This window comes from Amborella trichopoda, chromosome 1, assembly GCF_054954075.1.
Source record: "Amborella trichopoda isolate Santa Cruz 75 chromosome 1, AtrichopodaSantaCruz75HAP2 v2.0, whole genome shotgun sequence".
NCBI classification, from domain to species: domain Eukaryota; kingdom Viridiplantae; phylum Streptophyta; class Magnoliopsida; order Amborellales; family Amborellaceae; genus Amborella; species Amborella trichopoda.
The window spans coordinates 8,648,297-8,778,398 of record NC_142336.1 but is presented as its reverse complement, the minus strand read 5'-3'; the positions used below and the strand labels follow the sequence as shown (position 1 = coordinate 8,778,398).

The following is a 130,102-nucleotide window of genomic DNA, read 5'->3' as shown; positions in this document are numbered from 1 at the left end:
AGAAGATGTTTTCCTCCTCCTCTTTTTTTATTGTAATAAACTCCCCACTCACCAATATTTCGAAATTCTTTTCCAATAAATCTCAAAGACACAATTATAGTTATTTAACATTTTAAATAAGATCTGCTGATCATCTCATGTTAGGGAGATTCATGTCTCAGCAGTGCAGAAACTAGATTCTTATTTTTCCTTAAGTTTTGATACCATCTTCAGAAAGTATTGAAAAAAAAAAAAAGAATAAACCATACAGGCAAAATATTCTTTACACCGTGGTCCTTTATCATCGCATAAAAGAAAGTAACACCATTAATAGAGCAATCTCTCTACAGGAAAAAGTTATACACATATCCCAATTATAAGTCAGCCTAAATCTATTTACTCACTTCAAAAGCTTCTCATGCAGACAACAAGTTACATAAAAAAAACTCTTCAACGCCCTCTACCAGAGATGCATTACCGCATGTGCCTCTGTACATGAAAGATTCCCATGCACGGCCATGCAAATGCACATACACAAATACAGACATGCACACAGACACATACAATTATTTTTATTTATCACTAGAGAATGAGAGTTGCTTATCCCACATTCTCAAACCAAAAATCTTTTCAATGAGGGGGAGTTCTCACCCATAATTTTTTATTCTTCTTGCTTTGCATGCGGTTTATCATTCAAAGAGAACTCACTTAAACTTACTTATATAGACATGGCACTATAGTAAGTAGTAATACTAATCAATAACTTACTAAATCGCTGTTGTGTGCCTCTACATGTTTTCCCTCATTATAAATGAGAAGTGTAGCCCATAGGTTAACCACTCATGAGACCTAGGATGAATGCTATATAGAAACGAAAAGCAATCTACCAAACAAGAAAGAAGAAACAAACACAAAAGAAAGACAACCAACCACAATGCAAAGATATATGTTGGTTCGGCCACGTACCTACGTCCACTCGGAGATAGCAACAATATATATAGTCTCAGGTAGATGGTACAAATTACTAAAATACCTTATATACATATACAAAAATGTACCTCAATGGCTGCCGCCCTCGAAGTCATCCCTTTGTCTCCACCTTGGCAAATCTATTTTCTCATAATACAAGACATCAGTTCTTAACATATTGGTTCTTTCAAGGCACGCCACAATTTAGATAATTCACTCAAAACTAAGAAGATAGGCATTTCATGTATAGAAATTTCTAGAATGGGCAGTCAATTGTGTGCCTCTACTTGTTTGCCCTCATTATAAATAAGAAGTGTAATACATATATTAACCACTCATGAGACCTAGGATGAATGCTGGTTCTCTCAGGGCACGCTACAACTTAGATAAGCCACTCAAAACTGAGAAGATAGGCATCTCACATATAGAAATTTCTAGTTTTGCACATAATTATCTATATAAAAAACAATTAGCATATAGTCTCATTAGATAAAAATAAAAATGAGCATTCAAGCTGGGTCAAATCCACAGGGAGCCCATAAATCAACCATCACACAATTCATTAAAGCAAGATTGCTTCTCAATGATGTCTAAAATTGTTTCGAACATGAGACATTTTGATAGACAACATGATTCTCTCATTATAAGGCACACGTCCATGAACTAACATTCCTAGAGATATATTATGAAGGAGTAGAAATCACAAAATCTTGCCTCCTGTTCAATATTGGTAGTGACAGAAATGTGAACCAGTTCCCTTACAAACTTTAGTCATGTTATAGTTGTAAAGTAGTGACTTTGCTCATACATTCATTAGAAAAGGATACATTAAACTTCCTATAACTGATACATAATAAATATTCTTCATATTCTTCCTTTATAATTTTAATTTTTTTTTTTAATGTTGTAAATTGTTGATTTTATCACTCTTAATAATAGGAGTTACAACTGGAGAACAATTATGCATATTACTTTTTTAGCATCATTTCAATATATACCTTTTTTGTGATAATCCAAATTTATTTATTTATTATTTTTTATGCAACATATGAATGTCATTTCTAGGAAGAAGAATATCATCTACATATAGAGATAAAATAATTAAGTTACTCTTATTGAACTTGAGATAAATGCATTTGTATATAAGATTCTCCACAAACCTAAAAGACCCAAAAGTAATAGGCTATAAATCTAATTTCTTCTTAAAATGGTTATGAGATCTGGCTTCTACCGGGCATCCCCGTATATGCAAATACTCTAATTAGGTATCCTACCAGTCCATAACTTCAAATAGGGTCTTTTTGCCCAGCTTTTTACTACGAACATGATTCTCTATATAAACAACAGTCTCCAGGGTTCCCCATAAAGAAACAAACATATTTGAGTACAAACTATGCTCCTCACTTGACTAATCTCTTAATCCCATACTCTAGCATTTTATGCCACCAAAAAAAAAAAAAGGTTTCATTCGTATTTTCATATTTCACATTACACACATGAAGAGATAAAAGAACTTCAACAAAAAAAAAACAGAATCCAAATTCAATTTATATAGGCCATCACATAATTTGAATAACTCACAATACACTTATTATGAAATAAGAAAAAAAAATTATTGCTAAAATTAAATTGAAACTATAAATATCTATTTTCATATTAATATAAGATTATTCCCAACAGTTGGCACATAAAGAGTATCTTTCAAGTCTATTACAAAACTACCATCTAGAATTAAACTAACTACTTCTATTGGATTTGTTTATTCTTCAACTCCATTTACCATCACAAGCCTCCGCTCTCCATGAATGAGTCTCTGATTGTTCATGAATATCTTTATTTTCCAACAACTTCTTATGTTTGAGGCAATCTCTCTTCAAATGTCCATTCTTCTACGAAAGAAGCACTTTTTTCCTTCGCATCATTTTTTGTTTTAATATGAGTAGTAGTCCATTTTGATTGATAATTTGCATGTGTCCCAAAGACTTTATTTTTTGATGCTCTAAAGGTTCCTTTTTTGTCTGAGCTAGTCTTTGCTAAATGGGCAACTTCTATCTTATTTTGATTTAATCTTTCTTCTTCTTAAAGACACATAAATTGAACCTCATTCAAATTCCACCTTTCTTTCTGAGTATTATAAGTGAGCTTGAATTGATGACACTACGAAGGCAAAGAATTGATAATGAATTGTACCAGAACACCCTCTGAAATCTCCATGTCCATGAATTTCAATTGATTTGTGATATCAATCATTTACGTAATATTGTCCCGATAAAGCTATGACCATCATAGCTCATGATCAATAACTTCGTCATAACGGTGTTTGCCACGGCTTTAGTGGGACCTACAAATTGTTGATGTACCTTGATCATGAAACTCTTAGCATTCATATTATATATCTTTTTGTACGATAGTACTCTCATTGTTGGGTTTGGGAGGCTTATCTTCTCGCAAGGCTAAATCAAGATCTAATATACCTAGAGTGATCTCAATCTTTTGCTTCCAATCAGAGAAGTTAGATCCATTTAGAGTTTCAATCCTGGCTAAGTATCCGGTATATGTAGAGGGATTTAGAGCTGCCATGATTTTAAAACAATTATGCTCACAAAATTGTATTTACCCATAAAATTGAGTAATTAACATTTCATTATTTTAAAATCAAGTACCTTTAGTCAACCAATGCACCATCATAACCCCTCCTTTGAGCCGAGATTAATGCATGCAAATAGTCTCCCGTTAGTGGACAATAGTCCTTATGTCCACCATAGGGCTAGTTGATCATAAGCATTATAGATTACGAAGATGTTACTCTTCTGGGTTTAACGCCATCTATAGCTAGCAAGTTGATCATAAGCATTATAAATTACGAAAACGTTACTCTTTTGGGTTTAACGTCGTCTAAGCCTATAGACCACATTTGAGTTTGACTTTATCTGTAAATGCTCAATGCCGATTTATGGGTTACTTGATGATTTACAAGTTTTGTTTTACAAAATAAATAAAAAATATTATTGGAAATCATCAAATATTTTAATACCATCCAAGTTCTCATGATTGCACCTGACAGTTATACAATCATTCCTACTTGGTTGTTTTAAAATAAGGATCAACCACCCTTAATAGACCAAACTAATTTAACATGTCAATTTTTTTCTAAAAAAAAACAAACAACAAAATACAAAAATTATTATAAATCTCTACTATTATCTCTCTACAACCATCGCATAATGTCCCTCTCTATTATTCCTTTGTGGAGAGGATTGAGAGAGAGAGACAACTCAAGTGCACACATCACAAAATAGTCTACTTCACAAAATATTCTACTTTAATGATCTAACTCACAAAACAAACAATTTCATTTGAGAACAATGCCACTATGAGTCTCTTTTGAGTGTTTGTCGGAAGTTTTCTCCAATTTTGTTGAAGATGAACAGTACTTTTAGAGATAAGTGTATGCTCTTTCCACAAGCATCAATGAGATATACTCATTGCCATCAAAAGCTTCTAGTGACTAACCTCCATAATCTGTGCATGCATGGAGAAAAGGAGATGGTAAAGACCTCACAAGACCGTTTGACACGTTTGGTTCATGTGAAAATATCATGAAAAAATTATTTCATGTGGTCAAGTGTGGGAATATTTTTATATCAATTAGTTATCAAATGGTGTGAAAATCTATATTAAGACCAATTGGTATGAAAATATTCTCATACTTGACCGTATGAGAGAATTTTTTTCATGTGAAAATGTTTTCTATTAAACATTTTCATACGAACCAAACTTGCTATAGAGATGGAAGTAGGCAACGGAAGCCATTTTTAGATCAACAAATTTTATTAAAGTAATCATCGAAGATGATCAATCTTGAGAAGTTGTCCGTTTAGAGAGATACGTATAAGATAAAAAAAAACCCTCTTTTTTTTTTATATAAAATATGTATTTTCTCAACTAAGCATCCTGACATCAACTTTATTATTTTTAGTATCCATGAACTAACCTGTTGAGAATTGATGTCTTATATTATGAGGAAATAGGTATGTCAAGGTAGAGTCAAAAGGACAAGTCTAGAGGCCCGGAGGAGTCTCTGGCACAAGTAGACTCGATTGACTCGGCCCCTGCGGGAGTTCGGGGTTGGCAGCCGCCAAGAAAAATTTCGGATAAATCTGTACATGGGATTCAATATATCTAAGACTTGATATATAGGGGTATTTTGATAATTTGTACCATCTATCTGGGACTCGATATATATTGTTACGATTGGGGGTTCATCCAGGGTTAAGGGGAAAAATGTAGATCTCTTTGTAATTAGAGAGAACATAGAGACGTGAGGAAGAGAGCGATTGTAACCATATTCTCCATTGCCAGTAAAGAAGTTCTCATCTCCCATTGACGAAAGAGAGCGATTGTAACCCTATTCTCCATTGGCAGTAAAAAAGTTCTCATCTCCAATGGACGTAGGCACATTGTTGAACCACATATATCTTTGGTTTGTGGTTGGTTGTCTCTTTTTTTGTGTTTGTTTCTTCTCTCTTATTTTCGTGGATTGCTTTTTGTTTCTACATAACCAACCAAGGCTCAGATACCACATGTAAAAATTAACTACAAATTTACAGATTAAGAAATTGGAAATTATGTAAACTTCTTGTTGGATCGATGTTCATGATTACTGAAAAATTAAAAGTAAATGAACACATCTAAACATACTTGCCATGATCTAGTAAAAATTTATTGTTTTGATTTTTGAATTGGTGGGCCTTCACCTCTTTTTTCCTCCAAGCTTGATGGGAACTTTCTTATGAATAATGAGCAAGAGTTGGGATCGCCACCTTCCTTTTCTTTTTCTTAACCCTAACCCATCATACATAGTTATCTTTAAGAGAGAGTGAGGGAGATCACTACTCTTTATCTTAAAATTGGATAACCAACTCTTTATGGATAATATTAGCTTTATGTAATTATTGTTAGACCACAATTAGAGATATTTCTAACCATTACATCCCAAAATCTGGGTTACTAAAATTAATTCTAGATAAAGTTTTAATAGAGAGAATAAAGGACCTGATTTCTATGCGGCCAAGCCTGCATATGTAGAAATGCATGCCTATTAATAAATCTATTTTTTAGATAGATATTTTGACTTAATTTTTAGCAACATGTGATCTCTAACATGGAGATCATGCATATAAAGAAATAAGAAAATTTAAAAAATTAGGAATAATAAATCTAGTAAGAAAACATTTGGACCAGTAGTTCCATTGTTTTTAGATGGAACACCTACTTGCATCCATCTCTAAGATGGATGATGCTTTACATTTTTTGGACCGCATACGTTGTCATGCAGTCCAGCTGCAGGAAGCAATTTTTCGAGAATAAATGCCCATTCTATTCCCTGAGGAAGTAGAATATCTTTTGGCAACACTTTAATAGGTTCTTGTCTATGTCTCCCTTACACAAATCACTTGAGGAATTATCTATTAATCCTAAAAGCTTTTAAAAATTCATATTTAGCCCTAAAAATTTCATATATTCTTAACTGAAGGCAGAAAGTAATACAAAGTTGTTTGAATCAAGATCTCCAGAGTGGGAAATTGAATCATTCGCCTAATTCCTTTAAGAACATGCACATGTTTCGTCCAATAGATCGAAATTCAGATAACATTTTGCAAATTTCATGAAAGTGTGTGCCCATTTCAATGCAAAATTTTACAGAAAATCAAAATGCACGATTAGTCTTAATTTTCCCAAGTCCGAAATTATATTAAAGACTAGCAAAAATGTTATAATCTGAAGCCATTGTAACCAATCAATAAAATTTAGCTGAAATATAAAACCTCACTCAAATAAAATGAAGCGTGAAACATGTGTGTATGTGTGTGTGCGCGTTGGGGGAGGGCGGGCGGGTGATAGGAGTGGGATTTCCTACAACAAAACCTCAAAAAAGGGCTTTGTTGGTGATTTCTCAAGAATCTCCCAAGACTAAGGAATCACCCGAGTTCATATAGTAACTTACCGGTACATGAAAAACTGGGGTGATTCCTAAATTCCAAGTTCAAAGGAGCCCGAGTCGGCTCAGCAATTTTGTGACCATTGCTTTAGAAAAAACTATAAAGAGATTTTCTTTAGGGTTAAAAACATAACTATTATACCAGGCCAGTAAAATGGAGTACTATTGATAGCCAACCTCCATGGACTAAGCCAGTGATAGCTAGTCTCCATGGGCTTAGCCAGTGAGGAAGTTCCCAAGGGAAAATCATACTTGGATCTTAGGCTATTGTTGGCTTGCTTTTGGGCTTTGCGAATCATATGAAATTGTCTCTTAATACATGTTGGGGTTTTTATGGATTTTTAATTCAAGGTTTTAGGAATTCATGATCTAGCCCAAGGTGGTCATGAATTTGAAAAGAGCTAAGATTTATAAATTTTACAAGGGTATTTTTTTTATGGGTGCGGTTTGTATAGAGCCAAGGCTCTAAACAATCAAAGTAAAGCGCACCTTTAAATAGTGTCGAGTATTGTCGTTTTAAGTATTTGTAAAATTTAAAGCTTCAAAAAAAGTGTAGATCAAGCAGATATATGAAAAGTTGAAAATCTTAAAAATTGACGGTCCAAAAATGAATTACAAGATGCACTATTTTCAAAACTGAAAATCTATTTTTTCTCATTTCCATCCATCTTGATGTTGAGATTATCAATTTGATTATATTTGGACATCAAAACAACTCTTCTAGTGAAATTTTTGATGTGCACTTTAATTTGATGGTTTAGAGCCTCGCACTATATAAACTTTTTCTGTTTTTTTTATACTATTTGTGTAGTATTCTGTCGTTTGTAGGCTAGTGGGCACGTAAAACTTTTCCCTTACTAAAAAATTCAGGGGGAAGTTTTAAGAGGAATTGAGAGGGGAAAGAAATCACGATCTCAACTTTCTTATTTAAGATTTCAAGGTAAATTCCACATCTGACAAGATTTGGGCTGCCACTGGGCCAGGAAAGCCCGAGTTTTCCATTACAAGCCCGGCGGACCCAGCCTGGAAAAACGTTTTTGGACCCTAGCCTAAGGCCAACCCACGAAATTTTTCTCAAGCCCGGACCGACCTTATTTCTTTCCTTTCTCTTTTTTTCGAACTTGGCATGAACCTGAAAGATATTATACTCCCGTAGGAGTATACTATCCATTTATTCCCTCACAAAAAAAAAAATCCATTTGGGATTAATTTAGGGCCTCAAATTTTGAGAAGCTAATGTTCTCAACACCTTGAATTAACTGAAGATTTTTTTTTTTTTTTTAAATTGTACCTTGAGAAAACAATTATCTGAAGATTGAATAGAGTTCGTCTAATTTTAAGTGGGTGAGATCTAATGTTAGAAAACTCAAATTCAATTTTTTTTCTTTTGAGAATAATAATCACTAGATTCTTAGATGTTCCCAAATTTTCAAATTGAAAAAAATCCTCTTGAGTGGTCATATATGAAGGAGGCACTATGCTCCTACTCTTACATAGTATTTGGATGGCACTGAGTTTTGGGGGATTCTGGGACAATGAGGTATTAGTGGTATCTTGTGAGATTGAAAGTTTTCATTTCTAAAACCATTAGAAACTGCTGCGTGATCGAGGGAGATTCATTGAATGATATTAAATAATGTAATAAAAAACAAAGGGTACCTTGGGAGCTGAGATCTTGTTGGCTATAGATAAAGGATTTGGTGGAGTCCTTGTTGATTGCTTTTCTTCATGTATATCAAGAGACTAACTCTTTGGTAGATCTTCTTGTTAAAGGGATAGCAGCGTCTTTGCCATCTTTTTCTGTCGCTTTTGATGTAATTTCTTTCTTTTGAGGCTTTTTAAATAAAATACTAAATTTTATCAAAAAAAAAAAAAACAGAAAATATAAAACAAAATAACAATAATAATTAAGGAAAGGGTTGCATGAGTCAGCATGCGCAAGAGCCCGCTAACTCAAAAACATCCATCATAAGGATGGACATTGTATAAGGTGTACGTTCCACAAATTCTATATAGACGGTGAATCAAAAAATATAAAAAATTTATATTTTTAGTGTAATATAATTTTTTATATTCATGATCACCTAGGCTAGATGATGAATCTATAATAAAAAAAATTAGATAAAAAATCCATTTTTCAAATATATTTTAGAGGGGGCAGCCCATCCTAACAATAGTGATACAAAAAAGAAGTGGGAGGGTTCTTTGGCAACTTTTTTATTGTTAGGGGGTAATGGCCCGACCTTGAAAATGTACAGTCTCGACTACAAACTGTAGCCCTGACACCACCCTCTTCTTTCTTTTTATTTTGGGTGAAGTTTTTCTTAACGATAATAAGCCTAATCTCAAATCCTCAAAAGCATTTTCGGAAGCAAAAATCTTTATGGTGGCTCTATATTTAAAACTTAAAGGAAAATGTTTATATAAGGATGTTACCTTATAATGTAGAACTACGAATGCCCTTCAAAAATCCATTGAAAAATGTAGTTTTAATGTTGAAAAACCTTTGAAAAATGTAGTTTTAATATTGAAAAACCTTTTGATTGATCATCTCGACATCGAAATGTATGACCATGAAAAATAAAAAGATTTTAAGTCTCAAAAATAGTGCATTTTGCAACATATTATCTACCTCGTTTCTTTTCAAGATATTCATATGGTTATAGATCTACTTGATTTTAACCATTTTTAAAATTTTAAATTTTATAATTAAATATAAAAATAGATTTTTAGATGATCTTAATATCATTTTACATCAAAATTATATACTATGATAAAATTTGAAGGGTACTGTATCTCTACACCTATAGAGGCCTCCACACGGCAACTTCACCCAAACATAAAAAACACTCACAGATCTTGTAGATCTATGACCACTCATCTTCAAGGCAAAATAGATGGTTTAGAAAATTTATTACAATATACACTATTTTTAGAACGTAAAATCTTCTTTTTTTTTGGTACAACCATAATGTTAAGTCGAGATGATCGATGTAAAGGTTTTCTATAGGGGCACGGTCCCTATGAAGACAAGAGCCGGGGCCGGCCGGCCGTGCCCAGTCCTGGCCCGGGCCATCCGCATATTGAACAAAATGATCATATTGCGGGGATTCCCAGAAGCAAAAAATTTACGGCATGAAGCAAATATTAAACAGATCTCTCTCTCTCTCTCCTCGAAAATTTGAAATTAGGGTCTGCACCTCTCTAACCTCTGATACTACATTCCATGGCTTTTGCATCAATGAAACCCTCTGCGTCTCTAAACCCGACTCCCCAGCCTCAGCCTCTAGGTACCTTCAATGGAGAAGAGAAGACCGCGACTCTTCTTGTTCGCCATTTGCCGGAGGCCATCCCTCATGAAACCCTATCTCGGCTTTTTTCTCATTATGGCGCGTCTTCTGTGCGCCCCTGCGCTGGAGGGAGGTGAGCTTTCTGAACTTTCTTTTAATGCCGTGGATTCCTTCCATCGAAGCTCTCTGGTTCTCGGGTTTTTGGTCCGTGAAGTTTTATTTCCTCAGTTTTTATGTTGGAATTTTATGGGTTTGTATTATAATAATTTTATGACGATTGGATGATAATATTTTGTTTTTTTCTTTTCTTTTTTCCTGGGGTGGAGTTTTCTTTTTGTCGGTTAAATTATCTGGTTTTTGTTTTGCTTATTTTTGTTTTTCGTAGTTTGGAGTTTTGGTTTACTTCTATTAGAAAAGAAAGATCAATCGAAGTGTGCAGAATTAAAATTCTAAGACTTTGGCCAAAGTGGGGATTGAGAATTTGAAAGCCTTATTATTATTAATCTTTTTTTTTTTCTGAAAGAATAATGGGATGTGGTTTCCGAAATTTGAATTATAGGGAAAATTTTCACAAACTTCAGCTGCAAATGGATCCAAAAGAATGCCATTTTGGATTCATTCAGGACCTGTTCAGGACCTGCAACTGCATGTCGTCATAATTTATCAAAATTCAGACAATGATTTTCACTGAAATATATATATATTTTTTTATCACGTTAACCTTTAATAATTAAGAGAAAAAATATTACAAGAGTCCTTGGCAATCCACAAGCGAGGATGCTCAAGGAGGAGAACAAACAAAAAGCAGAGTCAATAACCTCTTAAAATAGGTACAAAAAGCCGATTCAAAAGCCTCTTTTAAGAGGTTACAGTGAGGCACAACAATCTAGGAAAACAGGTTGATTCGCAAAATGGAGGAAAGGGAAAAAAACCAAAACGGAAGATCTAAATGTTAGCTGAAGCCGCTGCTTCTTTAGCCAATGAGTCCGCATCCTGATTTCCTTCCCTCCAAGTATGCATCCACACGACGGACATATTCCTGCAAAGATTGTCAACCTCGCCAAAGACGTGTGCCAAAGACCAAGGAGGGGGTGAAGAAGAAAGAGACTGTGCCCATGTGATGGTATTCTTTGAATCTCCCTCCACTACAAGTGAATGCAATTGAAGGGTTGCCTGAGTTTGAGGCCTTCCAAGAGGGCTAGTGCTTCAGCCTCCATGGAGCCATAGTGGCCAATGTATTTTGAAGTTGTAGCCATAGTAGTACCGAGGAGGTCTCCGAGGTTAGCTCCTATCCCTGACAGGCCGGGGTTACCTAGAGAGCATCCGTCAAAATTGAGTTTAAGGATACCCGGAGGAGGGGGTTTTCATCGAGAGGCCCTTTGCAAGCGCAGTTGATGGAGTAGAAGGATGTTAGTCCTGTCTTGGCTGAAAGCCGAGGCAGCAACTCCTTTGAAACACTTATGATTGGTCGCCCATAATATTACCATGGACTTGAGCTTATTGAAAACTTTAAAGGAAGTTGAGAATTCCCCCCTGAAATTTGTTGTTGCGCTCGAGCCAGATGGCCCACAGAGCAGTTGCCACTGTGGATTTCCAAAGAAGAATTCCAGCGTTCTGCCAAGGGTAAGGTTGGATGGAGGTGAGGATGGAAGTCACCTCTTCTGGTAGCACCCATTGCATGTTGAACAATTTGAGGATAGAGGTCCAAATGTTAAATGCAAATGGACAGTGCAGTAGTAGATGGTCATTAGTCTCTTCAGCTTCGAGGCACTTGACACAACGATTAGGGATTGGGATCCCTCTTCTTTGCAATTGATTTATAGTGAGGACTCTCTGGGAGAGGGCCAGCCGCATGACGATCTTGATTTTTGGTGGAGTGAAGGAGGTCCAAGCTTTAGGGCCAATGGCATTAGGAGTTAGGGGGAAAGTTGGTGGGAGAGAGAGACTGTTATAGAACGAGGAGACGGAGAAGGTTCCCGTTGGGGACGGAGACCAAATAATTCGATCTTGACTCGAGGGAGAGAGGAAACAAGACTGAAGTTCAGCAGACAAGTTGGCAAAGTTTCCTATCTCTTGCTCCGTGAGAGATGTTCCAAGAACGAAATGAACCTGCCAGAAGCATTTCTTGGGCCTCTTGATTTCTGGCCAGAGAAAAAAGATAAGGAAATCTATCCTAAGAGGAGTATGACCCCGTCAAAGGTCATGCCAAAAAAGGATGCGATTTCCTTCTCTTGGGTGAAATCTTATGCAAGATTTGAATGCAAAGAAAGCTGAGCAAATAGACCTCCAAAAACCAGAAGACCTCTGGTTTGTTATGAAATCTGGCAACTAAGGGGAGTTTGGGAGATGGTATTTGTGTCCACAGCTGGTTATTTAAAGTTGACATTCTCCATCACCATTTGCCCAGCAAAGCTGTATTTTGAGTTCTGAGATTCTTGATACCTAACCCTCCCCTTTTCTTGGTCTGGCGAAGTTTAAGCCAAGCAATCAAATGGAATTTATTGCTTGAATCATCGCTTGACCTGAAAAATCTCCTCATCAATTGTTTGATTCTGGAGCTAACCGCAACGGGCATGTGGAAGATAGACATTTGGTACACCGGGATGTTGGCGAGAGTCGCTTTGATTAAACTAAGTCTTCCTCTTGGAGAGAGGAATCGCCCTTTCCAGCCAGCTAAGTTGCGATCCACCGTGTCTACTATATGGGACCAGAGGCTTGTTTAGGTTTTCCTATGCATAGAGGTAGTCCAAGGTATTAAGAAGGCAAAGACTCTACCCCACAGCCCCAGAAAGCAAAGTCCGAGAGGGTGGTAGAATCAACATGAACCCCCATCATCTTGGTTTTATCGAAATTAACTTTGAACCTGGTTGCAAAGTCAAAACACCTTAGGAGCAGGAAAAGGCTTTTTATTTCATCGTGGTCAGCATTGCAAACGATCTAGGTGTCATCTGCGTATTGTAGGTGGGTTACCATGGGGGGCCGAGGACCCACTGAGAACCATGCAAGCGTCCTACCGAATACATTCTTGAAAATTGTTCTACTAAATATCTCAACTGATATGGCAAAGAGGAAGGGGGAGAGATGATCCCCCTGTCTGAGCCCTCTAGTGGAGGGGAAGTAACCTTTAGGGGTTCCATTAATGATAATAGAAAAGTATGGATGTGAGTAGCAAGCTCTCATATATGTCCTCCCCTAATTCTAAAACCCATCATAGATTGAGTTTCTTCAAGTAGATCATGGTCGTAGGCCTTTTTCCAATTAAGTTTAGCTACGATTCCAGGTGCCCTGTTCAAATATCTTGAGTGGATGCATTCATGGGCCACAAGTGCCCCATCCAGGATCTGTTGATCTTTGATAAAGGGACTTTGAGTGGGGGAAATAACAAGGTGCAAGACCTTTTTTAGCCTAGAGGCTAAGACTTTGGCTAGAATTTTATAGGTGGAGTTCAGTAGGCTGATTGGGCGAAAGTCTTTGCGTTGGGTTCCACCTTCGATTTTTGGGATGAGTGAGATGAAGGCTGCATTCATGGTCCTGTATTACTCCCATGGAATGGAATTCATTTAAGAAATTTAGGAAGTCTTCTCTAAAAGAGGACCAAAACAGTTTGAAGTGGGCGATGGGGAAGCCATCGGGTCCAGGGGCTTTGTCCGAATCCAAGTCAGAAATGGCAGCTACAATTTCTGGTTCAAAGAACGGTTTTTTTAGCCAAGAAGCTTTCTTCGATGGTAGAGTTAGAAAAACCAAGTTCCCCATGGGAAGTCGAGGACCAGGGGGAGCGGAGAAAAGTTCTTTGAAGTAGCCAAGGATGGCTTGCTCAATGTCGGAGTATCAATCAAGTTCATTGTTCCCATCGGTGAGATGGGAAATGTAGTTATCTCTGTGCCTACAGTTAGCTGTTTTGTGGAAGAAACCGGTGATGAGATCACCAGCCTTCAGCCACTTAATCCTCGACCTTTGGTACCAAAAGATCTCCTCTTTCTTTAGGAGAGATTTGTACTGGACCTTTAGGTTATTCCTTTGAAGCAGGTGTGAGTTCGAAAGAGGTCCGGACTCTTCCAAAATATCAAAGGACTGGATAGCCTGAAGCGTGGAGGATTTCTGTGGCCTGACAATGCTCGGAAGTGCCCTACTCCAATTTTTTAGGGTGGCCTTCAATAGCTGTAGTTTATGTTGAAGCTTGAAGCCAGCCCAACCTTGTACTAGGTCTAAAAGAGAGTGCCACCAACTCGGGAAGAGATTAAGGAGAGAGGGTTCTTCTAACCAGGTAAGTTCAAATCGGAAAGGTTTTGGGTGACTGTCAACAAGCTTCGTTTCCAGCAGAATGGGGCAATGGTCTAAGGTGGGTTTGGGGAGAGCGATTGAATGGGTTTCAGGGAAGGTAGATTCCCAATCCAAAGAGATTAGGAATCTGTCCAATTTAGAGAGGGAGGGGTTGGTGGAATGGTTGGACCAGGTGAACCTGGGTCCTTGAGAGGGTAAATCAACTAGGTTGTTGGTTGCCACGAAGTTTGAGAAGGCTAACATGGCAGGTGTGATTCTCGAAGAGGAATTTTGTTCAATCACATTGTGTTAAAACCTACTAACTAATTTCCTCAACCTTGAAAGTTACTTAGCATGCTTCTAAGGTAGGAGAGTTTTTCTCCCCTCAATTTTGTACTTAGAAGTTATTCTTTTTCAGATTTCAGTGAAAACCGGCCATGTGGGAAAGAGTTGGACCTAAAGCCTAGCTCCCTCACCCTGTGTGGTGTATTGGCGGGGACTTCAACATAGTAGCCCAACTTCTTTACTAGTAGCGTTGAAGTCCCCGCCAATACACCACACGGGGTGAGGGAGCTGGGCTATTAGGTTCAACTCTTTCCCACAAGGCCGGTTTTCACTGAAATCTGAAAAAGAATAACTTCTAGGTACAAAATTGCGAAGAGAAAAACTCTCCTACTTTAGAAGCATGTTAAGTAACTTTCAAGGTCGAGGAAGTTAGTAAGTAGGTTTTACAACAATGTGATTGTTCTCTTTTTGAAATGATGAATTGATTAGGATTTGGGAAACAGTGAAATCGTGCATGTCTTAACCATGTGTGGAATGATTCAAGGGAAACAATTCATTGTGTAGAGTTGGGAAAAAGAGTTTGGGAGAGTGCTTTTCATTCTGGGGACCTAATATGTTTCATAGGAAGTTCTTTATAAGGTGTTTGCGATGATGAATTCCTTGCAATGTTATCAAATGCTGCTAGACACTGAATTATGTGCCCCTGGCTGCACTGCTTCGTCCCACATAGGCGGCTGCTTTGAGGAGCACCTGTGCGGCTGCAACTGGTGCCCTGCTTGTGAGTGGAATACAGCCCATGAGCAGGACAACCCACAAGTAGGGCCATGTTGATCTCCCCTCTCTTCTCCTTCAAAGGAAAGAGGATCCCCACCTCTCTCTAAACCCCTTAGAGCCAAATGTTTTTTGTGCAAAAGATACTTTGTTCAAAATTGAAATTTCTTTGTTTTACTTGCCAAGTACTGGGTGTTTGGCTTTGGCTATATACTACCATTGCTACTTTCTACTTTCTTTTAGTTGAAATCTAAGTCCAACTTGTTCAAGGCTAGAATTTCGAAGTTTCAAGGTCCTTGACTTGGTGAAGGAAATGAAGGTTTTGGCATTATTGGATCTACCCTTGCTTCAACCCAAGGCAGTTGGGGTTATTGTGGTGGAGGGTACCATGAAGCCAAATTTTGATAAATGTTCAAGGGTTAATTTGGGACTACTAGGTATAGGTGGGGTTTTTAGAGATGAAGAACGTATTAATAGGGCTGGAAATGAGCTGGCGGCCCAGCCCAGCCCTGGAAAGTTAGGGCATGTGCCACAAAATGTGACCGGAGGGCTGGGCCAAGGCTAAGTCACCACGGCATGAGAGCTAGCGGTAGTGTTTCAAAAAGCGCTAGGTAGCCGTGGGGGTCCAAGCTGCCTAGTGCCTAGGCGGGCGCCCCGAACCGGGGCGGCCCAATAGAAAAAAAAAGGTAGAAGTTTTTTTATGATTTTATCCATAACTATATACTAAATATAATAGTATAACTATATAACACATAATGCATAATCCAAAAACTAGAAACAAAAAATAAGAAAAAGAAAATATACAGACATTAAGAAAATATATAATCTAGGACTCAATAATCAAGAGTCAACACCAAGAGTAAAGCGTCTTCAATGCTTCATTCTTCAGTCGTCATCATCATCATCATCAGGAGTAGGGTAAGCCCAGTGTTTTAAAAAGCGTTAGGTGGCTCCTAGGCAGTCGGGGGGGGGTCCAGGCTGCCCAGCGCCTAGGCGAGCGCCCAGAAGCTAGGCGGCCCAGTTGAAATAAATTTTTTTTTGGGTTTTCTCTCTCTAAAATGGCCACAATTTTGCCTCTTTAGTATTAAAAAAATGACCCAAAAATACCCTCAAGGAGTTGCAGTTCTGCCCCTGGGTGGGGCACAAGTCTTGGGCGGCCGCTTAGGCGAGTGCCCAGGGAAATCTGCCTAGGCGGCTGCTCAGGTGCTAGGCGGTCCGCTTTTTGAAACAATAGGTAAGCCTCATCATATGCATCAGATTCGAGACCATCATCATCAGCGTCATCTCCCTTTTCAACATAACACTCGTCCTCCTCTGTTTCTTTTGAATCTACCTCTTCCTCCTCTTCTTCTACCTCCTTTTTACTCTGTGCAGATGAGGCCCTAGGAGTCTTGGCTGCTCTACTCTTTTCTATCTTTTTGTGCTTCCCTGAACTCAAATATTGTATAATCTCCTCCCTGCTAGCCTCACGAACATTTTTGAATGGGGCAACATCCCCCTTAATACTAGCTAGGTGTTTTTTGAACTGGTAAATACCCCCATTAGTATTCTTTGTGCATAGCAGAGCAAGGGATGAGAAGGCCTCCATATTCTTGTCAAAGTGCTCGCTGTTGAGGGGTTTTTGCTCTTGCGAAGCACTCTAAAGCGAGTTTGATGCGTAGCCCATGCGGAAGATCAAAACTTGGGGCTTGCTCATTGCCTCCGCTGGCAATGCTAGGACAAGCTACCACTAGCTTTGTTCGTTGCCTACACAACGAGTTCAATCGTTAAGCGGGAAGGTTTTTTTTTTTTTAAGAAGGAACCTTTTTACAAGCAGCAACATTCCCTTTAATACCGGTAATGTGTTTCTTAAATCGGTTAATACGCCATTGGTATCTTTTTCACAAAAATTACATCTTATACAATTTTTATCGTTTGGTTTCGGGTTATAACCATATTTCCAACCTAGATCACTTCTTCTAGCAGAACCATAAATAGGCCTATCTAAATGACAAGGATTTTGTTCTTGTTTGTGTTTTACTGCACTCACATATTGGTTAATCTCATCTTTGATAGCTTCAGGAACATTTTTACAAGGGGCAACATCCCTAGATACCGGTAAGATGTTTCTTAAATCGGTCCCCTTTATGTATCCTTTTCACAACAATTGCATCTTATGCAATTTTTGTCATTCAAATTTGGGTTATATCCATATTTCTAACCCAGATCACCACTTCGACTACATCTTGAAGAAGACATCTCAAAATAATACAAGCAATCTAAAAAATAAATTTTTGCACGTACTTTGATTGCTCGAACTCCAAACTTCCACCTTTGAGATGTTTTTTGGTGCTAAAATATTAAAAAACACCCTCTAATAGGACTAAAAAAACTCCAAAACTAAATCTAATCTTGATGGGTGATGTTTGGATCAATTTCCTATAACTTTGAGAAACATTTCAATCCAATGAAAATCACAAAATCTAGTTTTTTTTAGGTTTCTCTTTCTTTAAAATGGGTTCATGTGGGGTTTAGGTTTCAAATAAACCTAAAACCCACATTTACAAACATTTTTTTTAAAAAAAAACCTCAAAACATCCCAAAAAGAAATCCATTTCCACCCTTGGGCGGCTGCCCAGGGACCGCCCACCTAGTTTGGCCGCCGAGGTCTGGGCGATGTGCCTAGGTCTTCTGGACCGCCTAGGCACTGGGCGGTCCACTTTTTGAATCATTGGCTAGCAGGCAGGGTTTGGGCCAGGGCCACAACAGGGCCGGTCTTGCTGACCCTTTTTACACTTTATTTTTTCTTTTCTTTTCTCTAGGTCGATTAAGCCCCAGTCTGGGCTGGCCCTACAGGGACTAGGGCTGACTTGGCCCGATGTCATCCTTATGTAGGAAGCTTAAAAGCTCCTCAGGCCCATAGGGGATATGTGGTTCAACAGTAGTAGAGGCTCGTGCATTGCTTATAGGTCTACGAATCTTTCTGTTCCATTTAAGGAGTGGATTAGTAGTATCAAGGGATTGTCTTAATTTTATATGATTAGCCTGTAAATTATACTTTATTTTGTGGAGGTTGGCTATGATCATTAGCGAGAACTTTGATGACACATTTGGTACACATGAAAATACTTTTGTAAAGTATTTGCATGTGAAAAACTTCCTCATGTGACTAGGAATGAGAGTTTTTTTCACACCAATTGGTCCCAGTGCATTTTTTTCACACTACTTGGCAGCCAATTGGTCCCAACGCATTTTTTCACATTACTTGGCAGCCATTTGATTGGTAAAAACTCCCACACCAAATCACGTGAGGGAGTTTTTTCACGTGAAAATACTTTCATGGAAGTGTTTTTCACATGTGCCAAACGTGCATTGCCTTGAGATTCGCGACTCCAAGAATGTGACTTTTGTAGACATTCTTAGCAGACCTAACCAAGAGGTGGCTAGCCTCCCTCGCCAATGAAAGGCTTCTTCAAGAACTACTCTATGTGAAAATACTTTCATGGAAGTATTTTCACATGTACCAAATGTGCCCTGATATTCGTGACCCTGAGTGTGACTTTTGTGGACATTCTTAGCAGACCTAACTAAGAGGTGGCTCCCCTCCCTCGCCAATGAAAGGCTTCTTCAAGAACTACTCTATGTGAAAATACTTCCTTGGAAGTACTTTCACATGTACCAAATGTGCCCTGAGATTCGTGACACCAAGAGTGTGACTTTTGTGGACATTCTTAGCAGACCTAACCAAGAGGTGGCTACCCTCCCTCGCCAATAAAAGGCTTTCTTCAAGAACTACTCTATGTGAAAATACTTTCATAGAAGTATTTTCACATGTACCAAATGTGCCCTGAGATTCGTGACACCAAGAGTGTGACTTTTGTGGACATTCTTAGCAGACCCAACCAAGAGATGGCTACCCTCCCTCTCCAATGAAAGGCTTCTTCAAGAACTACTCTATGTCGAAATAATTTCAGTGTCAAAATAATGAGATGTTTGTCTTGACATCTCTTGATCTTTGTTTTATGTTTTGATTTTCTTTTTAAGCTTATTTTAGTTTTTTTTTTTGTTAATGGTATAAAAAATAAGTTCAACTTGTTAAAGATTAAATTCAACTTCCTACAGTGTGCTTGCTTCCTTTTAGTCTTACCTTAAGTGCTTGGTTAAATGACTCATTCTTTTCTTTTCTTTTTAAATGGAAGTTGATGATTGGATTGGATTATTTGATTTTACGCGTTGTGTGTGTGTGTTTGTGCATGTGTGCATGCGCATGTGCTTGTGTGTGTGCGTGTGCCGGTGTGTGTGTGTGTGTGTTTAAGGTGTCAACCTTATATTATAGAAGTGAGGCACACCTCAAAAATCTACTAGAAATCTTGTTTCAATGTTGAAAACCATCCAGTGATCATCTCGACCTCAAGATTTATGGCTTTAGAAAGAAAAGGATTTCAAAATTTAGAATTAGTGCATCTTGTAATGCAATATATGGACCGTCCATTTTCAATATTTCCAAGTCTTTATATATCTTCTTGATCTACATCATTTTTGGAGCTTTAAATTTCATAGTTAGGTGTAGAATTGAATTTTTAGGGCATCGTAAGAGTCTCTGGTACTGGAACTGCATTTTCAGGCAGGGTTTGACGGCACATAACCCGCATATTAATGTTTTTCTTTGTGTTCTTAGAAATTTTGTTTTTGTTTTTGTTATAAATAATTCCAGCTTAGGAATATATGCCCCCCACATTGCGCTTCATCAAGCGCCCTTGTGGATTGGACCCCCCAGAACCTCAATCCACTTCCTGCATTTGATGACCTTGCTTCCTTGTGTTTTTTTCCCTGAAAAGAACTTTGTTTCTTATTTATGAACCTATTCCTTGCTTATTTTTTATCAGTTTTTGGGTTTGTTAGTTGCATTCATGTATTTGGGATGTATGATTTCCTTCCTTGGTGACTTATCCATTTTGCATAGTCTTGGATTACATATTGATATTGGATTCCAAATGTATATATATATATTTTTTGTATGCTTTATTTTGGTAATGGAACTGAAAATTTGATTCTATTTTGTTGCAAGCAGGTTGAGGAATGCTGCCTTCGTGGATTTTAAGGATGATGTTTTGGCTTCTCAAGCACAGTCGCAACTCAACAGGTGCTTTTAGGGGTCCCATAGGTATTTGTGTGTTTTTGGACCTTGTTATAATGGAAATACTTGTATCATTTCTTTTCCCTATAACCACTTTATGTAGAAAGTTTTGCGACATCATTTGAAGGAAAATGTAGTCCATATATTGTAGACTTCTGGTGAAGTAATTTTCTGGGAAGATTTTAGAACATAGGTAAAACCATTTTCTTTTGTTTGCTTCAATTTGTTTAACAGCAGAAATTTTGCATATGGGTGGAGGTATAAATTTAGAATATATAAAAAAATCTTCCAATAAAAGCTTGTCTTTCCTTGGTAGCTCCTTATTTGGTTGTTTCTATTGTCATCATTTGCTATATCTTTATCTTTGTCCATGTCAATATTAGGCTTATCTTTGAGGTTTAATTTTTTAGTTGTACTTGCTTTTATATTGTTTTCACATTTTTTATTTCTATTGCAGTTTCTTTTCTTTTTATTTGATTTTGAGCCATTTGTTAGTTTTCTTCGTAGAGGATGTGGAGCTCTCTGTTTCTTTTATTTTAAGCACTGTTATTACTTTTTAGAAACAGGTTCTTTCTGGCAGTAAGGTTCTTTTTCATCAATATTTGCAAATAAGTGCTCTGAGCGTGTATTATGAGGCATTCGTACTTTCCTTTCATGCTTTGAATATATAATGCAGGTTGAGATTTCTTGGGAAGGTTTTATCTGTCGAGAGAGCAAGCACATTGGCAATAAATAAGAAGCACAGAACTGAGGAAGTGTGTAAGCAGAATGCATCCTGTACACCTGATTCATTCATAAAAGAGACTCAATTAAGGGGCAGCCAGGCCAAGGGAGAATCCATTGCCATTTCAGTATCCATTAGTGAGCCAATTGCTCCAAGACTTGGTGTGGACTATCCATTTCCACCTCACCTTGAGTATGCTTTATTTCCTTGTCAGCTCATGGTACCTTTTTTATTGTTTTTGTTGGGTAAGCATGGATGCAAACCTGTTTCCTAACGGTCAGGTCTAGGTCATCCATATTACTAGATATGGTATTGAATTTACATTCATGAGCACTTTTTGGATCATTACTGGTTAATATATTATTTTTTAATTAGTATTTGTTACACCAAGTTAGGAACTACTTCACCTTTGATCCATATGGGTTGGTAGTATTTCTGTCATGGTCATGTGTTGTTGTTTTGGTATTGAGAACTTGTCAAATATATATGTTGAATACTTCATTGCTACTACCTGAGTTTGAACTTCTGTTTGCTTCCAAAAGGTGTCTTAGAATATTGCCTTAGCTTTTATGTGCTATTGATGTCAATCTTTTGGGCTGTTGCTGCCTGCTCTTCTTTTGCTGCTTAGCATCTGTTCAACCTTACAGGTATGCATATCCACCACCAGATGGGAATATATTGACAAACATTGTGAATGCTCTCATTGCTGTTCCTCGTTTTTATACTCAGGTTACTGCCTTACCTGCTTTAGCATGAAATACTATGGATGAATATTGTCTACTATCCATTTTCTCAAAAATAAAAGTGTTACTATCCGTTTTCTTTCAGTATGAAAATTATGTTGTTAAATGTACTTGTGTTTTCAACTTTGTGATGTGCATGCTTTGCAGGTCTTGCATTTGATGAACAAAATGAATCTTCCAGCTCCATTTAGACCTGCATTACGAACTCCTCCTTTGCCATCTTCAATCCCTGTTCCGCCACCACCACCCCCATCTCCACCACCAGATCCTGTTGGAGTCGAGAAGCCACACAGGGCAGATATTTCTAGTGATGAATCAGAGTTAGAGTCTTCAGATGAAGTATGCTCTTCTTGCTTGTAGGATTTGATCGATTTGCTCATAAAAAATCTTAACAATTTCAGTAGTGATTAGTATTTACGTGTTATCTTTTTTAAATTCGAACAGGGTGATACGGATGAGAAGAATCAAACTGTTGGTTCTGCAAGGAAACGTGTGAAACGAGTGGCTATTGTAGGTCCAGCAGTTGATAAAGATGTATCCCATGAAGCTGTAGGCGTAAAACCAATTTCTGTGGTTCCAAAGGGAATAACTGCCATAAAAAAGAAGAATTCTGTTTTGCAGGTTCTGTTTTCTAAACTGGGATTTGTTATTTCTTGCCCAAGTTCTTATTTGGCTAACTGTTCTGCATATCTCATTTTGCGTGACCAACTGTTCTTGATCATTGCAGATCAAAATTACTCCTAAAGTTGTACAAAAAGAAAAAAATGAGGATATTGATGGGGTGGAAGAAGCAACAGAGCAAGCTGATGTGGCGTTAGAAGTTAAACCTTATGCAACTCCCCAAGAAATAAAGGCTGCGAAGTTGCCTCCTGAGGAAATATTATCACTTCCAATGTTTAAGGTTAACATTCAAATGTTAATGAGCAAGTTAAAGATATATCTCTGGCAGTTCAGATCTGCTTGCATATTGTTAATTATTACTGAATGCTCATGAGAAATCATCTTAGTTCAATGAACTAGATATCCTGGGAAATCTCCAAGGCTTAGAATTTTGAATTGGTGATTTGCCCCAAATTATGATAGTGAGGTCTGCATTTAGTTTTAATTATTTATGGTTCTATCGTTATTTCATTTTATGCTCAGTGGTCTTGGAGATAACCTTCTATGCTCTTGCTTTTGAGCTTGTTATGGATATGTGTTGTTGTGATGAGCTGTGGATATAGTCCCTTTGAGGCATGGTTTATATCTTATGTGGTGTAGTGTTGCTTGTGTTGCCTTAGCTTATTGTATACCCGAATATGGATTTCTGGTTACTATCTTTTTGTTTTTCCAATCTTCTTCTATTTATAGAGTTCGAGTTACCTATAGAAAAGAGGTTCATTTATTTATAGAGGCCAAGTACAAAGAAGGGCACACAACATTGCTCCAACTTAGGAAGGTCATTCCACTCAGAGTTTCCTAGGATATAGCATTTAGAGCTTTACTAGGTATAGGCATAGATATGAACCCTATTTTGAATAAGTATGCATCATAGATGATACTCCTTATACCTCATAAATATTCATTATATTGCCTAGGAAACTGTTGGTGTTTTGCTTTATTATATGTTTACAGGGCCTTGAATCTTTCGTGATAAATAATTAAAATATATGATATTTGGACTCTATGCAGAATTATGTAGCGGGAAACCCAAGTCCTGTGCTTTACATCAAGAATTTGGCAAAAGATGTTGTTCGTGATGACATCTATTTCATTTTTGGTAAGCCATTTAAAGCAATAAATGAACACCTGAGGGCAATCTTCTTTATTTCTACATTCTGTATGAAGCATTTAGATTCCCAAGAGAAGTCTGTGAGCCAAATTTCTGGTCCTAGGCTTTTGTCATTTTGTTTCGAACTCTCCTACCATGTTGAAAACTTGAAATTGCAATGATATGTGATGCAGGATCTCTTTTTGGGAGTGCTGAGGCTATTAAATCTGGTATCGATATTAAGTTAATGCAGGTGGGATTCTTTGTCTCTGTCCCATGTTATTTATGGAGCTCGTTTGATGGACTCTTGTCATGCCTTAAGACTGCACTAGTATTTTGAAGTTCAATGCATGTGCTGCCAATTGCTGGCATGTTGTGTATGCACAGTATCACAGTTGCCGGTTATAAAAATCATTTTTAGGGGTTAATTTGTTGGAATTGTCTGTAAAGTGGAAAGTTGATTTCTATAGATTTGTTTTGTTGGTTGCTGGAGATGATTATGATTCTTCAGTTTTCATTCAGGGCAGAACTGGTTGATCATTGTTTAAATTTTGAAGGGTGCGGTTTGTATGGAGCCGAGGCTCTAAACAATCAAATTAGAGCCCACCTTCAAATAGTGTCGAGAAATGTGTTTTCAATACTGAAAATCATTGATTACTTTTAAAATATATTTTCATCTTTAATTATAAAATTTAAAGATTAAAAAATAATGTAGATCGAGCAGATCTATGAAAACTTGAATAATTTAAATATAGACGGTCCAAAAATGCATTACAAGATGCACTATTTCCAAAACTTGAAATCTTTTTTCTCAAGTTCATGCATCTTGATGTTGAGATGATCAATTTGAGGATATTTGGGCATCAAAACAACCTCTTCTAGTAAAATTTTTTAGGTAGGCTCTAATTTGATTGTTTAGAGCCTAGGTTCTATATAAACTTTTCTGAATTTTGAATAATTGTAAACTATTTTGTTCGATGGCATTCTAGGAGGGAAGAATGAGGGGTCAAGCTTTTGTGACATTTCCATCAACAGAGCTTGCACATCATGGTCTGGTATGTATCTTTTACGGATGCAATCTTATTTATTATTTAAGTGCCATTGCAGTTGTGTATCTCCATCAAAGCTCCTTTCATAAGAACCTATATAAGGAAGTAGTGATGAACATTTAATGTGTACGTAATTCCTTCTAGGATCAGAGCTTTAATCATCAAACATAAGGATTATACTGTGTGTGTTGATAATATAAGACATTAAAAGATTGATTGGATGGAAAATGCAGCAATGAAAGAGTCATAAATGGCTACAATCAGTGTTTTTCGAATCACCAAGCCAGCTTGGGACTGCTTGAGCTGGCTTGGAACCGGTGGAGAACTGGTCCTAGTCCCCCCCACGGATTTGGGACTCGGACCGGTTCACCCTAAAAATCATGTTTTTATGAGTAATATGTCATAAAACATTGTTTTTGATTGATTTGAGAATTCTAAACCTTGTTGAAAATTTGTTAAACAACCAAGGTTTTAATTTTACAATTTTGTTTTTTTAAAATTTCTCCTTGTTGGCCCCTAGCCAAGCTTGGAACTAATGCGTGAGCAGTTCGAATCACTGGTCCGATTTTTAAGACACTGGCTAGGACACCCAGTATGACTTACCTGAAATTCTCACATGATATTTCTTTTCTGAATTCAACCACAGTAAGGATGAGATATTATTCTATCCATGCGTCTTTGTAGACAATTTTATTCATGTGCATTGACGTCCCCTGTTCTCTCCATTCCACTTTTCTTGGAGCTTCCTTTGGCTAAACACCAATGACCATTTCTTCTTATGCATTGATTTTTGTTAGTATATGACTGTTATTCACGGTATCCAAGGCATAGATCTGCCGAAACTCTTGTTCATTCTCTGGCAACTCCAGACTATGCTTACCAATTGGAACTGAATTTACCACTACAAAAAGCTTTTTATATGCATAGACACTCATCCTTCATATCTGCCTTTTCCCCCTGCTGTTACCAACTTACCATCAAGAAGTGCGGTACCATGAAGTAAAGCTTGACAGGAAACTCTTGGTTGCAGAAACTAGTAAATGGGTATGTTTTCAAAGGGAAACCGATGATAATCCAGTTTGGTCGGAATCCAGCAACTGGCAAAAGCAGCTGATGCAACTATCTTCAGAGCAATGGATGACAGGATTCCACAAAATTCAACCACAGGTATCACCACACGTTAAAAGAAGAAGAAGGGATTCCCCAAAATTCAAGAGCTTTATATGCGCATGATTTTTAAGGTTTAGTGCAATGCATTTTTGGTAGCCACAGAAGCAAAGCCTGGCTCATCATTTTGAATGTACATATGTTGAGTTTAATGATTTTCTTAAGCTTTTTCCTGGTTTTAATGTGTAATATTTCTGGCTGATGAAGCGTTCCCACTGTTATTGAATTGTGGAATCTCTCTCTCTCTCTCACGCGCTGACACAGTTGCAGGCTACTCTTGTGTTTCTTTTCCCGGTGCTGATCGAGCCCTCCAAAATACTAAAGTTTTGCAGGAGGCAGTGAATGCATGGTATGCGGGATATGCAGGAAAATGTGATCTTTTGGCGTAAAAGAAATGTAGAATTAGTATCCACTTTATGGAAATTGAAGTTTATTTCCACCATTAATCATAGATAATAATAGCCATACAATCCCAAGGGGGTTAAGTTAGGGTTGTTTTCTAATGTTTTGATTAATTCTTGTTCCTAGGCGATTTGAGATTGAAGTTAGCCTTTCTTTTAATTTTGAAGTTATCATAGCCATATTTGGATTCCTTTTTGTTTTTTTGGTTTTGCGTGGAGGAAAGTGAGGCGGAATTAGAAATTTAATTTTCAGTAGACAAAGCCTAGTTATATATATACCTAAATACGAAAAATAGTTTTTTCCTCCCTTGAAGAGTTCTTTCAGGGTGTATTCCTCGAACATAATCTCTCAACATCTACTACCCTTTCCTTATTTTTAATTTTAGGAAAATTTATCAAAATACCTATGAGAATTACACTATTTATCATTTAAATATATTGTTTAATTTCAAAATACCTTTGAAACACAATGACCATGAGATGGGAGTCGTTACAAATGTGTGAAGTCTTACAAGTATTTTGATAATTTTCCCTTATTGTAAACAAAATTTGAATTTTTCTCCAAACGTTATTCACACGCCACAAAAAGCTCTAATGGTTTAAATATCACCGAGGCATGCTATATGAGTGGTGGAACGCACAAGAGATTCTACCATGATCAACCACCCAAGATTAAATATGGCTTCATGTACAGCAAGTTTAAATCGACGATTCAACAAAATCATGATTAAGTTCAACAAAATCATGATTAAGAGCTCTTACAAAAACGAAATGAAGACGAGCTCCTCTCAATTTTAGGGAAATGGACAGGATTCATGATTCATGAAAAGATGTAAATTTTTATGTTGGCTGCCCACCTGACATAACCTTCCTTTCTTTGAGCTTTTCGGACCATAATGACCTACTTGGGACGGGCAATGGAAGAGTTAATGAAACAATATAATGTAATTAGGGTTTTTAAATTTGTGTATTATTTTTAAGAGTTTGAAACTAAAACTAATGTGAGTTTATGTACTTGCATCGTTTTGTTGCTACGTAGAACCAGGTAATATAATTAAAAAAATTAAATTTAAGATAAAAAATTATAATTTAAATAGTGATAAGGTTTCTTACAGGCCAAATTATATTTTTTGGGTTAATTGCTTAGCCTCTGTTATTACCATTTCTTCTGAAGTTACCAGGTAGTCCCAATGAACCCAAACCCTTCGAGAGGAGAGTCCCTTCTCTCTCTAGAATCTCCACTCCCAGATTCTATCTCTATAACTTTGCAAACACGTCGCGAAGGGATTCTCCTCTCTCCTCTTTTTCTCTCTCTAGAATCTCCACTACCAGCTTCTATCTCTATAACTTCGCAAACACATCGCTACAATAATCTCCTCTCTCTCTCTACCACTGGCATAACAATCATCCCCCTCTCCGCATGTCTCATCTCACAAAAGCCTCAACGCTACAATTGCCACCCCCTAACCATAACTACCCTTCTCCATCACTAGATCTATTGCATTCAAAAATCTCCTCATGTGTCAGGTGCTTACCTTCTTCAAATACAATCAATCTAGCCTCTCCAGTCTTCACTCTACTAATGTTCTCTTAATCTCCTTGGTTTCTGCACTCCTCTTTCTACAGAGAAAATACTTATCAAATAAAAGCAAAAACCACCATTCCATCCATTAAACCAATCTTTATTCCAGCTATGGAACCAGAGATCGAAGAGGCCATGGAAACTTTACAGAGAATCCACTTTCTATTTGACCTGCTTTCTGAAACTTTTTGTAGAAGCCATGGAAAATTGACCTGAACTCTCCTATGTCTAGCATTTTCTCCACCACTTTCTCCATCTTCCTCACCAAATGTCCCCCTTATCTCTCCAGAGAGAGAGAGAGAGAGATCTTTCTCTATTAATGGGTGATCAATTTAGGTGAGAACTTTCCCCATTCTGTTTTTTACGGGCTTAAGGGTTACCGGGTCGCCGGGACTTCCCAAGTAACCCCCAAGCCCTATTAATTTGAAAATTTATCAAAATACATTTTACAGATACACTATTTAACATTTTACATAAATCTTTTGATTTAATTTCAAAGCCCTATCAAAATACAAATGATCATGAGTTGGAATTGTTCAGTAGTTAACTTATATTTGGATAAGTTCCCTTTAAATTATGGCCATGGGATGAGATTAAGCATTAGCAATCCAACAGTCATCCGCCCTTGGGCAGTCACCCTAGGGTCCACCCTTGGGAATACAGAAATCAGAAATGTTTTCGCTGACTATGTACAGAAATATTTACAGCTTGGAGGTAATTCTCACAAAATGGAACATGTTTTCAGCCCTTAAATGCTACCGTTTACTGGTTATATTCTCCCCAAAACAAAAAAAGTTTACTGGTTATGGAACCCTCTTCCACCATCATTAAGATGGAAGTTCGAATCCACTTATTATGGATTGACTTTCAGGGGATAGGAGGCATGGGGATTAACTGGGAATTTTGCTTCTAATTAATCTGAAACCATAGACAGGAACTGGTTACATTTATCAATTGCTAAACAAAAAGCTTTAACTAATGAACATAAGAACATTGCCTACACAGAAAGGGTGTAAAATTAAAACTCAAATTATCTACTAAAAAAAAAACACAAAGCTCAGACTGCTGTTTTAGAAGTGCTAGGTACATCATCAAGAATGTAATGGCCTAATTTCCCAAGCCTGAATAGAGTCAACAACCTTTTAGACACCATATAGTGTGCCTCGTTACTTGCCTTGTGGGGGATTTTGAAAGCCTTCTGCAATGCATCGAACTGCTCTTCAATCAGGGTTTCCAAATCATTTTCATTCTCCAAGTTCCCACTGAATTCTGAATAAGTGTTAACGAGGGCCCTTTGAACTTCTGTTACAAGATCCTAACAATAATCAAAGTTCAAAAGCTTAGTCTTCAATATCTTGGCTCGATAATCTAAAAAAATGGAAAGATTAAGGAAGATGTCGTAGATAGAATTAAGGCTGGGTGGGCAAAGTGGAGATATGCAACTGGAGTTTTATGTGATCGCCGTAGGACAGTTATAAGACCAGCTTTGCTTAGTGGGACGGAATGTTAGGCGGTCAAAAAACAAATACCTATTGATGAGTGTAGTTGAGATGGATGAATGGCAAGACAAGAAATGGTAGACTTTGAAATGAATACATTCGAGGGAACTTAGGGATGACTCCAATAAGCGACAAGATAAGCAAAAGTAGACTTAGGTGGGCTGACCATGTGCAATACAAATCCAATACAACACCGGTTAGGAGGTGAAATTTGGTTCAAGTGGATGACCCAAAAGGACATAAATGGAAGTAGTGAAAAACAATATGGGGACTTATAGTTTTACTGGGTGTAAGGCCCTTGATAGAGCAGAATAGCATAACAAGATTTGTGTAGACGACCTCAAATAGTTGGGATAAGGCTCTGATGATGATGATGATTATTATTGTTATTATGATCCACATGCTTTTAGTAAATAAGCTCCGAAATTGACATTTCTTTGGCAGCCTACTGTCATCTTACTCAAAATGGGAATAAAACATGGGTATTTCTTCATTATAGTAGACCTTAATATCATAACTAAAGTTCCAAATGATATATTGGATCGTTTGGCAGCTGGAACTTGGAATCAGAACTCGAGATTTCCAATTCTGAAATGTGGAACGCAGAAAATTGAATACCTGCTGATAGAAAATACTATGTTTGATTAACCAATCTAGAATTATGGGGACTGTGGAAAACTATGTTTAGTTCAAATTAAACTTTCAAAATTACGAGATCTGAAAATTAGTCATTTTAACTGTTCATTAAAGTTTTGTTAATTAGATGGTAATGTTTGTTAAATGAATCCGATTTTGAAATCATGGCTCATCCATGGTCGGTCTAGAGAAATGGATGCTTTGTATCCCATAAAAGAAAAGAAAGACCTTTTGGTTAAGGTGAGAGCAAGTCTAAGCATTTCCATTTTATTTATCTTTTTTTCTGTATATCAAATTGAGTTAAAAATTTGGGATTCTATAGTTCTCACCCTCAAGCACCTATAAAAAAAAATACAAAAAATTATTTGGAAAAAATAAAATGATTGAATTACCCTCACCAACAGTTGAGAGCATATTTCAGTATTTCAATTTTATTTTATTTTCTATATACCAGATTGAGCTAAATCTTGCACGTCTATCCTTCTCCCTCATGCACATGTAAAAAATATAAAATATATTTTAGAAAATATAGAATAACCAAAACACCTTGAAATTCCACATTGTAGATCACCTAAAACACTATCGATCTCAACCTTCAAATCTAGATGGGAAGGTGTAGAGTATTTCAGTTTTAAATTTTTTTTGGGGTAAATATTGAATGGATCTAAATTTCAGGCAACTTTACATCTAAATAACATGCACCTATAAAAAAATATTAAAATAATTTTTTTTGAGAAATAAAAATGATTGTTTGCAGCTGAAACTTTGAGGGGTAGTTTGGTCATTTTATTTTATATAAATTATATTTTTGACATTTTTGTAAACCTACCCAATTAGTAGCACATGCCCTCCAAATTTCATATAGATCCTATTCAGGATAGAAATTGAATTTTGTGAACATTTTCAAAATGACAAAATGGTCCAGAAAATGGGAATCTGCATTTCCCATTTTTGGGTAATTCACTCTTCCATGGGGGGTGGTCAAAGTCCTGTGGACTTCCTTCCACTGTACCATTCCAGTTGCCAAACTGGGAAATGCTACAATATTTAAGAATTTCGTTTCTGGGAACCAAATTTCTGGTTACCAAATGACCCTCGCATACAAGGAAATTTCAGGCATTCACAAACATAGGACTAGCAATTTTCGAGGGATAATCAGAAAAATAGATGCATTGAGGTCAGTATACATAATGCTTAAAATCAGCATGACAAGCAAAAGAAATGTAGATGTGGGGTTTGCATGACATGAGCTATGAATAGAGGAGCTTATTTGACTAATGACAGCAGTGATTCAAAATTTCGACTTCATCTCGATGGTAAGATGTTTACGTTTCTTGAGAGTCCAAGTTATACACATCCAAAATCAGAAAAAGGAATGTGAAAAGGAAGACTAGTAAATACCTCAATACGGCCAGGATCACTATTTCTTAATGGTAGCTTCCAATTCCTTGATGACATACTTCCATGTTTATCTTTGTTTTTGTTGTGTAAATGCTTCCAATGGAGTGGCACATTTCGAGTATTCAAAAGTGCAAGCAAATATTGAGCAAGACGCTCTTCGCCAACCACAGAATCTTTTACAGCTCCTGTAAATGCAAATAGTTATGAATGAATGCTGAAAGAATGTGTCTATGTTTTTTTCTTCTTCTTCTCTCTCTCTTATTGAGAGAGAGAGAGGAACTCAACCAATCAGGCTGCTCTAGTAACCTTCTTCTGCATGCATAAGGTTCCTAAATTGCGCACAACCATACTGCGATTCAAATATACAAGCATATCTTGATTTTCTGCAGAAATCATTTGATAAGAAACCAAATAACTCTACATAAAAACAACAGAATGAGGGGCAGAAAACAAAACCGTACCTGTAAGGGCCAGCTTTAACCCAGTATCAATATCTGGAATGCTAGGAACCAATATGCCTGGAGTATCGAGAACATAAATGCTTGGTTGATGAGCAATCTGCAGCAAAAGCATCCGCCTGCGGTAAATAAACTTTCTAAAAAGATAATTTGCAAGAAAGGATTGGTCAGAGAAGATAGATGGCTTCATTATAATTTCCGCATAAAACAATTTTTGTACATGAAGCAACATGTTGGTGCCAGCACTTTATAACAAACTTTGATACTTAGTAATACCAGATGAGATTCTATCAAATGACTAACTTCTGCCAAGATACATAAATTCATACACCATGCACACACAACTGAACATACAAGAATACATGCATACATGTGTGCAGTCATGCATCTGTTTGTTCTTGTGTCTGTGTGTATGAGAGAGAGAGAGAATGAGAGGTTGAAAAAGTACAAAAAGAATAGAACTGTAGAAAAAAATGAGAAAGGACAACTTGTGAGAAGATGCACAATAGCACATGCAACCACAGCTTCAATCTCGTAGAAAATTACAACTCCTTAATGAACAAATTGACCTTGAATCCTGCTATATCCTGAGTTACACCTGGCAGAGGTCCCACAGTCGCCCGTTTTATCTTCTCCTGCACTAAAAAGAAGCGAAAATTAAGCTCAGAAAAGAACATCGAGAAACGTTAAAAGGTGGTGATAACAAAGACTATCACACTAAACAAATAACACATTTTATGCCATTTGGTTACCAGGAAAGTTAGCAGAAGCAATTTGGTGAATGGAATTGATGAGAGCTGATTTGCCAACATTAGGAACACCAACAACCATAACAAGAAGTGTCGGATGCCTCAAAATTGCCTCGTTTAACTTTAATTCCACGAGATCTAGAAGCTGGCATCATAAAACAACATATCAACCACATAAAAGGTATTCACATAATTAAAATGAGAGAGAGAGAGAGAGAGAGCTTGAACAAAATGTAGCAAAATTAAAATAAACAGAAAATAACACAAAAAGTACAATTAGGCTCTACAAATGGGGATTGCCCCAACCCTGAAGTTGAAATCAGCACATTTAAATTGCACGTACCATATGATAATATGCACTAATAAAACTCGCATGTGTGTGTGTGTGTGGTTGTTGGGATTTGTGGCCTTTAAATGTCTTAGCTCTTGTATATACCCCATGTAAGTATGTAGGCAGGCTATTGGTACATTATGGGACACGTGTTTCAGTGGGAGTATTGGGCCTTACAGGATTTGGAGTGATGTGGCATGAGTGCCATGGACTCTACGCCGTGGCTTAATTGATTTCAGATATTTTATGGCTTTTCTCAACCCGTTATGTGCCAATACTTTTGGAGACTTTGAGCAAGGAAACCATTGGATCGCAGGTGCTTACTTGTTAGGCTATTAGTAATTTCTTCGGAGGTGACTTTTCTTTGGAGGTTGTTTTCTTCTTCAGTGATTTGGGTTTCATAAGGCGGATTCAATTGGAGAGAGATTGGTTGTACTCTTCTAGAAGGTTCTTGTAAAAGCTAGTGACCTCATGGAGATCTCTTTTTTGTTGTTCGTGATTGAGCCATATTGACTTTTAAGTTTAGAGATTGTTGTTCGAGACTTATAGTCAATGTTTTAGAGTAAACGAGTTTGGTACTGGAATTGCCTTGGTAATCCAATCTTGCCTTAACTTTTGTAACGTTTGTTTCCCAAAAGAAGCCTCACTCATAAGTGCTATGGAGAGCTCACTATTGAGCTTCTTTTCCTCGGCTTAAAGCCAAAAGAAGTCATCTTTGGCTTAATCCCTGATGCACCAATAGTGGAGGGTTTCAGGTTAACCCTTCTTGATGTCAATAGGTATTTTGGGAACTCTAATTCTATGGGAAACTTGGCAGCTCCATTTTGGGAACACTCTATGGGGAATATCATAAAAAGTACAATTAGGCTTATTCAATAGGACCGCTAACTCTATGAGTGGTATGGACTATTGCTTCAGTCTGCTGTCTAGCCCTAGGCTTGATTAGGCCCTCCTAGCAAGATACTCCTATGTGAGGTATATGACCAGGAGGACGCAGAATTAGTCTCCTTCGTGAGGATTCGAGGCTTATGAGGGCAAGCTAAATGCCTCTACACCACCCTTATGGCATGCACACATGATAGCCATGCTTTTGCACACGGGACAGGTTTGCATGTGTGCTGAGGGAGGTCTCTCACAATATGATAGTGCATGTCTGGTATAGACATGACTTACCCTAGGCAAGCACCTGTAATCTTTGACAACTCTGTAGTTAATTTACACCTTGGCTGACTTCCCACTCATGAGTGATTGCAAAGAGACAAGCGGATCATGGGTCTGTTGGGTTGGTTTAGGGGGTAGAGTGTAATTATTAGATTTAGCTAGCATAGGGCACCTAGTTGTAAAGTTTATCCGATAGCAGCCTCACTCTCCCAATGATTTTTTCCTAAGGTTTTCAGCAGCTTTTTGAGAGAAATAAATTATTTTTATTTTCTTAAAATAGTCACAAATGTGTGTTGCATAATAGTTAAAAGTAACAAGTACTTCTAGAAATTAATTTTTGTCCTCAGTAGGGGTATATGTAATAATTTACTTGTTTTGTGAGGCACAATTTAAGGGGATATATGGGAGAACAAATGGGGCACATGTGGAGCATGTTAGTGACACAAATGTGGATACCTAGAAGGGTGGCCTACTGGCCATGGTGTCCCTTGTGGCAGAAAATTCCTGGTCCTAATTGCACTAAGGCTACCCATGAATGCATATAAGTGGAGGGCAGGGCACCACTTCCCATGCTTTTCCAATTCAATTCAATCCCTTATTTGGAATTAGGTGAATTGATTTCCAACAATATTAGAATTGCTCTTGAAAAGGATTAAATAAAGATTTGGGAAGACATTATTGAAAAGTTAGTTAGAATGTTGTTAGGAAATCCTAGTAGTTAATCTTTTGTGGAAGAAAAACTATACAGGAAGATCAAAGAGTGTGGGACAAACTACTAAGGATCAAGGAGTTTTCTTCAACCTAGATTCATGATGATCGACTCTTGGCTGGATGGCTGAAATTAAAAGCCTCTCATCCCATAGATTTCCCAATAGTAGAGGCCAAGATCTAATTCTCCAAATACCGTTAGAGCCTTTATAAATACAGCAAGCACGAGTTATTCCACGTAACAAATCACATGAGGCATTCTTGGGCTTAGGATTCACGTGGAGAGCAAAGAGAGGTGCTTGAGGGATCCTAGAGTGTCTTTAGGAGAGAGAAAATTGTAAGAAGAAGCTTTGGTGTGAGTGGTTTAAGAAAACCTAATGAGGATTCTAAACCAGTTTGGTTTGACAGAAACCACGAGAGAATAAGGGCCTGAATTCTCCATCCCCATGCCTGAATTTTCTTCCCAAACAGAAGAGGAAAAGATTTTTCCCTCACAGATTGATGGGCCATAAATCCAGGAAATCATGAGAGATATAAGAAGTCCTAAGAGGTGATCCTAGCAAATTTTCAGGTTAGTATTTTTGCTGATTCTTGTGTTAACTAGGGTCTAGTTTTCTGAATGTGGTAGCAAGTCTTTACTTGGGATTTTTCTTTTCTTTTTGTTTCATTTTTGTTTTGAAAAATAAGGGAAACACCTGTAATGTGCTAGGCTGAAATAAGAATAACTCTTGTAATTTTTTAGAAAAGGAACACCTAGCATGCCCCTACTGTTGCTCATAATTTGTAAAGAAGCAGCACTTCCATTCCATCTATTAGGCTCTGGCAGAAGATTCTTAACTACTTCAGGTACATATGTACTTTTAAAGTATAAAACTGAAATGATTGAAAGAAAGAAACAACATTGGAACAGTCTAAACTGACCTTCTTGACTGAGTTCTTGTTGTGAGCACTTATAGGGAGACAGTCTTGCTTACATGAATCAAAATGTTGAAGCCATTTCTGCAAAATTGCAAAATTTTGGTGAAATTCCCTCCATCCATGTAAGATTAAAACAGCACACCTATGGAAGTCACACAAAATGCTTGAATTGAGGAAACTGGGAGCATTTGTCAAACAGAACAGATATATGGAACGGTCGATGATGTGCTAAAAGAAATAACAATCAGAGAAAAAAACAATATTCAATAAGACTTTCACAATGTCATAAATCATATATTGTTTTCCAACAAAATAATAAACGATTTATGACATTGTGAAAGTCTTATTGAATACTATGAGAGAAAGAAGATGGATACAGAATTGTTATATTAAATTTTTAAAAAACCATCACAATTGTTAACAGAAAGGAAATGAAATGATTAGAGGACCACCTCTAAGAAACTGACCAGGATGGGTAAAACTACTTGCTCTAAAAATCGCACAGGAATGATAAAGGCCAGTCTAAATTGAATCCAAACGTGTTATTGACAAAATCATAATTGGTTTCGTCTCAAAGGGGGAATGACGGTTAGGAATCAGTTCCTTATGAAATGAAAAACACAGCATTCCATTTTTCTTTTATTGAGCTAACAAAAAATTATATATCAAGTAATCCCCTTCACATATCGCCAGAAAGAAAAGATATTCCTTCACTATAACAATCTTGATCTGATCAGAGGGAAGTGATAAACAATCGAAGATTGGTCTAGTTAAGCTTGTAAAAACTAGAATTCTATAAGTAGAAGCCCCTACTTACCAGAAAAGCAGGCCAAAACCAATCCATGGCTGAGCATGTAGAAGTTGGAACAGTTGAATGCAAAAAAGGTCTTTCATTAAAGGGAATTTAAGCAGCTTTAAACAGAGAAAGATGTTGGGATTGTCGGTTGTTCATTTTTCAGAATCAAGAGATATATACATTAGCTCCAACCCACCAAATTGTCATTATAACATCAATGTCACATGCAGAGATAGAGCAGCAGTATTTGAATTCTTTAAAGATGAATTATTAATTCATATTTAAAGTGATAGAAGACTAAGGAGATATACCGATGAACACCACTTTATGAAGAACTTCAATAACACATGAGCAAATTAAAAAAAAATTTCAAAGTAATAGGTCCTCTAGAATAGTTCGATAGCACCTTTACTCTCAATGATTAAAATGGCAGAAAAGTTAATGAACGATTTCATTGATGCAGAAGGCCACTTACATTCATCATGTTTGAATTTGCGAGGTCTTTCTTGTTAAGCGCTATCACTCGTCTCTTACAAGAAAGCACATGCTGCATGTCTTCATTCACTGATGACAAAGGAATCTGTCCAAGATTACTCCACAGCGTTACTATGAACTCTTTCTACCATGAAAATTGCATACCTAATCAAATTCAACAATCTCTTATACACCATTTTCATGAACATAAAGCATCTCTTATTTGACATTCTGCTAATGGATATCTAATAAATAATCGGCTATCTAATAAAAGAAAAAATGAGAACTAAAAAAATGGGGAAATAAAATGTTTGTATAATGAACAATAGAAGAATTCGATAATATCTCACACGCCGCATTTTCCTAAACGTACAATCTTCTAATGTGGTACTCTGATAATGTCCAACAAAAAACATTATTATGGAACAAAGAGAACAACAATAATAACAATAGTATTTAATAAAAGAGGTAATATTAACCTTCAACAGTAAATCAAGGAACTCTCATTTATCAGTGACAAATTCAATACTTGCCAAGTTTTTATGGAATACAAATGTATCATAAAATAAAGGATCAAAATGCCATCGAATCAAACGAAAGGAGGTCTGCCATGAATGACTCCAAACCACAAATTAAAGACTCAATAAAGCCAGAAATTATAAGCAAATGGATCCATGGAAAAGCCAGAAAATTCCCACTTTGAAAAATTGAGGAAAAATAGAACTCTGCCAGTTTCTCTGAGGAAGCAGTTTGGGGTCCACTACTACACAATTTTCTGTCTTTGCCATTTGAAAATTTCAATAAGAGTTTTTATGAAGAGCCTAGCGAGAGAGGGAGAGGGGTTTAGTACCCTTGCATCTCGCACTTCTATGACCATGTCAGCGAGCTTGAGGCGGTTGCGAATGGCGCGAGTTGCAGCGGCCATGTGACCTGGGAACCAATTTATTATCCCCCCTCCTTTCATCATCCCAAGCTCACCCAAACGCCTCCCCATAACCCCCATCTCTCTCTCTCTCTCTCTCTCTCTCTCTCTCTACCCCCCCCCCTGGACCAGAAGCTACCCCAGTTCTCAGTTTCCGCCGTCTTTGTGATTGCAAATCGAAAATCCTGCAAATGCATGGATCCAACGAAAAAGTTTATATAAGGTTGCAAACTTAAAATGTAGAATTACATATTCACCTCAAAAATCCATCGGACAAATATTGTTCAAAAATCCATCGGACAAATATTGTTCAAAAATCCATCGGACAAATATTGTTTGAATGTTGAAAATTTGAAATATGAATTACGACATGGAGATGTATGAATATAAAAAAAAAAAAAAAGGAGTCTTAAATAGTTCATTTTGCAACAAATTATCTAGACCTTATATTTTTAAGATTTTAATTATTTTTTATTTTAACAATTTTTGAAGTTTTAAAAAAATAGATGTTCACATAATCTTAAGAAGATTTTAATCAAAATTGCATGTTATAATAAAATTTGGAACTGCGTCTTAATTGGATTGTTTAAGGTTGCAACCTTGAAAAAAATGAACTCAAATTATGAAAATAATGTATGTTGTAAAGTATTATTTTAGACGGCCCCTTCTAAAGTTAAAGGGATCACAATTAATAATGATCATTGGATGAGAAATTGGGTGGTTGCATTTATTTAATTGATTAAACTCATACTTCAAAAGAAATTTTTGCAAACTTTGTGACACACCCAAGCTATCACATCGAATGGTTATAAGTAATTGTGATATTCATGTATCAAAGGTAAATGGTCTCATTGCACACAATCCCTTTCAAGTATTGATATATGGGAATTGTCTATATATTAAAAAAAATCATAATTATTACTACTTATTAAATGTCAAATTGGATGGCTTAGGGTGCGTAGCAAGTAAGAGAAAATTAATTTTAAAATTTTTGTATATATTTAGTGACACTCTTATAACCTCTCAATTTAAAATTTAAGGGAGTAGATAAGGGAGTAGAATGATTGTGACATCGATGTACAAAACATAAATAATCTCTTTGTAGACACTTCCTTTGTATATCTTGATTGATTTGCATTGTTTTAGGAGTTTTAAATTGCATAATTAGATGCACAAATAGATTTTCGTGTCAACTAGAGGTTTTTCACAGCTGCATGTTTTGATATAATTTGGAGATGCACCCTACTTTAATTGCTTGAGGCAAACACCTTATACAAGCCACACATAGGGTGAGGTTTTTATATAAGGTGTTTCTTTGTATATACTCTAAAACTAGGATGCATCATAGAGATATAATTTTGGTGTCAAACGTTTTATGATGATTAGAATTTATTTTCATCCTCAGTTGTAAAATTTTAAAATTTTAAATGTATAAATTGAGTAGATTTATAAATATTTGAAAATTGACGATCTAGATAACTTGTTACAATATCTATTATTTTTAAATTTGAAATTCTCTCTCTCTCTCTCTCTCTCTCTCTCTCTCTCTCTCTCTCTCTCTCTCTCTCTCTCATGTATCCATACATCTAGAGGTCGATATGTTCAATTCTTTTAGTGGATTTTCGAGGTTCACCTTTAATAGTGCAAGGTTGACACCTTGTATATAAGTCACATAAATTTCGGCTTTATATCCATGATTTAAAATGTCGGTTTTAAAATAAGAACAAGGTTTGTATAAGATGTCAACCTCATTATTGAAGTAGGCTACACCTCAAATTATGTAGATAGAGCAGACCTGTAAAAAAATAATTTTTTTGAAAATGGATGGCCAGATAATACGTTACGAGATACGCTATATTTATGACTTGAAATCCTAATTTTAAAGAATATATAATCTCTAACATGCATATCATTAATGTGTAAAATAAATAAATTTTAAAAGCTAAAAACGATATTATTTTCAATGAAATAATTAAACCATTAATTTTACTTTTTCTTTGAAGGGACCATTGTTTACGCCTATTTCTAGATGGATGGTTTATACCTCAAGGGAAAACAAATGTAGGAATGTGTTCCTAGATGCATATAATGTAAGGACCCGGACTTTTAGCATATTGTAGTAAGCCGGTGAGCCGTCGGCACGAGGGAGCTGGCACGTTCGTTGAGAGCTCGGGCAAGCGGATTCGCGAGGGTGGATGCACGTTAGAGTGCACGCGCTGGTAGATGAGTATGTGAAGAGCGCGTGGAGGTAAGGGCGCGGTTAAGCGCCGAAGAGCACAACGAACGCGCAAGAAAGCGCGAGTGGATGAAGCGTACAGATGAGCGTAGGCAGATGTGTGTGCACGATGAGTGCGCGGATGGGTGTGTGAGTGCGTGCGATGAGTGCGAGGATGGGCGAGTGTGCGCGATGAGAGTGTGGATGGTTAAGTGTGCTATTGAGTGCGAGAGAGTGCGATTGGTTGAACGTGCAGTTGGGCGTGGGTTGATGAGCGCGTAGTTGTGCGTTGGTAGTGTATAGTAGTTTAGGGAGTTTCTTCTCTCTCATGTTTTCTCTCTCCCCCTATGTGTCAAGTGGCAAAGGCCTACTGTACCAACAATGATGCTTGTCTCCCATGCTTGCTGAGCCCATATTAATGATGTCCCCCATGCTGACCCTTCTCTCTCTCTTTTTGCATACCACTTGTTATTTGTGTGATGCCACTTGTCCCATGTTGCCACCACTTGTCTATTACATGCTGACACTATATGTGATTATTTATATACCTCATCACCCATGAAATAGCGCTTCTATCTCTCACACACATTCACCTCTCCTCCCTTTGTCATTTGACGTCTCCAAGCCTTGTCCCTTAAGTTTGGACCTTAGCCATTGGAGCTAGGCAGTCAAGGTGAAGTTGGAGGAAGACTTTAGAATTTTATTTGCAGTAGGTAAGTAGATCTAGTTTCCATGTTTTCCTATTTTTATTTGATACATGCTATTTAGATCATCAAAGTGTGAAGTCCAAGCATGAATATGGATGTGATGGTAAATATATGTGTCAATGTATGACATTGAGATCTGGCTAGAGTGTGCTCTGTATTTTCCAAAACTGTGACTCTTATTCGTGTGATAGGTAGAATATTGAAGATATCTATGTTGATTATGAACTTTGGTGGGAAAGACCACCTGTGAATCTATTTCAAGATGGAAAAGACCTTGTTTTAATATCTATTTTAGTTTGGATGTAATTAGTCATTTTATGAAGTTTGTCAAAACTGTGAAATGGAATTCCAGGGATTTTACGTACTTTTGTGTGGGGCTTTTCACATGCCAAAACATATCATAATGATGTCAAACCAATTCCAAGGATTTTATGTATTTTTGTATGGGGCTTTTCACTTATTAAAACATATCATAATGAGGTCAAACCATTTCTAAATGAAATATTCATGAGTCTATTTTAAAGACTGTTTTGGAATAGAGATGAAATTCCATGTAGTTTAAAAGTTATACCCGTTTTTATATTAAGATGTCGCCCTGTGTTTTCTTTTGTAAAGACTGGAGTTTTCCAGAATGGTTGCGTTTTGTGTGGAACTGCTAACTAGCGAAACTATATCAGAATAAGATCAAAAAACTTATGAATGAAAGATTTATTAGTCTATTTTAAAAATGATTTTAAAAGCATGTTAAAATTTAATGTATTTTGAAAGTTATGCCAAATTTCTATGAGTATGCCACATTGTGTTTTCAGTTGTAAAGATTGGAGGTTTTCAAAACAGTTACGTGTTTTGTGTGGAACTGTTAACTGGTGAAAATATATTAGAATGAGCTCAAACCACTTCTGAATGAAAGATATATAAGTCTATTTTAAAAATGGTTTTGAAAGCATGTTAAAATTCAATGTATTTTGAAAGTTATGCCTAATTTCTATGAGTATATCATACTGTGTTTTCTATTGCAAAGACATGAACTTTATCCAAAGAACACCAATCAGTTTGATGAGCTTTAAGCCAAATTTTGGGGTTTTCCCCATTACGAAAGTTATGTTTTTATGAGCCAAGTTTGTCATAAAAGTGATCTCAGATTCAATAGTGAATCTCCCAATACGCCTTTAGAAGTGGACTGTGCTCACTGTGAACAATCAGAAAATTGTATGATGATGTCTTTTGAGTTAATGGGCCTGGTGATATGATTTCATGTATGAATTGCTGATGTTTTATATAAGCTTGTAAAGTGTTGCTAATGAGAAATGAGTGCATGATATGCCCTATAATGATATGAATGCACGTAATATGACATGCCCTACTATGATATGAATGCATGATAATGAGTTATGCTCTGCTTTGATATGGAAGCATGATTATGATGTATGCCCTGTTGTGATGTGAATGCATGATTTTGAGACATGGTCAGTGATATGTGTGCATGATTTTGATACATGTTCAGTGATGTGTGTGCATGATTTTGATACATGCTCAGTGATATGTATCCATGACTTTGAGACATGCTCAGTTATATGTGTACATGATTCTAAGATAAGTGCTATGTGACAAGTGCTATGTGATATGTGCTATGTGATAAGTGTTATGTGACAAGTGCTAGGTGTTATGTGTTATGTGATAAGCACTATCTGATTAGACCTGCGTCGTCAGCTATATGATAAGAGTTATGTGACAAGACCTGTGTGGTCAAGTATGTGATAAATGTTATGTGATGCCTTGGCATGCTTTGCTTAGTCATGATATGAATGCATGATATTAAGATATGTTTTTATAATGAGAATACATGATGAGAACTTATGTGGGAGCATGAACTTGCACCATGATGAGATGTGATATGGGAGCATGGACTTGCATTACGATGAGATATGATGTGTTGGCATGGACTTGTCACACGATGTATGATATAATGTGTAATCATAATGCGATAAGACTTGTTTATGAACTAGTAAATGTGTATGGTTGTATTAAGATGTACTTGTGATGTAATGAACGTTTATAAAATAGTGAATGTTTATGAAATATTTAATGTATATGTTGTAATAGGACATGCACATGAAATGAAAGTATGCTCTATTATGAAGTGAAACTATGCTCCGCTGTGATAAGGATGCAGGTTGTAAGACTTGCTCAATTATACATGAATGTGTGATATATCATATAATATTTGATATATGAATTGTGATTGTTCCACCATGAAAGGAAGCATTTATGATATATTGCCAAATAAAATGTTATACATTGTTTCAAGTTACTTAAACTTGCTTAAATCTGAAGTATGAATATGAGTTATTGTATGTAGGAAGGGATGCATGGTGCTTTGATCTATTTATTGGGCTTTATAGCTCATTCCATTATTTTTTTATCTATATAGAGTGATAGTTCGCAGGTGGAAGGTGAATGGTTTGGTGGTGCAGTCGACGGTTCAAGCCCTGAGCTTGACGATGACACCTTTTCTGATTGTATGTTTTGTTGGCAGTTTGGCCATATAGTTGTTAGAATTTTGATGTTCTGTAATGTTTTTGGGCCGTAGGAGCTTTTGACACATTTGTTATACTTTGGAGCTTAATGATGGTTTGGAATTATTTGTTCGGCTTTTTAGGTGGTTGTATGTATTTGGTGTTTTGCTTTCTTTCGTTATTTGCATTTTATAAAGGGTTGAGCCACTTCGACTTGAGTGGCGCTCGCAACCTCATGATCATGGTCTCGCACCTTGTTGCCTTCCGACTAGTAAAAAAAAGAGGGGCAAGAGGTGGGATCGTGACAGTTATGGTATCAAAGCAGCCAAGATATGATGCTTAGCCTAAAGAGTCTTAGAAGTGTCCTTTAAATAACTCTTGTTTGGGTTAGTGAATATGTGTTCCTGTCTTAGGTTAAGATAATAAGAACTCGTGCGAATGAGGCTAGTCCCAGTAATGGGAACACCGAGACAGTTGGGGAATTCATTAAGACCTTAGGGGCTATGACTCAGATAATGAATGACCATATGCCGACCCTAGCTGCCCCTGGCCTAGGGCATAATGATAGTTGTCTAATAGAGAAGTTTTAGAGGTTTGGGCCCCCAGCCTTTTCAGGGCATGGCAAAGTTGAGAGAGCCGATTGGTGGATGATGCAAGTTGAAAAGACCTTTGGAGTCTTATAGTGAACAGATGAGCAAACGTTGAGGCTGGGTACCTTCATGATAGAAGGGGATGTCGAAAATTGGTGCGTTCCGTCCGGCATGCCTGGGAAGAAGTAAAGACGGTACCTACTTGGGGAGGATTCTTAGGGGCCTTTAACAAAAAGTATTTCCTTGACTCGGTAAAAGAAATGAAGGAGGTTGAGTTCATAGAATTGCAGCAAGGGAGGCTGACTGTTGATCAATATGCAGCTAAGTTCTCAGAGGTATCCCGATACGCACCGCATATTATCAACACGGAGGCTAGGAACGCAAGCAAGTTTGAGAGGGGCTTGCGGCCTGATATCAGAGGAAGAGTTTTGTCGACCAGTCTTAAGGCCTTCTCGCAATTGGTGGATTTGGCCAGGAAGGTGGAAAAAGACTGAGGAAGGAGAAGCGAATGACAGGGCCTCTTCCCTCTAGAGGTCTGCGAGAAAAAGGAAATCAAAGGAATGATAAGACCCAAAAGACCTCCCAAGGCGACATCAAGGAAAGTCAGCTCGTGCATTGTACCGCTTGTGGGAGGCAGGGCCGTGTAGCTTCCGAATGCTGGTTGAAGACGAAAGCATGTTACAAGTGTGGCAAGTCATGCCACTTGACGAGAGACTGCCCGATTGTGCTTAAATTGTGTGCTACTGATTTGGGGATCCTATGTAGATCCTTTTAGTATGATAACTGTGTGGAGCTTTGCTTGAGGGGTATGTCATATCCTATCTAGTGAGACCTAATACGTGCCCTATAATTGAAGTGATAAGTGTTTATGTTGTGACTCGTGTGGTTAACCTTGCAATGAGTAAAATGTGATGTGTGAAACATGGTATGAATGTAGCCTACTTAGGGCCTAACCTTGTGATAGTTAGGTACCTGCTTTGAGCGTATTGCATGGCCTGACTATGTGATGATAGTAAGGTGCCTACTTTGAGCGTATTGTAGGGCCTGACCTTATGATAGTTAGGTGCCTGGTTTGAGCATATTGCAGGGCCTAGCTTTGTGATGATGGTAAGGTGCTTCCTTTGAGTGTATTGTAAGGCCCGACCTTATGATAGTTAGGTGTCTGCTTTAAGTGTGTTGTAGGGCCTGGTTTTGTGATTAGTGATGTGTCTACTTTGAGTATATTGTAGGGTAGGGCCTGACTATGTGATTGATAAAACGAGGTGTCTGTTTTGAGCGTATTGTAGGGCCTAGCATTGTGATTTGTGAGGTGCCTGTTTTGAGCTTATTACAGGGCCTAACTTTGTGATTGATGCTAGTGAGGCGTCTAATTTGAGCGTATTTGCAGGGCCTAACTTGGTGATTGATACTTGTAAGGTGCCTACTTTGAGCGTAATGTAGGACCGTGGTTTGTGATTCTATGGTACATACTTTGAGCGTATTGCATGACCACAATTCAAATTGTAGGGTGCCTGCTTTGAGTGTATTGTAAGACCTCACTATGTGACTGATATTGATAGAAAGCTTGCTTTGAGCGTATTGCAGGACATGACTCTATGACTCTGTGATTCGGTGGTGTGTGTTTTTCAGTATATTGCATGATTAATGCTTGTAAGGTGCCGCTTTGTGAGTATTGCTGGACTTTAGTCAGCTGGTAGTCGCTGTTGAGATTGCTTAAAGCTGAATGGCTTGATTTGATATATGCTTGTCAACTTGTTACTGATAGTTGGATGGGCTTAATGATTAGTGCATGACATTGTGTGTGAGATATGAAGTATAGACTAAGTGATGCTGAAGATAAGCCTATAAACAAATGTATGAGACAGTAGTGGATGTGTGGGTGCCCTCCCCTGCTGGTTGGATTTCATATGTATGATTTTGGAAAGAAAATCCTGTTTAAGGGGGGGATGATGTAAGGACCCGGATATTTTCGGCATATTATAGTACAACGGTGAGCTGTCGATACGAGGGAGCTGGCATGCGCACCGAGAGCACGGGTAGGCAGATACGGGCGGGTGGATGCACTTTAGAGTGCACGCGCAGGTAGATGAGTCCACGAAGAGCACGTGGAGGTACGAACGGCACCGATGAGCACAACGAACGCGTGAGAAAGCACGGGCGATGAAGCGTGCAGTTGAGTGCGGGTAGATGTGTGCGCACGATGAATGCGCGGATGGGTGTGTATGCCCGATGGGTGCGCGGATGGGCGAGTGCACGTGATGAGCGTGCGGATGGTTAAGTGTGATATAGAGTGTGAGAAAGCATCGGTGGTTGAACGCACAATTGGGCGTGAGTGGCTGGACGCGAGGTGAGGGCATGGGTGGCTGGACGTGTGTTGAGGGCATGGGTTGATAGGCACGGGTTGATAAGCGTGTGGTATATAGCAGTCTAGGGAGTTTATTCTCGCTCTTTTCTCTTTCCCCCTGTGTGCCAAGTGGCAAATGATTGTTGTATCAACAATGATGCTTGTCTCCCATGCTTGCTGAGCCCATAATAATGATGTCCCCCATAGTTGCCCTTCTCTCTCTCCTCTTGCATACCACTTGTTAGTTGTGTGATGTCACTTGCCGTATGCTGCCACCACTTGTCCATTACATGCTGCCACTATATGTAATTATTTGTACACTTCACCACCCATGAAATGGGGTTTCTATCTCATACACGTTCACCTCTCATCCCTTTGTCATTCGACCTCTTCAAGGCTTGTCCCTTAAGCTTCGACCTTAGCCATTGGAGTTGGGCAGACAAGGTGAAGTTAGAGGAAGACTTTGGAGTTTCATTTGTAGTAGGTAAGTAGATCTAGCTTCCATGTTTTCCCACTTTTGTTTGATGCATGTTATTTAAATCATCAAAGTGTGAAGTTCAAGCATGAATATGGATGTGATGGTAAATATATGTGTGAATGTATGACATTGACATCTAGCTGGAATGTGCTCTGTATTTTCCAGAACTGTGATTCTTATTCGTGTGATAGGTAGAGTATTGAAGATATATATGTTGATTATGAACTTTAGTGGGAAAGAACCCATGTGAATCTATTTTAAGTTGAAAAAGACCTTGTTTTAATATCTATTTTAGTTTGAATGTAATTAGTCATTTTCTAACGTATGTCAAAACTGTGAAATAGAATTCCAAGGATTTGATATATTCTAGTGTGGGGCTTTTCACTGACCAAAACATATCATAACGAGGTCGAACCACTTCTAAATGAAAGATTTATGAGTCTATTTTAAAAGTTGGTCTGGAATCGAGATGAAATTTTATGTAGTTTGAAAGTTATACTCATTTTTATATTAAGATGTCGCCCTGTGTTTTCTTCTGTAAAGACTAGAGAACGGGTTACGTGTATTGTGTGAAACTGTTAAGTAATGAAATTATATCAGAATGAGGTCAAACCACTTCCGAATAAAAATTTATGAGTCTATTTTAAAAATGGTTTTCAAACCAATTCAATGTATTTCGAAAGTTATGCTCAATTTCTATGAGTATGTCATACTATGTTTTCTGTTGCAAAGATATGAACTTTATCAAAAGAACATCAACCAGTTTGATGAGCTTTAACCCAAATTTTGGGGTTATCCCCTTCACAAAAGTTGTTTTTATGAGCCAAGTTTGTCATAAAAGTGATCTCATATCCAAATAGATTTTGAATCTCCCAATACGCCTTTAGAAGTGGACTGTCCTCACTGTGAAAAACCAGAAAATTGTATGATGATGTCTTTTAAGTTAATGGGCCTGGTGATATGATTTCATATATGAATTGCTGATGTTTTATATAAGCTTGGAAAGTGTTGCTAATGAGAAATGAGTGCATGATATGCCCTATTATGATATGAATGCACGTAGTATGACATGCCCTACGATGATATGAATGCATGATAATGAGTTATGCTCTGCTTTGATATGGAAGCATGATTATGATGTATGCCCTGTTGTGATGTGAATGCATGATTTTGAGACATGGTCAAGGTTATGTGTGCATGATTTTGATACATGTTCAGTGATGTGCATGATTTTAATATATGCTCAGTGATATGTATCCATGACTTTGAGACATGCTCAATTATATGTGTAAATGATTATAAGATAAGTGCTATGTAATATGTGCTATGTGATAAGCGCAATGTGATTAGACCTGCGTGGTCAGCTATATGATAAGAGCTATTGATAAGACCTGTGCGGTCAGTTATGTGATACATATAATGTGATGCCTTGGCATGCTTTGCTTAATCATGATATGAATGCATGATATTAAGATATGTTTTTATGCTGAGAATACATGATGAGAACTTATGTGGGAGCATGGACTTGCACCACGATGAGATGTGATATGGGAGCATGGACTTGTGTCACGATGAGATATGGTGTGTGGGTATGGACTTGCCACCCACTGTGTGATATAATGTGTAATCATAATGTGAGAAGACCTGTTTATGAACTAGTAAATGTGTATGGTTGTATTAAGACGTACTTGTGATGCAATGAATGTTTACGAAATAGTGAATATTTATGAAATATTGAATGTGCATGTTGTAATAGGACATGCTATGAAATGAAAGTATGCTCTATTATGAAGTGAAAGTATGCTCCGTTGTGATAATGCAGGTTGTACGCCTTGCTTAGTTATACGTGAATGTGTGATATTGAGAAATACGTAGTTATGATAAATTGTGATGATACTCATGAAGGAAAGGTTCGCTGAACTGCTAATTCATATAATATTTGATAACTCAATTGTGAATGTTCCACCATGAAAAGAAGCACTTATGATATATTGCCAAATAAAATGTAATACATGGTTTTAGGTTACTTAGACTTGTTTAGATCTGGAGTATGAATATGAGATATTGTATGTAGGCATGGATGCATGGTGCTTTGATCTACTTACTGGGCTTTATAACTCATTCCATTATTTTTTCTGTCTATGTAGAGTGATAGCTCGTAGGTGGAAGGCGAGTGGTTTGGTGGTGCAGTCGACGGCTGGAGCCCTAAGCTTGACGATGACGCCTTTTCTGATTGTATGTTTTGTTGGCAGTTTGGCTATATAGTTGTTAGGATTTTGATGATATGTAATGTTTTTGGGCCGTAGGAGCCTTGGACACATTTTTTATACTTTGGAGCTTTAATGATGATTTGGAATTAATTGTCCGGCTTTTTGGGTGGTTGTATGTGTTTGGTGTTTTGCTTTCTTTCATCATTTGCACTGATTACCGTTCTTAAGCCACTCCGACCTGAGTAGCGTTCGCAACCTCATGATCACGGTCCTGCACCCTGTTGTCCTCCAGCTAGTAAAAAAAAACAAGAGGGGCAAGAGGTTGGGTCGTGACATATAATGCCATTTCCTAACTTAAAATACCTCTAAGCAAAAAATTACTATATTGAGGAAAATTGGTATCTAGTGTCCAAATGTGTTAAGAGAATACTCCACAAGTTAAAGAAAAGTCAAACTTGGAAGTTGAGATATTGGTATGTCCTTTTCAAATGTGGTTCCCTTCTAAAAATCCATCCTAGAGTAGAATTTTGGATCGACAATTTCACGGATCCATGTCAACCATAATAATCATGAATCTAAAAAAAAATAACCAATTTTGAATCTAAAAGTAAGTGGTTTTAAACTTTGTTTTTGGACCATTGGTTTTAGTTATTTGCATGCTATCATATCTAAGCTATTATTCTAGCTACATAATCATGGATTTGAAGCAGACAACGTTGTCTTGGTATACTTTTCATGTGCTAAATACATATCTAAGATATATTTTTGGAAGGGGGTGAATTTCGAAGAGGGTTGTCCCTTTCCATTACTTAAAGAACAAGGTTTGCCAACTCATCTATTTAAATGAGTCATTTCTCCAAAATTTATTTCAAAGATGAATTTTGGACTCAAAATTTGAAGGAATGAGAATCTCAAACCATGATAAGTACCAACCTTAAAAAAAAAAATTTAATTAAAAAATAACTTTTTGGCATTTTTGCGAGGCTAACATTTTTTAACATATGTTAAATGCGTCTGGAGCCGCTATTGTAAAAGTACCTCCCCTGACGCACAAATTACTTTTCCTTGCCTAAAAAATTAGAACTAGCTAATTGCACGTGCGTTGTGCAATGCTTGAAAAGTAACTTAATATAATAAACTAATATTGTTTTTATTTTATTTATAATTCTTATCTATTTTGTTATTTTATTTAAAAATTCATACTGTTGCGTTTCTTAGTTTTAGTAGGCATAGTTATGCTTTTTAAATTTTTTTCTAAACTTTCTTTTATGCTCCACTCATATTCCTTCTTCATAGATTTTTTTTTATTTAATTAAAATTTGGATAAAACGTAATAAATATTTTTAAAGGGCAAAGAACACATTTTTCATTGGCAACTATATAATTGGATTACTAAAAGGGATGGGGCCATGGTGGTAGCATCCCCAAACCCAGTTACCATATCATGGTATCTATTCCTACACCTCCAATTAATACCGTCAAAATATAACTCCCCAATCTAATGAAGAAATATGTAGGGGTCTGTCTTTACCCAAAAAAAACAAAAAAAAATATATAATTGGATTACTTACCTAAAAAAAACTATATAATTGGATTTATATAATTAAAATGGTTTTTTAAGTAAGGATTGTATACAATGTATGATGTAAATTTGGTCTATTGCGGTGTGTCATTACTCCACAATAGACTCTAAGAAAAGTTTTCTCAAACTTCAAGTGCGACTAGTATAGTACATCCTAGTTGTTAAGTTTCACATCTGATTGATAAGGGTGAGCTTTTTGTACCAACTATAAACAATCTTCTTGTATGTTTTTCGTTTAAGTAAAGTGATTTTAGGGGTTAAAATCTTAGAGAGGAATAGAAAAAGGGAGATTTTGGAATTTTGAGGGAAAAATAAGAACCATGAAAAAACTTAAAAAGTGGCATTCCGACTATAGCAATGGATTGGTTACTTTGTAAAATTCCTTTATGTGGACACACCCTACTTTGGTCAAGGGACCTTTTATGGCACCCACAGCCCCAAACCATAGAGTCCCTAACATAAAATTTAGCATTTCAACCTACCTAAAACCTCCCCTTAGCCATGCCTAAAAAACATAGGAAACTACCTCGTGCACCAACCTGATATGACGTCCTAATATTGTGGATTCATCAAAACTCATTCAAATTAGGCCAAACTTGGTTTTATTCGTAGATGAGGTCATAAGTTTACAAATAATCCAAATAATCACTCAAATATGATGCACGATCTAGAAGTTATGACCAAAATCAAATTGTCCACCCCATGATCAGTCGTGCATGTGAATTAGGTCCAATCCCAATGTCCATTTTCACCCAGTTTTTCCAAGATGCCTCCCTGGATGAGACGCTACCAAAGTCATGTGTGATCCACTTAGGCTTGCACCCCAAGAAATCGCTCAAAACCCTATGGAAATGCCCAAATTGATTGTCCGCCCCCTATGTTGCACAACCCCATTGGTAGGAAAAATGGATAGGGGATAGACCTTTAAAAGTCCAGCTTCCAAATTTATTTGACAAAATGACTGCAAAAAGTAAAATGGTGAAATGGATGGTTGAAGGGAAATGTTTGTGTACCAACTAGTATAGAAGGTGCACATATTGAAGAGTTAATGAAACTGTTACTGGTAAATATATATAATGTCTAGCACTATTACAACATCACTACCACTATCCAGATGTGAAAGATAAGGTAATATGGGAGACGAGTAAAAAAAGTATGTTCACTATGGGCTTTATACAAGCTGTCATTTGATGACCGAAATAGATGGAGAGATCCTATGTGAGCAAGGATCTGAATTAGCTACACCAATGAAGGTCAGGGCCTTTATATGGATATTGTCTTTGAGGAAGATTCTAACTGTCAAGGAAAAGAGGCAATATATTGCCGAATATTATGTGTAAAATAGATGAGGAAACAGCAGATCATATGTTTCTTCATTGCAATTATGCAAGAACAACTTGGAAATGGTTTTTAGAGTGGATGGGAATGCAATCTATGATACCATTACAAGTTAATATGATATTCTCGCATTAGACGTTAGAAGGTGTTGAAAAAAAGGGAAAATATTTTGAAAAATAGCTAAATCAACAATACTTCGGGAACTATGGGAGGTGGGAACTATGGGAGGAAAGGAGTAGAGGGTGTTTTGAAGGTGTAATTAAGAGGAGTCATGAACTTTGTGAGAAGAATAGGGTGATTGTTGCAGAATGGTTATCTATAAGTGCATGTTTGGTTCGTATGAAAATGATTTTTAAGAAATTATTTTCTTTGCAAATAACTAATTTCTCACAGTTTGGTTTGTCATAAGAGTAAGCAATCTTTTTACCTATGAAATTAATTTTCATAAAAAAGTGTCCAAAATCTAAGAAATTGGAATCATACCTATGTAGTTATGATTCCAATTTGTTTCAAAATAACTTCTAGTAGGGGTGTAAGACTGGGCTAGCTCAAGGCTTGGCAAAGCCCGAAAATACTTTGGCCGGAAAATTTCACCCTGCCCCCAAATATGTACTATCAAAGCCTGGCCCAGCCCAACCCAACCCAAAAAGAATATATTGGGTATGGCTCGTCCCGACCCATTAAGAAGTCCCCCCCCCCCCCCCTTTTTATTTATTTTTTTATTTCACTCATCAAACTTTTCCTGTTCACAGTAAGGCAAAAAAAATTTTCAAAATTTTTTTAAAAATATTGACTTTCTAGAGAGAGAAAGAGATATTGGGTTTTAGAGAGAAGAGAGATTGGGATTTTAGAGAGAGAAAGAGAAATTGGTTTCTAAAGAGAGATAATGAGTTTTTAGATCTCTAGGAGAGATTAAGTTTTTAGAGAGAATAAGATTGATTTCTAGAGAGAGAATGAGATTGATTGGGTTTCTAAAGAGAGAAAGATATTGATTACTAGAGAGCGGAAAAGTGATTTCTAGAGAGAGAGAGGTCTTGGATTTCTAGAGAGAAAAAGAGATATTGGGTTTCTAGAGAGAGAGGAGTTTTAGATAGAATAAAAGAGATTGAGTTTCTAGAGAGAGAAAATGGGTTTTTAGAGAGAGAAAGAGAGATTGGGTTTTTAAAGAGAGAATGGGTTTAGAGAGAGCAAGAGAGATTGAGTTTCTAGAGAGAGAATAGGTTTTTAGAGAGAGATTAGTTCTAGAGAGAATGAATTGTTAGAGAAATAGATATTGGGTTTCTAGAAAGAGAAAGAGAATGGGTTTTCAGAGAGAGATTTTAGATTTTTAGAGAGAGAAATAGATAATGGGATTTACGATAGAGAAAAAAAATTGAGTTTGTAGAGAGAGGGTGGGTTTGTATAGAGAGGGTGGGTTTTTAGAGAGAGAAAGAGACATTGGATTCTAGAGCGAGAGGATGGGTTTTAGAGAGAGATTGATTTTCTAGAGAGATAATAGTTTTTAGAGAGAGAGATTGTTTTTTAGAGAGAGAAAGAGAGAATGTGTTTTTAAAAAGAGAAATAGATATTGGATTTCTAGAGAGAGAACGAGAGAATGGGTTCTTAGAAAGAGAAAGACAATAGATTTCTAGAGGGAGAGAGTGGGTTTTAGAAAGAGAAAGAAAGATTGGATTTAGAGAGGGAAAGAGAGATTGGGTTTAGAGAGCGATGGTTTCTAGAGAGAGAATTGGTTTTTAGAGAGAGAAACATATATTGGATTTCTAGAGCAAGATAATGAATTTTTAGAGAGAGAAAGAGAGATTGAGTTTCTAGAGAGAGATTGGTTTTTTCGAGTGAAAATAGGTTTTTAGAGAGAAAAAAAATGAGGTTTTAGAGAGAATAAGTTTTTAAATAGAGAAAGAGAAAATGAGTTTTTAGAAAGAGAAAGAGAGATTGGGTTTTTAGAGAGAATCAATTTTTATAGAGAGAAAGAGAGATTGAGTTTTTAGAGAGGGAAAGAGAAAATGGAATATTAGAGAGAGAAAGAGAGGATTTCTAGAGAGAGAATAGTTTTTTTGAGAGAAAGATTAGGTTTTTATACGAGAGAAAGAGATAATGGGTTTTTAGAAAGAGAAAGAGAGATTGGGTTTCTAGACAGAGTGGGTTTTTAGAGAGAGAAAATTGATGGATTTTTAGAAAGGGCAAGGAAGATTGGGTTTCTACAGAGAGATAATAGGTTTTTAGATAGAGAAAGAAAGATTAGGTTTCTAGAGAGAGGATGGGTTTTAGAGAGAGCGATTGGATTTCTAGAGAGAGAAAATGGCTTACATTCCAGATTTCAGGAAGGTAGATTCCCCAATAAGATACCAAACGAAAGAAAACAACTTTATAGGAAATCTAAATAGTATTACCAAACATGAGAAAAAAAAAAAAAAAAGTGAAATCTAAATCTAAGAATACGATTTCCTAAGAAATTAATTTCCTACAAGAAAACTATTTCACATGAATCAAACGTGCCCTAATAGAAGAGTGGTGGGGTGTTTTTCAAATTGCTCTTATGTTCAATGCTCATGTTTTATTCAAGGACAGAGCTGTAAAAAATCTAGGTGTGGGAGTGTGGGAAGCACCCTTAGAAGGTTGGATTAACCTTAATTTTGATGGGAGTTCATTTGGGAACCCTGGACAAATTGGAATAGGTAGTAGCATTATTAAAGATAACAAAAGATTGGTGTTGAAGAAATACCATGGTCCAATGGGCTTGTCAATGGCTAATGAGGCTTAGCTTAGGTCTGTTCTTCAAGGGGTCTGTTCTTCAAGTAGTGAAGTTGGTAGAGAATTTAATATAAAGTTGCTATAGAAGGTGATTCAATTAATGTAATAAAATGGATTAAAAGGTCCTTGGTTCATTAGTGGACTGGTAAGGGAGTTGGACCTTTTCCCTGTCATTTTCGGGTCAAGAACCCTAGCTTTTGCCCACTTGACCACTTTTGTCACTTTTGATCCTTGAAACCCGAATCTCATATCCCTCGTATCCCTCTAAACCCTGCAACTCGATTGAAATCTATTTAGCTTTGGCTCAATCTTTCTAAACCCTCAAGCAAGTCAAAAAAATTAAAATTTAGACCAGTCTCTGACTCTATTCTCATCAAAGGGTAGGAGTACAAATCTCCACTGACTTACCTATTTATTTGTTAAAACCAATGGTTTAAAAACCGGATCGGTGACCCGGATCGGGCTTTTCAAAAACAGATCCGGATCGGCGAATCGGCGATCCGGATCGGAATCGGGTTAATCGGTCAGAATAAAGCTTCAAAAAAATCCGAAAAAATTATTAAAATTCATTATAAATATTGTTTTTTAGGAATTCAATAAAAAATGAGGGTACTCCATTAAGAATTTTCATGTTTTTGAATGAATATGCGAATATTGATATGTTCTTCCCGTGCATGAACCGCCATTCAACATTTAATTTACATCACACAAAAGGATAAACATAGAATTATCATGGAATAAGTATATCAGCATACATGGACTACAATAAAGCATAAAATTAGTAATATACGATCTAAATTAAGATGTAAAAAGTTTAAATTAACCTGACAGTTCAAAAAGAAAAATAATCACCATATGTAATGATAATATGTTGCGGTAGTTCATGTAGTCATATTCGTTGTTATTTGTTATTGCAAAAGGACAATAATATTTTCGTACATATCAATTACAAACATTTAGAATAATACAAAATGCAAGCTCCAAACATGGCTACAACTCAATTATCAAGAACATACATTTTTTGCATTAAAAAATTAATAATAAAAACAGTTCTTCAAAGAGCCGGCTAACATCAGTCATTCCAACTAAAAAATCCATGAACAACAGATAAAAAAAATACAGTTTTGTATTGAAAATATAATAACATGCATTTTTTTGCATAAATAATCCATCAACATACAATTTTTTCAACAAAAACTTTAACAATAAAAATTTAAAATATGGTTTAATACCTCATGATAATTAAAACCTTGTCACGATTTTCACATCTTTTCGGAAAATCATCATTTTTCAAAAAATTCGATCATGGAAAAAAAAAAAAAAAATTTACAGCAAACTCAAACAATAAAAATTAAAAATTGGGTTTAAATGTTTAATACATCATGATAATCAAAACTTTATCACGATTTTCACATCTTTTCGAAAAATCATCATTTTTCAAAAAATTCGATCATGGATAAAAAGAAATTAAAAAAAAAAGTACAGCAAATTTTCAAAAAATTCGATCATAGATTAAAAAAAAAAATTAACAAATTTTCAAAAAGTTTGATCATGGATTAAAAAAAAAAATCATAAATTTTCTAAAAATTCGATCATGGATTACAAAAAATTCGATCATGGATTACAAAAAATTCGCTCATGGATTACATAAAATTCGATCATGGATTACATAAAATTCGATCATGGATTACAAAAAAAAAAAAAACATAAAAGAACAAAAAATTCGATCGTGGATTACAAGAACAGAAAAAAACAATTCGATCATATTACAAAAAATTCAATCATGGGTTACAAAAAAAAAAAAAACACAAAAAATTCGATCATGGATTACAAGTAAAAAAAACAAACATTTCGATCATGGATTACAAAAAAGTCGATCATGGATTACAGAAAATTCTATCATGGATTACAAAAAATTCGATCATGGATTACATAAAATTCGATCATGGATTACAACAAAGTCGATCATGGATTACAGAAAATTCTATCATGGATTACAAAAAATTCGATCATGGATTACATAAAATTCGATCATGGATTACAAAAAAAAAAAAAACATAAAAAAACAAAATATTCGATCGTGGATTACAAGAACAGAAAAAAGCAATTCGATCATATTACAAAAAATTCAATCATGGGTTACAAAAAAAAAAAAAACACAAAAAATTCGATCATGGATTACAAGTAAAAAAAACAAACATTTCGATCATGGATTACAAAAAAGTCGATCATGGATTACAGAAAATTCTATCATGGATTACAAAAAATTCGATCATGGATTACATAAAATTCGATCATGGATTACAAAAAAGTCGATCATGGATTACAGAAAATTCTATCATGGATTACAAAAAATTCGATCATGGATTACATAAAATTCGATCATGGATTACAAAAAAAAAAAAAACATAAAAAAACAAAAAATTCGATCGTGGATTACAAGAACAGAAAAAAACAATTCGATCATATTACAAAAAATTCAATCATGGGTTACAAAAAAAAAAAAAACACAAAAAATTCAATCATGGATTACAAGTAAAAAAAACAAACATTTCGATCATGGATTACAAAAAAGTCGATCATGGATTACAGAAAATTCTATCATGGATTACAAAAAATTCGATCATGGATTACATAAAATTCGATCATGGATTACAAAAAAGTCGATCATGGATTACAGAAAATTCTATCATGGATTACAAAAAATTCGTTCATGGATTACATAAAATTCGATCATGCATTACAAAAAAAAAAAACAAAAAATTCGATCGTGGATTACAAAAAAAGAAAAAAACAATTACATCATGGATAACAAAAAATTCAATCATTGATTACAAAAAACTCTATCATGGGTTACATAAAAAACAAAAAACAAAAAATTCGATCATGGATTACAAAAAAAAACAAACATTTCGATCATGGATTACAAAACATTCGATCATGGATTACAAAAAATTCTATCATGGGTTACAAAAATAAAAAATAAAAAATAAAATTCGATCATGGATTACAAGAAAAAAAAACAAACATTTTGATCATGGATTTCAAAAAATTCGATCATAGATTACAAAAAACTCTATCATGGGCTACACAAAAAAAAAAAAAAAAAAAAAAAAAAAATTGTTCTTCACAGAGTCATTTTACATAAGCGATTTTAACTCAAAAATTCACCTCCAAGTGAATAAATTACATCCAATTGATTATTTTTTCTGATAAACAACAATATAAGGAATCAAAAACCTAAATTTTTAACACATTATTTCAAATATATCATGAAAACAAAATCAAAAGGCGGAAAAAAAAAAAAAAAACAGTGGAATTTGGTTCCGCAGGCATCTCACTGTTCATATCAAATTTCTTGCTGTAATTGATCAGATTACGTAAAATTGAAAATTTTAAATCATACTAGACACAATAAAGATTAAAAACCCTAATTATTGAACTCATTTTGTTCAAAATATGCCGTGAAATAAATCAAATGGCGGAAAAAAAAAAAAACCCAAAGTTCTTACCTGTTTTTGTGAACCGAAGCCTTCAATCTCCAAAAAACTCTATTTTTCTCAACGATTATCACAAATTAGTAACAAAATCTTTTGATTCACAGCTTTAAGATCAATATGCCTACAAATTTTGAAAGATTCATGCCCTATTTGGCATGAAATTTCAGAAATGGCGAAAACCCTAAACCCCGAATTTTTCTTGATCCAAAAACAACCAATTTTTCCACCATTTAATCCTTGAAAAATCTGAATAAAGCTGTTTACAGCCTGAAAAACAGATCACATGCCGAAAAAAACAAAAAAAATGATCAAAAAATGACAAATTTGAAAAAATCCGTGAAGAACACTGTGCAACCCGTGTTCTTCACGGACTCGCCGATTCCGCACAGTGAATCGGCGAGTCACTGTGCGGAATCGTCCGGTTCTCTCTAGAACCGGACGATTCCCGGTTTTTGAACCGATCCGGTACCTTTTTCGTGAATTCCGAGTCGAACCGGGCGAATCCGGTTCGACTCGGCAATTTTTTAAACGCTGGTTAAAACAAAAAAAATCAAAACCTAGACCATACAGTACACCGGCTAAGCCCTAGACTACCGTGGTGCCTCTTCCCTCCAAACTCCCTCGAACCTCCCGTTACTCCTCTTCCCTCCAAACTCCCTCGAACCTCCGGTTACTCATCGAAATCAAGTGTCTCTGGCTTAGTGGAAATGGTCCTCTTTGACTAACTTGCTTTGACTCAAGCCCCAGCTCCAGGTGTTGAGACGACTCAGTAGGCTCGCTCTACTTTCTCTCAATTTTGTTTTATTTTCATTTTTTACTTTTTCTCTTTTCCAAACCTCTTTTCAAACCCCTCCCTTTCTTTTGCTATTATTAATTTTTTTTATAAATTTTCAAAAATTTGCTCTTGATTTTTGGCAACTTTTAGCGGGCACATCCAGTGGACCACAAAAGAGGAGACTATTCGTAATTTAATATAAAACTAGTATCACTTCCCTTTGATTTACATGGTTTACCTTTAGACATGGTTTACACTTAAAGGTATGCTTTGAAATTTCTACATAATTAAGTACGTCCTCAAAAAAAAAACAAAAAGTTGAAACTTTCCAAATTGCTTGCTCTTATTTAGTGCTGAAAATTCAAAACAATTTGCGGTATTTTAGCAATTTTATCCCAAAAAAAAAACTTAACCGAATGATGATTGGAGGTAAAATTGTCAAACTACCCCTCATTGTTATGATTTCACAACACCGAATAAGAATTTTTCAATATCTTTTTTGACAATATCTTTTTTGACGATGCACCTGATTGATATAAAATTTAAAAGTACACCCTTAAGCATAATTTTTACCAAATTGATATAAAATTTAAAAACATATGCTCGAGTGTAATTTTTAATCTTTAACCCGTTAGTGATATTGTAAGGGGTTTCAAACCTTTTTATGATATTTTCACCTAAGTTTTTTATTTGTCTCTGTCATTGGGTCTTCGCGCTCACACAGATGAGCATTCATAAAACAATTTTTGCCATCTCGCTGCATAAACAGATTCTCTCTCACAAACATAAACAATTGTTGCCATCTCGCTGCATAATCGCTGCATAAACAGACTCTCTCTCTAAAGAAACAATTCTCACTTCAAGAAATTGAGCAAGGGATAGCCATTGATCCAATGCATTGACCTACAGAGAGAGCACCAACCCAACCTTTTTAACTCTGAAGAGAATTATCAGTTAGCAGTTGAACCTCCACATCATTATGTGCTTATCATTGTGAACGGTGGCCACCTTATGCATTCCCACTGAAAGGCATGTGATGGTGGGCCGCTCATGTCTTGGTATGGTAAGAAGGTCATCTTCCGTCGCTCTCTTTGCCTTGAATTTCTTAACCAATCTGTCATCTGAGTCTCTTCTTGTATCAATTCCAGGAATAAAGGCTGAGAGAGTGATTCCTGAGTTTGCGCTGACTACACGCAAAACACCATCAATGCCACCCACAACCAGACAGAATGTATCACCTGGTAGATGATCCATTGCATACAAAACATTTGGGCTCACTCGTGTCCTCCAAACTTGCTGATGTTTCCTTGAAAAGAGGAAAAGAGAAGGAAGAACATGTAAAATCTCAGCCCACAGTCATGGTTGAGAGAGACAATCATGCATACAACTAAAATAACTATGGTGCAGTGTCATGCTCTTGGACTTCTAGCAACCTAAAACAAGGAAACTGCACTTTAATACTATGACAGGTGACATTCCGAAACTTCTTTTGGGCTTTAATGAATTTTCTCAACTACGAAAAGGAGTTCAAAATAATGAAATATACCATATATGAAAAATAAGAAAACTTTTAGCATTAAACTACATTTCAAACCAAAGGAATCTGATGTACGTGCCGTTGAAGTTTTGAGTTGAATTTCCTTACCGGAGATCCCAACATTGTGCATAACCAGATGTTGTTCCAGCAAAAACATAATGCGAGCACGGGTTCACGGATAAACAGCTTATTCCTGCACATGATGTTCAAATGTGAAGTAGACAGTGTTTGAAAGGTTTGGATAAGACCTAAATACATAAGACTCAAAACGTACAAATGACTAAATATTCTCTTTTTTCCTTAATACAACAACGTTAACCGTTTCAACAAAAAAAATTTCATTTATGTGCTCAAAATTGCTTAACCGCAATTTAAGTTGCAAGTTCAAAACATTTGCCCACAACATGAAACAACTTTAACTATTCCTTTACCTCAATGTTTTTAAACTCGCCTTAGGCCTCGGACTCGGCCGCCCTGGCCCAAGGAGTAACTCAGCCGAGTGGTCCGAGGTGAGTAACTCAGCCAAGTCAGAGTGAACTCGACCGAGGAAATTTCAGGGCCCAAAAGGCCAAAAAAAAATAAAAAAAGTGAAAATGGTTTAAAAACGAAATAAAAATAGTAAAGCGAAGAAAACTTAAGGCAACATAAAAAGTCCAAAAAAGCTAAAACAAAAAAGAACAAAACATCGATTTAGAAAAATTGATTTATATTTGGAGACATTTAGAAAAATCCAAAAGAAGAGGAAAATATAAAAATATTCCATATGACAAGAAAAACTCACATATCATTTTCAAAAATAATTTAAATTGCATATATAATTTCTTTACATTAGTTCAACAATTTTATATAAATTTATCTTTTAAATTTTAAGTGGCCAGAGTACTGGGCTTGGCAAGGAAATGAGTCGACTCTGCCAAGTTTTAATTCATTGCTTAATCTCATACATAGGCTTAGAAAAATGTAGAAGAATATACGAAATATAGCTGGTAGACATGAGCTGAGGTATTTACAGTTGGGAAAAGTTTATATAGAGCCGAGGCTCTAGACGATCAAATTCAAGCCTATATCAAAACTTTCATTAGATGAGGTTGTTTTGATGCCCAAATATCCTCAAATTGATCATCTCAACATCAAGATGCATGGACATGAGAAAAAAATGGATTTTAAGTTTTGAAAATAGTGTATTTTGTAGCATATTTTTGGAACGTCAATTTTAAAGATTTTCAAGTTTTCATAGATCTCTCGATCTATACTATGTTTTAAGCTTTAAACTTTATAAATAAATATGAAAATATATTTTAAGGCTATCAAAAAGATTTTTAATATGGAAACCACATTCCTCAACACTATTTGAAGGTAGGCTCTAATTGGATTGTTTAGAGCCTAGGCTCTATACAAACCGCACCCTTTACAGTTTCTAGTCACATTATCAAGTAATATTATAAAGACCTACAAAGGTTCAGTTTCTTAGTATAAAGTCTTCCCGCATCCTCAAAATAGAAGAAAGAAATTTATAATTAGATAAATTAATAGAAGAAAGAGACACATTCAATAACTTACGATTACACTTTAGATTCACAAAGAGAAGAAGTTAGCATTCTAGATATCTCATTTCAGGCAGAATGCCATGGAAATCACCTGTGGCAGTGGATCTTCTCAAGGAAGCCACATCTTGGCCAGATACAATATCAGAAACAGATACACTACCAAGGGAGGAACCGCTCACTATCAACTGGTCATCGGTCAAAGCCAGGCAAGTTACAGGGGCATGATGCATCCTGAAAAAGTTTGAATGTGAGAAACACATTAGACACAAAAAATGAGCAGAAAGTAAAATGAGAAGTCTTAACAACAAAAGTTTCCAAAATGAGTATCATTAACTCCTGGTAAACATGGACTTGGGCCTGGGCTTGATTGGTTAGCAGTTGACGCCAAGCAACGCAACATCTCAAGCTCAATTCCTACAACTGAACTACCCAAAAGAGAAAAAACAAACTCCTGTAAACATGCATATTTGATAACTCTTGGGACTGTATAATCAATTATAGAACAAGGTGAACTTTTGCATACCAACCATTTGGCTTAATACAGAGGTGAGACACATGGTTGCAAACCAGGTGTCTTTTGTATTAGTTCATGGCCAGACCTAGTTAAAAAAATAAAATAAAAATGAGAGAGGTCTTGGGATTGAACCTCTCCTTTGCAAAACCATCCTGACCTACCAAGAAAATCATAATAAATCACATTGCTCTCTACGCCAAAGCGATAGAGTTCCATAATTCATGCGTGTCCATGTCGCACTGAATAGAGAATACAGACCTTATAATTCTTGACATTCTGCCCCCATACATATCAAAGACACGAACAGTTCCATCCCCACATCCAATTACAGCCTCTGGATCCATGTAACTGCATAGCAAACCAGAAGCCATCTCAAGAACACCAAATGTCCTAGCCTCCCAGGGTACCATTTCAGACCAAAGAGAATGGGTTCAGGAAATTACTGATAGCCACTAACTAAATAAATACGAGTGCTTAATTAACTAGTATGCTGATGATAATAATATGGAAAGAGATGATATAGCTTCAAACATGAAGCTCAAGAAAAGCCAGTACCACCATCCTCAACTTTCATTTCATCCACCACACTTAACAGTCAGAAAAGCGGGCTTCATGATTGTTTTCTTTACTTTTGAGTTCCCCAGTGATAACCTACAACAGGTAGTTAGTAGACAAATCCAACTAAGTTCGATAACAGGGCTAAGCCTAATTCTGGATCGAGTTATCACTAAATAGGCCATAAACCTTGTTTGTCAACAAGGTTTAGGAATTCCCCATCCCCTGAAAATTGGGGGAAGGGGCCCCTCCGTTTACATCATTAATGCTCCCTCCCTTGAAACCCAAATTTGGCTTTCCTTATTTGGGTTTACTGTAGATTTTTTCGCAACCTAATTTTGCTTTTTATTTGATACTGTAAATTATATTATATACAGTGATTACTGAATATTACTGTACATTGCAGAAATTTCTCTCATTACAGTAAATTTACAGTGCTTTACTTTGTTTACTATAACAGAAAATTTACAGTAACTTTAATAAACTACTGTAACTCACAGTACAGCACCATGAGAGAACTTTGAGCGTTGACAATCCAGACAGCATCATTCCCCCAACTTCTTGGCTTTAATAATACTGTATGCCTGAAATTCGCCCATGGTTCTATCTGGCACTCCATTCCAATTGAAGCCCACACTCTCTACTCGTTACATCACTCTCTCTCACTCCTATCTCTCTCAACACAGCCAGGGCAATTCCCTCTGTTCAAGAGCATGTGCTATTATGGATAGGTTATGACAAGAAAAAGAAATCATCAATAATTCAAAAAAATTGAAATGCATTATAATCCAAAACTTCCACTATTTTTTGGTGATCTGAACCCTCCAGCTTGTAAGTCCTAAATATTTTGAAAATCCGATCTACTGAACAAATATATCATGGAATACAAGAGTCAAATGCCCCTACATTTTCATTTGTTGCTTTCTCATGCAGACCTCAGACCAATTCTTTAAAAGGAAAGCATGAGTTTGTGGTGAAATTCTTTTCCTTTTATGCCAACCAAAACACCATTTCTAGGAAGAAAGAACAAACAAAAGCATCTGCTTAACACAACATGCAAGAATAGAATAATACATTAAAGTTAACAACCATGTTCAGATTTAACCACTCACCGCATGCAGTAAGTTCGTGTCACACACCCTTTGTTTGACAATATGCTTCTTTTACCTTGACGCTTCCAAATGTTTACGTGAGTTCCAACAAGACCAACAATCTGAAAACTATAAACTAACTCAATATACCATAACAATTTTTGTCTTTTAAAACTAACTCATGGACATCAACCAAAGTACAAATAAAAACTGAATATTTCAATGCATACTCCATGAATGCATTCATACATACCTCACATGTCCCAAATGCGTAAATACATGCCCTTTATAAGCAGATGCCATTGTGTTATTATGCATTGATAAAATTATATATATATTCCATTTATTGGACTTTTGGTGTTTTAATTCTTAGATATATATATCTCTAAGAATTAAAACACCAAAAGTCCAATAAATGGAAGGGTTTGTGTTTTGTAGCCTGTTTACCTTATTCTCATCAAAATCAAAATCAATGAGTGGGAGCACATCTGGAACTTGATATTCTTCTAAACACTTGTGATTCCGTGAAGACCATAGCCGCAATACCTACCATCATCAATATAAAAAGAAACATGTAAAAATCACCCCTTAATAATAAATCTGAAAGACAGTCACAAATACTACTTCACACAACAAGATAAACTCAAAACATAATATGTTGGACACATGAGTTCAAGTGGAAACAGAATTCACTATCCTTTAAGAACAAACTACCAAGTAGGACATATGTTAACTTTCTCTCAAAAAAAAAACTACCAAGTAGGACATATTCTACTAGCAAATGGCATGTGCATTGCATGATGCTCCTGCTGAGAGATTAGATGAATTTTTTTTAAAATATTTAATCAAAAAAGTAATAATTTGTTATTTTATTTCATTAGAATTCATTCATTTTTATTTTATAGATGTTTACTTCTCTATCTAACCTTCTCTATTTTCTTTTTCAAGTTTCATTTTTTGGATAAGGTAAAAACTTATATAGAAATTTCTAATTTTGTAATTCCAACTTTTTATAGGCATTCAACTAAGGCCAAATCCCGGGCCCCTCGTGAAGGCCTCAGACGTTTCGACCACTATTGGGGCTCTATTCTCTTGGTAGAAGGGAACTCTCAGAACATCATCTATTGGGCATCTAGCACCTCAAAGCCACCGTGGAGACTTTGGTGTCTTTTTGATGAAATCCATGATCTTTGCAGGCATATGCAGTTCTCTTGGAGGCATATCTGGAGGGAGGCCAACCAGGTCGCAGATGAACTAGCCAAACTCGAAGCGGCCTCAGTGTCATCGCACAGTCTTTAGTTTTGGTTGACAGAATGTTGGGTTATCTTTGTTTCTTATTGCTGTTATTTTCATAGTTCTCGCTTTCTTGGTTTTGTCACCTCTCTTGGTGACTTTTCTTTGTAATCCCCTTGGGGCTGTTTTTGTAACTCTCTTATTCATCTATACAATGTTGAGAGTATAAAAAAAAAAAACTTTTTATAGGCATTCAGTATATAAAATCCCTTTCTAATTTTTTATTTGAAATTTCTTTTTTACTCTTATTTTTCTCCATAACTGATTATTCTTTTAATTCAAGTTTTTTAAAAAATCATAAAAAAGATTTTGGAAGGGAGATGAATGCAATTTTTCTCTTGGAAATTTTATTATTAGTTTTGTATAAAAAATTAAAAATATTTTTAAGCAAATAGATTTCAGAGATGAGAGTTAGAGAGAGAAAGAGATGCTGATATTTTAGAAAATTTGGAGAAAAAATAGGAACGGTGAGAAATTTAAAAGTCACACTACTATTTATTCTCCCTTTATACAGAGTTGAGCTAGAGTTATCAACAAGCCCACTAAATAAAGTTAAGACCCCTCCACTAGAACGCAATTAGCATGACACAGTTGAAAAATCTTAAGGCTTGATGTGAAGTGTTCTCACCTACGACTCTAGAGAATACATACCCCATGTGGCTAGAATAGTGCTACACTTCCAGCAGTGTGCAATCATGAAGAAAGCCACCAATACCACAGTTAGGCTGAGGTAACTCTGTGAACCCCTGATGAATTTGATCTTTAATGTCCTAGGTGAAGGTTTGATACATCTCATGCCCCAAACATCTGTAATCCAGTCCCTCAATAGGTCCGCTTTAGAACCCTAGTAATGGAGCAATCCATTGGATCCCAAGACTACCTGTTGGAAGGAATCCTCTGACATGTCAAGAACCTCCCTAAGCATTCACTAAGGATCCTACTAATGACAATCACTTGAAAACCCTCAATATCACATTTTTGTGAATTTGTGTAACAATTCGTGTGTATGTGAGCACACAGCGTAAACAGAGACAACATATGCACATCAACAAGTGTGCGCAGAGAGAGAGAGAGAGAGAGAGAGAGATTTGCGTCTCAACTTAGCCATACAAGGTCTATCATAATCACAATAGTTTATCTAGAACCTTAGCTCTCTCATTTCTTTCCTTAACAATAGTGAGATTATTAAAAATAAAAATGAAAAAAAAGACTATGTCCAATAACTGCAGTTTCCACAATTTTCAAATAAAGAGCCAAATCATCCAAATATTAACTTATCGTCATCATCATCTGAGCCTTATCCCAACTATTTGGAATTGGCTACATGAATCATGTCCTGCAATTCCGTTCTATCAAGGGTCAAGGCCCTCAGTTAGACTATAAGTCACCATATCTCTTCTCACTACTTCCATTCATGTCCTTTTGGGCCTTCCCTTTGCTCTTTTAGAGCCTTCCACTTGAACAAATTCGTCCATCCTGACTAGTGTTGTATTATATCTACACTACATATGGCCAGCCCACCTGAGACTATTTTTCCCTCATCTTATTGCCTATTGGAGCCACCCCTATGTTCCCTCGAGTGTATTCAATTAAAAAATTAACACCTACGAAATTCAAGTCATTAAAATGAACATTCACCTACAAGGACAAATATAATACTTTATGAAACAAATCATTTAATGCATGCCAATTGAAGAGGATGATTACTATACACACACACACACACACACTAACATATGCCCAATTTTCTGTACAAGTGGAATCAGAAGTTTGCTGCCACTAATGAATGATGCATTCAATCTTATACCTTATCTCCTACACCGGTCAAAAGTAATCCCATCTTCATGCGGCAAACATTTACACTGCACATGAGACAAATAGTATGTATAAAATAATTGAACTTCACCAGTTAATCACTAAAAGAAATAAGACCAATACAAAAGATATCAACTGTCGATTGCGAATATCGAGTACATAAACACATGGACAAAAATAGCTGATGTATATGTGCTCACACGTTTTTCACATTTTTATTCTACTCATGTATTAAAGAAAAACTGTGTCAGCGTAATGTATGTACATGTATACATGTACATACATTCATCCTAACCATGAATCAAAACTTACACACACGCACGCACATACATGTATATGTGTATGTAATGCAGACTTAGAATTGCTGAATACATCATCAGCCACGAGTTTATGATGATACATAAAGGCACCAGATAATAGTCAACACAAAACTAGTCATAAGGACCCTGTTCCTAACTCAATCCACCCTTTCACCCTCATGAACAGATATTAATTGTCTCAACATTGCTAATAAGCAACTCAATTACACCTCTGCCCCACTCTCTATATTTCATAAACAGAGTATTCAAAACCATTTCCATTTCGACACCATGGAGGAGATCAATTGATTTCATCATCAAGTATCTAGCATCCCCAAAGAAGTTAGGGAAGAGCTTTGCTGATCATCAATGTGCACGAATCTATTAAGAACTCCGACTTTTTCAAAAGATATTCAAGAAACCAAGTTTTTTTAATGGAACCAATATAAATCTATATTTTATCTTTTTTACAAAAAAAATTTTCAAATAAAATTTCTTCACTATAATTTATCGCTTCATGAATTTAATATCTTTGAATTGTGGTTTAGAGATAAGCATATTAAAAGTGGAAGTAGTTAAGAATCTCGATTTAACAAAAATTTCCATAAAAATGTTTTCCCAAATATGTGCCTTTATTTCTCCAAAAAAAAAAAATCCATCAAAACAACCATACATCTCAAAATAATAGTTAGAGTTAGAGGAAGTTCAATAGAAAATCATTTCTTTCCTCTAAATACGGAGAGTCATTATAAATAGCAAGAGAGAGATTATGTCAGTGTTCCAAAAAATGCTTGGCGGCACCTAGGCGGTTAGGGGGTCCAGGCCGCTCAGTGCCTAAGCAGGCGCCCAAAATCTAGGTGGTCCATTAGAATGAAAACTTGTTTTAAGGTCAGATTTTGTGTAAAAAATAAAAAATATATATATTGAGACATATTTTAGTCCATAATTCCATGCATTTCAAATTCAAAAATCAAACTTTAAAATTTAAACTTCAAACTATTAGGCACTAGAGTATTAGACCATATCCATATTCCACACCATAATCCAAACTCCATGCACTCCATAGTCCATACACAGAGAAACTAAAAAATGGCTTAAAAATAGGAAACTATAATCCAAAATAGCAACTTAGCAAGACATCGATTCTTATCAAGAAAATAAAAAATAACACATAAGATTTAGATCTCAAAATCTTCTAAAAGGCCCTCTAATAGACCTATAAGATCTCCAAAACTAAATCTAATCTCAATGGGTGATTTTAGATTGATTTCTCGTAACTTTGAAAGGCTCTTCAATCCTATGGAAATAACAAAACTCTAGTTTTTTGATGTTTCTATCTCTCTAAAATGGGCTCTTATGGGGTTTAAATTCATTTCAGTCTTATTTTTATAAAACAACCCAAACATAACCCAAAAATGCCCCTCAACAAGGGGCATTTTCGCCCCTGGGCACCCACCTAAGCAGGTGCCCAAGCGCCTAAGCGGCTTCCTAGGGGCAGGCTGCCTAGGCGGCCAGGCCCCCTGGACCGCCTAGGCGCTAGGTGGTCCGCCTTTTGGAACAAGGGATTATGTGACAGTTAGCAATTTAGACAGCTAGGAATACAAGGTGAGCTTTGAATATTTGAATTTACTTAAGAATTTTGTTGCTTTTTTTTTTTCTGCATAAAAAAGTTTGATTAATTTCACCTTTTTAATTTTTTGCTATTTCATTATTAATATTGCATAAAACATAACAATTTGGGCAGACCACTATTTTACATTATTGGATTTTTGTGTTTTAGTTAATTGCAATCCTATACTAAAGGTCATTTTTTTTTTCTTCCCCACAATAATTCCATACCAGGGGTCGCATTCGTGTTGTTTGCTAATATACTTCGTGTGTTAAGTACTATTGTTATTTTATTGTAGGCTCCCAATAGATCTATCATATATTTTGTGTTGTGAAAACAAAGTGAGCATTATTGTTGTACTTATTGAAAGTTTAGACAAAAATTTGTCAAGTATAACTCAAGATTCAAGGTAAGGACATAAAAATCATAGTTAAATGGTTTTAATGCATCCATATAATAACTGCAACTCATAATCTTACACTATGTTACCCTAACATATCCGACTTTTTCACTCCGTTTTGTTTAGTCAAATCCGAAATATTCACGATTCTCTAACTTAACTAATTTTAGGTGATCCGTATTTTTGACCTGATTTTATGCCTCCGACTTTTTTGGAGCAAAACCAATTTATTATCGATGTTTTGGTTTGCTGAAATATTGTTATTCCCGTACTTGCTAACTATGGTTCCAACAAGTATATGTGCATTTATATGCACCTGAACACTACAAAACACATTGAAATCATTGAATTCACATTTCAAAATTGTAATAAATCAAAAGATATAACAAAGGAATGGGCTTAAGGCTAGATGGCTAGGGTGATGGGACGCCACGACATGACATCTTGAATTCCATTCCTACTAAGGGTAGGGGACCCAATCCCCACTGAATTACCCCCCAAAAAAAAGATATAGCAAATGACATCCATGATTTCATAAAACGCTCAAATATCCATAACGAGAAAATACTAAATAACTTAAATACATGATCGCAACCACAAATTCATAGTCCAAAATTCATAGACGCCAATCTCCATAGTTCATACACTTTCCACAATTAAAAAATCCAAATCAAATCCGTCGAAGACATTTGGAAAAAACGAAAAAATCTCAAATACGAAGATAAAACACTCACCTTTGTTGCTTGAATCTCAATATTTGAAGTTTTGGATGACTTGAACCTCTAAATCACCCTAAAAATCCCCTTACACTGCTCATTGTGGTCCACAATGAATTCAGAAAAACAAAAAGAGTTTGAGATGATTTCTCAAATTGTGTAATAATTAATGTCTAAAAAGTTTGAATATACATACATATATATGTATGTATGTATGTTATATATATATATATATCTAGGAAAACACTTCAAAATGCCTATAGGTGAAGTTCTACAGTACTTCACCTACAACTTTATCACCATCAAAGTTCATCACACGGCCATAGAAGTCTGATAGTATTTGAATTTTAATATTTTTCACAAATCATAATGATCTGAAATTTTGTTGGTATGTGCGGCTTAATGAGGCGCACCTGAATAAAATATAAAACAAATAGTTTGGATGATAAAAATGACCTAAAATACCCTATGAAGTTTCTGGGGTAATTTTGTCATTGTTTTTTATGACTATTATTTTTTTAATATTTTATTTTTGTGCACCTTGGTCATATGTACACATGCCCCAAATTTTAGATAAAACTGATTTGTAAAATAATTATTAAAATTCAAATAGAACCGGACAACAGTGACCGTGTGATGAACTTTTGATGGTGATGAGGTGTAGGTGAAGTATTGTAGAACTTCACCTATAGGCGTTTTGTAGTGTTTTCCATATATATATATATATATATATATATATATATATATATATATATATATATATATATATATATATATACATTCTTTTTTTAACCTTTTTGAGGTTTTAAAGGCTCAAAAGTCGGGCCAGCAATAAAAGCTTTTGCATAGAGGGCTTACTTAAAATAGGTGGGATGGGCCTTGATCGGAGTCGAAGAGAAGGTGCACTGACCCCCCTCTTTCCCCCCTTAAAAGGGGAAAAAGCAAAAAGTAGCCCTTTCCGGACGGCATCTTCTACCCTCAGGCAAGGGCATGACCTGGGCACCCACCCAAGTCTGAGCACTGGGCACCTGGCCAGGCCGCCCATAAAGAGCTGCCTATGCCTAGGTGGGGTGCCGGCCCCCTTTGTGTATTAAACTCTCTCATGCTCCCAATGCCTAATTCTGTTGTCTGCCTCTTCGATAGCCCTACCTACCTTTCCCCACTTAACCAAGTGGATTTTTCTATCATCTCCTCAGCCACCCCAAAGAGCGTTATCTCATCATCTCTCTATTCATCTGCTAATGCTGCGCATTTGGCCCATCAAAGATACATTTAGACAATCAGGAGCCTATGTTGGTCGCATTTGGTCAGGCACATAAGTTTGAACTTCAGAAACTAATTGAATCAACACCTCAGGCTTGTTTGCATCTGTCATTGTTATACCTTTTTTGGGCCTAGCTGTAGAAGCCTAGCTGTAGAAGCCATTAGTCGACTAAGATGGACAATATAGACCAAACACAGCAAGCAAAATATCACTTATTCTTCTTCGTTTATGACTTTACAGGAAGTGTTTGACTAAAAGTCATTATCCTGGGAAAAGTTACATCATATTCTTAATCCATCTATTCTTTGATAAGCTATAAATTCCTTCTTTGTTACAAAATGTTTCAAGAATCCTTTTAGAAAATCATTTCACTATTTGTAAAGAAGAAATGATTTTCGAACAAGTGTCTGAGTAATGACAAGCAAAAGGTGCATTCCAATAACCATGTCACTAGCTAGTTTTGTTCTATGCAAAATACAGCACAATGCACTTCTTGTCATTTTCTTTATGCCAAGGTGATTTGGAATACTTTGAGAATCACACAGTGGAAGTTACAAACTTCAATGTACCCTGAAGAATGGCCTCTCCATTGAGAAACTTCTGCAAAGCCTGCTGATAAATACGTTATGTGTTGCTCCACTGCAAGCTCTTGCAGGCAGATACTCCATGATTTATTGGGAGTGTGCACTTCACTTAGATCAACCGGACATTGCTTTTGCTTGTAACATAGATGTTTCCATAAGTTAGAGTTAAGAATTGTTCTGTACCTGGAAAGAGAAAATGAAAAGTGTGTAAGAAAAGGTTCAGTTCCTAATAATATGTAACATAGTTATCGATCAGAGAAAAAAATCTAAAAATTTATCAAAAAGTGGGTGTGTGCAGTTGATCAATGGAGTACATTGAAGCAATAACAATCTGACACCCAAAAAGGAATTTACATATTTTACAAATTACTAAGCAAAGCTAGCTTCAGGGATGCATTATTCAAGTAGAATTCTAAGTATATCGGCTGTTACAGATATTGGTCATTGATGCTTCTTAACCTTTTTGTCAGTCATTTATAATGATATTTTACTCAACAAAGAGTAATCTGTCAGTTACTCTTCAAAGTTCTTCTTTCCTCACATCAAATGAATAATGCATACATATTTCTTTGAACGAAAAATTAGAAGGACCCAGAAACTATTTCACGAATTAGAAAAGAAATAGAGTTTTTTTAGGTAAGATTGAGGTAAAATATCAATCAAATTTTTAAATCAAACGGGCATGGGCACTGAAGGAAGAGCATGTATACATTTCCTAATGCCACAAAAAATTGAAGAACCCATAAAAAAAAACATCTGCGAATTGGCCACGAAAAAAGACTTTCTGAGTGAAATTTCAAGAAAATGGAACCGATTAAGTAAGCATGTATACATTTCCTAATGCCACAAAAACTTAGAGAACCCATAAAAAAACATCTGCGAATTGGCCACGGAAAAAGAGTTTCTGAGTGAAATTTCAAGAAAATGGAACCGATTATGAAGTAAGTTGTGGAACTAACCAGAATTTGCAGACTACAGAGGATCGAGCAAGATCGAAGTGGTCTAGAGAGCCGAAGATTCTGCAGAGAAGATCACTACTAAGCGCATGGATTCCTCCACTGCGCGCTCTCCTGCTATATAGGCAGCTCTTTCCCACCTCCATATTCAGAGAGTTGCAGGGTTTTCAAACACTCTGGAAACCCATGGCCTCACGCGAAAATGTGTTCACAGAAGAGAGCGCAAAACTGGGAAGAGAGAGGAGAGGAAGAGGGGCCACCTAGAGAGAGAGTACAGGGGAAGAGAGAGAGACAAGTCCTATTGTCTTTAATGAAATGGCTAAACTGCCCCTATTTATCTCAAAAATTTTTTTTAGAAGAGGTCGTTTTGATGCTCAGTGATTATCTCCATACATGGACATGAAAAAGAATAAATTTCGAAGTTCTAAAATAAATTTCGAAGTTCTAAAAATAATGTATTTTGTAACGTATTTTTGAATTATCAATTTTAAAAAGTTTTCAAGTTATTCAAATATCGGCTCCCATTTACATTATTTTGAAGCTTTAACTTGAAATAGTTTATATAGGGCTTAGGCTCCGAACAATCAAATTAGAACTACCTCAAACATCTTACTAGAAGAGGTTGTTTTGATGCCCAAATATCCTCTAATTGATCATCTCGACTTCGACATGCATGGACCTGGTAAAAAAAATGGATTTCTAGTTTTAAAAATAGTACATCTTATAATGCATATTTGGATAGTTAATTGATATGCTCGATCAACACTATTTTTTAAGCTTTAAATTTTCATTGATATGCTAGATCAACACTATTTTTTAAGCTTTAAATTTTATAATTAAAAATAAAAATATATTTTAAGACTAATCAAAAATGGAAAAAGATTCAGTGTATAGACTCATGTGTATAGACTCTATGTATAGCAACTCGAAAGGGGACAGCGGGGGAAAGATTTCGTGCTTTGTACGACAAATATTTCATTTTAAAAAATTATAAGGGGGACGGTGGGGAAAGTATGCCTCTACACGCTGGTGACGTTCTCCCTCACTCTCTCGCTCTAAACACTTTTTCTCTTTCTCACAAGCGGAGCTGAAGGCCACCTCTCCTCTACGACTCTCTGCTGTAGTTTCCCAACTTTTTTTTCTCTCTCATGCCCCCATTCTATCTCTAGCGCCCATATCTCTCTGTTGTAGTTTCCCCATTCCCATCTCCCTCTTTTGCCTCACCCCTATCTTTCTCTCACCCCTTCTCTCTTTGAAAATTTCGTGCCTCATTCTCATCTCTTTGGAAATCACTCTCCCTTGACCCATTGTCATCTCTCTGGAAATCCCTCTCTCGCCACTCTCACTACCACATACCCATGCCATGTCTCTCTAAAAATCCCTCTCGCCCCCTCTCCCCTGCCCCATTCCCATCTCTCTCTATCAAGGTTATGGATTTCGGCTCCGCCACATGTCCTATATCACTCTTTCTAAAGATGTTTTTCTCTCTCTTTTTAGTTTTTCCATTCCCATCTCTCTTTCTCCCATCTCTCGCCCGCATCCCCATCTCTCTCTTTCTCTCTAGTTGGAATGACATTATCTCTCTTTATCAAGTTTATGGATTTTGACTTCAAAACAAAATCGTTGTTGTTTAGAGAGAGAGAGTGAGGTAAGACTAAGAAAGAGGAGAGACTGAGGATGTTGAGAAGAGCCGTAAAGGAGATGTGGCATTCAGCCTTGCTTATAGAGGAGGTAGAAATGGAGAGAGAGAAAGAGACATGACTGAGAAAGAGGAGAGACTGAAGATGCTAAAAAGATGAGAGAGAGAAGAGAGTGAGGTAGTCAGTAGTTGGCAGATGTGTACTTTCTTCACTCTCCCCAATATTGGCAGACAAGAGTTCTAAATTTTTAAAACGAAATCTTCGCCGTTTAAAAGACGTGACAAATCTTGACCGTCCTACGCATTGGGTCGCTATACGAAAAGTGGGGGCACTAGAGCTTTTTTCATCAAAGATTTTCCATATTGAAACTAGATTTCTGGATACTATGTGATGGTGGGTTCAAATTTAATTGTTTAGAGCCTCAGCTCTATACATTCCGTACGTTTTTTATAATAAAAAAATAAAATAAGTTTTCGAGTCATCACACATATTTCCGGTATTGAAATACATCTTTGAAAAAAGCGCGCCTTATTTTGATTATTTAGAGCCTCGGCAATACACGAACCATACCCATATGAATTCCGTCTCCAAAAGAGGACTTGGTCTCGAGTCTGATACGACTCTCTTGTTCATTAAAATAACTAAAATGCCCCTACACGGCTGAGAGATATGACTAAAATGCCCCTCGTCGACTTTGAAGTTTGAATTCCTTATTAGAAGGCGGTTTGGTCTTAATTTCAGAAAAGAAGGCAAGCATCTGCTAGGGCAGAGCGGCGATGGAGGACGCTATCCCTGAAAACGCAAACGAACGTACGAAACTTTTGCCCTAGTTTCTCTCTCTACAATTCTGTTGTGTTTCCATTCCCATATTGAATTTGCCCTAGACTTTCTCTCTCTAAATTCCTGATTACTCTCCTTCATGCTCATGAGCATTTCCCCTGTGTTAACGTTACCCTATCTCTCTCAAAAAACTTCTGTACATTTGTTGGGTGCAAACAGCATATTGGCTTCGTCGTTCATATGCTACTTCATGCTCTCTGTCTCTATTTATTGATTTTTTTTTTTTGGTGTTTCCCTTTTGTAATTTATAGAATGGCTGATTAATTCTATTAATTTTATGGAGTTTTGCGAATGAAATATGTTCATTTTTGGCCTGTTGTAGATTGCCCTGGTCCTAAATCAGAGTCAGCAGGGAAGGAAGATGCATGCGAAGGATGCCCTAATCAGAAAATTTGTGCAACTGCTCCCAAAGGTCCTGATCCGGGTGAGTATTTTCAATTGGAATTCTATGTATAGTTTTTTCAAACTAGTTCGAGGATTCCATGCTGTTTATTTATTTACTTTTATTTTTCATTATAAATTCCATTAAAAGGAAAATGAATGAAATATTGAAACAGAATTCTCTCATGGTGTTGAGAAATCAAACGAACCTAGTTCCTTCATATTGAACCAATATTTATAAAATTATGAAGCGGAAAAAACGAATTATTTAAGCCATATGCCATGGGGTATGCATTTCTGGGAACATGAGTTACACCATACTCTAAATAGAGAAGAGCGAAGAATTGAATTCAGCCTGCAGTTCCAAGTAGTTTCCTCCCATAGTCATCTAATCACAGTTACAGAGTGTCTCTTGAAAAGAAGAGGTTTAGACCTTGGAGGGAAAACACGGAAACTTCATTAAAAAAAAAAAACTGAAAGATTAAACCTCTATCAACAAAGGTTTTGTACGCCCAAATGATATTAGAGGATCTGTGCCTCATTATGACTGTATTGTTCGTAAATGGATTTCTTCCTTGATGCCAAATCCAAAGAGCTCCCGTATAGTGGTTCAATTTAAGTACCTTTCTGTTCCAATATCTGCTGTACAAAACCCTGAACAAACGAGAAGAGGCCTATGCGACAGGAAATGTGCATTTATCAAGGAAAATAAGGAAATTTGCTTAGGACTCTTACTAACCTCTACAGAAAATCAAAGACATGACAGAGATGCGGCATCCCTATTGGGGTTCCTTCCTATGTGGAATGTCTATGTTTATTGGATGCCTTCCTCTAAGTTGGATGTTTGCCGCCAATTGTCTTATTTCTACAAGTGAGGAGCCAGCAAATGTAATGCCAATACCTTAGTTGGACCTCCTTGATCTAGATTCTAAAGCAGGAAATTCATCCCGTCATTTCACTTTGATGCTTTATACATCAATTTATAGAACATATGAAGCGTTCTTGCTCCAACCATTCTAATCTTCATCTATCCTTTTCTTACATACCTTTTTAAGTTTTTTGCACTTGCAAGATGGTCTCCTCAATTTCGTTCTTGCTTGGATCTTTCTTTCATATCAAGGCCCACACAACACCTTCTTGATCGTCAAAGAAATCATAAACCATTTATTCCTATTGGGAGACACATTTGCTACTTTTTGGGATCACATCTGTAAATAAGAGTTCCAACCCCCTCTTTAAACCTCAAATGCCTTATTAGTTTACTATCTCTCAGCCACTTTGCATTGTGCTATTTGTTCCATTTCTCACATACTTCTCTATAAAAATTAACCTCTAATAGACAGTTCTCCTCATGCTATGTTCAAAGCCATATGTATAGGATGACTCGGTCAAGCATCGTTACTCATGGAAGCAGGTGAGCAGGAGGCAGTTCTGGCCTCACCCTTCGGCATTCTCTGCTACAACTGAGTAATGAAGGGTGATAGCTGTGAGCTCTGGCTTAAGGGGCTGTCTTGTGTTAAATCTGAGGAGTAAGAGGAAGAGTGATACAAATCGTCACAATGAGCAAGACCAATCTCTTCTGTATTAGAAAGATTAGAACTATTATATGGATTAAAAAAAGAATTTTTTTTAATCATTCTCATTTATTTCTCACTTGATTCCATTCCCTTCCTTATTAGAGAGGGGCCAGATGCATAAGATCCTGAAGTTACTAGACGAATCTTACTATCTTGAACTCGCCAATCCAAAACAAAAGTAAAACCTAATCATTGTTAACCAGCTGACTTGTGCAATTTTGAGCCCACCACGCAGAAAAAATTGACTGCAGCTTTGAAATGAGTTTTATCCCATTGTATGGTGTATGGAAGTCCAGCATATAGGAAGAGGAAAATTAACTAGAGAACAGTTACCCCCCTTTTATCCAGCCCAGTCATCTATTAATTGGGCACCTTGGCTCATAAAGGAGAAGACCAAGTGGATAGTTATTGGGTTGTATACTATGTCACTCCATTCTATGACCTTTTAGGCTGTTAGCTATCAAACTATGCCACTATTGTTTTTTTTCCTAAGGTTATTCTGTTGCCTTGAATTTATCGAAACATCAAAAACCTAAGGACCTAGGCTTGATCATCATGTCTATAGAAAAGCTCAAGGTTTCAAAAAACACTTGGCTGCTGGCGTGGCACCCAGGATCTCAGGTGCTATATATTACAAATTCTTTAGATATATACATATATGTGTTGTTGAAACGCACATATGTACATATAATTGTGTCAATTTTGTAATTTATTGCATTTGAAAATATTGTAAATTTGTAACATTTTTATTTTACAAATATATAACATATTGCATGTTGAGAATGAACTTGTTCAAAATTTCAAAATTCAAACTATACAAAACATGTAAAGGCCTAATAGGCTATGTAATAGTAATGGTCTGATAGTCTCCAACTCTCCATATACCATAATAACATGGACTCCTAGTCTCCAATTCTCCATATTCCATAATAACATGGACTCCTAGTCTCCAACTCTCCAATTCTCTATATTCCATAATAACATGGACTCCAAGTCTCCAACTCTCCAAGTCTTCAGCAAACTTACAAAAGTGTAAAACCACACAACAAAATAGTCCAAAAATGTGAAAGCTTTGTCTAACATCCAAATGTCTAAAAGTCCAAACCAAGATGGTGCAATAAACATACTACAAAAGAAGAGAGGACATCAATAAGAATCATAATGATCATCGTTATCACCTGCATCTTCATCAGAATTGAGTTTGTCATCATCAGAATCATCACCCTCTTCAACATATTGCTCTTCTTCTATAGTTTCTTTTGAATCCGCCTTTTCCTCCTCTATTTCCCTGTATGTGGGTGAAGTACCAGCGACAGTCGTTGCTTGAGTGGCCCTCTACCTCGTTTTGAAGAAGTGCTTGTGGTGATGACTTAGAGTACTAAAAGTAAGTAAGCGCATGTCATGATGCATCCATCGAGTATGAGGACTAAGGCCTCAAGATTGATGGAGTCACTACTAGGAGATTGAAAGGAATCTTAGCCTACAAGGCTAAGGACGATGATACGTGTCACCGAGAGACTTGATGACCTTAGTTATGATGTTCATGTTGGAGCATCCAAGTAGACTCGAGCCAGACTTAAGGACTCCCATGGTTAGGTCTTTCTTTCTATACTGGATGACTATTTAGTTGATAAAGAGCATATCGGAGAATCACCACTATCATTAGTGAGCTTTCAGTCTTCCAGTGGTAGTAGCCCTCCCTTCGGGCAGTCTTTATAATATGGAATACTTGATCATCAAAACTAGATGTCTTTCGCATACTAGCCTCCCTTGCTGACTACTACCATTCATATTTAAGACTTGATCAACACTAGTCTAAAAGTGATAGCTTAGAGCGTGCGTGCCTGCCTGACCACTCGAAAGAAGTCTTTTTGATAGCTGGAGTCCCTCCCTTTCTAAGGCTTCTGGCTTCCCGTCTTCTTTCTTTTTGTCTTTTAGAAGCCCTCTTACAGTCATCCAGTGGTATCCTTTTCTTACTTGCTTACAGAAGAACTCCCTGTCTTTCAGTGCTTGAATCCCGGATCAGAGGAAGTGCTGGTTTACCTATTTGAGTACTTGCATGAAAGAGCTTACTAGTCTCCGAGCTCCCTTTCTGATGGTGTTAGGCTAGGTTTGGTCTCCCTGGTGGCTTTGGTAAAGAGTTCGCTTGGGTGGTGGCTATGAAGTTATAGCTGGGTGCTTTCTTTATTCAAGAGCGTACTTAAGAAGAACAACTAGCGTCGCTTGGCTTTATGATGGGGAGCTAACGAACGCTCCCTTGTGCTTGGCTCGCTTTACTGGAGAAGAACCACTCTATAGCTTCTGGTTGAGCAAGAGAATACTTGAAGACTCTAATGAAAGAGCTAGAACTTCTTCCCTGCGCCTACCTGACAACTATAATGAATGAGCATCAGAACCACTCGCTCCGAAAGGGCTATGTGTATATACTTGGCTTTTTACTTTCTGTGATTTGCTTATAGCTCCTTTTCACCTCTACACTCCAGGTTGTTGGCCTTAGGACTATGTTATAGCTTCTTTCGCTCCCCCTTCGACTCATATGATCTATATGTTACTATCTTTCTGGTTCTACTGATGGATAACTTACTAGAATGAGCTGACTGTCTTCTTTCTAGCTTTCATGAAGAAGCGTGCATTAAGAAGTGAGCATGAATGAGCAGCCTGGCTTGCTTTATTGAATTACGTATCTGAACTTGCCTTGCTTAGAGCGGAGCTGGCATACAAGACTACTTCAAACTCGAATGACAAAGAGAGCCATCCTCTCCCAATCTTCCTTGCTTACGGGGTTATGAGGATTCAATACCTGATATCAGAACCACTAGCTTCCAGAAGTGCGATAAGTGATGGCTTCCACAAGTGCTACCTTGTCCAGGTTGGAATCCCGGAGGAGAACTACTGGCTAAAGGAGAAGATACACTCGTGTATCGGACGACTTCCCACTTCCTTTCTTTAAAAATCTTACTTGCCTTCTCATCACAGTGCTTCCCTTATGTCTGGCCTTCGCTATTGGACTCTATTGTCAAACTCTACTTATAGCTGGCTTACAGGATCGGTCGCTAACACTCCCTTTCTAACGTCCCTTTCTGACGGGGTTGGGATTGGTTCATACCACAACTGCTTGACCGAGTTGACCATGTGCAGGATAGAAGCCGGGAAGAAGCGACTATCAGACTTTGTTATTCGAGTGGTGATTTCAGAGTAGTCAGTAAGGCTAGCTCGACCTATATTAACCTCTAAGCGAAGAAGAAGCACTGTCATGCTTATTCATGAGAGTAGTCCAGTAAAGAAAGCAAACCAGACTTCTCGCTTTGTCATGATAGTCCTTTTGATCCTGGATTTAGTATGCATTTCTATATACATGCCCCCTAGATGAGCAAACTTGACCAGCAAGCACGGAAGCAATAAGCACTTACAGGGAGTCCGTCCACTAAGCTCTAAGTGAGAGTAGTAAGTAAGGCTGACTCTAAGCTCTAAGGAAGAAAGAAGCACTGGAAGCGATCTATTAAGCAACTTAATCCTAGTTATGATTCTAAAGTATGCAAGTATAGAAAGAACATCCCGAATCAAGGCAGAGGGGAGACTACTTGAAGAAGGAAGAAGGGAGAGACCGGAAGGCCAGGAGAACAGAGAGGGAAGCGGAGACTACTATCAGACTTTCGAGTGGTAAGGTTCGCAGGCAGGCTAGCACGGATAGCGAGTAGTGATTCTCCGGTAGTAGGAAAGAAATAAGGCAAGTGGTTTTGATGTGAAAGCAAAGCGAGTTGTTGTAAGGTAGGCCAGCCATATAGTCAAGAAAGACATGCTGATTCAATTCTCCAAGTTATAACTTCCATGCAAGCTAGTTCTGATTCTCCTTCGGTATTCCATCCTGATTCTCATAACCTTAACTATCGTCTGAATGATACCCTTCCTTAAGGCAAGCCAGCCAGGACGATTATGAGCTCTTGAATTAGAGGCGTTATGAAATAGTATTCTGGATTAAAGCTAGTAGTAAGTAGTTAGGTAGTCAAGTAAGAACAGAAGTCTTGGACTTAAGAAAGGTAGATCGGTAGTCAGCTAATTCAGAAGCTTAAGAAAGGTAGATCAGAAGCTCGTCTTGAAGCCTCCTCGAGCATTTCCCAAGTCAAACCCTCCCCGGGGAAGAATTCCTGAGTTCTAGGGTCCCCAACTAGCCAATCTGAAGCATTCTCGATGTCTTTTGAAGAGATGTGGTCCTTCTTTGCTGGTTGAACTTCTCCATGAGCCTCTGATTCTCGCTAACAAAGACCAAGCCATTGAGCTTCCTTTGCTCAAGCCTATGTCTTCTCTTTGTATGCACCTATAATGCATGAGTAATAGACTACTATGATCCACTTACTTCTATGAATCTATATATGCTCTGTAGATTGAGGTAGGCAGTGGCAAATTTAGTGACCATGAGCCTCACTAGCTCCCTCTTCTTAATAAATTTGTGCATCATGCTAAGGGTAAGTGTGTGACTATATATGAAGACTCTAACCTCCTTAGCCTTAGAAAGAACTTATTTAATAATAGCCATATTACCAATAGCCTCAAGCATAATATCTATGCAATGTGCAACGCAAGGAGTCCAAAATGTGAGGTCTCTTCTATCAAGGCAAATGACCTATAGCTATATTGGGAGCAACATTATTTGTGACCACTTGAATTACATGCTCTTTCCCAACATCCTCAATGCCCTTATTAATGAAAGAATATACATCATGAGCATCATGAATTTCATCTGAAGCATTAATGGATCCCAAAAAATCCATACCCAAGGGACAATTTACCAACAAATTCATGGTACTCCTATCACACTCATAGATCGGTCATTAAAGAAACCCCAAATTTAGCCCACCCATCCTTATGGGTCTTGAGATATTGCTTAGTATGCTCAACTTCTTTCTTCAATAGTGGCTCGTCAATCTCATATGGAGTTGGGCCTTCAAAACTTGGCTAAATTGCCCAATTGCTTCCAATATTGTATGGAAGCTATTCAAACGAGTGGTATTAAAAGAAATGCCTGCATGGTAAAACCACCAAGTAATAATCCTTCTTAAATCTATTTTCAAGTGTCACTTGCTTTTTCCCCTTTCCCTTCCCTTTCTGAATTATTGTTTCTTAGACCCTTTCATACGAGGCCTTTCACACGTGGCCCTTTCATAAGAGGCCTCTTAGACCCAAAACCCCTCTTACTCTCAGTGTCAACACTATCATAAAAAATATGGACCTCTGCCCTCAATTTTGCTATATCCTTTTCTTTTGATATTTTTTAATTTTTAACTTCAATGTACTAGGAAATTTCTTTCTTTACAAGCCCTGAGACCTTCTTACACGGGGCAACATCACCTCTAATGCCAGCAAGATGTTTCTCGAATCTATTTATGCCGGCATTTTATAAATATGGCCACAAAAATTGGACATATTCTTTTTTTCTCATTCTGATTTGGGTTATCAAAAACTTCCATCCCAGATCGTCACACCTAGTATACCCCGCAGAAGACATCTCAAATCCGAAAAAATGAGACTCAAATAAATATTACAAATTGACCTTTTTTGCACAATCTCTTCTCTTTGATGTTTGTTACCTCAATCGAGGTACTAATCTCCTCAAAAGTTTTCTAATACCACGAATAGCACCCAAAAAATAATTCCAATGAGAAAGGAAAAGTTTAGGAAGCTTCTTGAAACCACAAAAAATAATGTTGATTCTAAAAAATAGGCATAGCTAAGAGATTGAGGGCTTATGGAAGTGTTTTTTTTTTTAACATTGGGGTTAGAAAATAACCCCAAAAAGATATTTATACCTTTCTAGGGGTCAAAATTACCACTTTTTCCCTTTTGGGCAACTTTGAAATTCGTAAAAAGGCCCTGGGCACCTGCCTAGGTACAACAGCCTAGAATGGGATGCTCAGGCCTAGGCGTGTGGTCTGAGGGGTCTTGGGTGCCTAGGCACCAAGCGAACCGTTTTTTGAAACCTTGGAAAAGCTATTTTTCTAGAGTTGAAGATGGGATATCTCTTCCTTTTCACTAGTATTTTAAAACACGCTGATATGGATGACGAATCGCCAGGTTGTTTCCCTCATTGATTCCTGCACGGTATTAGGAATCAGCCCAACTTAGACCAGCTCTCCAGTTTTGTTAGAGCCCCATGGGAGTTGAATCGTTGGATCGACAATCAAAAAAATTTGGAAAAAGGAACCAAAAGCCCCAAATCCACCATTTTCATCACCTCTCTCATTTCTTCATCATTTATCGTGATTCTTGTTCCTAAATATTCATTTTCTAGCCCTCTCCTAGATCTAGACAACCATTACTTCGATTGAAAACCAGAATCAAGAAATTGAGAGTGCAAAACTTTAGCAATATCTGAAGTTTTGATCTTGTATTTGTGGATTTCTCTGCTTCAATCTATGATTTTTTTGGGGCTTTTTCTCAAGAAGCTCTGCTTCAATCTGCAACAAGTGTTTCTCAATTTCAAACACATTTCAAGTTTCTTGGCCTGGTTTCTATTTTTATTGAAAAACCCTTGAATTTTCAAAACTAAGTGTATGTTTTGTATTATATTATGCAAGATCTATTTGGGATTCTTGGTATAGTGAGGGTTAGAATTATTTGGTAGATCAAATTCAAACACTTCTTTGCATTAATTTTTTGGCTAGGCCTTTTTTCTTCCTTAGAAAACCTCGGATTTTTAGAGTAATTATATATTTTCCCTCTCTTTTGGGGATTTTTGGCATAGAGAGTGTTAGAGTTTTTCGGTGTGGATCTTTTTAAAACAATTTCTTTTTTACTTGGTTATTATTTATTCTGAAAAAGCTCAATTTTTTTTTAAAGAATTCCGTATTCTCTATATATTATGCTAGACCCATTTAGGATTTTTGGCATAGAGAGTGTTCCTTGCTAGCATGTAGCCAATCCTGTCTCTCAATGTCTCTAATAACACCCCATAACGGACACCTTGGGATTCGTGGCATTCTATACAAACCTAGGAACACACACACGAACAGATCTTTAATCACACCATATATCCATCCAAAAAGAGCCAACAATGGATATGCTTTGCCACATGCCTGACGCCTTAGATTTAGGAACCTGCAAGTGAAAATGGCAGTTAGCAGCACAAAGTTTTACAACATTCGATTTCCTGAATGCCCCAAACTTAAAATATACAATAAACAATTAAAAAATGCTTTCTATATTAACCTGCTCACAAAATCTCTTGATGTGTGAATTAGTATCACAGACTATCAATTGGGCTTCATGTATTTTTAGGGAGTCCCCTCATAGCACTGCTCTGGTTACTTGCATTCTTATGAATTCTTAAACACGAAAGCATTCACATTTTAATTATCAGCGCACTGACCATCTCTAGCTATAGCAAAAGGTGATTTGCTTCTAAAGTTTAGAATCACTCTGAATTGAGATACTCTCTATGGACTTTCCTACCAATCAAAAACAATGTTTTTTTTGAGAAAGGTTAACTTTGTAATAGAATAGAAGGACAATAAAAAATCAATTTTATTGAAAAGGACAAACCAAAAAGGGGAAAGGTAAACATCTCCTTTGGATTTCAACTCCTCCCTTGTTGGATTGCAGCTTTGGTTGAGATAGCAGACAGGATGGCTACTGTCAAACACAAGATATTGATCTTATCTGGAAAGGGTGGTGTCGGAAAGAGCACCTTCTCAGCACAGCTCTCCTTTGCCCTTGCTGGTGTGGACTATGATGTTGGTCTCCTTGACATTGACATTTGCGGGCCCAGCATCCCCAAAATGCTTGGCTTAGAAGGACAAGAAATTCACCAGAGCAATCTCGGTTGGTCACCTGTTTATGTAGAGTCCAATCTCGGTGTCATGTCCATTGGTTTTATGCTCCCACACCCAGATGAAGCAGTCATTTGGAGAGGTCCTCGCAAAGATGGCCTCATCAAGCAGTTCTTAAAAGATGTTTATTGGGGTGAACTTGATTATCTTGTGGTTGATGCTCCACCTGGGACCTCTGACGAGCACATCTCAATCGCTCAATATCTCAAGGCTACTGGTGTGGATGGGGCAGTTATTGTCACTACGCCACAAGAAGTTTCCTTAATAGATGTGAGGAAGGAAATAAGCTTTTGCAAGAAGGTGGGCATCCCTATATTGGGTGTTGTGGAGAACATGAGTGGCATCGAGCAAACCATCTTGGACTTGAGGTTCAAGAAGGTGAGAGAAAGTGGGGAAGAGGAAGATGTTACAGAAGAGACTTTGGAGTGTATTAGGAAAAATGCTCCAGATTTGATGTCTCTTGTAGTTTGCAGTGAATTGTTCGATAGTAGCCAAGGTGGTGCTATGAAAATGTGCAAGGATATGCAGGTTTGTCTCTGCCTCTTGCTGGCCGTGCTACTTTGGTTTGCATTGCATGCTATAAGTTGATGGAGAATCGAGAAATATGAACTGTGATTCCACACTCATTGATTATGGCATACTTTTCGTTTTGTGAATTTTTTTTTAGTTGGGTACTTATCAATTTGATCAATTAAAAACCAAAACATTTTGCAGGTCCCTTTCTTGGGGAAGGTCCCGATGGATCCCCACTTGTGCAAGGCTGCTGAAGAAGGTCGATCTTGTTTCTCAGATACGAAATGCAGTGCTAGTGCAGCCGCACTCCAGAAAATTGTTAATAAACTTCTTGCTTTTGATCACTCCAATGGCTATTGACCTTGACGTTGTGTTGGGGAAAAATTTTCCCGGGTTTGACGTTGGGAAGATCTGAAAACTGGTATGACTCTGAGCTATGTATATTTTCCAAAAATAATTTTCCTCTTGGAGGTTCATGATAACTTAATCCTTGGCAGCTTCTTTTGATAAGACTGTTTATTTGGAATATTCTGGATGGCCAAAATGTTTCTTCTAGCTGGTTGACCTATCTGCTCATTAATTGTCAAAACACACTTGCTAACTCTTCCAATGTCCATATCTTGCCATGAAATTCGAAGGGTGATGCCTGAAATGCCTCTCTCCCCACAATTTTAAATTGCCTTACTTTCCAAAGAACATTAATGTTCGAAAATTCACCCGCCCAACTGCCTAGGCGGAAATTTTTTAAAAACAACTAGGCGCTTGCTAGGCGGGGTCATTATGCGTCTTGTGTCTGGGTGCCCTCCTAGGCAGGCAAGGCGCCGCCTCGTGAGAAGTTGAGAAAATGCGGATAATGGGTCTCGTTGAGGGTTAAAAAATATTTTTTCCCCCTAAAAAGGGGAAAAAGGGTTTTGGGGGAGGGTGAGAAAAACTCCCTAAAAACCACTCTTTTGATATTTATCGAAGGATCGATAACTTTTGATTTTTTTGATTTCCTCCCAAAACAAAGGCAATAGTTTGTGGGTGGCTTTGAAGCTTCTAGTAGTTGATTTTGAGGACTTTTGACGACCCTATAGACGAGGTTTGCACCAACATCAATTTGATTTTACTATGTTTAAAGTATTATTGTATTTAAAGGAGGGTTTTGATTTGATTTTGCTAATTGCTACAATATATTGCGTTGTGAATCATGTGCTTTTACGATATATTTACATGTTTATAGTTAAAAGATTGATTTTTTTGTGATTAATTGAATTTTTTCTCATTTGGACACTCAATATGTTGAGGAGGGTGGTGACTGTAATAATGATGGCATGGATACATCATCATCAGATGCTCCTCATGATCTAATTGAACACCCCGTGTGGTGATGCTGCTGATGCCATAGAGTTGTTTGGTTGATGACTTGATGTATTTATTTTTTGGTTTTGCCTTGTTTGGTGATGACCATGTTGACATTTGGGATTTCAAACATTTTAATGTCTTACAAGTTACAATCTCTTTGAGACTTGTAACCGTAAATCTGTTATGTGATTATACTATTACATTTTTGTCTATTTCACGAGGAGTTTGGAGCTCTAAAATTGTCTTAAAACCTTCTTAAGGTTTAAAACTATGCCCTAAGAACTCCCCTGTTTTTTTTTGTTTTTGGGAGCGGGGGGGGTTTCAATTTTGGTGAGGGCACCCTTTCTCTGGGTGAGTTTGTAGGCGGTCAGGCACTCAAAATGCCTTGGCAGCTGAATCCACATTTTTGAATACCGAACATCATATGGTTGCAGAAACTTTCTTCTCTAGTTTGTGCCTACAGAAATAATTGGCCTCCTTTGTAGAGTTTCTATTTTTTCGTTTTACATCAGTATTCAAAGCAGTGCTTTCATGATTGGGTACATGTTTCATGGATCAGTTAACATGGTATGCAAGTTTGGATTTGTTTTGGGAGTTTTGAAGTGGTTTGCCTTTAGTCAAAAGGTTTAATCCTGGGAAAATGGTTTGTCATAGATCATTGTCATATTGATAGTTGGAGATGCTTTGTTAAAGGTGATCAATATAGTCTAAACTGGTTTGTTGGGCATCTATTGCATGTGCAAGTATTTAACACTCTTCTAAGAACTTCGTAAGAACTTCTGATATGTTCGGAAAGTGCAGAGATTTTTGTTATATTCCATTGAAGAAACAACGATTATGAGATCTGTCCATCATACAGATGAAATTGGAAAAGATTTTCAACCAATAGACATAGTTTAACAGTAGTCATAGATATTTTTGTTGTTAATTAGGTTTAGTTGCCAGCTGAAGATAGCACATGTTCGTGTGGGGGGAAGAGAGAGAGAGACAGAGAGAGAGAGATCCAGAGTTGCTTTAGGTCCCATATTTCTCCTGCCTCTTTTCGATTGATTATTATTAGTCTTGCATTGACACAGAGAGAGAAAGAGATCCAATGCTGCTTTAGGTCCCATATTACAACTGCCTCTTTTTGATTGATTATTATTAATCTCGTATTTTCTGAAAAATCTGGTTCGTATGACCGTGATCAATGCTGAGTAAATTCTTGTGCTAAATTTCCTATAAAATTCATATGCCCATGAATTGTGATGTATCCCATAGATTCTATCTCTGACATGGTTTGTCCTTTGATTTTAATTCAGCCCTTGTTGCATTTACTGTTTACTTAGTTTCTGTTTTGGTTGCTGTTGTCATCAGAGCTTCTAAAGCTGGAGAGGAAGATAGTCAGGTATTGGACATTTATGGAGATCTGGCTTACTTTCAAACTGGTTTCCAAAAATAGCTTTGCCGCAATTACAGTTGCCACTGCTTATCAAGGTTTCATGAATGAAGAGTTATGTAAAGTTTCAAACTCATGCTTGTAAGTATTTAAAGTTCAGGAGCTTTTTGTGTGAACACTGCTACGAGTCATCAACACCTCAATAATGCAAGCGTTTCAGAACAGTTCTTATTAGTGACTTTTTTCTCTGAGTATTCCAATGTGGGCATCAGCACTTTCACTTAGCAACAGCGCAGTTGTGGATGCACACGGTACACTTGATTGTTTGGATCCGAATACTTGTTGTATGTGAAATCTTCTTTCGATCACTCGAGGGGGTAATGAATCGAAACTTGCCAATACAGGGAAATTTGGTCAAATCTCAGAAAAGGATTTGGAAGTGCCAAAAAATGGCTACAAATTAATGGAAATGATGGACTTTCTTAAGAACTGTTGGCTGTTTTGAAATCTGGTCAGACTAGATAAATTGGAATTTAATTTGTTTAGATACAGGCAAGTTTGTTCTTATTTAGAGCGGGCATTTCTCTTCAAATAGAATAGTTACACCAATCATATTGGACATGTTTAGGTTTGTGTGTTCTCTTGAATTTTTGGGTGTCCACGCTTGCAAGGGCGGATTGGTTAAAAGTACAAAAAGATTATAATAAAATAACCAAAATACCTTTGCAATTTGCATTGAGTATTTTAGACACTTTATCATTGAAAAAAATAGGAAAATGGTATGACAGAGCTGCCGCCCAATTAAAATAAGTAAACCCTCACCTCATAACTTATCGAAAATTGCAATTCAAGAATTGAAAAATCTAATTAGTCATCTTGATTGGAACATTATAGTTGTGAAAAAACATAAGGATTTCAAGCTTTAAATGTAGTGTATATTGTAACAAATTTTTTAGACCGTCTATTTTACCCTAAAAATATATGTTTATAGATATGCAAGATGTTTACTTTTTTGAGTTTTAAATTTTATTGGCGGTGTTTAAAATTGATTTGGAAGCGTCATGGAGATTATTGTTGTCCAAAGTCCTTTCAAGAGGATTTAAGGCGAGGTTTTATTTTATTTTCATAAAGCCTAGGCCTCATAGAAACTTCATCCTTTAAAGGGCGTAGGCTCTAAACAATCAAATTAGAGTCTACCTTCAAATAGTGTCGAGAAATGCAGTTTCAATACTTGAAATCTTTGTGAGAGTTTTAAAATATATTTTCATATTTATTTATAAGGTCTAAAGCTTAAAAAATAGTGTAGATTGACATGTCTATGAAAATTTGAAAATCTTGAAAATTGACGGTCCAAAAATGCGTTACAAAATACACTATTTCCCAAGCTTGAAATCCATTTTTTTCTTATGCCCATGCATCTTGATGTCGAGATGTTCAATTAGAAGATATATGGGGATCAAAACAACATCTTGTAGTGAAAGTTTTGATGTAGGTTCAAATTTAATTGTTTAAAGCCTCGGCTTTGAATGTAAATAGTATACTCTTTCAACTATCCAATCAAGATGAGAGAGTTAAAATTGACATATGCATATGAAAATACAAAATAAAAAGATCAAGCAGCATCGGCCCAACTTGAATTAGTCTATTCCTCCAGGGAAGAAAATGAAGAGGCCTATAGTTTAGCAAAGCCAGTGTCTTACCAGGATGACATTTAAATCTCAAATTTGGCTATTATGATTGCGAGATACTTGTACTGAAAGTACTTATTTATGAAAGAGAATCTAATTTTGTTTTTTGTAAAAAAAAAATTAAGCCCTCTCTCTCTCTATACGCTATAGCTAGTTAATTATCAAAAAAAAGAAAAAAAAAAAAAGAGAGTATAATTTGCTTTTTTTTTCAAATGGTGAGAATCCTCATCCCCTCTCTCCTTTTTATAACTGTACAAATAGAACAAAGCTATCATTGGTGAGAAAAGTAAGTCTCTCTGGGTGAAAAGTAAGTTTGTCTCTCTATGTATCGGTCACTGCCACGCTGCCTCTCTTTTCCTTTTCTTTTTTTTCCCTCTTTGGTTTTTCAAATTCTTCCACACTCCATCATTACACCTTGCAGAAGCTGCGTGCATGCTTTAGCCAGGACACCAGTACATGCCAAATTGGGTGTTAGAGGGAAAAGCCATTCCACCTCTCTCTTCTTTTATTATTATTATTATTATTATTATTATTATTATTATTATTATTATTATTATCATTTGAATTAGTTACCAGCTAATCCTTCGCTATTTTTTTTTTTTATAACTCAATGGAAAAACAGGCATCTATCAAGTTTTGAATTAATTAGCAGTTTTTGAAATTGCCAGTGAGAATAAAAGCCATACAACTAATGGAGGTGTACTACCACCACGACCTCAGCCCCTTCCCATCGTCGCTCTCCCCTTCCCATCGTCGCTCTCAATAATACGCATTTACTTTGGTCAATAATAGCATTTACTTTGGTAGGACACGACCATTTCTTTCTCATTAGGTCGCTCTCTCTCTCTCTCTAATACGCATTTACTTTGGTAGGACACGACCATTTCTTTCTCATTAGGTCTCTCTCTACATACACACACAAAGCATTGTTTCAGGAATCAAAAGAACCAAGATATATATTTCTTATAGAGAAATATCACACTAGAACATAACCCAAAGAGAAATAAATTACACAGCAAAATAAGTTAGAGGGGAAGGGAGAACTGCTAAATTGTGAGCTTACAAGCACAAAGGAAAATGAAAGATGGGGAATTAGCTAAGGGTTGCAAACAACGCAAGCGAGGAGGAGAATGGCAGAGGTGGTGGCATCGTCTTCGCCGACAATGCTGCTGCGCTTAAACCGACACAATTTGCTCCTCATCATCATGTTTTGCTCTTTCCTCTTCAATGCTTCCATTTGTTGCTGTTGCTGCTGCTGCTCTAAAAGGGTTGCTCCACCCTTTTTGGTATTGTGCACTCTAGAAACCATGTTGAGAGAGAGGGGTGTGTGTTTAGAGAGAGAGAGAGAATGCTGAGAGAGAGGGGTGTGTTTAGAGAGAGAGAGAAGGGAGAGTATATGGAATAGAAGAGAGAGTGGAGAATTGGGGGGAGAGTGAGTGGATGATGGGTTTTATATGTGAGAATGTTGAAGGAGAGGAGGGGTGGGGGGGGGGGGGGGGGGGGGGGGTGTTTTAAAAATAAACAGAGGTGATAGCAACTATGTTTTGAGATTTGCTTAGAGGCACTCTAAATGTGTTGTCCTAAAGTGGGTAGTCATCATGTGCAACTCCTTCACAACCCATGTGATCATGTGTCCTCCTCCTATGTCTCTTTCTCCTTCTTCCATGCTGACATGCATCACCTCAGGCCCACAGTATTTAGTGACTCTCTCTTTCTCTCTCTCTCCTCATAGGATAACCCAGAATATCCCAAACTTCCATTAAAAAATTATAAGTTCTTGAAATCTGAAATCTTTTTTGTTTTTGTAACAGTCTCTCTCTCACACACATGAGGATGAGGATGAGGATGAGGATGACCAGAATATCTTCTGAAGTTCTACGCAAAATTAAAACTTTTTAGAGTACATGACCGAAATATCCAGTGTTTTCTTTCATGAACCATGGTTCCCTTTTAATTCCTAGAAATCTGTTCAGCTTGGTTGATTTTCATCTATATTTCTATCAAGATGTAGTAAACATCAGAAAGAATTTCACCAGAACTAGAAAACCCACCTTCCACTTGCATCCCTCATGCGCTTGAACCCTTTATCAATTATGGAATAATACATAGGGGCAAATGGGTAAAAAAGGAAAAGAAGGATTGTATTTCAATAAAGCAGTATTGTTAACCTTGACCCTATATAAAAAAAATAAAAAATAAAAAAAAATATGAGTTATGTATAGATTTAAAATAATTACCTAATATACGATATGATTCGATTATAGGTGAAAATTACAAGGAAGGTTGACCAATTTGTATTTTTTTTATTTTTTTTAAAATTGCTTTCAAACAACAATTTAATTTATTTTTAGTTTTTTCGTTAGTAGGCAGTGCCCTAAACTTTAGGGGTAGTACCTAGGTGGTCCGAGGATCAACACAACAAAACCGTGATAGAGTCGTCTGAGGTCCCCATCCTCGGACTGCTGTTTTTCTTCAAAAAAAACTAAATAAAAAAATAAAGTACAATCCGAAGATGGCGATCTCGTACTGCCCTGGAACTAAGTTCTACTCAGTCCGAAGAGCAATTCGAAGTCACCATCCTCAGACTCTTTGTTTTTATCAAAAAATAAGAAATAAAGCGGTTCTAGGATGGGGACCTTAGACCATTAGTTTTCTCAAAAAAATAAGAAAGAAAGAGCGGTATGGGGATGGGGAGCTCAGCTCACTTAGGAACTGAGGTCGGCTCAATTCAGAAGGCGTTCCGAGGATTCTAGACTTGGACCACCTGAGCATTGCTTCTAAAGCTTGGGGAACTGCCCTCCTAATGAAAAAATTAAGAATTGTTTTTTTAAAATGCAGTATGAGAATGCCATCCTTGGGCCGATGGGTAATTTTGAAAAAGTAAAAAAATACGGGTTGATCCATCTTACATGTACTTTTCGTTCAAAATTGTCCAATTTTATATTTTAGATAAAGTTTTCGGATCCATACATAAATCATTAAAAAAAACAACCAAGAGAGAGAGAGGGAGAAGAAGGATAGCAATTGCAACCCTCTTCTTTTCTCTCTTGAAAAGAGAACTATGAATTATAGCCAAAAGCTTGGCCTTATCCATTTGGTTGGGTGACAACAAGAAGCATTTGCATGGTTAGTAGGCCTTTCAAAATGTGAGATTCACTTCATTTCAATTAATTGGAGATGTGAGGGCCATGTTTCAATGGTTTGGTTGTGTTTGTACTGGACAAGATGTGGGTATGTGGGGATTAAAAACATGAGCTCATAATTCCAAGCACATGGGCCCATCTTGGAGAAGGCAAGACTGAGAAAATACATTGAACATGCCTCACCAATTTCTTCTTCTTTTTTTTTTTTTTTTTTGAAAATAATGCCTCACCAATTTCTATTCAACGCAAAAATGTGTAGAGCCCAAGGCTTTGACCACCGTTTTCATGAATACATGGAACCTATCTTAATTTAACCATACTCACATGATCATCATACCCATCATCTTAGTTTACTCCCATGAGCATTATATATAACTTCATGTGCAAAGCTGGCTTAATCATTGTGCTAAGCTGACATTATTGAATTTTTAAGTTATTATATTTTGAATTTTTAGTTAATAAATTAGCTATTATTTTTTAATCTTTTAGTTACTATTTTTCGAGTAATTATGTGTATGATCCCTCACTTCTTGTTCTTATTTTATGCATTTGTACCTTTTAATTATCTTGAGTGGTTCTCAATATTTTGGTTATGAAAACTATGTGAATTATTGGGCCAAAAGATTTTTTCATAAGAAGCCAAATTGCAAACTCAGCATTTAATTTTTCTTTTCCCTTTTCAGCTTATTTTTTTATATTTTCATTATTTTATGTTCTGTTTTTTTAAGAGAAAAAATTATATGGGATGCATTTTTGAAGTATTTCGTGTGTTCTTATCTCTTCTTTAAAATTGGAAACTATGAAGGTTAATGACTGGTTCCAATCATTCGAAATACTTGTAATGCTTAATCATTCACCTTGGATACTTGCAAGGTAAGAAGGGAGGTGTATGGTGGATGTTTGTTTATTCTCATTAATGGAAGAAAGTTGGGAAAATTACAAAAAAACCTTTCAAGGCTATACTTTCTATGCAACTTACTCCCAATTTAACTTTTTCGCTCACTTTTTTTTCCCAAAATACACTTTCTAAGTAAATACTCCCTCAACCAAAATAAAACATAAAAAAACTGACTAAACTACCCTCATTTACTTTTACCTTACCCACACCTCTCCCTCCTCTATCCCACCAAAATAGGGGCTCCGCCACTGTGTAAATGCAGTCCAACAGTAGCCCTCCGATACTATATAAACTGCGGTCTGGCAGTAGTGCTCTGGCACTTTGTAAAGTGTGGTTCGGCAGTAGGGCTCCAATACTATGTAAAATGTGGTCCGGCAGTATATATTAGTAGATTCCAGGACTCCGGCACTATGTAAAGGGCGGCCTGATAGTACTTGATTTCGATCTGGTAGTTGTCTTAAGGTGGTCACTTGTGCACTCCGGCAATGTGATGGTGCGCTCCGGCAATGTGCTACTGGGTCTAAAAGCCAATGTCAAATCTAGCCAAAATGATTTTTGTGTACGGGAATGGCATTTCCATCTAAAAAAAATGAATTTTTTCATCGAAAGTTTGTTTTCAGGAAAAAAGTGAGAAAAAGTTGCGGGGGTAAGTTGTATAGAAAGTGTGGTCTTGGTGGGCTTTTGTAATTTTCCCAAAAAAGTTCTATTGGACCATGAAAGGTTGAGACCTGTGAGGCCAAATTTCAATCGCTGAATATAGGTCCCTATTTTCATTTTTTCTCTTATAAACACCGAATCTAGGAGAATCTTTTTCAAATTAAAAAGATTAAAAAAATAAAAAAATAAAAAAAAGAAAGAAGTGAGAGCATAATATACATCCACTCCCCAAGGTAAAATATCTAATTATCAGTACTGTCAGTAATGTTATTAGGATTGGACTGACCATCAAACTTATGAGGGGTTTATTCTAGTCAAAACTAGTGTATCTATAATGCCATTGTCCACTATGTTAAGAAATGCTTTTTCTATTTTACTCTTGATTAATTGCTTAAAATACCCCTAGACAAAAAGTTACTACATTATAGGATAATAGTATCTAAGTGTCTAAAAATGTTGAGAACCTTAAGGGTTATACATCACCAAGTGGTGTAGCCTAACAAAGCCCTAATTTAAAAATATGTAATATCTTAGGCAATTAAGTTGTTCACTTTGTTTAGATAGTCGATGCAGAAAAAAACTGAATGGTCAAACTGACCAGAACTGGTCAAGCAGTGATTTTGACTAGTTTCTTGACTAAAATCGATTTTATTCTAGACTAGAGCGGTCAAGACGCTGGTCAGCTGTTCGACCACTCAAACTACCGATCCGATCCGGTCTTGATAATTATGCTTATGAGGATCTTCTCGATCTAATATTCTATAATCCACGTATGAATCCCTAGATTGATAATTTCTCAATAAAGAAAATTAGATACACATTCATGGGGCATACACATTCAATAAGCGGACTCCTGGGCAGGAGTATATCGAGGATATTCTCCCGAAGGGTATACAAATCAGCACGACGGATTGATCACTCCTGACAAGGGTTTAATGCCAATGTTCTATGAAATTTTCAAATGGAAATTACACAGCATGGGCTTATAAGAAGAAAAAATCATCGATCTAGATAGGAATTAGCCATTCGGGATCAGATTCAATGGCTGACCAACCCATTATATTTACAAAACCAACAATTCGTTCGACTCGGTGGGAACTGGGTGATCTGAAGACTCAAGCAATTTACAAATAGAGTTTGCATACGCCGGAGAATTGGGTGATTCCCCCTTGATTTTATATTTTAATATTATGTTTTTCTTCGAATATGTCTTTATTCTTTGGCCGTGAAGAATTGATGAATACATATTGAAATCATCAATCTGAATTGACACAATGGAGGGCCAATCCAACATCCGGATTAGGTTTGAAAAGAGGTAAATAAGTGGAACATAGAGGGCAAGACTAATCTCCACCTTCCATTGTTGCATATGCAGTCCCTCTGATGTAGGGGTAGCAACTTCGTTCGGTCGACTCGGTCTGAATCTGAATCCTATATTGGATGAAATCGGTCGGTCCTCGTCCAAATGCCCTTGATCCAATTTGGTTTGGGTCTATCTTGGACCTTACCAAGTAGGGTTGGGTCTGGGTCAAGGTCAATCCAACCCGATATTCATGTATATTATATATGTATTTATGCAATATTATTTATATACCATAAAATATTTATGATAAAATTTATTTTTCTTGTATTGAGATCCATACACAACCCTCCCCAGCGGGTTGGGTCCGAGTCTAGCTAGGACCCAGTGGGTTCTGATCTGGGTTGAGGATTCACTTTTTGTGGTGATGTTCCCAGTCCATAAGTGCTTGCATCATGAAAGGGCAGTATCACGTGGTAGGAGCCACTGTCCCATGTAAGGCACAAGCAAGCTTACGTATGGAATCAATGATGTTAGACTTGGACAGTTAGATGTGTGGTAGTTTACTGTACACCTCTTAACGCTTTCTCACTTGTTAAGTCCCTGTCCTACACTAGTAGATGCATGGTAGTTTACTGTATAGCCTTATCTGACTTTTTTATTGCTATCTACACTTGTTTGGTCCCTCTCCTACACTATAGTACTACAACACCCCTAGTGTTGTTAATTTCACTTCATTTCAATCGAAGTGGCTGAAGCTTTCGAATTTTAGGCCAAGCGATGCGAAGCCTACTGGTCAGATTCGGGCCACTTGGGCTGCTTTGGTTAGATTCAGGTTTGCTTCGGGCTGATTCGGCCGAAGCTTCGACCTCTTCGGCCTAAGCAATAAAATATCTATATAAAAGTACTTTTTTAATTTTTTTGTCAGTTTTTCATTATTTTTATATGTAAATATCTAATTTATTTATATTAAATCTTAAAAAGAATCCAAATCTCTCAAATCAACCAAAGCACCGAATCGCACCAAACCGAAGAATCCTCCAAAGGGAACCTGACAACATTAGTACCATATACCTCCCCTTTTAAAAATTTATATAAAAATTCTATATTGTCAAATTAAAAAATAGTCTTATATTAATTATTTTTTAATCTCATATTTTTTCAAATTTTTGTTTTTCCAAATTGCCACAGGATTCAGCACTTGAAGTGCCTAATCCAAATTATTTGTTCTAGCAAAGAATGGGTTAGAAAATTGAAGTGTCGAACCCGAATATTAAATAAACGAATTGAAATGAATTTGAAATAACAAACTTTATCATCATCGTCAGAGCCTTTTTTCCAACTAATTGGGTCCGGCTACACTAATCCTGGTCTACTATTCTGCTTTATTAATGATCATACCCTTAATGAGGCTATAAGCCTCATCTCTTCTCTCACTATTTCCAACCATGTTCTTTTCAGCCTACCCCTTGCCCTTCTCCACTTCGCCTACCCAACTATAACACTATGTGTAACATCTTTCTCAATTTCTCTATTTTTTTAAATTATCGACCCAATATATCAAAAGTACGCTCTTTTTGGTAGTTCTTGACTGTCAATCTTAATTACTTCCTCGTTCTACTCATATTATTATAAAACATGCATTCCATATACTTTGTCTTAGTCCGGCTAATTTAAACCCTTTAGATTCTAGAGCATCCCCGAAAAGTTCCAACTTTATGTTGACGTAGTTTCGGGTCTCATCAATTGAAACTATGTCGTCTGCGAACAACATGCACCATGGTACCTTATCTTGTAAGTACTTAGTTAAGTAATTTGTGACCAAGACAAAGAGGTATGGGCTCAATGCCGACTCTTGATGTAGACATATTGTCATTGAAAACTCACTCGTCTCTGTATTAGTTGTTTGTACACTAGTTAACACTCCCTCGTACATATCTCTCACCAAGTTGATGTAGTGTTTAGAGACTCATTTCTTTTCCAACACCCACCAAATCATATATCAATGATACTTTATCATGGACTTTCTCGAGATTAATAAAGACCATGTGGAGGTCTTTACCCTTCACCCTAAACCTTTAAATCAACTGATTAAGTAGGAAAATAGCCTCAGTCATTGACCTCCCTAGCATAAACTGGATTTTTTTTTTCTGATACATACATTTCATGCTTTAATTGTTGCGCAATCTCCCACAGCTTTCATAGTATGACTCATAATTTTGATCCTTGGATAGTTTGCACAATTATGTATGTCTCATTTATTGTTATAAATAGGTATCACGGTACTTTTCCTCCATTCGTTTAGCATTTTCTTTGTTCTCAACTCCTTGTTAAACAACTTGATCATTTAGGTAATGTCAATCTCCCCCATGCACTTCCAATCCTCTATCAAAATATCATATGGTCGTAAAGCTTTTCCTATCTTCATCTTCCTTAAGGCTTCTTTCACTTAGGATGTCATAATCCTACGAATATATCTATGGCCTATGCCCTCATGTATGCCAGTGGTTCCTTCCACCGCTATATTCTCGTTGAAGTGACAAACCTACTTAAGCAAAAAGATGGACACATATATTATGCTCCAGTGGGAGCATGCTATTGACTTGCCCCATTATATACTTATGATGATGTTTTGGATATGAAGTTTTGATATCCACTTAAAAATCACCTGATGATTATTTAAAAATAAAACTGGATTTTAGTTCCTAAACACTCGTATCAGATCATCCAAAAGTTGGTAAGTCTTTATTGAATCTTAGGGTGTTGGTTTTTAAGCACATAATGAGTGCATTTAAAAATTCTTTCATGAGGTTGGTAGCTAGACTGAAGAGGTTACATCCAGGCCCTTTGAAATTTAGTGGAAGGAGCAAGTATGCATAATGCTCCGTGGGACCCTAATATACATCCACTATATTTAGAAGGGATTGGTTTGTATAAGGTTGAGGCCTTAAACAATCAAAGTAAGGCGCATTTTTAAATAATATCAAGAGATGTTGTTTGAGTGCTAGAATTCTTTGTGATGGTCTAAACTTTTATTTTCATCTCTAATTATAAAATTTAAAGCCCCAAAAAATAATGTAGATAGAACATAAGATGATCTATTTTCAAAAGTTGAAATCTATTTTTTCTCATGTCCATACATCTTGAGGTTGAGATTATTGATTTAAGGATTTTTGGAATCGAAACAACCTCTTCTAGTGAAATTTCCAGTTGCGCCTTAATTTAATTGTTTAAGGCCTCACCCTTACATAAACTTTTTCCTATTTAGAAAGAATTAATTGTTTCATGCAGGCTGGACCGCATTTATACAATATGCGGTCCAGAGGTATACAAATCGGTGGTCTATCCAAAAACAAGTGTAACTAACCGTCCAAATGTTTTTTTAATATAATTATTATTTCTAGTTTTCAAATTTTATTTATTCTTTCATATTCATGGTCTCTATGTTTTCAAATTTTATTTATTCTTTCATATTCATGGTCTCTATGTTAAAGATTATATATTCTCTAAAAAATTAGAATCATTTATATATATATTTTTTTATACCAAAGTTCAAGCGTTTGTTTGAAAGACTAGAAGGAAATTACATCATATAAAATAGAAAATGAAGTAAGAGAAACACCGCCTTTGGCTAATGCATCAGCAACACCATTAGCCTCGCGATAGATATAAGAAAAAGAAACAGATAAGGATGTGGAAGCGTCCATAATCTGTAACCATAAAGACCAAAGCTCCCAAGATACCTTTTGCTCATTTCTGCACTAACTAATAACATTCAGTAAGTCTCCTTCAACCATGCAAGTAGTACCCAAGTTTCGCTCTATGAAAATTTTTAGCCCTATAAGCATTGCTCTCATTTCTACGAAATTCGTTATTGTCACACCAATAGGTCCTACATAGGACAAGATAATATTCCCATAACAGTCACGAATAACACCCCCTATGCCAGCTGGATCAGGATTCCCCATAGAGCTCCCATCAAAATTGATCTTCAGATAACCCTAAGGTGGTGCATACTATAACCCCTTAGGCGGACATTTGCTCACCTCAAGAGAAAATAAGTTAGAAAGATTGGCCGTAACATCTATTTTTGTGATCCCCCAACCCTCATTAGTCATAGAGAGGCTTGACCATATAGGCAGTTTGATTAAATGAGTGACCTTCTCAAAAGGCATAGCCAAACCCTCAAAACTTATCCCAGTTCTCTCTTTCCATACTTGCCACAAAATCATTCCTCTTGCGATCTTCCAAATCACACTACCCACCTTAGGCAAAAAAGGAAGTGTAAAATGAGAGAGAACCCCAGCCACACCTTCAGGCAACAACAAAGATACACCAACCATGCTAAACAACCAATGCCAGATACTAGAGGTAAAAAGGACAATGGATCAACATGTACGCAACTGATTCTCCATATTGTTTGCATAGCAAACAAATTTTTGGCAAAATTTTCTCCCTTTTCATAAGATTATCTATAGTTAGAATTTTATCCTGCGCCACGAACCAGATGAAAACTTGAATTGTATGGGGAATAGGTCATTTCCATATTTGAACAAGCTCATGGCAAGACCATCTCTAGCGGTCATGGAAGAACAAATTATAATACGATTTAACAGAGAACAAACCATCATTCTCAATCTCCTATACTAGCAAATCTTCCGCATTTTTTGAGATATATACTTTATCTAAGAGTTCCTTCAGTGTACACCATTAGGACAACATCAAGTTAGTTAAACGCCTATATATGAGAGGGATATTCTAGAATATCAACATACCTCTCCTTTCCATAGCCTCACAAATCAGCAAATTTGGGTTAACGACCACTAAAAAAAGATCTAGAAGTACAACTTTAAGGGGAAAATCCCCGATCCATTTGTGGCGCCAAAACAAGACCTGCCTACCACTTCCAAGATTCCAACTAAAGTACCCTGAAATTATAGATCTACAATTGAAGATGACTCTCCACATATAAGAAGTCTCCTTTCCTCTACTACCACCAAGCCACAAATTATAGCAATCCGTCCCATACTTAGAAGCTAGAACTTAGTATCAAAAATGGTCCTTAAAGTGAAAATCAATTATATTTCAAAAATATATTTATTGCCAAGCCTGCATTTCTACATACGCAGGCTTGGGCACATGCTAAACGCGTCCATTTCGAAAAAGTGGGTTATGCACTTTAAATGTCTATCCACACTCTTACTTAGAAAAATGGGTTTGATAAACGTATTTTTATTTTAAAATAAGTGAGTTTTGACACTGAGGTAATAAGATTTCATACCCATGTTTTGATAGAAAATAATTGGGTTTGGCACATCAATTACCTAATTCTTTGCTTTTAAATTTTTTTTTTTTTTTTAAAAATGCCAAGCCTAAGGGTGTTTTGGGAAAAATAATAGTACGACAGAAAAAAGAGGACTGTAGCTTACAAAATAAAAGGGAAATATTTATATATATAGAGCCAAGGCTCTAAACAATCAAATTAGAGTTTACCTTAAAAATTTCATTAGACGAGGTTGTTTTGATGCCCAAATATCTTCAAATTGATCATCTTGACATCAAAATGTATGGACATGAAAAAAAAAAATGGATTTCAAGTTTTGTAAATAGTGTATTTTGTAACGCATTTTTGAGCCGTTAATTTTCAAGATTTTCAAGTTTTCATAGATCTTTCGATCTACACTATTTTTTATGCTTTAAACTTTATAAATAAATATGAAATTTTATTTTAAGGCTATCACAAAGATTTCTAGTATTGAAACCACATTTCTCGACAATATTTGAAGGTAGGCTCTAATTTGATTGTTTAAAGCCTAGGCTCTATACAAATTTCACACTAAAATTAAAAGTACAAGACTATTTTCCCTTACTGGGATTGTCTACAAAGAGACCATTTATCATATGTACATGGACATCACAATCTTTCAATCCCTTAAATTTCAAAATGGGTGGTTGTAAGAATGTCATTGAATAGACACAAAGTTTCAAAGAAATTTTTTTTTCTGACTTTGTGACTCACCCCAACTATCCAATTTGACATCTAATGAGTGAGAATGATTGTGACTGCCATATACATAAGATAAATGGTTTTTTGTAGACAATCCCTTTTTAATTCCACAAAATATATAGAGTTTTCTCTTGAATTTTTATTCTTTCTATTTGTTAATCTTCGTGTTATCCAACCACGTCAATGGTCCCTAGGCCCGGCCCAACTTAACAGGTCTGAAGCTCAAATTGTAGGCTCATGAGCCTTCGGGAGGCCTCGATCTCATGCCCAATTGTATACTGGGCTTGGCACCAGCAGAGGTTCCCAGCCCTTATAAGCTTACTCTTTATAAAGTTTGGATTTTTTTTTTTTTTTAATATTGGTAGCTTTAAATTTCATTGATCAAATTGCTTTACATTTGTAGACCTTAACATTCATAAAATTGAGTGCCAATGTTGTGCACTCTACAAAAGCAAAAATGAAAATTAAGTTTTAATCAAAGTCATTGTATTATTTGTATTATTGTGACATCATCTTTCTCCCTATTTGAGTATGAATTGCACATGGAGAGCTCCAAAGTTTCATCAAATACTTTTTCATGATGCTTTTTCATTCGTGCCAAAAACTTTGTACGGTAAGCATCTACTCCCTTGGGTAAAATTTATGCTTGGAATATCTTTTAGATCCCAAATTTTGCGAATGTGATATGTAGAACCAAGCAACCAACCCCAAAGAAAAACATTTTCCGCTCACTCTTTTCGTACCTAAAAAAAATAGTATCTCAAGTTTGTACCCGAACCATCCAAATTTTATAGGGAATGATTTAGATGTTCAAGAAATCAAAATTCAAACTTTTAAAATAATCATCTAATTGTAACTAGTAGATCCCAAAATTTCAAATCACAAAAAATTTCCCAAGCAAGCGTTTTGTCCAAGGGAGTAAATATGTAGTACGCTCCCCATGGAGCTTAGTATACATGCCCATGGGTAGTTGTTTCAAAACATGTCTTTTTATTGTTAAGGGATCATTATGACATTGGTGGTCCTAGAGGACTACCATGTTTTTGGAGACCTTTTTGTGCTCACTTGGTTTGTACTCTCTTTGAAGCATGGCGCGCTTCCTTATGGATCTTCTTTAATTGCCACCATGCAGCAACCTAAGTCCTTTTATTTAAAAGTTTTATTATCTATATTGAGTATTTTTTTAATGTACTCAATATTTTTGGACACTCGATGTCCTTACCTTACAATGCAGTAGCTTTTTTATATGAGATATTTTGGGTAATTAATCAAGGCAAAAATTGAAATTCTTAATATAAAGAAAGACATTTATTAACTATAGTGGAGAATGACATCATCCACATGAAATGTCACATCACTCACATTAAAAATCTAAAAATATTGAGTATATTAATGAAGGAGGCGGTTAGCATGCGGCCAATCTGCATATTGTAGAAATGCAAGCTTGGCAATAAATATATTTTTAAAATATAAATTGATCCTAATTTTTAGAGTATATAATCTTTAACATGGAGAGCATAAATATGAAAAAAAATAAAGAAAATTGAAAACTAGAAATAATAATCATATTAAAAAAACATTTGGACCGTTAGATACAATTGTTTTTAGATAGATCACCTATTTCTATTCATCTTTAAGATCTATGGACCACATATTGTAGAAATGTGGTCCAACCCGCATGAAACAATTGTTCATTAATGAAATATTCAAATGTATGAGTACCTTAACGTAGCCCTTTATTTAATACTCTAATGACACATCTTAGATGATGTGTTTTCATCTACTTTAAGGTATTTAAACCCACACATTTGTCATACAATAAGTTGTTCTCTCCTGGGTTATGAGGCTTGATCGTTCTTCTTTGTTTCTCTCTCTAAAATAACTTTTTTCTTTTTTTCCCTTTTGGGGTTTCTTTCAAAATTGGTTGGCACTTTAGGCTCGTGCCATCGAGGAGCATCTGACAAGTTGCCTGAGACTAAAATAATTTGAAAACAGTTAATTTCAGAAAGAAATTTTATGAAGAAAGATGATTTTGGATCCGAGAATGCCTTGGAGCTTGAGCAGGGGCATTTTTGCCCAAAAACATTTGGGCGACCCTAGTGGTGTCGCCCGAGCGACACTCCCTGTGCGTCCAAACAAGGCGTACGCAGGCCACCGACCTCCAAATCTCAAATTTTTTGTTTTGGAAGGTCTTGGGGTTATTTATTCCTCTTGGATTTCAAATTTGATCTTATAAGATGGGTTTTTAGACATAATTTCTCATACATTCCATTTTCCTCTCAGAAGATCTTTTAACTCCAAGTCTTCTTCTTTTCCTTTCTCCTTTCCATCTTCATCTTCTCCCTTCTTCTTTTCATCATCATCTTCTTCTTCCTGGATTTCCATGGCTCCTAGGAAGACTATTGACCTTTCTAAGGATAAGGGAAAGAGTGCAGATCAAGCTGATGATAGAAGAAAGGAAGAGGCTCTCCCTCGCTAGCATTAGGCATTTTCTTGAGGGCCTCCCCTCCCATATTTTGCAAGGCCTAATAACATGTGATGCTCCTCGACGAGTTTAGGTTTATCCTGTTAATGGCCCCTGGTTTGGTTCCTCACTGCTCGGCAATGGCTTGAGCTTATGGCCTTTTTAGCCTCGATTTCAATTGTGGGTATCTTGACCATGGCATCTTGTTATGTGAATTCTCCACTTCTCAAGGTCCTTGCTGAGAGATTTAACTTTCAGACCAACACCTTCTTCCTCCCTACGGGAGAGACGACTCCTACTTTGAAGGAAGCTGTCAAGATCTCTAGCTTGAGTCTGTCTGGTATTGCATATCAACAATCCACTACGACGGATGATCATTCCTTCTTGGGTGGGCGACTATTGGGGGCAGCCTCCTACTCTTCTCATGGTGATTGGGTTGACATGGAGTTGATGGTCCTTAATCGAGAGCGATCATGGGCCGCCGAGCATATGTGTATCTTTCTCTTTGTGCGTTTGGGATTGATCATCTTTCTGAGTGGTTGAAAGACTGTTCGTAATACTCTTATCCCTCTGGCCCATACTTTCTAGGAGAGAGCAGGTTATAGCATTATTCCCGCCGTGTTAGCGGGCATATATCGAGTTCTTCACAACCGAGTTACTCAAGTTGACCGATTGATCGAGGGCAGTACCCTGATTTTACATGTGTGTTCCTGAACTCAATATTTTACTTCTTTTTTTTTTTCTTCTAAAACTCAGTTTTTCCCTTGTTTTTGTTCTTGGAATTCAATTTTTTTATCATAGAGATGTACCTGAAAAGACCAGGAGGTAGTTGAAGATGGAAAGCGAGGAGCGTCAATGAACGCTCGGATCGGGAGTTATTGTATTCTCTTTTCAATAAATGCTTCAAAACGTAGCATGAAGGTGAATTTGGCGGGATGAAATCATATGAATTTTTGTCCAAATTTTAAAAATCTTGCTTAGATCATGAAATTCACATAAGAAACTCTGATTGTCATGTTTTCTCTTTTGATAGAAAATCTATTTGGATGTTTATTTTTTTGCTTTGAGAAATGCTTGGGCATGACTTTGATATGTTTGCTTAAAATGTTTTAGTGAATATTGGATTGTCATTTTTTTTTGGTGATTTTGAAAGTGGCATACCACTTATTTTGGCTTAGTAGAAAAAATATATTTTCCCAAATTTCGAAGTAGATAATGATTTGCGAAGCTTTCATAAGATACTTCGATTGTGGTTAAATATTTTTTTGAAAAAATTGCCTAGACATGTATAGATTCTTCTCTTGAAATTACTTCTGACATGTTTATGAATAGTTCGGTTAAATACTTGAATGGTTGAGAGTTGGGTTGAATTCCAATTTCTTGTGTTTAAAATAGACTCATGATAAGATGATTAGTACAAAGTTTATTAGTATTGCCCCTTACATTGGTCGTTTTTGCACCTGAAGATGAAGGGTAAGCATGATTTAGAAATCCATCTCGGGAAGCTGAGGTGGGAAGTTACCTGTATCCCCTATCGTGTGGAAAAGGACAGGGGGTCGAGCTCCTCATATTTCCATGTCTGCAGCTAGCAGACCACCCCATAGAGGAAAGGCTATGGAGGAAGTGCAGCGAGTCGAGGGGTCCTGAAGTGAGCAGATCAGTTTAGGGTGAGTCTAGTCATCCTTTGACTAGAGCAGCTATTTGGGCTAAAGGGAGTCAGGAGGGTCGGGTGTCGATCATCAGGGGATCTAAAAGGGCTTGACCTTGGAGATGTAGATGTCGATGGGAGTGCATTTTCGGATGAGGATCCAATATCTCCTCCATTGCCGCTTTCTGATGAGAGAGGCGAGAGCAAGAAAGAGAGAGGATTCGAGATACCTATGAGGGGGCAATGATCAAGGATGAGCCGAAGGTGTTTCAACAGGAGGTGGATTTGTCCGTCGACCATGGGACACTTTCGGACGGCGAGAGATGCTCTTTGCGGGCTTTCCTTGCGTATATGTTCGGGGAGTTTCTGTTTCCCGACCGGACCAAGGGTCGAGCTCATCTATCTGTGGTTTGGGCGATACGACAACTGGATTATTTGGAACGAGTGGCCTAGGGTCTGGTGATTGTGGGCTGGTTACATCGTCACCTTTGTAGTGTTGTTACGGGTTGTGCGATTCTTCTCCAGGTTTGGGCATGGAAGCAAGTTACTATTCCTTGCCCTCTTTCGAACCAACTAGCACCGTCATTTCTGACTATTCATCGCTGGTCATATGGAGTATGGGAGACTGAAGACGTCTTTTCGAGGTTATACTACTCACTATTCTTGGATTCCCAAACTGCAAGAGAGGTGAGTCGCGAGTCTCTCTCTCTCTCTTCTTCTTATTTTTCTTCTTTTCTCTCTCTTTTTTTTCTCCAGGTTTGGGCATGGAAGCATATTACTATTCCTTGCCCTCTTCCGAACCGACTAGCACCGTCATTTCTGACTATTCATCGCTGGTCATATGGAGTATGGGAGACTGAAGACGTCTTTTCGAGGTTATACTACTCACTATTCTTGAATTCCCAAACTGCAAGAGAGGTGAGTCGCGAGTCTCTCTCTCTCTTCTTCTTATTTTTCTTCTTTTCTCTCTCTTTTTTTTTTTTATTTGCTCAAAGCCTGCTCTTGAGTTGACTTATCTTCTTTTATTTTCCAGATTGATTGGACTCCTATGAGAGTCCCGGCTGCTTATGCTGCGTCTTCTCGGGCTTTAAAGACGACGACTCATCTGATTTGTATGTTACTGGTGATGCCATATTTTCTTGGTCGAGTTCGTCATCAATTTGGCTTTCCTCAGTCTTTCTTTGAGATTACCCTACCCTGGACTCCAGTTAACACTGTTGATGAGGATGCCTATATGAGAGAGATGACTCTTTGGATAGAGGAGTGGAGGTATAAGACTGCTCGAGTTATCAGTGAGGAGGAGGAGGAGGGCATCTCCTTGCCTTTGTATGAGGAGAGATACATGGTTGTTTTGAGGGACATAACCACCCTGACTAATCATAGTGAGGTGATGATGCGATAGATGAGGATTGCCTATCTTGGTGAGGGCTAGTCTTCTGGTGAGGAAGTCTCTTCTCTTCATGCTGAGCGTGATTCGGTGGTAGAGGAGCGAGATTCGATCGTGGAGGATCTCGAGAGTCTTCGTCGGGACTTTGAGGGGATGAGAGAGGCGAGGGCTGTGGCAGAGCGTGACTCTATGAGGGATGAGCTGGAGAGGGTTCAGACCGAGCTGGAGAGAGCGCGATCAGTACCATCTTCTTCTATTGTTGTTCCCACCCTTCCTAGACCATCTCCCGTCCTCATTGGACATTTAGAGAGATGTTTGGTCAGGAAGGATGTGGCTCTGGATCTCTACCAATTGGAGAGGGTATGCTTTGCTTTTATCTTTATATTCTTTGGCGATTTCCCCTCTTTTCTTTTCTTTTTCCTTTTTTTTTTGTTGCGACCTCTCTCATTTTGTGTTTTTTGTTTAACAGAATTTGGTCAGAGATCAATGCCATGAGCTTCTGGAGGATGTGAAAGGTCTTATAGACAAAAGTGGCAAGTTGTCAATACCTATATTGGCTGCACGTGGTAACCATTCTTTAGCAGATGTGAATCCTTATGTGAGGGTGCTGCTACCATCTTCTGCTCAGAGTCAGTCGTAATCTCGGGCGTCTACTTAGATGACGAGGGGTTCGAGGCAGGTACGACTGAAGCTGGAGGAGGGATAGGTGAGCGTTCGTACAACAATTTTTTACGAAGATTTAGGGTCAAGGATGTGACCTTTCCTTTTTCTTCTCTTCCCCCCCTACCCGCCCCCACGCCCCCCCGCTTTCCCTTTTTTTTTTTTCTGAATATACGCTTGGCTTTTATTTTCGCTCTTTTGTCTATTTTTGATGTGTGAAATCTCACGTGTGCAATTGATTCATCGAGATTTGAGGGACACTTATTTACACATACCTTTAAAACTGAATTTTGACAAACTCAATCCCCTAGTTATTGGGGTTTTGTCCCAAAATTCCAGTTAATGGATTGTCATACAAACACACGGCGATGAGTTTGCCTCTTTCTGCCTCAGGGGATTCAGTTGAGAGAAAATGCTCTCAAACTAGCCAATGTCATCATCGGCGAGGTTCACCCATTTACGATATGTTGTAGTTGGCAATTATATTCATGCAACCATAGAGTATCAGGTTAGTTTCAAGTCTTCATAACAGGCATAGGAAATTGGCTTCGAGAGTAAGGCTAGATCAACTAACAGTTTAACCTCTTGTAGTGATGGAGGAAATCTTTTTTAGAAATGAATGATTTTAACTGTCAATTTGAAAAGCATTTTCAAATAAGGAAGGGCCTTACAGTTTTTGCTACCTATATCCCCTTTGGTGGTCATTTTCTTTATTATATTATTTTATTAATTTATTAAAGATCGTGAAAATGATTTCCTTGTGAGATCGTGAGGGTCCCCTTGCCCTTTGAAGCTCTCATCTTGTGTTTCGCATAACAATGAGGAGTTATTTGGGGTTCTTGTCGGGCTTCCTTCTTGGAGAGATGTCGACATTCTTCCCAAGGTCTGTTGAAGTCTTAGGTCTCCAATTCATGTTGCTTTCCCATATCTTCATGAGGTTGGTTATGTTGGAAACCTGTAGGGATTAGGAGGAGTCTCCATCCTTTGGGTCTACTTATGCTTGTGGATTGCAAGTACTTATTTTATACTTGAGATTTTGGACTAATGCCTCCTTTTTAGAGATTTTTTTTTTTTTTTTTTACTCGTGGTGCCTTTTTAGGTTTTCACCACGTCACTTATTATTATTATTGTTTTATTTTATTTTTTATTCTATTACGGGTAATATTTTTTGAGATACATCATGTTAATGGGGTCGTTGAGTTCATACCCCTCCTTATTTTTATTTTATAGGAATTGCCTGCATGCACTCAAGCTACCACGAATGGCCCCCCTCCCAATTAGGTTTGAATTTGCCTAATGGATGTGGATTTGCAGGAGTGTGAAAGATCTTCATGAGTACCATGTCTCCTTCTCTGAATTGTCGGGGAACAATTTTTCTTTGGTATGCCATCTCTATTCTACAATGATAAGCTGCAATATTTTGTGTTGCTCATAGTAGTCTTTCATCCAGAGTATTGAGAGCAGCGACTTTTGCTTTGATCTTCTGTTCCTTATCTAAATCTTTATGAATAAGCACTCAGATAGATGGTATCTTGACTTCAATGGGTAGCACAACCTTCGTACCATACACTACTAACTATAGGGTAAGGTCACAAATAGGGGAATGATGAAATCCCCAATTTGGATGAAAGATGAGTGTTTGAACTCCATTGCAAGTTTAGAAAAAGAAAGAAATGAGATGTTTGTTTGAGAAAAATCCGAACCAACTATAGAGTGGCATATCCCTAGTGGAATCGCTAGTTAGTCGGGGCCGGGTTTTCTCGGTGAGAGGAAACCCTCTCTCAATCAACCGCAAAAGGGGCCCATGCGCTTCACTTGTGTGTGTGCATGCTCTTTTATAGAGTGGATAGGAGGAACCAACAACGAGAGAGATTTTATTGACAAGAATGCATTTAGGCGCCTACCTCGTCGTTTGGGGGTTCGAAGATACGCCCAGGTAATTGCCCTCTTATAACAATTACGCAGCCCTTCGGCTGTCTGCCAGCGCAGTTTGGATACGAATTATCCTCAAACTTCAACACGTCATCTCCTTCTTTTGTCCCAAAACTTGCAATGTGAAATAAAATGGCACTCCTCTATGATGGTTTTTAATTGAGCAAGGTTTGGCTGGCAAAGAAAGAATAAAGAAGAAATGATGACATAAATCCTTTTATTTGCATAAACGCTATGAGACTCTGCAATCAGAGCGACTAAAGAATAGAAACTCTCTCGACTACCAAGTTTGATGACTCCACCGAGTGAGTGAGGGCGAGAGCATCTATATCTCTTACAACTCGACTCGATTGTACGGAGAGGAAGTTAGAGTGACGATCTGAGTGTTAAAACTCTTAAGACGGCTTTGAGAAGTATCGAGTCAAGCGTATGATGGATATCAAGATGCTATTAATGCATGACAAGGAAATGACTGAAGAGTGTGGGACAGAATCGTATCCGCAAGAGGAAAGGACACATGTGTGAGCTTAGAGGGGTGCAGTAGGGTAGAGACGGATGTCCGCTCTAGGGTGTGGCTCTGTACTCTACGAGTGAAGAATAAAAGAGAGAAGAAAGAAAGAATGGGGCTACAAAAAGGCCGGAGCCATGAGATGTTGGAGCCGCACGTAGTTGAGGACTCGTGCACAACAAAGCAAAGAGAAGGAAGAAGGGATGGGGTCGCACGTTACTGCGGCTCTGGATGAAGCACTGTGTTAGTAAGAGAAGAACGAAGACGAGGTGGTCAGATGCCGGGGCTGCATGTAGATGCAGCTCCAGATGAAGCACAGTGTTAGCAAGAGAAGAGCGGAGACGAGGTGGTCAGATGCCTGAGCCGCACGTAGATGCAGCTCTGTGCACAACATAAAATAGAAGAAAGGAGACAGGGGCCGCACTTTGTTGCAGCTCCGTGTGTGGCAGGGTGAGAGAGAGGTGAAGAAAAAGAGAGATGGGGCCGCTGAGTACTGTAGCTCCAAAGTTTTACGCACGCAGAGATGAGAAAGAGAGATAGGGTTGCAGATGCTGCGGTTCTGGTCGGAGCAAAAAAGCTCATGTTTTGGAATTTAATGAGGAGTGAGTTGAGACCAATAACCAATTTGTTGAAGATTTATCCTTTTCAACTTGTTAAAGATTTATTGTCTTTCTCTTCTATGAGATGAAATGTCTCCTATTGAAAATATTTTCTATGTGACTTTGTAAATTTGGACCATAGATTTTGGAACTGCATAGTCAAGATATTACTTGAAATATGATCAGACTAGCCCAATTGGACTCTAATTTGGTTAGATACAAGCAAATTTGTTTTTGTGACATTTGAATTTAGATTTTGCAATGCTCCTATTTCTCCTTAAATATAAATTATAAAGCAGTTACAGCTCTCATATTCGACATCTTGGTGGACCAGGTTTCATTCACTACTAGAGGATATCAGCTAGGAGAAAATTAGGAAAAGATTTTTAGAATTTACAAATAAATGTATTTTTAAACTCTCTCTAGGGGTGGCATCGGGTCAGGTCCAGACCTGAACCCAGAGCCGACCCGCCGAGTCCAATTTTTGAATCCCATACTGGACCCGGATCAGGTCCACCCCTCAGGTCCCATTTTTAAACTCTCTCCCTCCCTTCACACATGCACACAAAACGCTATAGCATTTTTGCCAGTGTGTACTCTCAACGGTCAGATCATTGAGCGAATGGTGCATAACATTATTTCTTAGGTCTTCCAAACTTCCGAAAAGGGTAACCTTGTTAAAAGTATAAAAAGGCTTTTGACAAAATAACCAAACTACCCTTGTAATTTGCATAAGTATTTTGTGTACATTTTATCTTATTAAAATTATTTCTTTTATATTTTTTACATGTACCGCTTTGTCTGAAGTGCGTAAAGAAATTAAAATTCGAAAAGTACAAGCTCTCAACTGTTCAATCACATTTTATCTTACTAAAATTATTTCTTTTATATTTTTTACATGTACCGCTTTGTCTGAAGTGCGTAAAGAAATTAAAATTCGAAAAGTACAAACTCTCAACTATTCAATCAAGATGATACAATTGAAACTGATAGAACGCCTACAAAAAATATATTACATTTTTTTATGTGTACAAAGACACGAAACAAGAGGAGCACACTGCACGGCTGAATTTGTATAAGTCTTATTTATCAGGGGAAGGAAATGCAGATTGAGGATGTGGATAGTTTAGCAAAACCAGAGTTGGACCTACCTGGTTTAATATTTAAATCTCACTTGGTTATTATAATGGGTGTGGTTTGTATAAAGTTGAAATCCTAAACAATCAACGTAAGGCTCATCACTATATATTATAGAAAGATGATTTTTCAATAGCAAAAATCGTTGTGGTGGTCTGAAAATTTATTTCCAACTCTAATAATAAAATTTTAAATATTAAAAAATGGTGTAAATCAAACATATTTATTAATACTTGAAAATATATTGAAAATTGACGGCCCCAATAGTTCATTACAAGATGCACTATTTTCTAGACTTGAAATCCATTTCTGTTTAGTGTATACATCTTGAGGTCGAGATAATCAATTTGAAGGTTTTTGGACATCGAAACAACATCTTTTAGTGAATTTTTGATATGCGCATTAATTTGATTGTTCAGAGCCTCAACCTTATATAAACATTTTCCTATTATAATTGCCCCATCACTGAAAGTGCTTATTTATGAAGACCATGTAGTGTTTTATTCCCAAAAAGAATAAAAAAAAACTTCACTCTCACTCTCTATCTCTCTATGTAGTTAATTATAAAAAAAGATAAAAACAACTATATCATGTTGTTTTTCCAAAATTATGAGAACCACATGAAAAACTCGGGCCAACTCAAACTCACCAAATCAGGATCTTTAGAAAAAATCAAATAAATTATAAAAATCCTCAAAAGAAACAAATTGTTTATAATAAGTTTTTTTTTATATATTTTCTATCATTTTGACAAAGATTGAAAAGTGTTTTGGCTATGAATATTTATTTTTAAATTTTTCCTTCTTTTTAGATTATTTCTAAAGTGACTACCTCGCAAATTGATATTTTCAATATCTATTTTGTGATTGTTTTTTTAACCTCAATAAATGTGTATTGTTTAATTTTACTTTAAACATATATATTTTTATTTTTAAATATTTTTAGTATTTTTTTATTTTTAACACTTTTTAATTTGGTCAGACTGACATGAGTAACTTGTATTGACTCTCGAGGCCGAGTTGTGTTTCTATTTATTGGTAAGCACCCTCCTTCCCTCTCTCTCCTTTGTAACACTTCTCAAGTTTTGGAAATAATGAATATTATAATGTATTTTTGGACTGTCAGCTTTCAAAATTTTTAAGTGCTCATAAATTTGCTTGACCTACACTATTTTTTAAACTTTAAATTTTATAATTAGATAAGAAAATAAATTTTCAGGCCATCAAAAAGATTTCTAAAATTGGAGCATCTTTCAATATTATTTGAAGGTGCGCTCTACTTTGATGGTTTAGAGCCTCAACCTTAGAGAAAAAAATAAGTCAATAGGGATTTGGCCCCTAACTTTGATAAAAATAAAGTAAAAGATTTTATGATAAAGCTCCTTGGTATTACCGTCAAGGCTATGATCCAATTTCAAAAGGTATAAACAACGCCCATACAACAAAAATCTCTCTCTCTCTCTCTCTGAAAATGAAATGCCCATTTTCTTTCTGTCTTTATACTTCATTGCCGTTATCTCGTTTGGTTTTTGTTTCCCCCCTTTGGTTTTTCAAATTCTTCCACACGCATGATTACACATTGCCCAAGCTCTATGCGTGATTTCGCACATGGCGGAATGGATGTTCAAAATAGGGAAAAAGTCATTAAACCTCACTATCTAGAAAGGGAGTATGTTGTGGTAGCACCCCAATACTTCAGTTGCATAATGTAGCTTCTGATTAATACTTACAAGACCACTAACCATTTAAAAAAGGATGTGGTTTCTATAAGGTTGCAATTTTAAATAAAAATTTTGTTTTATTTTCATATTCATATAGTTATGATTAATTAGAAGGTTTTCAACATTAAAATGATAGATTTTTTAGGTGCATCCGTAATTCTAGATATGAAAATTATAATATCACACAAACTTTTTCTTTTAAAAAAATTGGGGCCTATATTCTCCACTTAATTATACAAAGCAATATAGTCTCTCTCTCTTCCATTTGCTAACAAACTCTCTCTTCCATTTGCTAACAAAACCATGCCTCTCATTTGGCATCTCTCTCTCAAACATCCATTTGGTTTCGTAGCAAACTTGACCATTTCTCTCTCATTTGGTCTCTCTACCGGTGGTGTTGGAACCCACCATTCGGGCCGAGTACTTGCCTATGACCCATCCAAGTACTTGGATTGAGTCCGAGTAACTCCGCCCGAGTTGTGTCGAGTACTGTAGCTAAAAAAAATAGTTAAATTTTAAAAAAAAATCCAAAAAAATAATAAACGGGAAATATATATTTAAGGTAAAATTAAACAATACACATCAAAATAAGGTTAACAAATGGTAAAAAAATATATTTTAAAAAATAAGTTTTTATTGGGGGTATTTTTGAAATAATCCAGAAAAAATAAAAAAATATAAAAATAAATATTTATTGCCAAATCACTTTCCAAGCTTTGCGAAGATGATAGAAAACACAAAAAAAAAGAAACATATTCCAAAAAAAAACTATTTTCTAGGATTTAAAAAAAAAAATTAATATCCCCGAGTTGGGCCCAACTTGGACAACTCGGGCTCGAAGAGGACCCGAGCCCGAGTAACTCAGGCGAGTAGCAGACTTTGCGGACACTGCTCTCCGCATACACACACAGCATGTTTGGGACAAAAAAATCCAAGACATAAATTTGTTTCAAATAAAAATCACACCAGAACACAACCCAAAAGAAACGAATTACAGAGCAGAATAAGTTAGAGGGGAAGGGGAGTGGTGCTAAATTCTAAGCTTATAAGCACCTTGGAGATGCAAAAGAAGCGAATCAGCTAAGGGTTACAGACAACGGAAGCGAGGAGGAGAATTGCAGAGATGATGGCGTCGTCTTCCTCGGTGACACTACTGCGCTTAAATCGACACAATTTTCTCCTCATGATTTTCTCTTTGCTCGTCAATGCCTCCTCCTTTTGTTGTTGTTGTTGGTGGCGGTGGTGGTGGTGGTGGTGGTGGTAGTGGTGGTCTAAAGGGTTGCTACAGCCCTCTTCGTTCTCCCTTGGTGGTGCACTTTGGAAACCATGTTGTGAGAAAGAGTGTGTCTAGAGAGAGAGAAAGAGAGTAGGAGAGAGAGTGGGGAATTGAGGGGAGAGTGAGCGTGAGATGGGTTTTATGTGCGAGAATGTAGCGGGATCGGGGTTTTTTTATATTTATTTATAAAGTTTAAAGCTTAAAAAATAGTATAGATAGATAGAACTTCAAAATCTTAAAAATTGACGGTTCAAAAATGCGTTACAATATACACTATTTTTAAAATTTGAATTTTTTTTTTATTTTTTATGTCTATGCTTCTTGATGTCGAGATGATCAATTTGAAGAAATTTGAACAACAAAACAAGCTCTTCTAGTGAAATTTTTGAAGTAGACTCAAATTTGATTGTTTAAAAGCCTTGGCTCTATATAAACTTTTCCCTTTTAAAATAGGGTGAGGTTTGTATAAGGTTGAGGTCCTAACAATGAAAGTAAGGCGCACATTTAAATAGTATTGAAATAAGTTGTTTTAGTATCATAAATTTTTATGGTGACCTGAAAATTTAGTTTCATCTCTAATTATAAAATTTAAATATTAAAAAATAGTGTAGATTGAGCAGATTTATAAATACTTAAAAAACTTAAAAATTGACCGAATACATTACAAGATTTACTATTTTCAAGACTAGAAATCAATTTTTTTAATATCTATAAATTTTGAGGTTGAGATGATCGAATTGAAGGTTTTTCAACATCGAAACAACCTCTTTTTATGAATATGAAAGGTGTGCCTCAATTTGATTGTCTAGGGCCTCGTCCTTGTATAAACATTTTCCTTTAAAATATGCAGAGTGGAGCAAAGGCTTTCAAATAAGCACCGGAGGCAACTATGTTTTTATAGGACCTAGGTTTTATGAAAACAAAATAAAACCTCACATTAAATCCTCATCAAGAAAGCATTTTTGGTATAAAAAATATTTATAATGGTTCTAAAATCAATTTCCAACACCCGCAAAAACAATAGTACTTTGAAACTAAAAAAAGTACATTATTTTTAAGGCAAATTAGATAATTTATTGTAATATACATTAATTTTAAAACTTAAAATCTTAATATATATATATATATATATATATATATATATATATATATATATATTTACAAACATAATGTCGAAGTTGAGAGAGTCGATTTCAAGGTTTTTTCAACACTTGAGTTGCAATTTTTGATGAGTCATAAGGCCGAGGCTTTACTTATTTTGATTAGGGTGCAGCCCTATCGAACCATTGTCCATTGCTGAGGGGTACTCCATTGTTGTCCTAAAGTAAGCAATCATCATTTGTAACTCCCATCACAACCCATGTGTCCCTTCTCCGCCTTCCATGCTGACATGTGCATCGATTAGGGCCTACAGTATTTAGTGACTCACTCCCATAGCATAACCTAGAAGGTGCAGTTGGCACACGGATGCATCCTTGTGCACCTTCAAATTTTATCCCAGTATATAATTTTGATGTAAAATATTTTTAAAATTATTTTAAATTTTATTTTTATATTTAATTATAAAATTTAAATTTTAAAAATGATTAAAATCAATAGATCTATAAACATATGAAAATCTTGAAAATGGATAGTGTAGATAATATGTTGTAAAATGTACTATTTTTTAGACTTAAATTTTTTTTTATTTTTCATAGTCGTACATCTCGATATCGAGATGATCAATTAAAAGGTTTTTCAGCATTAAAACTACCTTTTCTGATGGATTATTTAGGGGCATATGTAGTTCTACATTATAAGGTAGCATCCTTATATAAACTTTTTTTTAACCTAAAATATCCTAAACTTCAAATCAAAAATTATTTGTTGAAGTATGAAATCTTTTTTTTATTTTTTAACAGTCTCCCTTTTTTCTTTTCAGTTTTTTTACATGGAAATGGAATTGGGCAATGAAAACCTAACCTTTACTGTCTTGACCCAAGCTATTTCCTTCTGTTTTTTTGTAAACAGTCTTTTTCTCTCTCTCTTGAGGAGGACCAAATATCCTATCAATATTATGACTTATTGAAACCTTAGTCTTTCTTTCTCTCTTGAGGATGACCAAATATCCTATTAAAATTATTACTTATTGAAACCTTTTAAGGGGATGGTATATATAGAAGTGGGGTGAGCTGAAGCTGTAAATATCAAAGTAGAGCACACCTTCAAATAGTGTTGAGAAATGTGATTTTAATATTGAAAATCTTTGTGATAGCCTTAAAATATATTTTCATCTCTAATTATAAATTTTAAAGCATTAAAAATAGTGTAAATCGAGCATATATATGAAAACTTGAAAATCGTGAAAATTGATGGTCCAAAATGCATTACAAGATGCACTATTTTCAAAACTTGAAATCCATTTTTTTCTAATGTCAATGCATCTTGATGTCGAGATGATTAATTTAAAGATATTTGGACTTCAAAATGACCTCTTATAGTGAAATTTTTGAAGTACATTATAATTTTATTGTTTAGAGCCTCGGCTCAATATAAGTTTTTTCCTAGTGATATTGCCCAATGCATATGTGCTTGCATCATGAAAGGACTGTTTCACTTGGTAGGAGCCACTTTCTCATGTAAGGTACAAGCACGCTTACATATGGAATCAATGATGTTAGACTTGGACAGTTAGATGCACGGTACTTTACTGTACAGCCTTATATGACCTTTTAACACCATCTGCACTCCTACACTATGGTACTACAGTACCACACACTTCACCTCTCTCTCTCACTCTATTTTAAAGTTCAATTCTTTTTAATTTGTTGATTTTTTTTTTCTTGAGTTTGAGTTGTTCCTTTTTGGGAAACTTATTGAAGATTTCATGTAATGAAAAAAATTATATAAGGTCGTAATGTTTTTTTTGGGCAAGTCAGTGGGGGAGAAGGCCCCTACTCATTTTTTCATTAAGCTAAAATTGAGAAGATACAAATCACAGGATTACAACTCTATCATAGCACAATTGAGTTAAATAATAAAGTAAAGAAAAAAATGAAATCCGACGGTCTAGAATGCCAAACTGTAACGGCAGAGAGAGATATCCTCTTTTCGACAAGTGAATCTGCTACAAGTTGGCTTCACAATAAATATGGAAAATGCTCCATCTATGATATGAGAGCTTGTGATGGCAGTTGGTTGCTACCAAAGCTTAAGTCAGCTAGATCACGAACATGATGAATGATTTTTCTCAATAAATTTTCTCTCCTCGAAGCTTTAGTTTGAAAAAATCTGAGATTGTGTTCCTCCGATATATACCAAATTTTAACCTTATACTGTTGTAGAGTGCACCTAAAAATCCTCTACAAAAGAGTCTTTTGACATGTAAGAACCCTTCAATTGATCATCTTGACCTCAAGTTATGTGGATACAAAAAAAATAAAGATTTCAACTCCTAAAAATAGTGCATCTTGTAATAAGGTCTCTAGACCATCTATTTTAAAAATTTTCACGTATTTATAGATCTCCTCAATGTGTATCTTTTTAAAATTTTAAATTTCAAAACTAGAGATAAAAATAAATTTTTAAACCATCATAAGATTTATAATACTAACATCTCCAAGTAAAAGCACCGGTACCACACTTGAAGTGAGAAGGCCAATATTTTTAAGTATAGCGATGATTCAGCATTTTAAATGTCAAACCCACCTTTTTTATTTAAAGTGCATGTATATTATGCTCAGAAGGCAAACTAGTTCCCTTAGGCAAAAGTGCTTAGCATGATGTTTTGGGTATGAAACTTAAGGTCACTTGAAAATAACTTGATCATTAAAAAGGTAAAAAAAAGGAAATCTAGAATTTGAGCTCTTGAACACTCGTATTGATCATCCAAAAGTTTGGAAGGTCTCTATTCAATCTTAAGATGCAAGTTTCAAGGCACATAATGAGGGCATTTAAAAAATCTTTATTAAGATTGCTAGCAAGATTAAAGAGATGGCATCCACAAACAATTAAAAGCCTTCGTTTGAAATTTAGTCAAACGAGTAAGCATGCGGAATGCTCCCATAGGAGCATAGTATACATACACTTACTTAGAAAAAGTGAGCTGTTTGGATACCTGCAAATCTATTATAAGACAATAGATAAAATATTACATTTTACTTAGGACTTTAATAGTAAGAAAATAAAAAAAGATTACTCGAGATTTTCTAAAAAAATTAAGAAATCATTACAGGGTGAAAAATGTATTGCGCTCTTTCGGTGATTTTTGCTTCCCAAATCTGTGTTTTTATTCGTACTATACTTGCTTATTCCTTTGTGAATGTGCTTCAAATTTTTTTTTTTTCTATTTATTTTATCTATGTTGGATGTTGTTTGTGTGTCATTTTGTTGTCCACTCATCGTTTATAAATTTTGGATATCTGGAAATATATATAACTTGTATGACATGGCGGATTTGGGTTCTCTTCTCTATGAATCAAGATCATTATTGTTTTTGCTGCTATTCTTGCTAATAAACCCCATATCAGTGAGTTTTTTTTTTTCTGCTATTGTTTGCTGATAAATTCGAAGTACTAAAGTTCACTCACATAGAATCACCAAATCAGTGTGCTTAAATTGTTTTTTTTTTCAGAACTTTTTTAGATTAAATTATCTCTTCAATCTCCTCCAATACCCAACATAATTTCTCCTCCAATGCATCTCATTTAGTCATAAAGCCTTCTAGGTTATTAGCTAAAAATTTTCGAACTTTTTTTGTCTTTTGAATTTGCATATGGAAGTTTTCTAGCGAGAGATAATCGAAAGCCTTTAGCACAAGAAAAGAAAACATAAAAAATATGATGGCTTATCATAATAAAAGTATGTTATTCCAAAGTGTTAACTTCTTGAAAACATGTGATTCCAAGTCAAGACACAAAGGCATACAAAAGGTGTGGCTAATTCTTGTGCCTAATGCAATTATAAAGTTTAAACTACATATTAATAAGGATTCTACTCTCACCCATGTTTTGGGTATAAAGCCAACAAAAAACAGGGTGTGAAGAGTAGATACTTTGGTGTTAACAAATACCGAGATGGTTTTTGGACTTGGAAATTTTTGTTATCGAATTACTATGTCTACTCTCTAACACACACATACATTATATCTCTCCCTTTTGGTGGATGGATTATGAACTTCTCTATTAGTTTCTATATCTATGATAATATTAGTAAATTTTATTAGAACAATGATAATTTTATTTCACGTTCTCATTCTCTCTTTAAAATGGTGATGATTAAGATCAATACTTTGCACACTCTCTATCTTTGGAATGGTGATTATTAATACATTTATTTCTCTCTCTCTTTCTAGAATGTTGATGATGATATTACTAGAAAATATTTTTGGAATCGTGTGATGATATTTTAATTCCAAATTTTAGTGGAATTTTGTGACAGAAAAAGAGAAATGATAGTTTATAGGCAACTACTGATAAAATGTTGATAATGCATTTCCATATTTCTTCCAGACATAGCCAAACAATAGCAATCAGTGGTCGCAAAACCAGCTAGTCCGAACCGAAACGGCCGGTTACATCGGTACCGGCAAGGTACCGACTCCAATTAAGGCCAGTTTTGTGGTAGTAATGGATATCACGGTCTCTCCAAAAAAATTGGTACTAAAACTGACTGGTTTATGGTCGAATCGGCGGATTTCATTCAAAACAGGCTAGGTTTTGCTAACCGGTCCAGTTTATCGATATAACACTCGAAATAATGTAAAAAACGGTATAATCTCAAACAATGGCCATTATTTGACACAGCGGCCATTATTTGTAACAGAAACCATGAATCAAATTTTGTAGCCTTTTTTTATTCCAATTTCTGACTTTTTTTTATTTTTTCAATCAATTATTACACTTATACACCTGAAATTTTCTATAAATAACTGTTATTGAATCAAAATCGAAAAAGAACAATTTTTTGGTGGATTGAAAATGGCGGATTTCTGAAACTATGAAATTTCCTCCATTTTATCAATCTGAGCTTCAATACCCCATGAATATGCATGAAAATGGAGGGCTTTGATGCATTATTGAAGGCTTAAACTTTTACCTATTTCGATTTGTCGAAAAAAATGAATATTTGAGGTTGATTTCGGCCGAAAGTGAGTAGCAGCGAAGAACTGTATTCGATGAAAAAAAATTGATTTTTGATCAATGTATTGATCGTTTGTTTTAGAATTGATCAGTGAAGTTTGATCATCAAGGCTTCATCAATCGGATACATTAGGTATTTTAATTTATCATTGAGTAAATTTATTTATATGAAACTTTTTTTGTTGTGTTTTTGTTTTGAAAATTTTGTGAAGTGCAATATTCGCAATTTTTTGAAAAAAGATCTCAATAGTTAATGGATCTTCATGAAATTTGGGGCATTTGAATCTTAATTGAAGTATCTATCATATCCCCATGTCAATTTGTTCAAAAAATGAAAGATTTGGGGTTGATTTTGACTCTCAAATTTATGTGTTCTTTGGGTCAATTTAAGGATTCTTAAAAAAATTTGTTTTTTAATAAAATTACATTTTGTTTTTATAAAAATATTATATTTGTGATGATTATGAGAAAAAAATTCTTTCTTTTTAATTTTATATATTTTTGGTGAGCTTCTTGGATTGTTTTTAATGTTGTATATTTTTTTTACAAAAATATGTTTTTTTGTGAAGAATATGAGAACAAAATATTTCTTTTTTTTTAATGTTATGTATTTTTTATGAGCTTATTGGATTGTTTCTAATGTTATATATATTTATATAAAAATATGTTTTTTGTGATGAATATGAGAAAAAATATATATTCTTTCGTTTTAATTTTATATATTGTTGATGAGCTTGTTGGATTGTTTTTAATGTTGTATATTTTCTTTACAAAAATATGTTTTTTTGTGATGAATATGAGAAAAAAATATTTCTTTCTTTTTAATGTTATATATTTTTGATGAGCTTGTTGGATTATTTTTAATGTTATATTTTTTATATAAAATTATGTTTTTTGTGATGAATAAGAGAAAAAAAAATTTCTTGCTTTTAATGTTATATAGTTTTGGTGAGCTTGTTGGATTGTTTTTTATGTTGTGTATTTTTTTTATAAAAATATGTTTTACATGTTAAAATTGCAATCTTATATAATTTTTTTTCATCTTAATTCTACATTTTAAGTTTCATGTATGCGAAAAGTACAAATTCTGTGGCAAAACAAGTTAATATCTTGAATATCTTTGTTGTCGAGATGATTATTTTCTGGTTATGAAGGCTATTTATTGATTCATGGTCATGATAATTTAGGGGAATAATCTATCAATGGCCAACTTTGCTTTTCTTTTTCATAGATGATCGGTAGTGTTTCATCATTTTTCTCTAACTATTTATTTATTTGTTTGTTTGTATACTGATTTTGTTTTGCTCCTTAATTCCTATCGATTCAAGGTCTCATTGCTCCTCATTCCTATAACTGTGCATCATTTTTTTGCTCCTCAATCCTATTTTTTTGTTCATGTATTGCTGGTTTATGGGATTATTGTGCATTTTTCATTTTGACGAAATATTTGATAACTGACTGTTGATGTATCGGTTGTCGTTGTTCTCAACTTTTTGTTTGGTTGTGACATTTTATACTAATTTATTTTTTTATTTGTTACAAGTTATCTATCATATATTGCAACTTCATACTCTTAAAATCTGTTTACTAGCCTCTATGAAGAAAAGAGGTAGAAACTAAAAAGTGTTTTACTCATCTCTCATGTTTCCACATTTGAAATGGATAAAAAATTAACCTGTTTTTTTTTTAAATATGCATCTTAATTCTACATTTTAAAGTTGCCATCTTATATATATACATTTTTTTTCATGTTAAAACCCAACTCAAAAGGTCACTGAGTAAATGAGGTTTGACTATTTGAGATTTGGCCATTTGAAAATCGATTTGGCCATATTTTTTTAAAATATGCGATTTAGCCATTTGAAGCAGCACTTAACACCGTGACCCACACCATGCATTTGATAACCAAGTTACTGAGTAAATGAGGTGCTCTCTCTTACTACCTTGACTTACAACCTTTCGAAAAACTGGGAACATTATCATGCTATAAAAAAAATATGCTCTCAAACCCAATTCTAAATTAAAACAACTTTTTTCAACATCAATATTAAAACAACATTAAAACATTATAGAAGCATATATTGTTACGTCATCCATAGCTTACTTTTTTTTTTATGGTCTTCTATGGCCCATAAAGAAGTAGATATAAATCTTTGTTGCAAATGTTTTAATTTTAAAAATGAAATTTTGTTTGCACTTCATTTATTTGTTTATTTCTTTTGTGTGTTTACTTGGATGCTTAATTACCTTGAGTTGCATTATCCAAAGAGGAATGGATCAATTTGTAACGCTTTATTTCGTTTTGGGGTCATCGAAAATGAAAAGAGCATCTTGATTGGGTAAAATATTGAGGCAAAAATGTCTCAAATAAATATATTTTTTAATGAACTTTTATGTTCAGAAAAATTTACAAGAAAATAATAAGATGAGGAGGGGAGATGTGACGTGGCAGTATGGCACAAAAGTGAATGATAAAGGAAGAGTTCGATGTAATTTTTGTAACAAGGAAATGGGTACCATGATCCCCCTCGCCACTCTCATTACTACTAGCATTGTTAGTTGAACTTTGTAACTTCATTAATTGAATTAATGTCAAATTATAAATTGTATTGCATATCTCCATTGTATTCAAATATTAATTTATATAAAAAGTTGTTTCAGTTTTTTTTTTGTAAGATATATGTACGTGATATGATAGTATACACTTAACCGGACTAACTGGTATCGGACTAACTAGGCCAGTTATAAAAAAAAAATCTACTTGATTGGTTAGTCCGGTTAATCGTCCTGGTTAGTCCGATTCCGGTTCAAACCGCTCCGAGCCTCTTGACCTGTTAACCACTCCAGTTCGATTTTGCGAACACTAGTAGCAATGTATTTCCCAGGTTGAATCTAAATACTACCCAAACAGTGGCAATCCATCTGCAGGTAATGTATTACGCCTGTAATATATTTTACAAATAATATATTTCCAGGTATCCATACTATTGTTTAAGGGCATGTATACTATACTATGTCGGGTGCATAGTTCACATTTACTCCCTCGGACAGAAGATTTACTTAGGAGGATTTTCTAAATTTGAGGTTTTGGGAACCACCTAAGAATGATTAGATGATTATTGTCAAACGAAAAAATTTGAAATTTGAGTTTTCTAACACTTAGATCTTACCCTCTAAAAATTGGAATTTTTATATTCCATCTTGAAAGACTATTTTTTTCATAGAGGGTGAAATTATGATTTTTTTTTATTAAGGCTAATATAAGAGCCATATCTCCAAAATTTAGGGTCCTAAAGTTAATCCTACATGGGGTTTAACCCAAGGAGTAAATGAACATTATACTTTTTTTGGAGTATAATATCTTGTAGTTTTGCTTAAAAAAGGCAGCTGCTTAAAAAAAAGTGGGTTCGAATAATTGACCCTATTTTTTCTTTTAAAAACCTAGTTTTGATGCTTCAAGTTTCAAACGCATTGAGAAAATCCAAAATAATAATAATAATAATAATAAAAGAATTTGGCACTTCAAGTATCAGTCCCATTCTATCTCTCTAATGTTGAATATAGTTGTTTAATTATTTGTCTACTATTAGAATGATCTTAAATGAACGATAGTCTTATCTCATATATGGACCCCTAAGACGAGGAGTTCTTGGTAATATTTACTGTCGTATATGTAATGTATTGCATATTGGCATGCCACTACCCAGGTGAGAAGGCAGCCTGTACATACCTCAATTCTAACATAGGCTAAATGCATCAATTGTCAGTATTTTTTATTTGAAAAATGCTTAAGTATATTTCAGAACAACAATATGGTTTTATCATTCTTTCCTAAATTGTTTGTAGAGAGAGAAAGATGTGGGTATGAGTCCCACATTGAAGAAGAAAGAGTTTTTTGAGTTGTATTTAAGAGCATGTATTCTCATGCAATATACTCTTAGTACAAGGAAGAGAGAAAGTGCATGTACGGAGCACGCGAAATGCGATGTGTGTGCATGAGAGCGAGGGCGCAAGGGCACTTGATGGTGCACCAGTAACAACATTGTAACTTGTAGTTGTTGGTGGTGCATGTAACCACCAATACACTAAATGTGCAAGTGCATGTCACTTGTAGTTGTTGGGTGGTGCATATAACCACCACAATACTAAATGGACAGCCTCTTGGTGGTCTATAATAAGGCATTCCTACCCATACGAGCTCTATAATAAGGCCTTCTTACCCATACGAGTTAGTGATTTAGGGCACACTTCTGAGCCTCTCAAATATACATTTCTCTGCAATTCCAACAAGTACAACAGTGGGCTTATCTCTCTCTACTAGATTTTTCTCTTTTTCTCTCTCTAATAGGTCAGGACTGTGGTGTCTGGTGTGTGGGTTCCAAGCTCGGGTGCATAGAACTAAGGAACATTGAAAAAGATTTCTTTGATTTCCTATATCCCCAAGACGAATTGACTTTCTTATGCACATCAAATATAGTATCGAAGGGGGCCAAATATGGTCTTGAGACAACGCTTCTGTGTGCCCAAAAACAAGAAGAGTTCGAGCTCCTATTTTTGAAATCATACCATTTTCTATCCCCATTTCACCCACAAAACTTTCAACAATTCAAGACTATATTATGGGTGAAAGAAAAGATATTGCCATGACTTCTTTGAAAGTCTTGAACTATGATTTTACACGACTCAAACGATTCAATGGGCGGAACTTCAAAACGATTTTACAGAAGAGTCTTGTAACCGAAGATTCCTGATCTCTAACTTTTTTAGATTTTAAATTCACTGAAAAAAATCATATTCTCTCTCAAGTATATGAGTTGCAGCTTATAGTCAATGTAAAGAATGTGGAATTTCCTTGGATGAGTTTTTTCTAGTAGGCATCATAATTCATAAGCTACCCCCATCTTAGAAAGAGTACTAAAAGAAGATAAAACACAAGAAAATTGATTTTGATTTTGTTAACTTCAAAGATCTCTTCGAATTGAAGAAGATAATAGACTTAGGGAAAAGAAAAATGAATCAATTAATTTTCACTTTGAGGCAAAAGTTGTTGAGCAAAAATCAAGTGCTCCATATAACAAGAAGCACTTCTTTCTTAAGGTCCATAATGAAAATTATAAGGACCAAAAGTCTATTGCCAACAAAAATTAAAAGAAAACCACTTGTTATGTATGTGAAAAACTGGGACACTATTCAGGAGAGTGTCGACACCGAAAAGGGCTCAAAATGCCTAGAGACCAAATGAACTTGATCACTGATGAAAGTTTTGTAGTAATGGTCACCGAAGTAAACATAATTGATAAAAACCATGGCTAGTGGGTTGATACTGGTGCTACCATTCATGTATCCATGGCTAGTGGGTTGATACTGGTACTACCATTCATGTATCTAACAATTGAGACATGTTTAAGACTTTTGAACCAGTAGGTGACGGTAATTCGGTTCACCTTGGAACCCAAGCTATGATAAATATGCTTGGACATGGTACGGTGGAACTAAAGTTTAGTTCGGGCAAGGTACTCACCTTAGAAAATGTGTATTATGTACTAGATATGAAAAGAAACCTTTCCTGGAGATGTATCTTGAATAAAAAGGGCCTTAAAATAGTCATTGGGTCTAATAAACTCATCATGACAAAAAATGGTATATTTGTTGGTAAGGGATACTCATGTGACGAGATGTTCAAGTTTGATCTAATTAATGAAATGAATAAGTCATTTATTTATATTGTGACTTCTTATAATGTGTGACATGGTATATTAGGACATCTCAATTATTCTTCTATTAAATCTTTGGTTAAATTATGATTGATTTTTAATTGCGATAAATTAACTAAAGAAAAATGTAAAGTATGTTGTTTACGATGAAAATCTGACAGATCTTCCAATGAAGATCTCTCGAATTTTAACACCTTAAACTAATTAAAAAGATGTAAATAAAGTGGTAGAGAAAGTGGGACAGATCAAATTCAGATATGAGGCCAGATTTGCCCGAAAACGAACAGATCTACTCTCAGATCTGTGGTAGAGCCAGCATAATCCAGAGCATTAAAATATGATTTTTACGACAAGTTAACAAATCACAAATAAATAAAAGAAGCAAAACAGTAAAAAGAAGAATAAAGATAGATGAAGAAATAATACCAAAATGGGCCGGATGGCCCGGGATTCTCGAGCCTTCGAGGGCTCGCCCAGATCAGAACCGGTCCTCTTTGCTTCTCTGATTCGGATGTTGACAAGCAGATATTTGATGTAAAGGGTTAGATCTAGGGTTGTTGTTCCCTAATTCTAGTTTTGATCTAGAGTTTTTGTGTCCAAGTCTAGGTTTTCTCAGTCTTCGGGGATAGGACTTCAAGAGGCTAGGGTTTCTATCTTCTATAGGGTTTTTAATCTAGAGATTTTTCTAAAACAGTCGGTCTTTCTTAGGGTCTGGAGGAAAATTTCCTTAATTTTCTAATGGTTTTGTGATCTCCAAAGGTTGAATATGAATTCTAAGATTTTTTCTAATTTTTTGGGATTTTTGGGGATTTTTCCTAAATTTTTCGGTATTTTCTAAGGGGTTTTCTATTTTTGGTATTTTTGGGTAATTTTCCTAATTTTGGAAATTTCTAAGGTTTTTTTGGTCTCTTTTTCTCTCTCCTTTTGGGTTAGGGAGATGGGGTATTTATAAGTGTTAATTGGTGATTTTTTCTAAATTTTTTGGAGTTTTTTCAGAATTTTTTGGATTTATCTTGAAGTTTCAACCTTATCTAATTAAAGACGATGCGTTTACTGCATCATCAGATGTATTGACTACATCATCAACCCCCATCTGGGCCTATCGGACCCATTACAACCCTGCTCGCGGCTCGGCAGTTGGGTCTAACAAGGACTAAATTGTCATTTGTTATATATTTTTATTTGTAGGTCCAATTCAAGCGATTCTTGGACCGTTGGAAAGCTCTTGGGCTCTACTTCAAATTGGAATAGGATTTGGGTAGTTTTGAGATAATTAAATTGGGTATACTAGGATAATATAGACCTAAAGGTTCAGAAAACCATAGAATTTGCCAGATTTAAAATGTGATGTCTATAGTAGGCCCTATTTGGCGCTCCTGTCCTTCGAGGGACATGTGAGTGGCAAAAAAATAGACACTTTAGTGTTTGTTGCCCTTCAAGGGGCAGGCGAATGTCAAAGATAAAGTAAACATTTTAAATTTCTTCCTGAGGTCCGTGGTCAAGGGGCACACCAACTATCCCTCCAAGTCATTGCATTTATCGAGCTCACCCACCTAGGGCTTTTTTCCTCCAAGGGTTTTCAACGTGAGATGTCGGTGAGTTACACAAGCTTGAAACTCCAGTTGGATTTTCTTGCCATGCCACTTAACTTCAGGGGTTTTTGTAGTTTTAATTTTTAACCCTAGCATTTTCTTTTATCTACTTAAGGTTTCCTAAGGCCGTCTATAGGAAAAGGATTTATATAGGAAGAGACATGTCTGGCGAATCCGAAGTGAGAGACGAGGCAGCAACGCGGTAATCATCATATACGGGTGTCCAAACTCCTTCATTTTTTTAAGACATTTTTAGAATTTTTTTTGAAATTAGGAGGAGATTTGAAATAGAACCCGGAGTAAGGATATGTTACGATTTTAATAAAGAAATTACAGTTTTTGGAAAACACAAGACATATAGTGAAAATTTTGAAAAGATAAAGATATTTCAAAAAACAAGGTTGGCTAGCATTTTTAACTCCTGCATATAGCCCTCTAAGCAGTTTAGCGTCATACAGCAATGGACCATACACCCGACCCTTTTACGTCACTGGGGATTGACGAAATCCATCGAACATTGTGCCCTGGATACACCCGACCTTTTTACGTCATACGGGGCTAGACGGTAGCTGCCTCGGCTCTTTTACATCGCACGAGTTTGACGTTTTTCCATCGAACAGGGTGGTTGTGCCCTGGATACACCCGACCTTTCATGTTATACGGGGATAGACGGTACCTGCCTCGACTCTTTTACATGGCATGAGTTTGATATTTTTCCATCGAATAGGGTGGTTGTGCCCTAGATACACCCGACTTTTCACGTCATACAGGAATAGACGGTACCTGCCTCGGCTCCTTTACGTCGCACAATTTTGATGTTTCTCCATTGAA

At 36.2% G+C, this 130,102-nt stretch overlaps 4 protein-coding genes and 1 long non-coding RNA gene across 14 annotated transcripts; 3 read left to right on the top strand and 2 right to left on the bottom strand.

The window, feature by feature from the left end:
* Positions 1–9,903: 9,903 nt before the first annotated feature.
* LOC18442830 (RNA-binding (RRM/RBD/RNP motifs) family protein) lies at positions 9,904–26,330 on the top strand. 3 transcript variants are annotated; one of them, XM_006853040.4, is made up of 11 exons: positions 9,904–10,372; positions 20,606–20,677; positions 21,348–21,587; positions 22,043–22,124; positions 22,286–22,477; positions 22,583–22,759; positions 22,866–23,039; positions 23,810–23,897; positions 24,083–24,141; positions 24,878–24,943; positions 25,968–26,330. In XM_006853040.4, the coding sequence occupies exons 1-11, from the start codon at positions 10,176–10,178 to the stop codon at positions 26,049–26,051; spliced, it is 1,431 nt and encodes a 476-aa protein (XP_006853102.2). In that variant the 5' UTR covers positions 9,904–10,175; the 3' UTR covers positions 26,052–26,330. The 3 variants fall into 3 exon arrangements, with proteins under 3 accessions (XP_006853102.2, XP_020528242.1, XP_088716912.1); XM_020672583.2 differs by having other exon boundaries at positions 25,923–26,330; XM_088860786.1 differs by having other exon boundaries at positions 10,293–10,372; positions 20,606–20,698.
* A 2,647-nt stretch (positions 26,331–28,977) lies between these two features.
* LOC18442831 (P-loop containing nucleoside triphosphate hydrolases superfamily protein) lies at positions 28,978–38,522 on the bottom strand. 2 transcript variants are annotated; one of them, XM_006853041.4, is made up of 9 exons: positions 38,398–38,522; positions 38,069–38,325; positions 37,220–37,324; positions 35,952–36,029; positions 32,834–32,975; positions 32,651–32,721; positions 32,085–32,181; positions 31,624–31,808; positions 28,978–29,402 (listed from the first exon to the last, which is right to left on the bottom strand). In XM_006853041.4, exons 2-9 carry the CDS (start codon positions 38,219–38,221, stop codon positions 29,145–29,147), a joined length of 1,089 nt encoding a protein of 362 aa, XP_006853103.3. In that variant the 5' UTR covers positions 38,222–38,325; positions 38,398–38,522; the 3' UTR covers positions 28,978–29,144. The 2 variants fall into 2 exon arrangements, with proteins under 2 accessions (XP_006853103.3, XP_088716927.1); XM_088860801.1 differs by lacking the exon at positions 38,398–38,522 and having other exon boundaries at positions 32,651–32,716.
* A 2,303-nt stretch (positions 38,523–40,825) lies between these two features.
* Positions 40,826–49,360, top strand: LOC148783534 (uncharacterized). The gene is made up of 2 exons (XR_016044494.1): positions 40,826–41,068; positions 49,138–49,360. It is a non-coding gene; the product is annotated as an uncharacterized LOC148783534 (long non-coding RNA).
* A 10,445-nt stretch (positions 49,361–59,805) lies between these two features.
* Positions 59,806–73,703, bottom strand: LOC18442832 (F-box family protein with WD40/YVTN repeat doamin). Of its 7 annotated transcripts, none has more exons than XM_088860758.1 (10): positions 73,330–73,438; positions 71,381–72,553; positions 70,541–70,615; positions 67,491–67,545; positions 64,838–64,936; positions 64,412–64,519; positions 63,003–63,092; positions 62,322–62,461; positions 60,792–60,876; positions 59,806–60,452 (listed from the first exon to the last, which is right to left on the bottom strand). In XM_088860758.1, the coding sequence occupies exons 5-10, from the start codon at positions 64,876–64,878 to the stop codon at positions 60,101–60,103; spliced, it is 816 nt and encodes a 271-aa protein (XP_088716884.1). In that variant the 5' UTR covers positions 64,879–64,936; positions 67,491–67,545; positions 70,541–70,615; positions 71,381–72,553; positions 73,330–73,438; the 3' UTR covers positions 59,806–60,100. The 7 variants fall into 7 exon arrangements, with proteins under 7 accessions (XP_088716884.1, XP_088716866.1, XP_006853104.1 ...); XM_088860740.1 differs by having other exon boundaries at positions 64,412–64,512; XM_006853042.4 differs by lacking the exon at positions 70,541–70,615 and having other exon boundaries at positions 64,412–64,512; positions 72,356–72,553; positions 73,330–73,703.
* Positions 73,704–75,708: 2,005 nt separating this feature from the next.
* Positions 75,709–89,056, top strand: NBP35 (nucleotide binding protein 35). The gene is made up of 5 exons (XM_006853043.4): positions 75,709–75,776; positions 76,129–76,230; positions 85,361–86,115; positions 86,302–86,521; positions 88,801–89,056. Exons 1-4 carry the CDS (start codon positions 75,743–75,745, stop codon positions 86,458–86,460), a joined length of 1,050 nt encoding a protein of 349 aa, XP_006853105.1. The 5' UTR covers positions 75,709–75,742; the 3' UTR covers positions 86,461–86,521; positions 88,801–89,056.
* The last annotated feature ends 41,046 nt before the right edge of the window (positions 89,057–130,102 follow it).

Bases quoted from the DNA above. Each gene is read 5' to 3' on its own strand.
- LOC18442830 (XM_006853040.4), top strand. From the start codon at position 10,176: ATGGCTTTTGCATCAATGAAACCCTCTGCGTCTCTAAACCCGACTCCC. The intron at 10,373-20,605 runs GTGAGCTTTCTG...TGTTGCAAGCAG, and splicing joins CGCCCCTGCGCTGGAGGGAG to GTTGAGGAATGCTGCCTTCG. The intron at 23,040-23,809 runs GTTAACATTCAA...GACTCTATGCAG, and splicing joins TATCACTTCCAATGTTTAAG to AATTATGTAGCGGGAAACCC.
- LOC18442831 (XM_006853041.4), bottom strand. From the start codon at position 38,221: ATGGGGGTTATGGGGAGGCGTTTGGGTGAGCTTGGGATGATGAAAGGA. The intron at 36,030-37,219 runs GTAAGTGGCCTT...GCAATTTTGCAG, and splicing joins CAAATTCAAACATGATGAAT to AAATGGCTTCAACATTTTGA. The intron at 32,722-32,833 runs GTAACCAAATGG...GCTTCTTTTTAG, and splicing joins TGCTTCTGCTAACTTTCCTG to TGCAGGAGAAGATAAAACGG.
- LOC18442832 (XM_006853042.4), bottom strand. From the start codon at position 73,472: ATGGAGGTGGGAAAGAGCTGCCTATATAGCAGGAGAGCGCGCAGTGGA. The intron at 72,554-73,329 runs GTTAGTTCCACA...TTCTCTTTCCAG, and splicing joins TCTGTAGTCTGCAAATTCTG to GTACAGAACAATTCTTAACT. The intron at 60,453-60,791 runs GTAAGGAAATTC...CCTCTTTTCAAG, and splicing joins GCACAATGTTGGGATCTCCG to GAAACATCAGCAAGTTTGGA.
- NBP35 (XM_006853043.4), top strand. From the start codon at position 75,743: ATGGAGGACGCTATCCCTGAAAACGCAAACGAAC. The intron at 76,231-85,360 runs GTGAGTATTTTC...GTTGGATTGCAG, and splicing joins TCCCAAAGGTCCTGATCCGG to CTTTGGTTGAGATAGCAGAC. The intron at 86,116-86,301 runs GTTTGTCTCTGC...AACATTTTGCAG, and splicing joins AAATGTGCAAGGATATGCAG to GTCCCTTTCTTGGGGAAGGT.